The 144,179-nt window shown below is 41.3% G+C and overlaps 1 protein-coding gene across 1 annotated transcript; it reads right to left on the bottom strand.

Annotated features, from left to right (window-relative positions):
* Positions 1–29,508: 29,508 nt before the first annotated feature.
* TUBGCP3 (tubulin gamma complex component 3) lies at positions 29,509–140,032 on the bottom strand. Its single transcript, XM_065412856.1, has 22 exons — positions 139,845–140,032; positions 124,657–124,764; positions 124,252–124,319; positions 116,399–116,476; positions 115,450–115,667; positions 114,848–115,020; positions 111,852–111,970; positions 100,054–100,179; positions 95,904–95,972; positions 84,577–84,709; positions 82,314–82,480; positions 76,326–76,436; positions 75,841–75,949; positions 60,091–60,280; positions 58,608–58,743; positions 57,716–57,784; positions 52,287–52,422; positions 36,374–36,462; positions 36,088–36,219; positions 34,247–34,387; positions 33,189–33,305; positions 29,509–29,667 (listed from the first exon to the last, which is right to left on the bottom strand). The coding sequence occupies exons 1-22, from the start codon at positions 139,918–139,920 to the stop codon at positions 29,509–29,511; spliced, it is 2,724 nt and encodes a 907-aa protein (XP_065268928.1). The 5' UTR covers positions 139,921–140,032.
* Between the last annotated feature and the right edge of the window lie 4,147 nt (positions 140,033–144,179).

Genomic DNA, 144,179 nt, shown 5'->3' with positions numbered 1-144,179 from the left:
GCTCTGAGATTTTTGTACTGAAGAACTAAGTGTTTTGGAAAACCTTCTTGGCTTTTCTTTACCCATGCAGAAAGGCCAGCAGGGGAATATCTTAGCTCAGAGGCTGTCTAAATAGAGTACGGAATGTATTAATGCTTGTTATAAAGAAGTTGGTGTCCAAATACCAAAAAGGCAAAAGGTCTCAAGACCTCTGGGCTCACTACCAAACAGACAGCCAGACCACAGCAGTTTCTAAAATTCTCAATTGGAGCTCTGTGCATACCTCCACTCAGTATAATTGTATAGATTCAAGGCCTAGCTCAGATGCCCACTTTGGGGAAATGCTTCTTCAGTCCCTCTTCCATTTTCCATTCTTCTATCATCTTCAGAGTGAAAGTGTATGTCATACCCGATGTTAGCTTCATCTGTGGGAGTAATTTTATGAAGGAGAAAACTAAAGTCACTCACTTAACAATAGCTGAAGTTTGATGAAAATATTAATGTCACAGATTCACACAGTGCCTCCTTTCATCCTGTCACAGTTCCCAGGTAACAGCACCTCTGACCCCTCCTTGTCTCTTCGAGCATTCCAACCTCTCAGACCTCTCGTCATCCCCTGCCTGGGGTGGAATCACATAGTTCTCCCACTCTCAAGCTGGGCCCTGGATGACAGTTCCCTGGTACTAATCATGGTTGACTCAGCAGGTCTGACTTAGTGCCTGCAGTTCTGTTCCCTCTGGAAGCAATGACAATAGTAATTAGAGACCAAACAGCCTTCTTCAAGCAAAGTATTAGTTATTAGAACAAAGGCAGTTCAGAGAAAATACACCTTAAAAACAATAAACCAGATTATATGCATGCCTGCTTTTCCCTAAGGCTTATCGTTTCCTGAATCTGGGAAGGCCCAGCTCCTTCAGACACTGCTACAGAGCCTGTGCTCTGGTCTACATCTACAGTACAAACTTACGTCTGTATAACTAAGGCTTGGTCTACACTACCCGCCTGATTCGGCGGGTAGAGATCGATCTTCTGGGATCGATTTATCGCGTCTCATCTGGACGCGATAGATCGATGCCAGAAGCGCTCCCCCATCGACTGCGGAACTCCTGCTCGCCGAGAGGAGGAAGCGCTGTCGACGGGGGAGCTTGCCTGCGCCGCGTGGACCAGCAGTAAGTAAACTTAATTCGATCTAGGAAACGTCGACTTCAGCTACGCCATTCTCGTAGCTGAAGTTGCGTTTCCTAGATCGATCCCCCGCCCCAGTGTGGACCAAGCCTAAGTCAGGGATGTGGAAAATCCCCTGAGCAACACAGTTATACCAACCTAACCCCTGGCATAGGGCTTCTCCTGTCCACATAGCTGCCTACCGTCGGCGTAGGTAGTGTCTTCACTAAGTGCTAGAGCCATGCAGCTGCACCGGTGCAGCTCTGTAAGTGTAGACAAGCCACTGACAACTGACTCTCCTTCTTCTCCTGAGAAGTGTTTTTTAGCTGTTTACTGTCTAGTACCCAGCCTGGGGCTGGAAGTATACCATTGTCTTGTAATTGGCACTCTAAACCAGTTGTTCTCAACCAGGGGTACGCAGAGGTCTTCCAGGCAGTACATCAACTCATCTAGATCAGTGTTACTCAACTTCGGGGTTGTGATTCCGTGGGGGGGAGTAATAGGATGGTTTTACGGAGGTTGCAAGTGCGGTGCCAGAGTTAGGGAGTGGCAACCAGGGCAATTGCCTAGGGCCCAATGCCACAGGGGGCCCCACAAAGCTAAGTTACATGCTTCAGGCCTGGGTGGCAGGGCATGGGCTTCAGTAGTCTGGAAAGGTTGAGAACCACTGCCCTAAACGTTTGGTCAGAGGTTGCTTATCCAGGGAACCATTGTGTTCTCTTCCTGTTTGAACCTCCCACAGCCCCTATTAAGCTAGATGAATACATTTATACAGGAAAAAATTGTTACGTCTCAGTATTTCCAGACTAATGCATAGCAAATCCTACAGTATTCATAAGATTATTACACATCAGCTCTACTTCTGTCATATATCCCAATTTGGAGTCTCCCTATTATGACTGGTAGATAGGAATTACAAGGGATTGAGCTGTAGTAACTCCTTTACAGACGCAGTCTCAATGTGATTATACATCTGGGGTAATGTGTGCTTATTCTGTGTGTATGGTGCCCAGCTCCAAGAGTTCAGTTCTGTAGAGGCAATAAATGCAGGAAACTGGTACCTGGTTAATGACACACGCTAGTTTTTCACCTCAGTTTACATTTCATTTTGATGAGGTTACTCTTGACATAAGGATTTTATACTCACGTTCTCAGTTTCTTTAAAGTCCTTGATAATCCACACTTTCCTCTCGTGTACATTGTTTCTCTTATTAAATCCTTTTATATAATAGTTTTGGGGTTGTTTATTTTTCTTCTCTCCTGGATTAGAGATATATTTCATTGCTAAAAATTAGAAGCAATATTTTATGGTCAGTGATTCTCATTTACAATTTACTATAGTATTTGACACTTTCAAAACAGAATACTGTAGATATTTGCTTTTTTTTTTTTCCCTTTTCACAAGTAGTCATTCACCTATTTTATTTTAGATCATCGGATCCAAGTTCTGCACCAGAAGCATATGATGCATGAACATAAACTTTCAGAAAAACAAGATGAAGTGTTAAGCACACCTGTGAATATGACAGACGTAAAAGGCAAGTATTCCCAGTTTTTAAATTTCTTGTCTATCCTCTTGGGATAGAATTCATCCCATGCAGAGGGCCAGCACAAAGTCTGTGCATCACTTACGTCCCACTTCAGCTATAAAAAATTGAGCTTAAGTGAAACTTAAATAGTGCACAGGCCTTGTGCTAGCCATCTGAATTTCACACCTATTGTGTGGACATACAGAATTATGATTTTAATATGTGGAATTATATAGTTTCAGGGCCATCTGTAAAAACACAGTTATTACCAAGTGGAGTGCACATTGATGTGCAAGAGATGCTATCTTCTAACAGTGTGACAACAAAAGCAGCTCAGGTTTCTAACAGTTCTTCAATGCTGATTATTAACAAGCTGCAGAAGATTTTCCCAAATATACTTTTGGACACTCAGTCAAAATATAAGAAAGTGGATAATGAAAAAAAAGAAGAGCGTAAAAAGAAAAGGATGTTGTTTCCTGATTCGGAGCAAGATAAAAATACTGGTAATAACAAAGACAGATTAACAAGAACTAATATTACTATAAGATTCCATTCCAATGATAATTCAAGCCAAACTCAGATTGATATTTACAATTTAAAAAATTCAAGAGCGAATCCTGAGGTGCATATTGTCGCCAGCAATATTATTGACCAACAAAATAAAATAAATTCAGTAGTAGTACAAGATGATGTTTTGCAAGTGACCGTAAACAGTTCACTGGATAAGAAAATACAGAATAATACAAAAGTAAGGGGGAAAAGTCTTGCAAAAATTGAGGCTGGAAATATGGAAAGAAACTCCACAGATAGCAACAGGAAAAAACTTCTTATAGCAGGTAAGAAATTCTTTTCTCTTTTCAATAAAACATTAATTCCCTGTGAAAAGCTATTTCTACATTGTTGCAAAATAAAATGATTTTTACTGTAATATTATTTAAAGACAGATTGTAAACTCCTTACTCACATTGGTGAGTAATTACGCAGATGTACAGTCTCACTGATTTTAATGGGACTACTCATGAGTAAATGATCACTGAATGCAAGTGGTTCTCAGTGTAGTATTTAGATTGTAAATTCTTTAGGTCAGGGACTATCTTTTTATTATGTGTGTGAAGAGAACTAGCAGAAAGGGAGTCCTAAGCTTTGACTGGGTCTTCTAGTTGCTACTGCAATAAAAATATTCAGTACAAACAATAATACCCAAGGACATGTGTACTCCATGAAAAGCTTGATGATTCAGCAAATCACCTGTGCACATACTGGAGATCAACTTCAGATAAATTTAAAATGTGAAGCTTTTACTGAATTAAATTTGAAAATGAGTAGTCCAATCAGTGAGACAAGGTGGGTGAGGTAATATCTTTTATTGGACCAACTTCTGTTGGTGAGATAGACAATCTTTCGAGCTACACAGAGCTCTTCTTGGGGTCTGGGAAACTAACATGGCTACAACAGTATTAGTATTATGTTATTGCAGTGCTGTTGTACATGTTAGCCATGTACAACAGCACTGCATGCATAATACAATCAGTGTAATATTGTATGTGTTATTAAATTTGATATTAAATTCTATGTACTCTGGTCCAGATCTTCAAAGATCTTTAGGTGCCACACTCACCTAATTTCCATCGAAATCAATGCACCCAAATACCTTTGAGGATCTGGGCCTCTGTCCCTAAATTTGTAATGCAGGAAAATTCTGCAGCACACTGAATTTAAACCACAACTGCAATGTACACGTTGTCAGAGGAAACTGGAGGTTTTGACAGATGGGGTTTTGGCTTTCACAAAAAAGTGTAAAGATGATTTCGGATTTCAGATGTAAACATCTGAATATGAAATTGATTAATTTTAAAACTCCCTGGTGGTGAAATTGACTAAAATGGACCATGAATTTGGTAGGGCCCTTGTAATAGTTAATATTGATATTTAATTGCCATCATGTTTCAGAGTTAACATCCCATTTCAGATGAATGAGAGTTGTTCAGACTTTACAGAGATGCTATTTCAGGCTGTCTGCGGAATCAAGGATATAGAACTGCAACCATTTATGCTTGCCTCATGTTTGGAAGGTTTTCTTTGCAACCATAAATGCTAGAAACTTTCTTCTTTTTAATATAAGATTGCATCCCGAAGCACAATTCTGGAGTAGAGTATGGATTCTACAGCATATGTCTGTAGCATTATAGAATACATAGGATCATAATAGTATCTTGTATCTTGATTTCAACCGTAGTTTTTGAGTTTGGATTAATGGCAGTGTATGGTGTTTATTTTGTAACATATCAAGTAAAATTTCTCCCACAAAGGAACATAAATGCAAATAGTATTTTTTTAATCTTTCAATTTTGTTTCAGAATTAGGTAAAGTTAAAAAAGTTGATATAACAAGTAATGCACAAGATTTTCCAGTGCTAATAAATAATTTTACTTTGAATAGCTTGTACAGTGTACAAAATCAAGTGCCTTTTACTGGTAAGTAGAAAATGTTACGCTTGGTAAGGGTAAAATTAGCCAAAAGGTCTAGATTTTTAAAACAGATTTTCCCATATAAGCAATATGATGGAGATATCATGAAAGTGATGCCTTTAATTGGGGGTTGGTCTAAAGAAAGCAGTTCTCTATTGGCAGCAATAGTGGAAGCCATCTTCTACTATCAACTATATTAAAAACATTATGAAAGCTGTAAAGTCAAGCACTCAAAGACAGGAAATGCCGAAATAAGGGTTGCCTGTTCAGTGGGGTATTTGACAGCACAGGAGAGACAGTCTCCCTACTCAGTTCCAGTGCCCAGCCCCAGCCCAGGGATCCACTGGGAGCAGCAATTACAGGGAGAGTCCTTCTGAGCCCTCATAGCCCTGGGCTGGCGCATGCTAAATTGCTCTGTGTGTGGATGGCAGATGCACAATCTGGTCAGCACTAGGAGCTGTGAGAAGCATAAGCATGCTCAGTGAAGATTGAATCTTCAGAGATTTTAACTGCTAAAATATAAGTCTCTACTGAGCATATGCAAACTGCAGTTTAGCAAAGACTTATGATGTGATTAAACTTGGGGGAATTTTCCCAGGGATAGCAAAAGGCACATTCCTGACGCACAGGCCATCCCACTGCCAGATTTCAAGTCTCTACTCCAAAATATGGGGGTAAAACAGCATTTCAAAGAAAAAGTCTCAAGAATTTTTTTACATTTTTCCTAGTCTTGTTCTCTGAAATGGCTGAACAATTTTGGCTGAAACCTAAAAACAAATAAATAAATAATCCGCCCAAATAATTAAAGTATCACAAAGTTATCAGCAATTAAAACGGGAGCTAATAATAGGAAGTGTCAGGCAACCTTAATAATAAGCAGTGGTATCAGCCCTGCCTAAAATAATAATAATGATGTTGAAGGGAGGGATGCAGGAAGAATTATGAAAGGAGAAAACATAGCTTTCAAGAAAGGTGTTTTACTCTTTTGAAACCTCCCCTCCTTCAATTTATCTCTTAGCTACTGAATTCTTAATTTAATAAAACTCAACTGGTAGCTGGAGAGCTGCTTGATTGAGGTGAGCAAGCAATGGATAGGAGCAACAGCAGTAAAAACTGAAGTTCTATACAATCTCAAATCTTTGTGTATGGATCCCTGCACTTGCTGCTGCTGCTCAGTGTATCCTTCAGTATTGCCTATTGGTGGAGGCTGATCTCCCTGGCTAGGTCCAAAACTTGGAAGGTGCTCAGTCCCTTCAATTCCAGTTGATGCCACTGAAGGTCTGATTCTGCTTTGGAACTCCTGTTGCAAAGGGCATATGTAAAGTCTTTGAAAATGGAGCAGATGCATCATATCAGTTTACACCAGCTGAGGATGTAGATTGATAAATTTGAATTAACAATTGTGAAGGAAATTTACTCTGTCTCTGTTTTTCCACTTTTCTGAGTGGGATAGTGCTCCAGTAGTAGACCATCTAGTGATTTGGGGACAGGGGAATGACCAGAATTTTCCTGTTGAAAAGTCTAATCCCTAGATAATCAAAATGCTTTTCACACAGCAAATGGTTTTTTATTGATGTAAAGCCAATACATTAACCAAATCATAGCACTGATTTTCATTTTCACCAAATCAATTTTAGAAAATTTAATATTAAACATTGTACATTTACAGATTTGACAACCAATAGTATGAAAAAAACAAGTAGTCATTCAGCATTTTTTGAAGAAACTTATCCAACAGAGAGCAAACCAACAGGTTAGGAAAAAGATATTTTAAAAACATTGTATGTGTTTTCCCCCTTCAGAAACATTGTATCATGAAGAGCTTGACTATTTAACATTTTCCATCCCTGAATATTTCCCACCACAGAAACCGTGAAAATTGGTTCTACTTTCAGTTAATCATCTGTCTGCTACAGGAAGCCTATTAAAAACTTCTTGTATTTGACACAAAATTATAAAACTTTGCAGAGGTGACAGAGAAGGGGATCTCATTCATAAAGAAGCCCGTATGTTCCTTTTTATGGCATTTTCCCCTGTAGCTACATATGTTTTTTTCAGCCTTAATTGCAGCTTAAAGTTTGCTCTGGGAATTTTGTAGAGATACGATTAAGTCACGCAAGGAATTTTTGTGACAAAGCTGTTACTACAATTTGAGGAGAGTACCTATCTTCTGGGCTGCCACAGTGGGTGTAGGATAGAGATTTGGAAGCTGTTCTTCTAAAGCCTCCCTTTTTGTTTCTCTTAAATACTGGTATGTTGTTGTATTTGGTTATGAAGAAGAGCAATCTTCCGATTCATTGGAAGGAATTTTGCCTTTAGAACCACCTCCTTCCATTGTTGCTCTGTAACCATAGTTGATTGAGAAGCCTGTTTCTGAGATCAGTGATGAAATATATAGCAATATAGAGATGCTTCCACCACTACTTCAGAGGTAGCAGACAGAGGCAAATTGCTAATATAGCTTACTTTTCCTGAGAGGCGTCAGCATCAAAAGTGTCAATCAATCAGAGAAGAGTTTATTTGCATTTGGCATTCCTTTATTACTTCAACCAGGAAACAACCTCAATATGTTATCCAATTAGTGTACATGGTGTTAAAAGTAAAGATAAGTTTGTAAGTTATACCAATGTAACCCAGGAAACCTAACGTTAAGCCCTACCTAACATCATTGTGTTTACTGTAGGAAGTTGCCCACCATATGTACTGAGGTACAGTAGGCTGAATTAAAGATTAAATGGCAGTTTTACCTTTCACAGGCCAACGGGCGTTTGTACAACTGAAGTGCAATTTATTGTTTTTATCATCTTGTGCTGCGTTCCCCCCCGCCCTTTTTTTTTCTTTTTTTCTTTTTTGCTTTTCTTTCATGCATTTTAGAGGCCTTTTAATGAGAAGGGGATATGACAGGCAAGTTTAATTTTTCATCCCATTTTTACAATAGCAGTGGATGTCACTTAAGAACTATAGCTTCAGATGCAGATTACAACACTTCCTTCAGGATGCCAAATCCCAGCCTAATGGGCATCCAGTTCCAATGGACAGCTTTGAAAATCTTAGCCTAAACATGTTCCCCATATATTTTACATATTTATATTCTAATAAGGAACAGTCCAGCTTTTGACTGAGCTCTGCAAGAAAGGAAAATGAGGGTAATTGGACTCACTAGAAATTATGACCAGTGCTTTTTAAATTCTGTTTTATTTTATTTTCTATGAGCTACTGGCAACTAGTGGTTCTGTTACTCTCAAGACTAAGTAGAAAAGTTCTGCCTGAATGCTTAGCACTGCGAAATCCTGACTGCCAGCACCAGTGTGTCTCTGACACTCCAGTGTGGCTTGTTCTGCCGTCGTTGTAAGCTGCCAATCTAACAAGCCTGTTTTTATTTCTGTCTACAGTATGTTCTTCCACTGAGCCATTGCATTGGTGAAGCCATTTACATTTTTAGTTTTGTTATCACAGAGTGTTCTCGTAGAAGCCCTAAAATCCATTTGCATCTACTCATTGTATGGCACCTCCCACTTTACTAGCTACATAATTAAATCATTCCAAAAGATATTTTCATCCTCATTTTTGATTGGCAAAAATACTGTTCATTACAATTAAAGTATGGAAGAATTGACCACAAGTGTTTTCATATGTTTGTTTGCAGATCTGCCTGAGTCTGCTACTTATCCATTTCGTCAGTTGAACCGTATTTTACAGACGCTGGAAGATCACATGGGTAAATCTAAATATTTATGGTATAACTTTTTAAATATAAGATTCAATCACTTTCTAGTAACTTAATATTTTTTATAGGTGTTCAAACATATAATTTCCAAGGTGTAAAAGGAAACCATTCTCAAGTGTCAGTGAGAATGCTGAAGAATGTATTACAGGACTTACAGAAAGAATATAGTATGTATATTTCACTCTCCATTAATATTTATATTTTGTAAACATAACATTGTTATATTAGAAATATGGATGAACACACGTTAACATACTGGACACAGAGAGTATCAAATCCTCCACTGATGTAAATTGGTGAAGTGCCACCTAAGTCATTGTCAATTTACATCAGCTGAATATCTGGTACAAGGGCCTCTATTTTCAGTTCAGTTTTAACTTGGACTACAGACAGTTGCTATATAAACTTCACACAGTGTAAGAGGTACTGGTAAATAACATTATTAAAATCCAGAACCTATGAAATTGTGTGCTGAATGCCTCCATAGCCAGGATGAGAGAGGCAAACGTTACCAGATAAGAAATGTAACTACGTTTGCATTTCTTGAACAGAGAGAAAAGGCATGCAAAACAAATAGCCATCTATTCTTTTAAGAACTTACAAATAAAGGCCCTGATTCTGCAATTGCTTATGTACCTGCTTAAGTTCAAGCACATGAACAGTCCCATTGATTTTAGTAATGATTTCAGTAGATAAAATCAATGGGACTTATTAATGTGCTTAAAGTTAAGCAGGTAAATAAGTGATTGCATGATCAGGGGCTAATTTATTACCCCTAAACTATGTACACAATGTAATTTAAAAAAAAATCCTGCTATAAAAAAAGCTCCCTCAAATGCCGTACCAAACATATTCGTGGCTATAGTATGTACGCACATAAAAATCCTGCTGCCACTGAACTTAGATCAGAAGTACATTTCACATAGGCCTAGAGCTGGTGCTAGGGGCATGCAAAGAGTGCAGATGCATGCAGCACCCTATTTAGTAGCCCAAGCAATTAAACAAATAGGAAGGTGCTAGAAGGTGAAAACTCCTGCTAGGGAAGGGAGAGCAGTGGTAGTCAGAGGAGTGCCTGAAGAAACTGAAGCCTCTCTCAGCAGTTCTCACACTTCCTCTGGAAAGAGGTACAGCAAGCATTGTGTAGACCACTGAACAACCAGTCATCAGCTGGTATGCCATGTTCAGTTCAGTGATGGAGAAGGCGCCATGCCCTGTTGCCATTGAGTTTACTGGCCTATCGATCCTACTATTATTTCTGCTTTTAGAATTGGATCTGAGAAGTCATTGCAGTAGAACAATGGGTAAATGCTTTTCTTTTTCAAGTACCTTTTCCAGCACTAGAAAAAATTCACCTCCTCATACACATTTGTGACATTGAATAGTATAGTATAACCATGCTCTGCTCAGGGTAGCCTTTCTTGAATAAATATTATTTCATCATGGGGAAAGACACTGAAAACAGACAATAAATACTGAGTAGAGAATGTTGCTTTAATGAATATTTTGCCCGAGTAAAGACTTAGGAGTTGGCCCTGAGAATACAGAACAAAGACTCACTAGTAAAGAATAATGAAAATACAAAGAAATACACAAAACCAAAGAATAAAAGAAAGGAAATAAAATATTTCTGGGCCTGATTTATTAATAGCTTGAAAGGCTCATTTGTTACGGATTAGGTTGAGAACAGCAATTCCCCGAGTTGCTTGTAAGCAATGAAATATATCAGCACTGCAACTTGTCAATGCAATACTTTGAGTTTATAGAAGTAAAAACATTTTTAAAATAAACATTTCCCCCCCTCCCTCTCTTGTTGTATAGAAACACAGGTGCCTTTAACAGTTAGTGAGAGTATGAACTCTTCAGTCATGGAAAACATTCTTCAAAATTTAAAAAAACATAAAGGTAAGGGAAATGTGGATTGATTGCACATAGAAAGAAAATAGCAAACCAACGTGCATATTAATAGGGATGTAATTATAGTAGTCCTTGGCTGTTAGAAATCTGCTTCCAATAAGTTTCATTTTCTGATTCAAGGCTGACAAGTGTAAAGGTCCTTCTAAGATAGTAAGTATTTTAAAAGCTACGTAAGAGAAAAACATGTTTTGAAGTTTTTACTGAAGCAAGTTAAGAATATACAGCATTCCTAACAAAAGCTCATCACATGTAATTTTCAAGGCCATCAGTTAAAATAGGCCCTGATACAGGAAGGTACTAAAACACTGGCTATCAGTCAGGTAGGGAGAGCCTTCCCAACCCTATCATTCAGAGCTATCAGAAGAGACACCACTTCCCCAGCATCACTCCCTGGCACCTCCACTGCAGTGTTTATAGCGGGGGGGGGGGGGGGGGGGCAGAGTCCATAGGGCTGGGTGATCACAGAACAAGTTTGTTAACGTCCCTCAGGAAGCAAGTAGTGCCCCACAACTGTGGAGGCCGACCAGGCATGGCTCTCACTTTGGCCTATTGTGATCATATCAAAAGTCATGGATTGTAAGGTATTCATTCACATAACTCTTGGGGTTTCGAGCGTAATTTGGTGTCTTTGCAGCATATTTTACATTATGTATGATTTTAAAAGTGCACTAGGAAAAGCAGTTTCACACAGGAGTAATGGTTTGTGTGTTTTTAATTTGTTTTTGAAATTTAATTGCATAAGGGGCAATGATTATTTACATTCAGAGAGCACTCTCAGCCCTGCTTAATCTCCTGCCACTTGTCACTTAAATTCATGTCACTTTAAGTATCCATGAATGAGTCTTTCTCCCAAGGGAAAATGGCACAGAACTGCGTATGGGCATGTGCTGCCTGATGCGTACTTCCCTGATGGAAACATCAGCAGAGAAGACAGTGGAGAATGGACCCTGAATGTTAATAAACTAGTTAGTTAATCCCAAACCATCTATCTGCAAGAGGCAGAGAGCGAGCAAGCTGGGGCACTCCATCTTTTCTGCCCCATTGCCACCCAGCTGCTGAAAAGAGAGCTTTACCCTCTCGTTCCTGGCTGCTGGGAGGAAAGGGAGGCTTTCTGCTACTGTACCCCGGTAGCTCTCTTCTGCCCCCTCTGTGATTGGGGGCAGAGACGTTTTGGCAGTTATAGCATTGCTAGGCATTTTGACTGAATGCTGGAGCTGTCCATCTACCTGATCTATGGGTATGGGACAGAGCAGGGAGTGCTGCTTTGATTGTCACTGCTATAGCTCTGCCTAGATAAGAGTAAGTGGAGTATCATTCAGGGATAGCAGCAGCAGGACTCAGGGTTTGCAAAAGGCAGCAGGTGGCAAACACAATGGGCCCTTTCAGAGCGCAGGTCCTAATTACAGGTCATCACTTCTAGCTTCCCTTCACTACTCGATATATCATTAGCTACTATTTATTTTCTTAGAATTTTTACTATCATAGATTCAGTTTCTACTTTAAGGAACAGCTCCAGCATGACCCAACATGCTAAAAGAGTCACAATTGAAGACATTAACTTTTTTATGCAAGATGTTATACAGTAGATCTCTAAAAACAGGAATCTAATGTCATTTGCAGTGAAGATTGTAGAGTTGAATTGGCCTGGGGACAGAGAAAGAACAAAAATGTTTTGTGATAGGTAGTTTATCATATATACTGTAACTATTTGCCTTGTACAGTGTTTATGCTTCCTACTAGAAACAATCTCAAGAGAGAGCTTTCATTCTGTGGAATTTCCTTAAATTAAGCAAATTGTAATTAACAGGGAATAACAGAAATATTTGTTGTGCTATCCTTCTGCTTGCAAATTATTCTGTATTTGAAACACAAGATGCTAGCAAGTCCTTCTGTGATTAGTATGTAAAAAAATCTTTCAAGGGATAATTAATTTCCCTCCTAAAACATTTATACTAATCTAGTTCTTTCATTATTGAACCAAATTCATCCCTGGAGTAACTTCACTGATGTCAGTATTATTACTCTAGAAATGAATTTGACCAAAACATTTTATAAAAGTCATTCTAGAATGGTTTCTTTATGAACCAGTTCTTTAAATTATTGAAGCTGAGATTTGAAGTTATCTGTGTTGGACCTTTGTTCCTTAAGGCACCATAGTTGCCAAGCCATTCTCTCTCATTGCAGCTTCAGAGACAAAGTGCAATCCTACAAAGTTATAGCAGGCTGCTGAACTGTTGGGCATTAAAACTAGGGCAGGATTAAGGCAATCCAGGGCCACACCTTTAGGCCAGGACCCTTCCTCCCACTTGAAGTGGTAGTGGTTGAGGGCCTGTCTCCCAGAGAGGCAGGGATATGGAGCCCCCTTCCTCCCATTCCCCTATCTGCCCCTCCCCCAGAGTGAGAATAGGGCTCTCCCCCTCCCCTTAGGAGCATCAGGATTGTTTTGATGGGTGGTCCCACCCAGAGCAGTGGGGCTTAGAGCTAACATCCCACAGTGGGTACTTCTAGACTGCAGGCACTGGCTGTGATTGCAGCTCAAGTAAACATATTTGAGCAAGCTTTTCTCTACTAATGCAGGTCTTGGATCAGCAAGGCTGTGGCAGCATGAGCTGTATGAACCTGTCTAGAACGCTGGGTCATTAGGCATGGGGTTAGCCTGGGCCGAAGCTCATGCTGCCAGTTTCACTATTCCAGGACCCCAGCTAGCTAGAATAAAGCTAGCTTACATATGTCAGTTCAAGCAGCACTTACACTCTACACTGCCATAAAAGACCCATGGCCCGGCTCCAGCTAGCCCGGATCATCTGACTGAGGCTCGTGGGGCTTGGGCAGCAGGGCTACAAATTGTAGCATAGATGCTCAGGCTGGAAGCTGGGCTCTGAAACCCCGCGATGGTGGTGTGTCTCAGTGCCCCAGCCTAAGTCTGAGCGTCTGCAATTCTGAGCCCCACAGCCCAAGCCCAGTGAGCCTGAGTCAGTTGACCTGGCTTTGAGACTTGCTGCTTTGGGGTTTTTTGTGCAGTTTAGATGGACCTGAGCTGGCTGGGGTAGTTCACACCTCTTAAGACATTGTTCCAAGCTATCAGCTTACTCAGGCAGGCCTCACTGCATTGGTTACACGTGGCTCACGTTTTTAAGCTTTTTTCTTTGGAAGCAAGAGGGCTAGGCATTACTTCTTTGGGGAAAAAAAAAGCTGATATTGTGTCATCATAATGTGATTCCTGGAGCTGGGGTCCTAGATATGGGCTTTAAAAGTTCATTAATCCTGCCGTGACAAAGTCCTGTTTTCAGTCATGACTGACACATTAAGCCTGTGGGTGTCTCACGTTTTCCACAGTTTGTTCTGTCCAAAGGTGAATTCTGTTTGGTTACTTTGAGCAAAAATAATCCAGCCATTTTTTTTTTTTTAAGTGAGGGGAGAACGAGGAAAGCATATTTTTCGTACTTTGAAATTCTTGCAACTTTTGGAGTTCACTACCCAACAGTCAAAAATGCTGTGCTTTGAATACTGCAGTTAGTCATGGAAATAGTTCTCATTGACAAATAGTACATATGTGGATTTACTCTGGAGGAAACTGGTTTGGATTTGACCAAATTCTGAGTGTTTGAAAATTTCACAATGAGCAGACAGTAGTTTTTTTGCTAAGCTTGTTAAAGATGAACCTATTACATATCTTGTGCAATCATAAGATGACGGTGACCCGATGGTGTGGTGGTACTTTTTTGGCATGCTACCCCTATGCACATATAGTAGATATCCATAGAAAGTGACTGACCAATGTTCTTGGGTTTGCTTTCACTCCTACAATGTAAGTAACTGGTCCCCAGATCGCCTGAAGAGTCCTTTCTGTTCCTGTCCCTCCCTCCCCAAAGAACCTGGAACCTGTGAGATAAACTCAGGGAAAAAATGATCAGAAAGTGATATAGCTAACTCAGGAACAATACGTATTATCGCTTCTTTCATTCATCTGAGAAGGTCTAGATATGCTAAAGACCAAATTGCAGATTTAATGAGGTGTTACTGTCCCAGTTGTACAGAGGAAAACAGTTCTGGAGAATTCAAGATATTCTGGTGCTTTGGAACAAAACTGTTTCTCTTTCAATACATGCAAGTTTGATATTTGGCATGTGCAATAACAGTTTCCTTCATATGCAGACATCATCTATTGAAGCCTGCAAATTCATTAATTGCATGATAAAAAAGCTTTATTTCACTTACTTATAATTGCTTAGTGAAGCTTTACCAGAGAAAGATTTGTTTTTACTTCCATGCCTGGAAGAGAGATCAGACCATCAGACTGATTTTGAAAAATGTGCCATTTGGCATTTTGTTAGAGATTGCTATTTCCAGGTAAAGATCTTATAGGTCAGAGTAGCTCATTTTCTAACTTAATGCTATTCATCTTCGCTCTCCTCCTCACAGGTCCCTCATACAATTGGTGACTATGTTCCCATTCATACAATTTTGGGCTCCCACAGAAAAGCTTACATACCATATTGAAGGAATTAATCTTGCTTCTGTTTTGCAAGGTTTTTAAAAAAAAATATATTCCTGGGATTTCCCCACGTAGAATATTCTAGGTAATTTATATGGGCCTCCAGTCACACTGCTAAAGATCAGTCTGTACTCTCTTGCATGCATCCATTCTTTCATCTACAAACAAACTGTTCCCAGCCTATCTGGGATGTCCTAGTTATTGAAAATTAGACATGTGGAAACGATACCGTGGTTGCCATTAAAAAGAAATAACTTGCCAGTAGATATTAAGGCCATACTTATAGACTATATAGTGACAGGTGCTTTAGAAATGTAGGTAGGTAGTTACCTATCTGCAGTAGATACTACACTGTCCCACTATTCTTGGAATAGGCAATAATTGTGGTAAAGGGTAGTATAGGTTGGCAAATATCAATTTTTAAGTGGTGTCCACTGTCCATTCATAAGTTATATTGCTGGTTAAACTCCTTTTCAGAAAGAAGGATGTTTGCTGGCCAATGCAGTGTGATCACTGCTGCTGCTACTTGATAACCGTTACCAATGGGCTAAGAATTGCACACACCACTGCTCTGTACTACAACTACTATTTCTGGTCCCCCCACTCCTCTAGCTCACTTGTTTATCTCATCCACTTGTTATATCTTGTTCTTTTTTAGAGTGTAAGCTCTTTGGAACAGGTCCTGTCATTCACTGTGTGTTTATACAGAGCTTAGAGCACAATAGTATCGAAGCCTCTAGGGTTCGCAATAATAATGATCCCACAAGGTCTTTAGAACCTTTCCCATGAGACCCTCCCCATTACTCCACATCGTCCTCACTGCTCTTTTTTAATGTCACTTCTCCCCCAACCTTCTTTTGTCCCTGTCAGCATATGGAAGTTTGTAGTGGGAGCTGGTTCTAATAAATTGTTAGTTTTGTGTTGAATATTGCATTAGCTGTTAGACATTTTTCAGTTACATGACAAATGTTTTGTACTTTGACTTTGTTACCAGTGTTACTTTTTGTATTTATACTGATGTAACATGTTATGAACCAATATTTCAGTTACCCATTTCCTTTTTGATTCATTAATATTATGGGATACAAACTATTTGAAATATAAAACATTTAAAATATTTTACCATAAAACCAAAAAAAAGGGATATTAATTTTCATCCTAAAATTGGATGAAAGACTGGTGGAAAGACTCCAGTTGACTTCAGTGAGCTTTAGAGCAGAACCTTATAGTATAAAAAGCACATTAAATGTTTATACTTTCATTTAAAACCAAATGGCCAGAAACATGATCATACACTATCACCTCCCACCCTCCTATCACAGACAGAGCTTTTTTGCGGGGGGGGGAGGGGGGAGATGAAGATCTATTGGTAATATGTGTGAAATATATATGTGGCAGTGGGGGGTGATTTAATCTAATTCTAACTGAATATATTTAGACTAAGTATCTTTGGTTTGGTAGTGCTGCTATTTTCATGGGCTGTATATTCTTCATTCATTTTTACCAGGGTGCCTTGAATATATCTTGGCGGTGATTTGGCTCAGTCCACTTTCTATCTAGATATTGTGCCTATAGTGTCAGGAGTCTACATAATAGGACTTGCTTCTACAAAATTGTGGGGTGGTGTTTGTGTTTTTGTTAATAAACTATTCAGCATCTTACTGTAATTTGCTAAAAATGCAGTAACTGGAATGTAAAGTAAAATATGTGCGATTTAGAAGTCACCCAATATGTCTGGTTTATCTATCTGCATCAGTTAACTTGATTTTGAAAACTATTATGTAGTTTAATTTCCCCCCCAAAAATAGGGGGTTTCGGTTTTGTTTGTTGGTTGGTTGGGGATGGATGGGTGAGATGACTCACTCACAAAAATACAAAATGATCTTTAACTTTTAAAGCTGAGAAATATTACATCATTGATATGGTCATAATCAGGTAGTGAAGACTTAAATGCCATTTTAAAATTAATTGTTTTCTCTTATTAAAGAGAAGTCAGAATTCAGTGAAAAGGAAAACAAGACACAGACACCTTTTGAGGGACAAAGTCGCAGTCTACAAGTCTCAGATGAAAATATAGACCAATTTAAAGCAACACTTGTGCCAGGTAATATCCATTCATTATAAACTGGAGTAGCAAATCAAAATGTCTGCTGTACGTAATGTCTCCAGTTTTATCTTTTAGTGTAATAACCACTAAATGGCTTTTCACTTCAGTTGTTTCCTGCTAAATAGACTACTGCCTACACACCACAGGCTGATTTTATATTAAACGACAACAGACTGCACCCAAATATTAGGGGTCATAGTCTGTGCTTGCCTCAAACTGAACTCCAAAGTTGTACCTGAAAGTTTTGCATTCACGAAGCAAGTAGTTAGACATGTAACTACCCCTGCAGGTGTACACAGTGTCAGAGGCCAAGCTTTAAATTATTAGTAACTGTCAAATTTTTCAAAATAAATCAGAAAAAGCTTTTCTAAGTTTATCTTCTTGACTTTAGTGTCTAGATATCTCTGCCATAGGTGCATTAGAAATGCCTATATTGGCTCGCAACATCTCCATATTTAACCCGTTAGCATGTCACAGTTATGGACTGAGTAAGTGATTGCGGAGAAGCCATAATTTGCCTTAGTGCTTATTGTACTACTAATTAAGACACACTTAGAATTTGCTCTTTCCCTCCTCCCCCCCCAAACAGAGCCTACAAGTGTCACAACAAAGGCAAACATGAAGGATGCCAAACGATTTGAATTTTTTAAAGAGCATGAAGGTAAAATATTGGCTGTTACTTATTTAAAAAAAATATAAAGCTGCACATTAAGACAAGGGTTTAGTGTAGGCAAACAGATAAAATACCAGCTTGCTCTGCCTGCCCATCTCAACAAAATGTACTGTAGTTTAGTTAAAAGGAATCTTACCTAATGCAACAGGGGTATAATTTCAGCTTTGTTGTCCTGTATTTATTAACTTAGTAAGCTACTGCTTTATTTAAACTCTTGATTTATGCCTTTCAGTTGAGTTTTATTCAGCTAAAATGTATTGTGTGTGTTCAGCTGAAAGAGGGCAAACATTTTTCTATGGCTATGGCAATTTGTTTGCATAGACCTCAATTACAACATTAAAAGGGCAGATTGTGTTGTTGTTGGGCTGCTTAGATTACAATAAAAGCATCTAATAAAGTCAGACATGAGAAATCAGAGCTAAATACTATACAAAAACTATGGTCTACCTATTTACTAAATTTAATTTTGTACTCAAGCTGCATGGCTTTGGTTTCAGAATTCATCAAACAAGTCACAAGAAAATAATTTACAGATATTTCACCAGTAAGGCTCTGGGTTAGCAGGACTTTATTTATGGAATAAAGCTCAGCTGACAGATAAAGAAAAGTTAAATAAATGCAGTATTGCTATTTTTAACATGAATGCAACAAATAAATGTGTGTGGATGTATTTTCCCTCAAACAGCCAATCATCCAGTTGAAAACCTACAGCATGTGATTCCTAGAAACTAGACTATGGGAAGAAAGGGCTACTAGTGGCATTTATTGGAGAGAATAAGGTGGAGTCTAGTAGCAGCACTGCTGGATGGTAGTCTCTCTCTATTGCATTGAGAGATTTTTATTTACATTAATGGATTTTAGTATGAGAGATATGCTAAATTACTGCTATAAATGCTGGCTTTTGGATTCCAGAGTACTGTTGCTGCAGATTAGGTTGCCAGAATTAAGGATGCTGTTTCTAAGGAGTAGATTTAGTACAACATGTGTCCAGTTTCTATGCATACTGATTTTTCTGGGCTTCCAAAGCTTCCTTCTGAAGCCAAATGTTTACTGGCAGAGCATCTAAGTCCAAGGTCAGATTACTGCAGAGGCAGTACACATAGCCCTGAGGGAAGATAATCATCTCTCTAGGGACAACCTCAACTCAGCTGAAGGAGCATCATTGATTGGCTTTGAAGGGGGGGGGATCATCACAATGAATTATATTAAGGGTAGAGAGATTAAGTAAAATGTTGAAATGGGTCCTAACAAAACGAAAAGGAAGAGCAACTAAGAAGGGGGGAAGGAAAGCAATACAGACACAAGAAGAGAGATGGAGACTAGTAGGAACAGGGTCTGGGAAGAAGAAATAAATGAAAATCAGTGTGGGTATAGGAGGGCGGGGGCAGGGTGGAGAGAAGTCATAGAAGCAAATAGCTTACTTATAGGGGCAGGACTGTTTGATAGAAACTCAGAAATTTCTTCCCCTAAATCTTACTCTTTGAAAGAGATAGAAGGGTGTTTCATTATTACACATAACCCCCTACAATATGATCAGACATTTTAAACCATAGCTTGTTGCTATTTTAAATATATTTATTAAGCATGACCATCTTTTCACTCATCTCCGTTATTACAATGCTTCTATGAGTTAGGAGGAGCTATTGTGTGACAGAGGCACATATGGAGTAGTGACAAGTCCTGTTTTAGATCTCTCATAAACAAGGGTTAAAAGTATTTGGAGAGAAACAGAGGGCCACATTCAACCTGAAGTAAATGGTGGTAAAGCCAAATTTAGCGGATATTTAAAAAGTGCTGTAAATTAAACATGTTTAGGGCATGAAAAAGTGAAAGTTGCAAGTTTGGCTTTCATTGGCTATGCAAAATAAGTGTAGCTTCGTGCTGATGGAGTGGAAGAGTGTTGTAATGAGCAGGGAAATGAAAGCTGCCCTCCCCATTCCCTCCCACCCCCTCCCCATTCTAATTTACATCTACACCATCCTCAACACATTTGGGAGAAAGTCCAGGCCCAGCATAAGCCAGAGCAGCTACCATTAACTTCTACACAAGTTGTATCCACTTATGCCAGCCTTGAATTTGACCCTAGAATACCAAATCAGGGGTTACACTCATTTTTACACACCCACTGAGGATTTAGCTTAGCAAGCTACATCACTGCTTGCCTAACTTTCAGCATATGAATAATCCCAATTGTAGGTCAGACTCAGTATCTTTTACACTTTAATCAGTGGTGTAAAATGCATGTCAGGTGTAAGAAGTAGTATTAAACTTGCATGGTTTTGACATTTAGGCCTCAATTCATGAAGGTTCTTAAGTACAATGCTGAACTTTAAGCATGAGTAGTCCTAGGAGTCTATAAACTTAAAGTTAGGTACATGTGTAAGAGTTTCTTGATGAATCAGGGCCAAAGTGTCACATCAGTGAAAGTTACAATACTTCACTTCTTGCACCTGACATGTAATTTACCCCACCATTTAAGTCGCTGATGTGTTGTTTGAAATGTCCTTAATTTGGATAGGTTATATGACAGCAAGATTCCAAGGCAAAGATAATTTGTACACCTCTACCCCGATATAACGCGACCCGATATAACACAAATTTGGATATAACGCGGTAAAGCAGTGCTCCGGGGGGGTGGGGCTGCGCACTCCGGCGGATCAAAGCAACACGGTTTCACCTATAATACGATAAGATTTTTTGGCTCCCAAGGACAGCATTATATTGGGGTAGAGATGTATTTAAAATTGGTCCAACGATGTAAACACTAAATACAATGCTGGGTTTAAATAAATAATAAAACTTCACAGCCTTCCTTAAATATTGAAATTACAGTTCACTTCCTGTTGACATTTGAGGGCTACAGGATTGGCCTTACTAGCCAAGCTTTATTAGCATGAATAGGAAAGAATGTATTGTGGTTCTCATGTATGCTTGTCTGTTAGCTGATCTGAGTGATTGGAAAGGGAGTTTGGCTGCATCCTTACTAGTTGATCTAGACAAAATATTTAAATTGCCATAGTCATAAGAGCATTTCAAGAAAATATACCAAAAATATATCCCAAAGTGCATAAGTTGCATGACTTTAAAGAGCTCTGTTTGGTGCTACTTTAATGCAAAAATGTAACAGGATTTTTACTAGTGCAAAGAAATTACAAAAGGAGAAGAACGTTTTACTATGATTTGCAGCAATGTTTAGAACACATTGTAAAATTATTAATAATACACTAATTTCCCCCTCTAATGTGGAATTGTACAATTTCCTTTAGGTATTCGTGACAGGAAAAAAGCAAAAGCTGCAGATCTTAAAGGCCTTCTCAAGCACATTATCATAGCCTGTGTAGCGGTCACTGGTTTGATACTGGCTGTAATAGTGTTGATGCACATATTTACTTCGATATTTGCGAAGAACAAACAGTGAGTTGTTGTTTCCCCCCCATTATATAGTACATGGTTGCTATCGAATAATTAAGATGTTATGGTTAAATGCACATAATGGTTTTTTGAATTCTGGAACACAGTGTTAATTCCTCACAGTAAAAGACAACATCAGACGGTAAATTAGGTTTCTGCTGTAAGATAATTTAAAAATTATCCAAATTCATAAAAATATATATTGCTTTCTGAACTTATTTTTATTATTGTAGGGAACCAGTAATAACTAATACTTACAACATTTACAAAAGAGAAAACCCAACAAAAGATGAAGCCAAATCAATCTCAGAAATAGATTGCAAAGAAGTGAAAAAAGACATTGCTGTAGTGAAAAATCAGTCTGAACATAGTAACCTGAATCGACTACCAGTGAATTTATCAAAAGACAAATCTAAAGAAAATGGTCAAGACTTAGAACCTTCAGAAAAACAACCAGGCCATAATACTTCCTCCATTAACTCTCCATCAAAAAGGATTGATGAAAGAAATACAATTCTGTCAACGTCAACTGAACCTTTAAAATGTAACCACTCTTCACAAATGCCCCCTGACAATTGTTCGTCTTCAGAAATGAAAACATGCAAGAACCACAGAACAAGACCTAGAACTTTAAAAACAAATCAATCTTGTTGTCACAAACCAAGACAACATTGTACAGAACCAAAAGAACATGGTTATCAAAGACTACGGGATAAAGATATCGCTCTTCATAGAAAGCATTTACACCATCAAAGATCATCTAGGCATGACAAACATAGATCAAAGTCTACAAAATGTAATACAACTCATTCAAATTGTTCACTTCCAGATGGATGTTGTCATGACTCAAGTCCTAGTGATGATTCTTCATCAGATGTATTCATTTCTTCAGATACAACTGCAAAAACACATCTGTCAGAAATATCCCAACATGATGGTTCAAAGTGTACATATTCTCAGCACAGAATGGGTTCTTGTAGCTCTGATTCATATTCTGATTAGAACATTAGTAGCATTCAAAGGAGTAAACATCATCATTCCACATGATCAGTGATATCCAGCAGCATGTAGTACCAATCATTTTACCACGTGTGATCATGATAGTCCTGTGAGTCCTGGAGGTTGTTTTCTTTTGTAATCATGCTAATAAATAAATATTTTTATATTAGGCTTCAGTACTTGCTAATGTAGAGATTAGTTTCAGGTTTGTTAATGACATCTTATAAACTATTAAGCTAACTTGCACATTTTCTTTATATGTTTGAGTTTTCACAATGCCTATAACTAACATTGCAATACTAATACCGTAAATGAGCCACACAGAAAAGACTCATAACTGAATGTGAATCTATCAAGTCTTTTGGATTTTTTTATCAAATGTTTTTGTCTCAATTCCCCCAACCCCAGTGATCATTTTCTGTAGGGGTGAGGAAATGTGAAGAGTTCTGTTTACTGATACCTGCATTCTAACAAAATTAAATCCTTTATCCAGAACTGGTCCAGTTCCAACGGAGCAAGAAAAGATGGATGCTAGACATTAGAAGACATTTACCCCTATCCTAACACCAGAATTGTAAATGAGAGAGGGAGAGAGAGAGAGACCGCACATTATAAAGGGCTCGATTCAGGAAAGCACCTTTGCACATGCCAAACTTTAAGCATAAGTGGTCCCACTGAAGTCAAGTGGACTGCTCAAGTGCTTTGCTGAATCAGGGCCTAAATGAAGAAACATTTTGAAAGATGAAGTATAATCATACATAACAAATGTTCACATACAAATAAATATTAGAACAGATCATCAATTTAAGCTGCTCTGAAGAGGATGAAATTTTCAAACTTGTGCATAAATCTGTTTAGTTTTCTTAGTGCAAAGCAACAATTGAATGTTTACTTAAATACATAAAACTTGTAGCATTGGACTTTCAAAAGCTTTGTGTTGGCCTAACTGTGTTCCAATTGAAGTCTGAGTTAGGCCTGTGCTCTGAGTGCTTTTAAAATCCCACCCCTATTTTCCCCCCCTTGTGCATTACTCTAAACCAGTTCCATAGATATTAATCAAGATTTGTGTTCATCTTTTGGATGAAACCAAGCATAAACTTCAGCCCAAAATACAAGGTGGGTTTTTTGTTTGGTTTGATATATCTATATATATCTGATAACGAGGATTTAGAACAGAAGCTCCAAACTTAACCTTCTACAACATTTGTTGCAATGTTGTAGTAGAAGGTTAAGTTAAAACTGTACATAAAAAATTACCCATCACCTACACATGCGTACTTTTACCCATCTCTAAAAACTATCATTGGTAAGAATATAGTCAGCTATTTTAGGGCCTGTAGGCCCCAATCCTGCAAAGACTTGCACCCATGCTTAACCTTAAGCATGAGTACACCTCCATGAAGTTATGCATGTGTGTCAATCTTTGCAGGATCGGAGCCTTACTGGTTAGGCCCCAATTCAGGACAGCACTTAAGCACATACTTAACTTTAAGTACATGATTAAGTCCCACTGATACACGTTTAAGTGCGGTCCTGAATAGAGATGTTTTCTGAAGCAGGCCTTAGAGTACTGCTGTGGAAGAAAAGTCTTAGTGAGAGCAGGTCTGACTATAGAGCAAGACGACAGAAAAATAGGAAAAAAGTAGGTTTATTTTATTTTTTATAATCTCGTTCTTTAAAAAAATGGTGCAATTGGGTGGCTAATTGTTTCAAGAAGATAGAAGGAAAAGTGTCAAATGTGTTTTAACTCAGAACAAAAGTATCAACTTGTCAGAGTTTGCCAAGAGTCCAATGAAATTTTCTAGGAAAACCACACTATTGGGCTGAAAAGATTAAAATATAAAGGGAATAGAAGGAGTTTGGGTGGGAAATAGAAAGAGAGTGTAATATTAATTGTTATTAGAAAAATCGAACAGAGCATAACAAATTAAAAATACCCATGGAAATAGCATTACTCGGTTCCATGCAGTCAATATATGAATGCTGGAGATAAAGCAGAAAAGCTAACAGCAAGGCTGATAAAGAAATATTCAGAGGAAACCCTTGGAATCATATCCTCTCTCTAAAATGAACCAACGTTGACTGTTTCCTTTCCAGACGAAATTAATAAAATACTTCCAGATTATAAAAAAAAAAAAAAAAAAAAAAAACTTATTCACTCATGTGAAATAAAAAAAATAAAAATAAAAAGAGGAATAAATTATCTAATGGAATCAAATTTAAATAGCATATCAAGATACAGACCACCACCAGCAGACTCACCAGGGAAATCCAGAAGGCCATAGAAGACCTATTGTCTGAGGAAAGCCAGGACTGGATGGGCTACCTATCAAATATTACAAGAACTCTCTCTTCAGCTAGCCCAACATTACCACTCTGATGGGTCAGAAAGAACCCAACCACCCCTCCCCCTGCCACATTTCTCCCCCTATACCTGACGGTTAAAATACAGATTTAGCTAATCCACAAACCTCACACTCCACATACACTACAACTAGTCTCCTCCCAGAAGAAGCAACAATAACACTGCTGTAGGGAGAACTCAGACTATTACATTACAAAAACAATGTCACTTATACAGGTCTTTTTCACGGAGTAGCTTACAAAGCACTTTCAAAGGTGGACAAATACAGTTATCCTCTTTTTGTCACTGAGGTGCAGAGAAGATCAAATGATTTGACTCACCATATAATGTAGGGCAATGACACTCTGCCAGACTTCCTGTGTGGCCTCGGGGCAATCACTTAGACCAGTGGTCCCCAAACTTTTCAGGGTCACGTCCCTCCCCATACATGCCCCCTCCCTTCCCCCCACCCCGAGCCAGGGCTGGGAGCAGGGCTGCGGCTCCCGGGGGGAGAGGGGGATGCGGCCAGGGTAAGGGGGCCAAGGCTAGGGCCGCAGCTGGGTCTGGGGCCGGGAGCAGACCTGGCAATGGAGTCGCGGCCAGGGGCTGAGGGCAGGGCCAGGTGAGGAGCTGCAGCCGGGCTGTGGTCGGAGACCAAGGCTGGGGGCAGGGCCGGGAGCCGGGGCCGTGGCTGAGGCAGAGCTGGGAGCGGAGCGGGGTCCCATTAGCTCTCCCTATCCCCCATGGGGGCTGGCCCTGCCGTGCCCCCCAAACGTTCCTCCGTGCCCCCATAGCAGGTGCGCCCCACCATTTAAGGACCTCTTAGGCCCTATCCAACAAAGAACTTAAACACTTACATGCAAGTAGTCCCCTTGAAGTCAATAGGACTATTCACATTGATTAGAATTACACAGGCCTTTGAGCTTTGCTGAACCTATAGTTTTGTGTCTCCGTTCCCCACCTGTAAAAACTGGGATAATAATGCTTCCATACCTCCTAGGAGTGTTATGAAGATAACTTTATTTGTGCTTGTACAGTCTGATATGATGGTAACGGCACATAAACATTCAGAGAGAATAAGATACGGAATTTAAGACTCCAGTTGCCTATGTCCAGTTTCATAAGTCCATGTGATGTAACCTTTTCCAAGGTGGACTCTATCATCATGTAAACTCCTTTGAGAAGATGGAACAGGGGCACAGGGCCAGATGAAGGCAAACTGGGGACGTAGGCACACTACGACTGGGATTTCCTGGGGCTCAACCCTGCAACCCATAGAATGGAAGTGGCAAACGAGCTTCTACTCTTCCAGGGAGGGAGGGGCAGCAGGATGGGGTCCCCATGTGCACCAGGAACAGCAGGGGTGGTTGTGCAGGGGTCCCCCAGTACTTACCTTGGCTTCCAGGATATATTGGCATAGGTGGGGAGACCAGACTTCCTGCACACAGTGTCCTCTCTAATGGGATGGTGCTGATGGGTGTCTTAGAATTAATACCCCATTAAGATACTTGGGACAGTTCCCCTCTCTCAAAAACTATTGTTCCATACTGTCTGCAGACTCAGGTCCTTGCATCAGTTACGTTCTGGTCATATTCTCAAGCCACAGATGTTAACTCAGTATATAACTTAAGCATTTTATCTAATGGGGACTAGGTACCCACACTGTGACCATGTTTAAACTCAAAACTTTAAGCAGCAAGCCTGAGTGGGTTCTAGACTGGCTTACTGGGGAGACAGGTGGAGATTTGACCTAAGAGGTAGATTTGCAAGTCATTGCAAAGGTGGCAGTTGAAAAGAAGTGAGTTAAATTGCAAAGGAGAAGAGGACTGTGAACATATCCAGAAGGGATATCAGAGTGGGAGGAAGGGAGGGGGAAATAGGATCCTCCAAAGTCAACACAACAGGCTCAGTTAAGCAAGATAGGAGAACCGGGAAAGCAGGGAGTGAATCAAGGGAGCCTATATAGGAAAGGGCCTCAAGGAAAAAAAGGAGCAACGGCCCACAGTGCTGAAGAAAAATAAAAGACATGAGTATTTATATAGATGGAGTAAATGCCGTTTTACACTTGGCAAAAAGATTGTCATTAGGGCAGTTTAGGTGCAGTGAAGAAACTGAAAACATTATTGGGGGGTGGAGGGTGGGAGTAAGGAGAAAGTTGAAGAAAATGCATCGACAAAATCCTTCCTAACACAGGAAGCCATTCAATTAACTTGAGAGACAAAGCATTTAAAATTGATGAAGGGCGGTATTTTTTCACACAATGCACAGTTAAATGTGGCAATGAGATCCACATGCTAAGTCAAGGGGCTAGTAGGATTTATTAAAAAAAAAAAATCAGATATTTATATGGACAATAGGCAGAGTTGTGATAACAAGGATTTAAAAATCCCAAGCGTTTTGGAAGGGATATAACCCCTCATGCTTCAGGGTATAAATCAGCCATTAGCTAATCGGGATTAGGAAGAAACTGTCACTGTGGATAAATTGAGTACTGTACGTTTAGGGCACAGCTTTCCTGGCAGGGCAATGTACCTGTTTTGATGGTTTGCCCTCAGAGGTTAATTGAACCTGGACATTTCCAAACAAATTGAAGAACACTGTTCCATTCTCAGACCATTCTACTGATGATTGAGTATGACTTTATACTGTACCAGACTCTTGTTTTCCATCAGTGCACTGGCCCTTAGGTGTCTTAATCCATAGCTTCATTCTCACAGATCACCTCGATCTGCAACAAATGAACCAAGAGGAAAAACAACTAAAACATCAGTGGTGGAAGTCTCAGGATGAATCCGGATGATTCTGTTGAAAATGTTTGACATCTTATATTGTGTCTAGGAGGGAGGCAAAAAAGTTTCTGTATCTACTTTAGAAGCCACAAGGTCTTGGTCAATTGATTTGTTTCAAGTTGACATTCTGATTAATTCACTGTCTCCTCAATTCATTTCTATTTCAAGTGCCTCCTGTTGTGGGGCAAATTTATAGTTTTGAAGAAAAAAAACAAAAAAAAAAAAACAGATGATTCAGGCCGAACTGTGTTCATAGTACAAGGGCAATACTGAAAATGGAAAAACTTTATGTCATCTTTGCTCAATGCTTTAGCTGTCTCTTTCAGGTACTGGAGTTGAATGACCTTTGTACCACAACTTGTGATTTAGGCCCATGCTCCTCTTGGCTGATGACCTGAACGACCTCCTTATCTGAAGGACCTTTCCCCATTGATACCACTACACAATCAGTGGAGGAGCTTGAATTGAAGCACCAATGTTTTAAAGTAGGCAAGGCTGTTGTGTGACAGGGCATTCTCAACAATGGAATTTTCTTCCTCTTGATCCAAAGTAGCCCAAACTTGATAGACAAAGGGGCTTTACAGCATGCAATGTAGGCCGGTTACCCAGATGTTTAGAGAGGGGAAAGGGAAGGGGAAAGAGGCAAGCTTTGGAGTACTTGATCAAGTGCTCTGATCACATTGGGTGATTTGTTATGGGACTGGGCTGTTGGGATTTCAGTGTAATTATTTGTATGTTATAACTTTTTGTAGAATTGTGATCTCAGTTGATGTGAGCATACCAAGACCTGCTATGGATAGAGATTTTGTAATTAAAAAAGATCTATGCACATTGGTATGCAGTTTACCCTTTTTCCACCTTCTCCAAAAATGTGTCATTTTCCAGTCACAAAAACCAGCGAAGTATTTGAAAGATAGTTGTGTTTTTATTTTTCTAAGCTTTTACTTGTGGAACATAATAAATGGATACTTAAATGACTTGATATAATGACATCTTTACAAAAACCATTTCCCCCTAACATCTGGACAGCAATATATAAATATTTACAATGGAAAAATAGGCAAGGAAAGAAATAAGTAGTCTTCATTATCCAAGTCAATTTCTTTCTAATCATATTTTGACCACAAAATACTTCATTCACTTCTATCCATATTTACACATTTCTTTACTTCACTTGGAATAGCACTGAGGTTTTAACTTCAATTTTTAGGATGCTATATTATGTGATACATGTCACACCTGTTACGTTCCTGTAATTTGCTTTTGAATAGTAGCAGAATTTGCCTGGAGTAATAAATCAAAGTTTTGAAAATGTTATCCTTAAAGAGAAAAAAAAATTAAGAATGTATGTAAACTTTACATACCAGGATACAAAGTTTCTCACACAAATACATCACAACACTGAAAAATCAGTATAGTAAAATGTTTTTCTTAAGGATATTAGGTCTCGATCCAAATCTCTTGGCTTTAACAAAAGCGATATCCCAATAGAACAAATATATATAGAAAAAATAACACCCTCTTATTTTACTGTTAAAAAAGGAAACAGTGCCTTCTGAAACAAACTAAGATGTGATTTCCTGGAGACAAATGTACGTTACAGTGAAGAGAGCTTAAAAATCCCCAAATAAAATATGGTCTTCATTAAGAGGAAGATTCAGCAGATCAGTTGGAACAGTTTAAACCAGCCCACTTAATTTTGTAATATTACAAACGTCAATGTAAAAAACAAGACTTTTTTGCTCTCTGTCCCATAGTGTCACACAATCACGACTGAAAACATATTGCCTGAAGAAATGATAGACACCTATTGCATGCCATTTGGTTTTAGTATGTAGACATTGACTGCCTTGTCCAATACCAGGTTTAACATCCTTCCGAAATCTAGGAACAGTCATTAGAAGTTGCTTTACATATGTGAGCTGCGTCTCCCTCTAGTGCCCAAAGACATACGAAGTCTTGGTTCTCTTGCTTTATAATGTTCATTGAAGTCCAATCTAAAGCTAAGAAATCGAAGGCTTTCATCGGAACTGGTTGTCAGTAAGATCAAAAACTGTTGCACAATGCCCTGAAGGAAAAGGGAAAAATAAGAGATTCACCAGAATGTATAGATGGTGTCATTTGTGTGCAATAGTATTTGTTGACAAACTAAGGATCTGAATGGTAGCACCATATTAAAGGAATAGGGGACTCCCAAAGGAAGGGCAAGCAGAATGTTTATAACTAGTAGTTCACAAATCAAGTGGAGATAGTTTTGCACTTCTGTAAAACCAAGCATAACAAATCCACAGCTATATACCGGGACTTCATGACTGAAGTTAAAAATAGAAAACCTATAACAGCAACAGCAGAGGCTCTTAAGCCAGTTGGGCCCTACTTATTCTGAGAAGCCTCTTCAGCTTTGTATCCTGCACCAGTGTCATTGCAGCATGAAAGCACTGATGCTGCAGCTACACCATTGCAACTGGTTCTCCTGCAACCCATTCAGCAGCTACTTCACCTAGGAAGGTGGTGGAATCTCCTTCCTTAGAGGTTTTTAAGGTCAGGCTTGACAAAGCCCTGGCTGGGATGATTTAGCTGGGGATTGGCCCTGCTTTGAGCAGGGGGTTGGACTAGATGACCTCTTGAGGTCCCTTCCAACCCTGATATTCTATGATTTTACAAGGTTTCTTATACTATCAATTACTTTTCTGTTTTGAGCTACTGCAGTTTATATAATTATATGCACATATATTGTGTTCTGTTAGCTGCAGTGCATGCACTCAAGATTTTGTTTGTTTTAAAAATGTTTTATTTATAATCTCACAGAAAAACTGTTAAACTAGCTTGATTATGGTTGCGAAGTCAAACACTCAAAAGTTAGTAAATATCAGAACTAAGTTTACCTGCGAAACCTTAATTCACTCCCCTTGTGCATATGCATTATATGATGCTAATTACATGATCACATACTATTTTTTCCCCCCACAGGTCCCTGCCTCATTTGCACAGAACAGACCGCGCTCACTTAATTCAACAGTTTGTTTTCTCCTCATAGTTCAGTGGGTAGCCCTAGGCCTTATTTACTACACACTATTCAAACTCTGTTCTGAAATCAATTATTAATTTCCTCCTGGGCTCTTCTCTGGTGCACATCTCTAAAGTGTCTTAGTGTTTCACAAACATTCAGAAACTTATTTTCATAACACCTCTGTGAGGTAAGGGAGTGGTATTATCCCAATTTTACTGATGGGGAGCTAAAACAGAGAGATTAAGGTCAAAAATATCCAGTCAATTTAAGGGTCAACCAATACCTAGTACCTGATTTTTCTATAGCAAATTTTATCTGTTCAAAGCAGGGCTCTCTCTGACTTCAATTGCAGCTGTGAGTGCTCAGCACTTCTGCAAATCAGACCCAGGGTCTCAAATTGGGCACCCAGAAAATGAGGAATGCACAATTAGTGTCTACCTGTGAAAAGTCTGGATTAAGTGACTTGCCCAGCATCACACAGGAACTCCCTGACAGAGACAGGAATAGAATCTAGTTCTCCAGGATGGCTTTCAACCACTATCACCGTCCTGAGACTGAGACGATCATTTCTCTTCCAGCAATCCTCTGCCTCAGATTCACAGACTGGCTTGTCTTTTCAGGGAATTAAGCTGCAAACCTTTTATGGCGTCTTTACTGAGCATGTGTGAACTGCAGTTTGTCAAAGGCTTATAACTTGGCCAGTTTAGATGGATTTTCACAGGGATGACAAGAGATATGTCTCTGACACAAATGCCACTCCCCTGCCAAATTACACAGCATGGAAGCACTAGAGCTTCTGAAATATGGTTGCCAGATTTTTTTTTTTTTTTTTTAAAACATGGGCAGAACATTTTTACCTAGCCTCCCTCTCAGAAACAGCTGAACCACTTTGGCTGAAATTCACCCCAAGGCAGACAGCCAGCATGGAAATTTTCAGCCCAAAGGGTTAAAATTTCACAAAGTTATAAGCAACTCAAAACAGGATCTTGGGAGGTGCCGGACAACCTTAATAGCATCAGTATTTTAGGTGGAGCTGGTATTATTTAATTTTACAAAACAATTTCATAAACTAGAAATGCTAATTTACGAGATTTGCTTTTTAAAAGCATTTAGTACAGAACCTTCCCAGTTGTGGCTGTTACTATCCAAACCCAGCTTTGGAGACCTGGGTCAGAAACAATGAGCCAGATACCCAGAAATGGGTATTGCAAAAGATGGAGAAGTGCTGTGCAAGGACACGCTGAACAGGTTTATAACAGCCAGAACGGCTAGTATAGACACGATGCATCCTTGCAAGCAGTAATGGTGGAACTACTGGTGGCTTAATGTTGCAAAAACAAACAAACCCCTATATGTGTTTTATTGTCTAAGGCATACATCAGTCCTGGTAACAATGCTGTATAAATGCAGAACATGGTTCACTTAGAAGAAACCTCTGCTGTCTCCCTGATTCATTGATCTATTTTTATTTAATATGTCTACATTTAACATCTTGTATTTTGTCTAATGTACTAAACGTAGGAAATTATAAACAGCAAAAAGGGAGAGAACTGGCCCAACAAGTTTAGTTAGAAACATGCATTAAAATATGAAGACAATATCACTGTAATCTTCAATGTCTAATTTTAGATTTTATTTACTGGCTTTTGAATAGTTAAAGCTAAAAAATGCTGTCCTTATCCTACACAGTGCTACTTTGCAGGGGGTTTCAGAAAAGTACATGATGAGACATTTCAGATGAGCTTTGACAACTAGACACAATAGGGCAAGTTGAAACTGAAAATCCATCCTTGACAGTCAATTTCCTGACCTTCGTAAATTGAAAGAGGTGTGGCCCTAACGTTTTATGGTAGATTACCGTAACGTTAATTTCCTTAAAAAAAAAAAAATCCTGTGGAATGCTTTGCTTGAAATGTAGCTACCGGCTTCCTTAGTGAATGGTGCATTTGGAATAAAATGTAACTAATTAAGAGTAAGCCTGAATAATTCTCTTTTCACAGCATGGGACTCTGCATGCTTTCACTTAGCTGCTCAGACACTACCCATTTCAACATCCCTAAAATAAGAACAGAAAATGACTGTTTCTTTAAGAGAATTATTTGGGTAGTAATCATGTGCAAAGATTAGGAAGGTAAATGGAATGCAATTGGGATTATACTGATTAAGATTACTTTTAAAAGATCTATTAAATCCATTATGAAACAAGTATGAGACTTAACAGAAAAGGCTATCATGGTCTATCATGTAAGAAAGTACTTGCTTTCAAAGCTCATACAGAACAGCTACTAGAAGTTCCCAAATATCATCCACCTACAAACTATCAATTTTCCTAAGGTTGATGTTTTCCATGGAGCCACCCTTGAATTAATTAAAACATATATAAAAAGACAAAACACACTGTACTGAGGACTAGCTAACATGAATGTTTAAAAAAAAAATAAAAATCCAGATTATGGACAGACGAACATTCATATTGAAATTGCAGGTAGTTTTGATTTTTAGAAACTCAAATGTATACAAAACTGGCAAATTTATTGTCTTGGTACAGATTAAACAATCCTTATAAATCTGAAGGTCACCTGATAGAAATGTGTAAGTATTCGCAGCTGTGAACACATTTTTGGTACAGATTCTTGAAACTCTCTAATCCTTTTGTTCTCTTCTTCCTCTTCGGATGTAGTTACTCCCCACTCACCCTACAGAACAAAGTGAGAGAGATGTTTAACCTCACATTTATAAACTATGGGTCCAGCTACCAACTGGACTAAACAGACATGTTCATGCATCGAAATTCATCATAACAAGCCACATATTCAGCTTCTCATATTGTGACTGTCAACCCCTTCACACTGGTTATGCAGCAAATATAACTAGCAAGTTGTGTTAATGAATCTACAAAAGGTGACAAGTTATAAAATGTACTTGCCAAGAATTATTATAAAATAGACAATGGTAAATGAGAATTCCATAAGTTTGTGTGTGTTTAGGAATGAGCTGGTTTCATCACATATCCACTCTTCCAATTGAATGTATGTGTATGGTGGGAGGGAAAAGGATTTGACTTTTAGGTTTAGGCAAGACATTTTCCATGAGGGGTTCAGAGCTCTGAACCTACTCCTCAGTCTGAAACATCTCAAAAATGGCTGACTTTTAAGACATCCTGCAAGACCTTCTATTTAACCTTCTATGGAGTGTGTGGAAGCTGCTGATATATCCTCTCTCTGACTATATATTTAACTTTTGGCGAAGGTACCTAACAACCTTGGAGGTTTGTTTTGTCTTAAAAAACACATCCACTTTAAATTAAAAAATATATTGTTCTTCCATCTGTCTCAAATAATTGCCACACATAATTAAGGTTAAGATTATGTCATGGAGGTTACTGAAGACACAGAATCCATGACTCCCAGGGACCTCCATGATATTTTCCACTTCAGCCCCAGGACGGCTAGCGCCCCCCCACAGTTCCTAGCCCTTCCTTCCCCTTTTGTCAGTTATTTTAAAGCAAAAGTCAGGGACAGGTCACAGGCTTCCATGTATTTTTGTTTATTGCCTGTGACATGTCCATGATTTTTACTAAAAATAACCGTGATAAAATCTTAGCCCATAATACATTGCACTGCCAGCCTTACTGTACCTCAAGTTCATGCTGCTTCTTTTTCTCTTCAAACTGCAACCTCAGCTGCAGCTCCTCCAAAGCAGCTCTGTACATTACATCTTGAGCACTCTGAAGCTCAATGATTTGATCAAAAATGGCTCGAAGCTGGTTAAGAAGTGTCTGTGAGAAGATTCAGAAAGGGTAAAAAAGAAGATTTTGGATATAAAAAGGATTTTAAAGCTACTGTTACATTTGTTGAGATTCTAAAGAATTATTTAGCTGAAAGCAAATTGGTAACCTAGAGCACAACTAAGCAGAAAACCCAGATTCAGGAGAAACATTAATACACTTCTTACTGGAACCAAAAAGGGCCAGTCCATATTGCAATAGCAACATGCTTCATCTCAAGCTCTGTGCCTGCATATGCACCCCAAATGCAAGCCAATGACCAACTTTTCTATCTGAAGATTATCACAATGGTTAAGAACATTAAGGGAAAGAGTGGAGTAAAACAGATGGCCAATAGTCCACTCCTAGATCCAAAATAATTATGTTACCGCTACAGGAAGTCTGGAAAGAAAGAAAGCGAGAACATTTTGCAGTTCCTCTTGGTTCTCCTAAAAGATTCTTTTTAAATTCTTACCAGTTGTACAGCTCCTACTAGCAGTGTAAAACAACTGAGTTTTTAACATAAAGCGCTTTGCTCTGGTATTGCCCTTTTCCAATTCAAAAGCAGCTTTTTTGGCTAATTGGCCCATCAAGGAAATAATTATTTGTATTACAGTAGTGCTTGAAGGCTCCCAGTGTGTTATAGAAAACAATATGGTACCCACCCCAAAGTGTTTACAATATAATCAAGGCAAGATGCAACAAGTGGGTGGATTACACCACTGAAATGAATATGAGAGAGGAGATGAGGGCAATGGTAATGAGAACAAGCATTTACATAGATCAAAAAGATAAGAAACATCTGAAGTCTCTACTGGCTATCTATCTAGTAGTTATCTGTTGGCAGATTCCCATAACCATCATGGAAGAACAAGTCTTAAGAAGGTATCTGAAAGAGGAGAGGGTAGTGGTTTCACATTCTAGTCTGCAGAGGGTATTCCACACATAAAAGGAGGCACAGAGGAAGGTGTGAAGATTCTTGTGGGAGAAGTGGACAAATATGCAACAGAGACGGGAACCAGCATGTGGAGAAATGTGATAAGATACAAAGCACGTAAATATTTAGGGACTTAAAAGGTAAATGCTAGAAGTAAAGCTGGTCAAAGCTTGTCAACATTTCAGAAAGTCAGGAAAAAAATTTCCATACAAAATTTACAATTTCTTCCCTTTTTTCCAACCAGGTCTAATCGGAAGCTTGTATTTGGTGTGGGGGAGATGGTAGTGGAGGGACTCAAAGCTGTGTGTGTCATCAGACATGGTCAGAATGATGCTGGAGCGGGAGTTAAAGGATACTCCATGGACACTATCTTCATTCTTGTCACTCAATCTTGTGATCGGTGACACAGAAAGGCAGGGTTGGGGGGCCACAAAGAGTTCAAAGTTTAAGTTGATGGCAAGACATCCTGGAGATGTTAGACGGGCTGAGATACAGGACTGGACAGAGGCAGACAAATTAGGGGTGGAGCTGTAGATTTGAGCCATCAGCCTAGAGTTGGTGGAAGCCATGTGAGCAGAGGAAGTCACTTAAAGAAAGGGGTAACTGGAGAAGAGGATTCAGAGTAGCGATTGTGTACAGCACCTAGTCCAATAAGGCTCTGATCTCAGGGGGAAGACTCTAGGTGTTACTGTAATATATATAAAAAAATATTTTTATAATTTAAGCATGAGCTGACATAACAAAGCTACGATTTTATACAAAGAAAAAGGCTTACTCTGGAGTCGCTATCCAACAAACAGCGAGAGATGATTGTGTCCAAGAAAACTTCGTGAGCAGCGATGATGTGATCTAAGTCCTGTGCTTGTTGGACCTTGTTCCAGAGCTCATCCCACGAACATTCAAGTACCTAGAAACCAAGGATTCAGGGCTGAGCTGTTTTATATTTGATAGATTATATAGTTACTCTTCTACTCTAAATAGAAGACACATAAGTCACCTTCGTTATTAAATGTGACTATTCTCCCTTTTTAACAGTAACAAATTAGATGGATAAAGTGTACCTCAAATGTAATGTAATACTGCATTTGATGAATGAAATGGACCATTTCTGATGCCAGAACGTGGCACTGATGCAGCACCCCAGAAAGCTCTGTAAAAAAACCCAGAGTTTATATGTTAAAACAAAGGACAGACATACACAAGCCGGTGTATTAATATTGTTTTATCCAACATACTAAGTAAGCTATAGCAAGACAGTCTTCATCACTAGCTTTAATACTAGTTAGCAATATTTGGGTAAAGATCTTTCTCTAATGAATTTCTATGCAATGTAAGAAAAACAAGGAACCAGATGTCTAATCATATAGTGTTTTATGGCTTTGCAATATGTAAAAGCCTTTTGCTTCTCAAATCCAAAAGGCAGAAAGAAATGCATTATAACTGCATGCAATATTTAAATATGAAAATCTTACATCTCAGCATCTCGAAAAAACACTCTCCTTGAGGGTTTTTTGTTTTTTTTTAAACAAAACAACAAAAAACAACACAACACTTTGTGAGCTTATAAAACCATCAAAAGATTTGAAGGTCTACCAGTAAGTACCACCTCTTAACTTCTTTGTACATAAACTATTCCTAGCACATTACATTACATTAATGCATGGGAGGAGTCAAATCAAAAACAAATTTCTTAAATGAATAGTCACCAGAAAAGCCTCAGAGGGAACAAACGTGACACTATTTTTTTCTTTAAATGTCAACGAGGGAAAAAAAGATAGCTTGATTTTACTGTCCAGTTAAAAACACTAAAAGTGTTTAATTAATCACTGACTGTTGCATCTCATCTATTTTAGGGATGGTGACTAAATAAAGCTATCAAAGCAACGATGAGCTCAAACAAGGACTTGGAGCCAGAATTGATTAACTAGTTTTATATGAAATGGCTGCTTCTGCTACTTTGTTTTTTAATACATACTTTAATCAATTTGCTGCCCTCCCTGTGACCAAAGTATGTGGGAGCATAAAGAGACAGGACAAATAAAGGTATATTCAAGTTTCTTTGTTTATATAATTTGTAGGCTGAAAAGTGTGGGCACTCTGGGGAAAATCCTGTTGCCAGCCTCCAGCCCAAATAGATGCGTTGGGTATTAGGGAAGAATCCGACCTCCCAGCCAGGAAGGAAAGAATGGTTACTTACCCCACAATAATGGAGGTTTTTCAAGATGTGTTGTCCACAGAGATTAGACTCTTGTGAGTGCCACAAGTGTGAGATCAGATTCTTTTGGCCAACACTGCCCACTGGAGCTGTACCTGCACCCCTCATTTCCTTCACCAATACAAAATCCCATAGGAGTAGAACTCCATAGTAGCAGGGAAGGAGGACAGATTATACAATCCACGTGGACAACACATCTCAGAGAAGCATGATTACAATACCCTCAGCATGGGTCATGCAGTTCTGGTATATGGATCTGGTGAACCTCTCAATACAGCCTCTGATCACTTTACTACCCATTCCTGCCCGACAATCTCCCAAAACAACAGTTTGATCCTACACCCAGATCTAGCACTGTTACACCTGACAGATCTGGATACTGACTGGATGACTGAAGCTATTCAGCTGAGGTTCAGAACATTGTTCTTTGAAGGAGAAAACCTTCAATCAGATTGACATATAAAGCTAAATGGAAGAAGTTTTCTCTTTGGACATTTCACCATCTCTCTTGACTTCATCAAACTCAGCGATACTGGACTATTTGCTAGTCCTGAAACAATCCGGATATTATCAGTTCCATAAGACTCTGTTTGCAAGTAATATCTTCATATCACATCACACACTTCCCTTCTTCTCCCCACCCCCCCACCCCCCACTAGGGTCACACTGTTTTCCCACTCTGCAGTGGCAAGACTCATCAAAGGCCTCATGCATGGTTGTTCTCCCAGTACAGGAGTCCCCTCATTCTTGGGATCATAATATAGTATTAACAGGGCTGTGTGAGGAACAGTCATAGCTGAACTTTGTAGAGCAGCTATGTGGAACTTGAGCCACACACTTACACAACACTATTTCTTAGCAGAGGCTTCCATGTTGGATGCCAGTTCTGGTAGGGCGGTCTGGCAGTCATTGTTTAGGTAAGACCCTATTATCCACTTCAAAGCAATCAGACAATGTGCCTGGTAGCCACAAAGAATGGAATCTGTAGACCATCACTCGAAAAAAGAACAGCTAGTTACACTACAATAACTGTGGATCTTGCATCCGGTCTCAGTTTCCTCAGGACCCCCAGTATCATGGGGATTGGCAAGGAGGCATATACCAACTCTGGTGTCCAAGGGATGAGGAAGGAGTCTCTCAGGGAGCCTGGACTTGAAGCCCCACTGGAACAGAATGTCTGCTACTGCTTGTTCTGGTCTGTTGCCAATCGGTCTACTTTTGGGAATCCCAATTTGCAAAAAGATGCTTTATTGCACTGAGTTTTGAGAGACCACTTGTGGTTGTTGACCTGATCTTCTATGGTGCTCTGAAGGCCAGGAAGGTGCAGAGTCTCCAGTGTGATTTGGTTCAGAATGCACCAATTCCATAGACATATAGCTTCGTGACAGAGTGGGGATGATCATGCTCCCCCTTGCCTGTTGACATAATGTTCAGCTGTGGAATTGTCTATCAGCACTTGTTCTGGGGATTCCTAAAGAAGAGGCAGGAATGCTGTCACAGAGTAGCTGGCCCCAAAAAATGAAATACATCCACCTCCTTTGTGCCAGAGCAGGTGCTTTCATTTGGCCACTTAAGAGGATGAGGCAGCACCTAGGCAGCCACAAAGGATAACAGAGAGACTTATTGAGACAGAGTTCCACTGAGTCAGAGCAGACTGGCTCATTCAGGAAGGGCAGGTGAGAGCTATCAGAGACAAGGGGGACTAGAGAAGGTCCCAGGAGGAAGCAGAAAGTGTTTGCTGGGGGAAGACAGAAGGCAAAGAGAGCAGCAAGAAGAGTTTGCTGGCTGGCATCCCCAATCTGGAGAGCTGAAGGGAGAAGCAGCAGCAGAGTGAGTTGCCTGATGGCTCTAAGCCAGAGAGTTGGAGCCAAGGGCCGAAGAGCGCTGAAGGCAGGGGAGCAGAGGAGGAGCTTACTTGCTGTCAGCTCCAGGGCCAGAGAGCTGAACCCAGATGAACCATGAACGGGTCAGGGGGAGTGAGGGATGCTCTCCCAATAAGGAGCTTGTGGGGCTTCCTGGTGGGAAGAGCGGTGTTGCATTCTAACTGGAATGGCTGTCCTGGAAGACCAATGGAAGAGGACAGACAAGGAGCCTAGGTGTGGAGGAAGATACTAGGCATGGCATGGCAAAGATGCTCCCAGGAGAGAGGCTGTGGGGGCTCCCAATGGAAAGAGTGGTGTTGTAGTCCTGGTACAAAGACAGGAGAGGACTGAGAGTCCAGGCACGGTTGAAGGCACTGGCATGTGGTATGTAGGGAATCAAGAGATGAGATGTCTTGAGTTTTAATGACTGCTTGCATTAGGGTGAAAAATGAATAAGGCCCTTAATTTTCAGTTTTTATTTTGCTTAAAACTTCAACTTTTTCTGGGTAAATGTTAGGGTTAATACTGGGGGATGCGAGGGCAAGAAAAAAGCAACAATGAAAAGTAAGAGTATTGAAAATAAAAGCAGTTTAAGGCTGTGGTTTACTTCGTGAACTGTATATTAACAGTATATACATATCTGCACACATGAATGTGTGTCTTCCATGATATTGCCTTACTTTAACACAGCCTTGCATTTATACTTCGACTAACTTATTATTAACAAACACATTTGCTTAATGTAATGCATTAGATTTTCTTAAAACATCAGTATTTCAGAATTTCCAAAATTCAGAAAGAAAAAAAAAAAAAAAATCACTAAAAAAATAAATAATGGCTTTTGTAAAACCCAGGATTTTTTCAGTAAAAACTGAAAATGAAGGACCTTAGAAATGGACCACATGTTTGGGACTTTTCTTATGGGCTATTTGGATTATGCTGTTGTAATAAACTAGCCCCAAGGAGGGGTACTATTGAGATGAGAAAGCCTGAGGAAACCGAAAGGATTCCACTTGAGAGAGGAAACTGCAGATCTGGAATCCAATAGTGCTCCTGTGAACTGTATGCTCCAAGTCAGAGTCAATGTGGATTTTGTTACCACCCTTACACATCAAGCTGGGTCTGATGAAGAACTTTGTCAAGGCCATTGACAAAACACAAGCAGCTTTCAAGTACCTCCGTGGAAAATTTCCAAGGTTAAGTGAAGCTAAGATAAAGGAAGGTGTCTTTGTTGGTCCTCAGATTCGTGAACTTCTTCGAGATGATGCATTTGACCATGCACTGCGTGGCAAGGAAAAGACGGCATGGAAAGCCTTCCAGTTAGTGGCAATAAATTTTCTCGGAAACAACAAGGCAGACAACTACAGGTTGTTGGTGGAAAACCTCCTCAAGGCATACAAAAGCCTTGGTTGCAACATGTCACTAAAGATACATTTTTTGCACTCTCATCTAGATTTTTTTCCACCGAACTGCGGAGCAGTGAGCGACGAGCACGGCGAGCGATTTCACCAGGACATTGCAACAATGGAGAAACGCTATCAGGGCAAATGGAGCCCATCAATGCTTGCAGACTATTGCTGGACAGTGACAAGAGATGCTCCATTTAATGAATACAAGAGACAAGCCAAGAAGCGCCGAGTAGACACTGAATAGGACTAAACTATGTACAGAATAGTTTTTTGCCTTTTGTTTCATAATAAATTTTATTTATATAACCCTTTTGCTGATTTTTAAAGTGTTACATAAACAGGACAGGTGAAATATTATCATGTAAAGCAACCATAAACACATGAAAAGACCTAGGTTTACAATTTATGATTAAAACTCTACTATCTACACAATATACATAGACATAAAATGTAAAAACTTAAATATCTTAGAAACAGTAGCCAATCAGTTGTTTTAATTGTCATATTTGAATTCAGCACATCAAAATACATAATAAATAGCACATTTTATCTCTGAAGCAGACGACTTCTCAAAAATTGTAGACCAGTGTTATTAATACTATAGCTTCCCTCTGCAGCTTTTTAAGAAAACACACTCCTTTCTCTTGGATGAGGATCTGGCCATAGAAGTTGATGCATTGTTAATCTCCCAGACTGGATTATAATACATTGTGTCTAAAGCTGAAGATGGACAACACAACAACACACCAGGACAAATTGTTGGGAAAATATATACTGCACTCTCCACTGGCTTTCAGTTTGCTTCTGGTGCCAGTTTAAGGTTTTACCCTCTTAATCTTTAAGGGCCACAATGGGTCAGGACTGAGCTACATTAAAAAATGACTCTCCATCCATTACCCTCCCAAGACAGCTGCACTCTTCTGGGACAATGCATCTAACAAAGCCTAGACTAAAGTTTGAGAGAACTGAAAATAAGGCACTCTCAGTCAAGGGTACCTAACTATGAAACAACCTACCAAGTTAAAACTGTACCAAAGATTATTTTAGAGAATATGTTACAAAATCCACCTCTTTGCCACATTCTACCTGCCATAAGTGAAGACAAGGAATTACTTACACTTACAAAAGTAAAATAATCCCAAATATCAAAAGACATGGTAAAGAAAGCTTTGGAAAATCAGGTAGAGACAAAGCAAAACACACTAGGATGCCATTTATGGACAGTGTTGTGTGACTCTATATTGCTGAGTATAGCACTTAGACATCAAAAGTGATACTATTCTAGAAATACATAAAGGGCAGCCAACGGCAGAGGTCAGACTAAAACTTCAGTATATTTTGCTCCCAGCTATGTGCACACTTTAAGCCACGGGGTATGTCTATACTTACCTCCGGGTCCGGCGGTAAGCAATCCATCTTCTGGGATCGATTTGTCTAGACGCGATAAATCGATCCCGGAACTGCTCGCCGTCGACGCCGGTACTCCTGCTCCGCGAGAGGAGTACGCGGAGTCGACGGGGGAGCCTGCCTGCCGCGTGTGGACCCGCGGTAAGTTCGAACTAAGATAGTTCGACTTCAGCTACGTGAATAATGTAGCTGAAGTTGCGTATCTTAGTTCGAAGTGGGGGGTTAGTGTGGACCAGCCCACAGTTTCATTCTTTTAGGGCCTTCTGGGTCTTTTCCCTAATCTTCTGAGAATTGTTAAACAGATCACTAAACACCAGCACTGTAGAAGACAAAATGAAGGTGGTCCTTGTCCTGAGGGACTTGCAACCCAAGAGAGACAAGAAAGACAGGGCATCCTGGGAAGGCCAAAGGAAAAGGACTTGACAGACTCAATGTAGTTGTTGATTTAGATTAAGCCAATGTGTTTCACAGCACCCTAAGTGATCGAAGTTACTGAAGACTGAACAGGAAAAAAAAATAGCATCTACTGAGTAGGAACATCCTATACATTGTAACTCATAGACTTAGAAAAGATGTCTTTTAGAAAATCCTAATATACACACATGAGGAAAAAAAAATCTTCAAAAACTAGTGAAACAATTTCCTCCAAACAGGACTTGCTCCAAAACTGAGTTCATTAAAACAAAACAAAAACTGAGAAAAAGACTTTTCCTATTCTCCTGTCTTTCACTCCAAACATGGAATCTTCCTGAAAAGTTACCTTGGCACAAGGCCCAGGACCATCAATATTCAGTCTTGTACCAGCAACAGCTAGTCCTCATGATGGAGCCTAGAAATCATTAAATTAAAAGAGGAGGTTCCAGCTCTCTAGTGAGATACAACATATGCTTCTAGAGTTGGTAAACAGAATCAAAGAAACGTAGGGTGGAAACGTCTTTGAGAAGTCATGTAGTTCAGCTTCCTATGCTGAGGAAGGACCAAGTATGCTCAGACAATCCCTGACAGATATTTGTCCAACCTGTTCCCAGAAACCTCCAGTGATATGGATTCCACAACCTCCCTTGAAAGCCTACTTCAGTACTTAACTGTCCTCATAGTTAGAAATGTTTACCTACTAACCTAAATCTCCCTTGCTGCAGATTAAGCCTATTATTTCTTCAGTGGAGATGAAGAACAACGGATCACCATCCTCTTTATAACAGCCCTTAACACATTTGAAGATTAGTAGGTCCCCACTCAATTGTTTTCTTTCAAAACTAGACATACCCAGTTGTTTAGCCTTTCAATATAAAAAGGCTTAGAAAACCTGACCTATCATTTTTGTTGCTTTCCTCTGGACTCTCTCCAATTTATCCACATCTTTCCTAAAACGTGGCACCCAAAACTGGACACAATACTTCAGCTGAGGCTGCGCCAGTGCTGAGTAGAGTGGGACAATTACCTCCTTTGTCTTACATATGACTCCTTTTAATGTGCCCCAGAATTATTAGTCTTTTTTTACAACTGCAACAAATTGTTGGCTCATATTTAATTTGTCATACATTATAACCCCCAGATCCCTTTCAGCAGTACTACTGCCTAATCAGTTGTTTCCCATTTTTGTATTTGTGCATTTGATTTTTCCCTTCTACTGTATTTATTGAATATCACCTTATTGATTTAAGCCTAGTTCTTCTATTTGTCGAGGTTATTTTGAAATCTAACTTTTCCTCCAAATGCCAGCACCCCCTCCCAGCTTGGAGTCATCCACAAACTTTATAAGCGTACTCTCCATTCCATTATCCAAATTATTGCTAAAAGCGTTGGGGGGGAAAAACTGGACCCAGGACAGACCCCTGAGTCACCCCACTAGATACATCCTCCCAGTTTGACAGCAAACCACTGATAACTACTCTAAGTATGGTCTTTCAACCAACTACACATCCACCCTATTGTAACTTCATCTAGACCATATTTCCCTAGTTTCTGTACGAGACTGGCAAGCCTTACTAAAAATCAAGGTCTCTCAAGTCAACAGCTTCCCCCCTCCCTCTCCACTAGTCCAGTAACCCTGTCAAAGAAGAAAATTAGGTTGGTCTGGAATAATTTGTTCTTGACAAATCCATGCTGGCTATTACTTATTACCCTATTATTCTTTAGGTGCTTACAAACTGATCATTTAATAATTTGTTCCATATCTTGCTGGGTGTCAAAGTCAGGCTGATTGGTCTATAATTTCCAAGGTCCTCTTTGCTCTCCATTTTAAAGACAGTTACTGAATTTACCTTCTCCAGTCCCCCCATGAGTTCTCAAAGATAATTGCTAACGGTTCCAAGATTGCTTCAGCTAGTTCCTTAAGTACCCTAACGTGAATTTCATCAGACCCTGCCAACTTGACTACATCTAACCTATCTAAATATTCTTTAACCTGTTCCTTTCTCTATTTTAACTTGTGTTCCTTCCTCCTTGCTGTTAATATTAATTGTGTTAAGTATATGATCAAAATTTACCTTTAAGTGAACACTAAAGCAAAATATGCATTGAATATCTCAGCCCTTTTGATGTCATCTGTTATTAGCTCCCCTTCCCCACCAAGCAGGGAGGGCCTACACATTCTCTCATCTCTCTCTTGCTCCTAATGTATTTATAAAGCCTTTTCTTATTGCCTTGGATATCTTTTGTTAGGTATAACTCATTTTTTGCCTTAGCCTTTCTGATTCTTTCCCTACATGCTTCTGTTATTCTTTGGTATTCATGCTTAGCAAGTTGACATGTTTCTACTTTTGTAGGATTCCTTTTTGATTTTCAGGTCATTAAAGAACTCCTGATGGAGCCATATTGGCTTCTTTCTTCCTATCTTTCCTTCACATCAGGATAGTTTGCTATTGTGCCTTTAATATTGTCTCTGAGAAACTGCCATCTCTCCTGAACTCCTTTATACCTTAGATTTTCTTCCTACAAGACCTTACCTACCAGCTCTCTGAGTTTGTTAAAGCCTGCTTTTTGAATTCCATTATGCTTATACTGCTGCTCTCACTCTTTCCTTTCCTTAGAATCATAATATCTATAATTTCATGATCACTTTAACCTAAATTGCTTCCATCTTCATATTCGCAACCAATTCCTCCCTGTTAGTCAGAATCAAGTATAAAATGGCTGCCCTTTGGTTACTTCCTTAACTCCTGAAACAAGAAGATGTCCCCAACACATCCCAAGAACTTTTTGGAGATTTTGTATTTGCCATATTACTTTTCCAACAAATATCTGGGCAGTTCAAGTCCCACATAGGTACAAAGGTATGGGGACCTTAACATTTCAACACTTTGTATAGGAAAGCTACATTACGTAAATTTTAGAGGTTTCTATAGTTAGTGATAATCTAATTCCCTTTTCTAAATCCTGTACAGTTGGATACATGATAATGTAGCCTGCCTTTTCAGGTGTATGGTGCAGGGGTGTGTGTGGGGGGGAATATTAAAAAACCTCTAAAAATAAAGTTTAATTTTTTTCTAAAAATTCTCTATTTGTATTTGGCTCTTCTATGACTATGTGATAGAAAGTCTTCACTGGCATTTATAAGTCCCTCATACCTTTGCCAGTAGTAAGCATGTGGCCAGCATACTGACAAAAAGCTTTACACCGTAGCATACATGCTTCTCTTTCTCATTATTATACAGCTTTGTTTACACCCAACTTTTATTACATACAAAGAAGCACCTAACCCTTGTTCTAGGTAATCCTTCATATAAAAACAATTAAAAAACCCAGACTCTTCCAGTAATCTCATTTTGTCCAATAATTAATACATCCATAACCGAGCTGCTACTATATATAACCCCTCTTTGTGATCTTCCGGTGTCTCAAAGCCAGAATACACACATGGGCCTTGGATCAGATGGGAGGTAGGAGGGGGAGAAGCAAATTGGAAAGTGGAATGGCCCTCAAGGAGAACACCCCATCAGATGTCTCCCTCATTCTTATGAGTGGAGCTCCAACTCAGACACCTCCACTGCTCACAACAGTAACTGCAAACCATGGGGAGAGAGGTGATCTGACACATAGGTACCAGTCATTTAGGGCTAGTTCAAAATCAATAACAAATTTTAGCCAATACCTAGTAGGTAGCCAGTGTGGATCCAAAAAACACTGCTGTCGTGTGCTCCCAGAAAGATGTACACTATAAAAAGAGCACTGACAAATTCAAAATCAGCTTCAAACTTCTGAATAGATTCAAGATCTAGCCACACAGAACACAGTACAGCGGTTTATTCTAGAAGTGACAAAGGTGTGACTAGTCCATTCATATCTGAAAAAAAATGGCAGCTTCCTGGCTGTAAATAGATGAAATAAAGCTGTTCTGGCCAAAGCTGATATGTGCTCTTTTAACAGCTGGAAGTCCAACCAGACTTCTAGATTGTTCACCTGCCCCACAAATGAAAAGCAAAACCAACCAACCAGAGAGGGGCAAATATGGATCCCTGCCAGCTGTCTCTCTCAAACATCACTTTCATCTTCTCTGGATTGAGTATTATTTTATATTTCACACACATGCAAAAAACAGAGAAAGCAGAACACAACACTAAGCCAAAGCAGCAATGAACTAAAATCAGACTTCTAAGGACTAACAAGTACCATCTTCTGTAAAATTAGACAAGAAAACTAGACTGTATTGTGCAAACAACCCAAATAAAACAAAAGTTCTTTGGCTCTGTAGATGGGAAACATACTCTGCTAAAAACCATTTGTAATTCTCTACTGCCCTCTAAAGGCTGTTTCAAGAATTTCAACTTTGCAGTTTGGATAATTAAAAACAGGTGTATTACGTACATCTTTGGACTAGACATTGTAAAAATAGCAACAAGAAGTTGATATTAATCTGAATAAGACAAAAAAGAGGTTGTTTTTTTAATACTATACATTTACCACCTAACACATGCAGTGAAGCAGTAGTAGTTCAGAGTAAGGCTGTGGCCAGAACTCCATCTTTGGCATGAACTAGAATCCCCAAATTTTCCAGCACACAAAATTGTAAAACATAACCCAATTCCCCCGAAGCATAAATGATTAAAGTAAGTTTTCCACGTAATCCTTAGTTTTGCTGTTAATTAATACAAACCAGGGCTTTAGTGTTACTTCCGGTTTTGCATGCGCATAACCCACAGGTCAAATTAAGAGGGAATGTAAGTAGGTGTCAAGTTAGACCTACTTCAACTGATGTATCCATTGAAGTAAGATGTGTTGAAATTGGCAATGTAATTTACAAACCAAAGAACTGGAAGAAGTTACAAGTTAAAGTAGATGGCCACCTTCTTTAATATAACCATTCTTGCACCTCTTGTTCATTGCCTTGCTTGCTACACTCCTCTTCCAGCCCCTCAGCACATGCATTACCACCAAATCAGACGTCACTTTACTGAAGGGACAGGAGGCAAAATGTAAAACAGGATGCAAGTTAAAAACTAGTAATGGCGATGCATCTGAAGTAAGTCTAAGGGGAGCTTCTGAGAGCCTAAGTTAGTGTAATGTACATATTTGTGGAGCGTGGGAGTTGGGGGGGAAGAACTGGAAGATTTAAGATTCAACAGTTTTAGACTCTACGATGCACCTCTCAATTTATTACACTGAGGCAGAGGAAGAGGAAAAAGTAATGTTCATCATATGGAATAGCTCTGCCAAGTTGTGACCAACAATCAAAGCAAATGGAACCCTTTGAACTCCTATACAAGTGTTAATTCATTGATATGATTGTATGCCCTTTTTGTGGGACCTCTCTCTATTAATATCATTGTTTTCCAGGTTGGATATCACCTGACTTTCCCAGACATCATTTCACAGCACCTACATTGCAACAGTATTTCCACGTAAACTAAATCAAGAGTGCAATGATCTCTCACCTACACACTTTACAGATGGAAATCTATAATCTTGAATGTCCCATTGATAGAGCCCTGCACAGATACAAAATTTGTATCCCCATTTGATCTGCAAACATGGATATAAAAGTGGATATCCACGGATTTGCAGGGCTCTACCAACCGAGTTTGTTGAGTCCTGCTGTACCAGCACTGAGTACTCAATACAGTAGAATTATCTTAGTTTCGATCCAGTGTTAGGGTGCTTGACGAAATGGTAACACTGTGTATGTATGGTTTATTGTTAACCTTACATCCTATTTTGGTATTGCCTAGGACAGTGGGGAAGCAAACACTTCATAGGAGTTTAGTATAGATCAAGACTGACCATAAATCTGTCAATGTCCCAGTCCTGCCTTTCTGTAGTTCCTGAAATTACAAAGAATTGGACAAGTCTGTCTTATCAGAAGATGGAACAACTTGATTTTATTTTAGAACTTGTGTTGCCCTACCACTACTTTTGGTTCCATTTGCATAAGATGGAAATATAATGAATGCAATATCTCCATCAATGTTTTTATGCCAGATGCAACTGAATCAATTCACAAGAATCCAGAGCGCATTCTGCAACATATCCTAAAAAATATTTCTAAACAATCTTATAGAGACAAGTCCTGGCTTTTCAAATGTGGGGCACAGGCAACAAGAAAGCATCTGTCAGATTCATCTTCATCTATGTTTTATTGGAGACTTCTCCCCACTATACTCATTGCAATAAGTGGAGTGACTTCACTCCACTTTCATGCACGTGAAAAGTGCTCATTGTGCAGGCTCAGATAATCCCTTACCTCAAGACCACACACAAATACATTTGGGTACAATCCTGACATGAGAGTCTATAGCTCTCAAGCCACTTAAAGTTACAGCTTCCAATTTTAGATGGATATGGAAATAGTGTAAAGTTCCAGAGAGTGCTGCCCCAATAGATAAAAGTATGTGTTAATACAGAGGTCGGCAACCTTTGAGAAGTGGTGTGCCAAGTCTTCATTAATTTAAGGTTTCACGTGCCAGTAAAAGGTTTCGCATGCCAGACCGGCAGCGCGGTCGACAGACAGAACCCCAGACCAGTAGTGGGCTGAGCAGGGCCGGCGGCCGGGACCCCAGACCGGCAGCGGGCTGAGCGGCTCATCCCACTGACAGTCTGGTGTTCCAGCCGCCGGCCCGGTGTTCTGGCCACCGGCCCTGCTCAGCCTGCTGCCGGCCCAAGTTCCATCCATCCAGTGCTAGTGCCGGCCCGGGTTCCGTCCATCCAGGCCAGCAGTGGGCTGAGCGGGGCCGGCGGCTGAGCCCCCCGGCTGGCAAGGGGCTGGAGGCCGGAACTCCAGACCGGCAGCAGGCTGAGCAGCTCATCCTGCTACTGGTCTGGGGTTCCATAATCCAGGCGGGCAGCAGGCTAAGTGGGGCCGGCGGCCAGGACCCCGGCTGGCAGCAGCGTGCCACTAAAAATCAGCCCACGTGCCGTCTTTGGCACGCGTGCCGCAGGTTGCCGACCCATGTTAATATTTGTGAAAAGCCAACAAAGTGAGGAAACAGAGGGTGAAATACTATCATCTCACCCGATTGTACCCAAGTATTGGAGAGTTCTCATTGCTTATAGGAGGTGTATCATATCCCACGTGTGACATTTCATGTGTTACATTCCCACACCATAGGAAAGTAGTCTCGAGGTAGCCATCTTGACCAGTATAAATCAAACTTGAAGATTCAGGGGAGCTGGGGGAAGAGGGAGATAAAGACTAGGCCAATACAATATATGGATACTTCTCTACCACCCAGTCTGTTCACCTATACTACCACATTCCGAGCTGGGAAGAGCAGCTGAATTGGAAGGCAACAAGTTGTGACTTTTGTTAGTGCTAGTATGCTTCAGAGCTTTCTAATTTCACTCCTACCCTGGCAGCTCTGCACCTTCTCCCTTCCTTTATGCCACTTTAATCCTAGCAATGGAGTGGAGTAAGGGTGGCAAGCAGGGAAACTACTAAGCTCTGAAGGGTGATTCAAAGAGGCTTGCTACTTTCAACTATAGCTACTCCCTTTAGCTGGGGAGTGGAACACCATGAAGAACATGTGGGACAGAGCAGCAGGAGGAGAAAAAAAAAGCACTATGGGGAAGAGACAGGCTGAGGGGAACAAAGGAAACAGGGAGAACAGGTGGTAGCAGGTGGGAAAAAACATCAGAGAGAATTAGAAAAAAACAGCAAAGAAAAGAGAAGACTATGAACACAGGAGAAATATTTTGTCATATTCTTCATCAAAAAAGGAAAAACTAGAAACCAATAACTGGCAATATCTCCAGGAGCAGCAGATGTTTTTCTGAGGATGGGCCTAAGACAGCGGTTCTCAAACTGTGGGTCATGACCCCAAAGTGGGTCGAGACCCCATTTTAAGGGGTCGCCAGGGCTGACTTAGGCTTGCTGGGGCCCAAGGCCAGGGCCGAAGCTGAAGCCCCACCGCCCGGGGCCGAAGCCCAAGGGCTTCAACACTGGGTGGTGTGGCTCAGGTTACAGGCTCCCTTCTGGGGCTAAAGTCCTTGGGCTTTGACTTTGGCCTCCCCGCCCAGGACGGTGGGACTAGGGCTTTGGCTTTCGCCCCCTCCACCCGGGGAAGCAGGGATCAGGCTTTGGTTCAGGCTTCGGTCCCCCCTTTTGGGGTCATGTAATAATTTTTGTTGTCAGAAGGGGGTCATGGTGCAATGAAGTTTGAGACTCCCTGGCCTAAGAGATTATGCCTTTTTTCAGGAAGGCAGGGTCTCTAATAATAATGGACCCAATTCCCTCTGCAAGATTTTGCCAGCCAAGAGGGTCATGGATCCAAGTTACAGATTACAATATGAAGTTACTATATATATATAGCACTAACAGTGTGTTAGTAGCTTTGCTGATAGCTGTGAAGACAAGGGCTCTGCCTCATTTAGCTTACTGTAACCGAAACCAGTTGAAATATAATTAGAGAAAATAAAATTTGTAACAAAAATAAATTTGAGTGTTTGTAGCTCAATACTTATGTTGTTTTATGCTTTCTATGCTTTTTTTTTTAAAAAGTACTTATTACATAAAACAATGAAAACTATCAATATTGGTTGCCTTAGTTTATTTTCCTTGTGTTACAACTACAAAAACCACCTCAAAGCACATTTAAAACTGAACAAAACCTCCACCCACTGCCTCCTGTGCTCTCATTTAGAAAAAGTATATTGGCTTTATGCTCTTAAATGCTCCATATTAAAGTTATCACCATGTATGCAAGTGCAATTGAGTATCTAGTTTCAGTTTTAGCCTACAACAGGATTTTCTTTTTAAATACCGTTCCAATTTATTGAACAAAATTTGCTTTTGCTCTGGACAATAAGCAGAACACTATCTTATTTACTACAACTAAGGAAGATATTTAAAAACTTTAGTTTTTTCATTAAAATACACTAACCTATGAATATGTGAAAAGCTATTTCAGATATCAGCGCTGGGCCTACAATATATAATGGACAATGTGAGAATAAAACTGCCCACACTGAAGCCAATCAAGCTTCGCATGGGTGTAGCTGTCCACCTTCATGTTCTCCCTCGCAGGATTGGGACCTTATTTATTACATAAAAAGTTCAGACATCTAATAACCTGATTGTAATAAAAGAAACTGCCAGACTGTAGCAAACAGTACTGCCAAAATACAAAATAAATGATTTAATATATTCTGAAAAAATTGATTAAAACATTAATTATATCTCTCTCTCTCTTTCTTGATTGTGAGATCTTTTTTAAAATATACACAGTAGGCCGAGTTTAGAGTTTAGCTACTTCTGACTGACGCCATGCAGTTTTGATGCATCTTTTAAAAACAACTGCATTGATTTTCGTCTTTTCCCTCCCCTGAAAAAAATAGAAAGAAAGTGAACAGAAGCCTAAGAAGTTCTCAATTCTACAATAATTCAGTGACTGAAGATCAACAAGCAGCAATACAAAAGTCATAGGATAGACTTTCCATTCCCAACTATCATGCCATTTCTTCAATAATCAAATTTCTTATGTGATCAAGTTAAATAATAAAAACAAGACATTTCATAGTAGGTGGCAACAAAATGTTATTTATAAATTATTTTTTATCTCCACTAGCTGGATTTTTCCCTGGTGTACAATTTTAGCTAAATTGCATCTAAACACCAGTTAATACATTACCCATTTTGTTTTTCGCCTACCTGGCATACATTTCAGGAGCTTTGCATTGCACATATGTCCTTTCCATATGTCTGTGAGAATATATTCCATCCGCTTTGCTCGCCATAGGAAGTTAAACACCCTTAGGTAGTGGCTCATGCACTCTCGTGTAAATACCTGCAATTAAAATCAATATAGCAGCTTAAAATAAAATTACCAGATTTACTATCTGTTCATTTGGTTTCTTTAAATCTTTCTATGCTATCCCAAGCAATGTATACAGGTTTTACCAGCAGATTACAACGGGAAATAAATCCAAAGCTCTAGGGAGGTTAGTCCCTCTATGCAGGGAGCTGATCTGGCTCAGTCATCAACTGCCCAAGCAATAAGCAAAACACCATTATAAAAGCTGAATCAGAAAAAAATTAGAGTAAAAGGTTCCACTACACTAAAATAAAGTCAAAGTCTGGACTGGCACAAGAGGACTTCTCAAAACCAAGTGATCAGGCGAGACTCCAGGATCGCTCGGTGCCACAACAGTCATAGGCTGTGGTGCAGGGTGAATCGGGGAAAAAAGATTTTCTACAGTGTGCAGAAACTGCCTCAAGGCAGTTTACAAACTACAATGTCAAGTCAGCAATGATGTATCTAAGGCTGCCCAGGTGGGCTCTAGAGCACTAGAATTGAAACATCCCTTTTCAGTCCCAGACAACCTCAACAATGGAACAAGCCTTGAATAATGACAGTTTCTTTACACTGGACTGTGTAACCTTCCCTAAGGTTGTCAATACAAATAAGACACGGATTCCTTTTAACCTGTTAGACTTTCTTAAGACCCCTAAAAAGAAAGCAAGAGCTGATCTGAATAAGGTAACTTCCGGACCTCTTTTTGGACACACACAGAGCTCTTTCAGTGTATGAAGATATTTTTCTCTTACTTCATTGGGGTGGACAGGAGAGGGAGAGAAACTGGCTGAGTCAAGTGGGAAAAGGAACCCATCTTGGGAAAGACAACGGGAAAAAGCAATGATTAAACCTATCCTAATGATAAACCAGGAACATATACCTGCATTAAAGAGCATAAGTTTCCCCATATACCCATCATCAAGCAGATAGCTGCCAGAAAAAAAGATTAAAGGTGAGTCTCTCTCAGATGTTCCTAGGGATCATGTCACATGATGGCTGGCCCCTTAAGGAAGACGCACCTAAGACCACCTATGACCAGCTTAATTCATTTTCCAGGTGAGAAGAATGAAGATTCTGTGACAGGTAGATCAGGTGACCAATCAAGCCTCTAATTAGGGAGAAGAATGTGGGAGAGGGAGAAGCTCAAGTGGGAGCCTGTAACAAACCATCTAAGATAGATGGGAAAGCTAGGCAGGACAGATGCATGGGAGCCTGGCTTGAGGAAACAGCTGCAGGTGAGTGCTGCAGAGAGAGAGAATGGCTCCTCCACAGAGTAAAGGGACTGTTTGGATGATAACCCAGCTCCAGGAAGGAGAGCTGGGGGGAAAGAAAGACTGAACTGTGACCATTCTCCAGGAAGGAGGGCTGAGGCCTCTTTCATTATGGAGTTCATTATGAAGCACCTACTCTTCCTAACCCTGCCAAAAAACCAAAACAAAAACCAAAAACAAAAACAGCATGTGGGAGTGGGCTATGTGGCCAATGCCAACTGGCAAGGTGATTACAAGAATATCCTGATTCTGGTATGTACATTCTGGGTCACCAAAGAATGTCACATGGGATCTTAAATGAAAGCCAGGATCACACTGGTTGTTAATATCGTTGTGAAATGTATGTACAGATGCTGTGTAAGGGGTTACGTATGTATACCGAAAATATGTTTTAAAGTATGTATTAATGTACAGTTGACAAATTGATTTTCTGACAGAAAAGTCAAGATCTCTGTTGGCATGTAAATTCAGCATTGTAAGCTACCACAATGGAGAGTCATTTACATATGAAGTCAACAGAGGGGCAACACACCAAAGAATAAGCCACAGAGGGTTATCCTGACTGAGTACAAACAATAAATTTTGGGGGAATATAAAGAGAAGGCAAGGAACACACCCTTTATCCTGCACCTAAGGAAAGTAATTGGGCAGTGTGATTACATTCATGAAAGTTGGATCACAACCAGCCTTGGTTGAAACACTACAAAGGACATTTGGGGTGAGATAACAGGCTAACCTAAGGAAGGTTATGTTTAGCCTCTAGAAAGCTTGTTATGATTTTGTTTTGTATGTAACCCTTTTGTTTCCACTAACCCTACTCACCATCTTTTGAATCTTTGATGGCAAACTTATTTATAGTGAAAACAATACTATAGCTTAGTGTTGTGGTATTATACAGGGAGCTAATCCTGAGTTGAATCAAACAGGCTGGTGTGTACGTTGTTCCCTTGGGGGCAGCAGGCCCAGTATTTCTGAGTGTGTTCAATGGAGAAGGGGCTGGACACTACAGGAGAATGCTTCAAAGGAACTCAGCGACTGGGGTACACCTGTTAACCTGCAAGCCAAAGGAAGGCATAGCCCAGAGGAGACTGCTTAGGTGGCTAACAGGCTGATGATGTCAGTAAAGCACAAGGAAGGCACAAGCAGGTTTCCCTCACACTGGAGCCCTGAGGGGAGGGTGGTAACAAGGTGATGCAAAGTCCTGGGTACTTTGAGAAGTGTCACAGGAGGAATCACCAAAAGAAAAAAATAGACAAAAAAAATTAAGACCCAGATTTCAGAAATGCACATGCTCAAATGTTGTATGTCTATTTACCACAACTGAATGTGCAATCCTGGTAATTGTGCATATGCCATTTGGAAAATCTGGGCCCAAAAGCCCAAGTCCAGCTCTCTTGCTTGGTTCTGTCCACCTGCTGGAGACAGGAAAACAATTAAGCAGGATTGGACAGATACCCTCTTTATAGGGAGAGACATGTCATAAGAACTTTGCTCCCTCCCATCGCCATCTCCTGGTATTACGATCCGTACCAACTGTCTGGGCTGGTCTATGGACATTGGAGTGCTAAGCCATCCTTTTTGCTTAATCTCAATGGTTTTATCTGCAGATGCAAGAGGAGAATAACTCTCTCTCTCTCTCTCTCACACACACACACACACACACAAACTCACTCCTGCAAGTTAAAATATAGTTGAACTGTAGTCCATTAAGAATAAAAGTCTTATGTATACAGAGATCTAAAGCACTAGCAGAGATATTTTCTAATGCATTCCTGAGCAACACCCAGTGCTTCTCTAAAGCATTTTCCTCTTGTTAACTGAAACAGCAACTGCAAGCTTTCCAAGTACTAACACAATACTTCAGACTGCAGAAATGTAGCATTTTCACTTATCCAGAGTATACCTACACTGGACATGCTTACACCATATGTATTTTGATTTTTACATTTGCAACAGTGAAGAGGCTTCTAGAACATACTTTAAGATATACATGAACAAAGATCAACATTACTATGCTGTTATATTCTTGACTTGATTAGGAATAAGAAATATAAATGCATTAAATGTTATATGGGTTTCTATACATTAGATTTACAGATAACTGTATGATAGTAAGTTACATCACTTAAGAAATTTCCTATATTTCTACGGATGCTCTTGCCATTTTCAATTTACAGCAGGACCATAAAGCTCCACTTTCATTATGGTTCCATCACTATTCCCATTATAAACACTTGGGATCTGTTAAACCAGAAAGCACTTTTTGTTCTTGGGAGGTTTGGGGCACCTTTCAATTCCCAATAAGATAACTGGGAGTTGAGGATGCCCAGCACTCTCCTAGAAGTGCTCAGTATTTCTTTTGCTATTCATGTGGAGTTTTAATATTCCTCTTCAAATATGACCTTCAAGGTCTCCCAAACAAAGGCTTGCTGGCTGGCTTCCCTGTAATTTAAAAATGAAGTGACATTTTGCTCAAAGTGCTCAGTAAAAAACAAACTCAGGATCCATGGAGACTTTAATCCTTCATAAAAAGATGCTAATTTTTCTACACTGGTTCCTAAAAATATCACTTCACTTGAGAGCATGAGGTGATACTATCAGCAATGGCACACAGCCCTTCACCAAACCTAGTTTCTAGTGGACAGCTGTACACCTCAAACCACTCACACCCGATTTTCCTCCTCTACTCAATGAGCTATTCTAGAATAGCAAAAGAGTTGCAGATATCGGAACTATGGTGCATTTGTGGAGGAGCCTGCATCCTGGTTGATGCATGGGGGATAGATAGCAGTGTAGACAATCAAAAGTATCAGAGCCACCCAGAAAAAAGTTCCAGGGAAAAAGAGACCAAATTTCTGTGTATGTTACAAGGAACTCACTGGAATCTAGAGATGTTACTCTGGATGAAGTAGCAGGGGCTGGTAGGGATAAGAACTTAATTTTTTCAAAAGGTATTTTAGTCAATAATTCTAACGTTTAATAAACAAACAGTCATATGTTTCACTGGCAACTCATGAACTTAAAATATTTGATCCCATTATTTCTAAGTAGCAGCATTTAAATTTAAAATGAACATAATATTCCTTTTTTATGTCCTGTTTAAATCAATTACGTTAGGTACATTCTATGTGTTTAATTACTTGCTCAGCTGTCTACCTTCCTGTAACTACCGCTTTGAAAGGTAAAAAGTTATGTAAACAAACAAAAATTTACCAGGAACTGGAAAAGTGAAAAAAACTGATACACAGAAAGCGTCTGTATTATTGTTGAAAGTCATTTCACCACAACTGAGGATTGCACCATGTTTCCCCAAATGGTAATGTCAAATGGTGAAAATTAAATTAAGGGAGGTGGTTTGAAGAAAAAAAAAAGTTTATATGGATGAGTAATTAGCAAAAAGAATCTGCCCCCAAAGGATGGGGAATGTGAGAATGGATGAAAAAATTAGAGGCCCAGGGAGGTATTTTTCTCCTTTCTCTAACTATACATCTATGTAAAATACCTTCTGCTGGTCACTGAGACCTTGTTTAAAAAAAAAAAAAAAAAAAAAAGCACTGAAATTCTTTACATACGGTAAATGCATTTTGAACAACAGTGCAACTATTTTCTCATCAGTTTTAATGAATACTGCATATCAAATTTAACTAATACAAATAGATTCCCCTAAATATATTTTACAGTTTCTTGCAAATTATCCCAAATTAGTTGCTACAGTCTAGAAATAATGGCAGAAAATGAACAATCCATTTATTAAGTACTTACTAAAATCTTGCTGGAACAAATGAATTATTTATTTTAAGTAATGAATGTTTTAACTGTAGCATTTTAGCAGTCATTAATAATTTAGAGAAATTGAGATTTTGGTTGAACTGTTAATACAATGGGTGCATCTGACATCCCAAATCTCTTTAATCATCCATTTCTAGAGTAAAAAGGCTATTTTAATAACAAAGCATTTAGCAATCTAAATGGATATCTGAGAAATCCACACAAACTACAATATAAAGCCTTACCGTTGCAATTGGCCCATCCACATGATAGTCTAGACTGAAGACATCCCATCCAGTATCACCAGGAGATACCTACATGGAAAAAAAATGCTACATTTAGTCACGTATCAAAGTCTGCACATTGCTGAAATCTTGTTTACTGTTCCCCCAAGAACTATGAAAAAGCAGTTATGTTTGCCAAAAATGGCTTCTTTCAATATATATTATATTGCTAGTTTTCACAAAGAAATACTATAACAACTTTGTTTCGTTGGTTTAATAACATGTAGATTAGATATCTTTTGAGGCTAAGCACCACATTCCCTCACTAAACTCCCATATTTTACAGAAGCATCTCTGATGCAAGGCTGCCCCAGAAAATATTCACTGTTCATTTTCTTCACGATTCCGTACCACCAGCGTCACAAAGACCCTGCCCCCGGTTCTCAGAGTGGTGACAGAAGGAGCTAATTTCAGCCCCCTGATTCTGGACTACTAGCCCCTGTATAAATAACAGCAGGACACTCCCTACTCTCTCTCTCATACTGCTAGTGTTAGGGACCTTATATCAGCAGAGGATCAAATTTAGCAGAGGTAATCTTACACTTTTGGGGGGTGTGGGGTGGGAGAGGAGGGAATAGTTCGTGTAGAAGGAGGCTGTGTGTCATCCACCAGCTTTACACCAAAGATTCACTCTAATATTAGATGAGTAGAGGCAATTCTCTGCTGGGAATCTCCAGCCAGGGTAAGGCCAGTTTGTGCTGTGTGAGCAATACAAAGTAACCTTAGTGGACAGAAGAATGCGACTCAGCATGAATAGAGACTAGAAGTTCACCTGATGCTGATCCAAGAGCTAATTTTAGATATTTATACCCAGAAAATAACTTTCTTGTCAGAAACTGAAATGACAAAGTACCTCCAGAAGTCTAACATCCAACCGTTTGAGGATCTCGGGATTATCAAACTGTGCATTAGTTGCCCTGACAGCTGTTTCAAGGATTCCTGTCAGATTATGCTGATACAAAGTGGTAGCTGGTCGGGCAAGCTCTGGCCTAGAGGTTACAAAATAAAGTCATTATATACAGTTTATGATATTGTATAGTATTTACTTTGTATTATGGTAGCAATTGCAGTGAGTTTGTACAACATTTAAACATTTCTCTCCAAATTGTACTTTCAAAATTAAGGACAACTGCCTACATTCACTACCTGAACGACTGAGAAATGAGACATTAAATAACATTGAGAGATTTTAAGTAATTTGTCTATTTGTGTATATAACAAACACATCAGTGCTAGTGCTAGATTCATTACCACTTGATGCAAGTAATTATTTTAAAGATTATTAGTATCTAACATAAAACTGTTCTATAATTTTAGTCACATTTACAATCAGAAAGAACTACCGTTTATTTGTACTGCATTAATATGACAGCTACCACCAGCAAGCCACTAATTTTAGTTAGTGGTTATGAGAGACTTGTACATACTAATCTGAAGTGCTTAGACTGGCTGATGAAAGTATCTAAAGCCCATAATCCTCAATTCAATAGGAACTTTTTAAAGATCTACATCAAGAGGTTGTTTTTCCCCACTAGAAAGTTCCTTACTATTTATGCGTCAAATGCAGTATTGATTCTATGCACCATCCCTAGTTTTTTTGCTGCACATTATTTGCTTTCTTAAAAAGTGCAACCGACACATTGCATCAATAAAAAATGTTAGCCAAAGTTGTTTTTGATGTTTATCAAGTTAATGGAAGCTTTGTAATACACAATCTGTTTTGCAGAAAAAGGAGAGCTGCTTAATGGATTTTTTTTCTTCTTACACATGAAATTTCAGCAACATGACCACGAACTAAAATAAGGCACTATGCAAGTATGCTTCTTACAAACTCAGCTGGGCACTTATGCCTGCAGTTGAGGGAGCCAAACGTTGAAGTTGTGAGCTGTCAGTTGAAGCTGTAATCATAAATATTAACTATGCACGCTAAACATTTTGGAAAAAAAAAAATCATAGAAATACACTTAAGGATGTAGAAATGTTGTGTTTATAGCAGTGCTCATGAGTGGTGTTTTAAGAGTACTAGAAATAGAGACAAAATTTAGAAATCACAGAGCACAGGCACTGGAAATGCAGGCAGCCCAGGGCACATCAGGAGGGAGAGGGTAACAGTAGTTCAGCTTTTAAAGATCTTGAAATTCTTTTGTACTTACTACTTACAGGAGAAACCAAATTTCAACTAATATTAAAAGGTCAAAAAATCCAGTCTAATATTTTGTTGAATCTAAGGATGTCTAGGTAACCCCTATAATAATAAAATATTAGTTGCATTAAAATGTTTTCTTTTTAGAAAGTGATCTGTTGTACATTTGCAAATATTAGAAATGTCATCTTACTTAAGCAAGTCCATTAAGTGTCTTATAAAATCTCCTTGACCAAGAAGTAAGTAGCGCCTCATAGCCTGCATATGCTCCAGTAAATTGTACTTTTTATTGAGAACATCCAGCAAGTATTTGCTGGTCTCAAAGTAAGCTTCATCGATTTTTCCCTGAAATGCATTTTCCAAATCTGTGAACAAGTCAGCAGCTGCAAAAACAAAAACAGAAAATACAAGGATTATTAATATACGTATTTAAGAAAAACACTGAAGATGAAAAAAAGGATACAAATGTAGAGGTATTACCACTTCCACAGATTCTAATTCTCTATTTCGGAACTGACCTATCCATGAAGCAGGTGTGGACTAGCCCGTACACCAGGGTCAATCAACATTAGGCAAAGATCGCCAATATTGACCTTCAAACTAAGAACTCATACTATTTCATAACTTTTACAGCAAATATCTGTCTACTTTCTCCAGCTGCTGTGATATTGCAGTATTCAGGATCACACACTGTTCTGCAACCATCCAACAGAACATACGAATAGGATGTGTATGCAAAAGGGAACAAGACAAAATGTGATGGGGCTTTAAATAAAACAAGTCTTTAAAAGTTGAGAGTTGTGGGTTAATAATGTAAATAAAATTTTAAAGAGTTAAATTGTAATCCTGACATTCTATTTAGAGCTAAAAACACTAGTCAGACCAATGAAATTGTACAAAGGGACAGAAGTTAGAAACAGTGGCAGAAATATAATAGTGAGATTTAAATGTGGGGGAAGAGGCAAGCAACCAAGCAATGATATACCTGGGGGAAATAGTTGAAATACATACATACATACATACCAGGAGGGAGAAACCTAGGGCATGTCTACACTTACCTCTGGAGCGATGGATCCAGCTGGGGTCAATTTATCGTGTCTAGTGAAGACCGGATAAATCGACCGCCGAGTGCTCTCCCATTGACTCTGGTACTCCACTGGAGCAAGAAGCGTAGGCGGAGTCAACGGGGGAGTCAGCAGTCGACCTACCGCAGTGAAGACACCGCAGTAAGTAGCTCTAAGTACGTCGACTTCAGCTATGCTATTTTCGTAGCTGAAGTTGCGTAACTTAGACCAACTTGCTCTCCCCCCCTTCCTAGTGTTGCAGGAGACTTAAGTGTGAGTGGAAAGTAAATTCAGTATTACCGATCATGAGCATGCAAAAAGCAAGCATCAGGCTAAGGAGTCATAAGATTAACTAAGAAGTTGTGACATTTTTAGAAAATAATAAATTTATGGTAGTTTATATGCCTTCTGGTGATTGAACCTTTAGAATTCACATTCCAGCTTCTCTCTACAACCATGCAAGCTAGAAAATTACTTTTTTTTTTTTAAATGAAAGCTGAGATTCTTGTGTAATCACATGAATCCAGGAGCTGGGGCTTTAAGGAAAAACACCAAATATCACAAGACTCACAATAAAAGTTACAAGAGTTAGCAGCACCAAAATTAAATGTGGGTTTTCAGTGGCAGAGAGGGAAGAAGGAGTGACCAATACATATATGCTTCAAAACTGCAAGGGAATCACATCGATGAATAAGGAAGCAATAGTCCATCTCTACATGACTCTGGTACAACTGCACCTGGAATATTGTATTTATAGCCTTCACATCATATTACCATTACCATTGACATTGATGAAATTCAGTGTGAAACAACAAAAGTTACCAAGAGACTAGATTACATTTACAAAGAAAGATTAAGGAATAAATATGCATAACTAGGTAAATGACAAAATGTGTGTGTGGTAGAGCTATAATAGTCTACAGATATTTTAAGAATAAATGGAGAAAAAATATTTAGAGTGATACAAGGGACTGAAACTAGAAGAAACTGAACAAAAGTAAGAAAGGGAACACTGACAAAATATGAAAAATTTCTTAAGAGTGAAATATGTTAGAATGAGATTCTTCAATGGGAAAGGGTTGTTACAATTAAAGTTGAAGTGGACAAAACACTAGAAAGTGAATTGTAGGGAATAATCCTGCATTGTCCGATGGATGGAGTTAGTGATCTGGTAGTTTTCCATCATATCCAACTTTTGTCAATTTGAGGGTAAAAAGGTAATAAAGGGAAGAAAGTATTACCTGAAATACCCATTTAAATAAATGGTGTCATTTCAGTCTTTTGTGCGAATACAACATTTCTTCAGTTGATTTTAAACTTCAAAAAAAGGTGGGGGGAAATGGAATGGGACTACTGGAATAGGGAGACTATTTACTTCTAGATAGTATACTGTGATTTTAAGGTAGCCAACTGCTTAAACACACTGCCACCTGACTGACTTCTGTAGCAATAATACTATAAAGTATGGATGAGATTCCATTTTCAATTATATTGTGATTTAATAACTACTATTTTGAAGGTGGTTTTTGAAGCTCTAGCTAATATGCAATGTAACTAGCTCACAAACTTTTTTGGGGGGGGGAGGGGGAGAAAAAAAAGTGTCTCAGCTGGACTGGAAAGTTTCACAAGTTTTACACAAGCATAACCAGAACCAATATCAAGATACTCTTTTGCAAACCTAGAAACTAAAAATGGGTTATTTTTAATGAATTAAGCATGGCAAGTTGTTTGTTTTTGTAAAATAAGGAACTGGAGTCTGAAAAGTGGGAATAGTTAATTTAACAACTTGTGGAACTCTCAGCCACAAGACAGAGCGCAAGCACTTAACAGGAGTCCAAAGAGAGCACAGATTATCCAACAAGTTCTTGGAATGCACTGGAGACAACTTTTTATTATAGAAGGTGAAGAAAAGGGAGAAACTATTCTGGATTTTATTCTGAGAAACAGGGAGGAGCTAGTTGAGAATTTGAAGGTGGAAGGCTGCTTGGTGAAAGTGATTATGAAATGACAGATTTCATGATTCTAAGGAATGATAGGAAGGAAAACAGCAGAAGATATTGGACTTCAAGAAGGCAGACTTTAATAAACTCAGAGAATTGGTAGGTAAGATCCTGTGGGAAGCAGGTCTCAGGGAAAAAAAGAGTTCAGGAGAGTTGACAGTTTTTTAAAAGAGACCTTATTAAAGGCACAAGAACAAACTATCTCAATGTGTAGGAAAGATAGTAACTTTGGTAAGAGGCCACCCTGGCTTAACCAGGAAAACTTCAATGACCTGAAACTCAAAAAAAGTGTCATATAAAAAAGACAACACAAGCATGTAGGGACAAAATTAGAAAGGCCAAGGCACAAAATAAGATAAAACTAGCTAGGGATATATAGGGTAACAAGAAAGCATTTTATAAATACATTAGAAGCAAGAGTAATACCAAGGATAGGGCACACCTATTACTCAATGAGGAAGAAAAGACGACAACAGAAAACTCAGCAATGGCTGAAGCGCTAAATGCCCTTTTTGTCTCAGTTTTCACCAACAAAATTAGCCGTAATTGGACAACTAACATAGTGAACATCACTATCAATGGGGTAGAATATGAGGCCAACATAGGAAAACAACAAGTTAAAAACCAGTTACTAACCTTCCGTAACTGTTATTCTTTGAGATGTGTTCACAGAATCATAGAATATCAGGGTTGGAAGGAGGTCATCTAGTCCAACCCCCTGCTCAAAGCAGACAGATTTTTGCCCCAGATCCCTAAATGGCGCCCTCAAGGATTGAACTCACAACCCTGGGTTTAGCAGGCCAATGCTCAAACAACTGAGCTATCCCTGCCCCATTCCAATGTAGGCATGTGCTCGCTCCAAGCACTGCCGCTGGGAAGTTTTTCCTTCAGTGGTATCCATCAGGTCAGTTCCGGTGCCCCTGGAATCGCACTTTCATAGCGCCAGCATAAAGGACCCTGCTGACCCTGATGGTTAGGGTCTTGAGAAAGGGACTCCTGTGCACACTGCTAGTGGGTCTAGCCATCATTCGAGAGAAGTAATCACCAATGGAGAAACTGTATTGACTATGTCTAGATGTCGTCAGCTTTGCAAGTATACCATCACCAGCCATGCTTGGAAGAGTCTGAGTTGAAGTCTTGCATGCTGAACCACATAGGTGCAAGATGTCATGTGGCCCAGGGGCTGTAAGCAATTTCTTGCCATAGTGACAGATTGATTCTTGAGACTTTCTATAAACTTCATTATTACTTGGAAGCATGCTTCTAGGAGAGAAGCTCTGGCCTGTACAGAATCCAGAACTGCTCCGATGAATTCTATTCTTTGGACTGGGGAGAAGGTGGATTTCTGCGCATTTATGAGCAGACCTACATCCTGGAAGGTCAACTGTACTAGTCTCACATCTGCCTCTACTTGAAGTCTGGACCGATCTCTGACCAGCCAATCGTCGAGGTACAGATAAACCTGAACCTTTGACTCCTCAGGAAGGCTGCGACGACCAAACACCGAGGGGCCGCCGAGAGACCAAACGGGAGCACCATAAATCGGTAGTGAACACAGTTCACAACAAATCTGAGGAACCTTGTGTGTCCCTGAAAGATCGCAATGTGGAAATAACCGTCCTTTAAGTCGAGAGCGGCGTACCAGTCCCTTGGATCCAAGGAGGGTATGATGGAGGCCAAGGAGACCATGCAGAACTTCAGCTTCTTCATGAATTTGTTGAGGTTTTGCAGGTCCAGAATCGGTCTGAGACCATCGTTGACTTTCGGGATTAGAAGATACCAGAAGTAGAACCCCGGGCCCTTTAGCTCTGGCAGAACCTTTTCTACTGCTCCCTCCCTTATGAGTGACTGCACCTCTTGGGCTAGAAGCTGCTCTTGGGAAGGATTCCTGAAGAGGGACAGGGATAGAGGGTGGGAAGAAGGGGAACAACAAAACTGAAGAGTGTATCCCAGCACTATCATGCATAGCATCCATCGGTCCAACATCCAATAGAAGTGGGATAACAGGTCCACAAAAATGGGGGAATTTGGATCCATGAACTTTCTTGGCACATCGTCCTCGAAAGTCCCATCAAAAAGCCTGTTTTGACCCCGCCGAGGGTCTGGGGGGTGCAGGCGCAGACTGTGGCAGAGGTCTCCTTCTATAGCCCCTGCTCCTCCTCCCGCTATAATCCTGTCAAGTGGAGGGGAGGGGGGAAAGCGAGCAGTCAGCTGTGTCCTGCAGTGCTTCCTCACAGGGGCCAGAGTATGAAGGCCCAAGGACTTACGTGTGGCCTTTGAGTCCTTTAAACTGTGAAGTTTGGAGTCTGTCTTCTCAGAAAAGAATGACATACCCTCAAAGGGGAGGTCCCACAAAGTTTGTTGGACCTTGTATGGCAAGATTGAGGATTGAAGCCACAAGCTTCTCCACATAGCTACAGCTAACGCCATGGATCGGGCTGCAGACTCCGGCACATCCAGGGCAGCCAGTAGTGACACCTTTGCCATGGACTAGCCTTCCTCAACGAGTGCCACAAACTCTCGTCTTGACTCCTGAGGTAGCAACTCCTTAAATTTTTGCATAAAGTCCCAGGAGTTGAAATTGTACCTGCTCGGGAGTGCCTGCTGATTGGTGATCCTGAGCTGGAACCCCCCGTCAAATAGACCTTCCTCCCAAAAAGGTCTAACTGTTTTGCATCTTTGGCGTTGGGTGGCGGTCCCTGTTGGCCTTGCCTTTCCCGCTCGTTGTCTGCCGCCACCACCAAAGAGCCTGGTGGTAGGTGTGTATACAGGAACTCGAACCTCTTCACCGGGACAAAGTATTTTCTTTGTCGTTTTTGCAGTTGCCCTGATGGGGTCTGTGATAGCATCATTCGGGGGGCAACGCCACCCTTGCAGGGCCCATTGCCACCAAGATGTTCACAAGGGAGTGGTTTGACTTTCTAATTTCCTCCACCTGGATACCCAGGTTCTGAGCTACCCTCCTTAGGCGCTTTGGATGCACCTTGTAATCCTCTTGCAGGGGCACAATATCAGTTCCCGTGACCGCCTCATCTGGGGAAGAGGAGGAAGACGCCTGAACCAGCACCGGGCTCTGCTCTTCGCCCTCAGCACTGGCCGGGTCCTGCGATACTCTCTCTTGGTACATGGTACCAGAGCCTGGATCGTGTTCTGGTGGTGGAAGCAGTCTGGACTCAAGAAGCCACTGAATATGACCGCTTGGAATGGGAACCCGCCTGTGCTGGAAATGCCCAGGGATTCCAGAAAGGCCACTGCATGGGGAACTGCCACTGTCCCAGTGGCCACACCAGAGGTGGGACCCCTTGGCTCTGGTCCATAGCAGGACAGCGTCTGCTGGAATGCCAGTGCCGGCTTCTCCATGAGACGTAAGACTCTGCCTCTGAGTTAGTCTCCGAGGATCCCTCCCAAGACCAGGGTGGAGCGGTGCCGACTGGTGCCGGTGAGCAGTGCCAGGAGGGAGAAGACTGGGGTGGTGCTATCATGACTGGATTCCCCTTTGAAACTATTTGAGGCCTCAAGCCTGCAGAAGTCTTTCCAGTCAGTTCCACTACTGACAGCTCCTGTATGGCAGAGGACATCAGTACCGGTAGCGCGAACAAGTCCCTCATCGTTACAAACACCTCCAGCATTGACATTACCAGCAGAGTCGTAGGGCTCCAGAGCCTCTCTCGTGGTGGCAAGTCTATCAGTGCCAGACTCAACGGCTCCCGTTCTGGGACCAGAATCAACAGCGTGGCACGGGCTATCAGTGCCATAGGGTGGCCTGATGCAGGTCACACCCTGGCAGCGTCCCTTTGTCCCACTGACCTCAGTGTTGGTGATCGGCCACCGTTGGTCTTCCTTTGCTTCTTCCTACACACTGGCGATGGTGAATGGTGCCTAGGCTCTCTTGCCTGCACATCCTTCTTTGGCACCGGGGTTGACTGACAGTGCCGAGGTTCCTTAGGTGTGGTCGGAGCGTCTCGCCTTGGTGCCGGAGATAGAGAATGGCACTAGGTGTAGCCAGAGTGCTCCTTACTAAGGCCAATGTATTCAGTGCCAAGTCCGAGTGGCCTGGCTCTGATGGAAGTCAGAGTGCTGCCTCTGTGAAGACAGAGCAGCATCTAGCATTTCTATACTTCTTGGTGTGGGGCTTAAAATCCCTACAAATCTTGCACTGCTCCTGCATGTCAGCTTCTCCCAGAGACACTTAAGATGGCTGGAATGGGGGTCATTCACAGGCATAAGCTTGTGGCATGATTCACAAGACTTGAAACACGGAGACCAAGGCATGTCCCAGTGCCAGGGGGAGGGGGAATTAACCCCACTTAGCAGGGTTCCTAACTAACTAACTAATAACTGAAACTTAACTACTAAGTTTAAATCAACTATATACAATAAGAGAGAGGAAAGTCCACTGAGGAGTACTTGCAGCAGCAAGAATGAGTCGTAGTTCCAGTGACCACCTTGGGCGGTAAGAAGGAACTGAGTGGGCGGCAGGGTCCTTTATACAAGCACTATGAGAGCGCAACTCCAAGGGGCACCAGAGCCAATGGATACTGCTGAGGGAAAAACTTTCCGGCGGCAGTGCTTGAATGGATACGAGCAAGCACTTGAAGAAGAATTACTTGGACAAGTTAGATGCCTAAGTCAGCAGGGCCCGATGAGCATCCTAGAACACTTAAGAATTGACTGATGAGATCTCTGAGTTATTAGAGATTATCTCGGAGAACTCAGAGGCAGGAGAGAACCCAGAGGACTGGGAAAAGGGCAAATATAGTACTTATCTATAAAAAAGGGAATAAGGACAACCCAGGGAATTCTAGACAAGTCAGCTTAATTTTGGTACCCAGAAAGATAATGGAGCAAATAATCAAACAATCTATCTGTAAGCACCTAGAAAATAGTAAGGTGAGAAGTAACAGTCAATATCGATTTGTCAAGAACAAATCATGTCAAACCAACCTAATATCCTTCTCTGACAGGGTAACAAGCCTTGTGGACAGGGGAAGCAGTAGAAGTGATATATCTCTACTATAGTAAGGGTTTTGATACGGTCTCACGTGACCTTCTCATACACAAACTAGAGAAATACAGCCTAGATTAATCTACTATAAGGTGGGTGCACAACTGGCTGGAAAACCATACTCTGAGTCTAGTTATCAATGATTCATAAGTGAGCTGGAAGGGCATATCAAGTGGAGTCCCACAGGGATCTGTCTTGGATCTGGTTCTATTCAACATTTTCATAAATGATTTGAATGATGGCAGAGAGAGTACACTTATAAAGTTTGTGAACAATTCCAAGCTGCAAGGGGTTCCAAGCCCTTTGGAGGACAGGATTAGAATTCAAAATGATTATGACAAACTGGAGAAATGATCTGAATTACACAATATCAAATTTAATAAGGCCAAATGCAAAGTACTACACTTAGGAAGGAATAATCAGTTGCACAAATACAAATTGGGAAATGACTGCCTAGGAAGGAGTGCTGCAGAAAAGGATCTGGGTGTCATAGTGGATCACAAACGAAATGAGTCAACAGTGTAACACTGTTGCAAAAAAAGCAATCATTCTGGGATGTTTTACGGGAGTATTGTAAGCAAAATAAAGAAGTAATTCTTGCACTCTACTCAGCACTGATAAGGCCTCATCCAGTGCTTAATTTGTGCCAGGGCTTACCAGGACTGAGCCCCAACACCTCTAGGTTTGGCAGTTCATAGCCCTGACACCTCTGGGCTTGTCATATCAGTTATGGATGTAAAAACATTGCATGAACTCTGGCACCTCTTTCATTACAAATTAAGCACTGGCTTCATCTGGAGTACAATGTCCAGTTCTGGGCACCACACTTCAGGAAAGATGTGGATAAATTGGAGCAGAGGGGAGCAACAAAAATGAGTAAAGGTCTAGAAAACATGATCTATAAGGAAAGATTGGGGGGGAAAAAAACAGGTTTGTTTAGCCTGGAGAAGAGAAAACTGAGAGGGGACATACCAGTCTTCACGTACATAAAAGGTTGTTATAAAGAGGAAGGTGATAAATTGTTCTCCTTAACCACTGAGGATAGGACAATTAGTAATGAGCTTAAATTGCAGCCAGGGAGGTATAGTTTAGACATTAGGAAAAACTCCCTAACTGTAAGGATAGTTAAGCACCTGAACTAATTACCTAGGGAGATTGTGAAATCTCTGTCACCAGATGTTTTTAAGAACAGGTTAGACAAACATCTGCTAGGATTGGTAGATAATACTTAGTCCTGCCTCACTGCAGGGGATGGGACTAGAAGACTTAACAAGGTTCCTTCCAGTCCTACATTTCTATGATTTATAAATATTACACACAAATAACTACATTAAAAGAATATTATTCAAGTTGCAAAGTCAAGCACTTGGAAGTTAGGAAATGCCAGGTTAGGGTTGAGTGTGCAACTTTAACTTGCCTCCTTTATGTGCATGGATTATGACAGTCTTTAATTACATGATCACACACTATTTTTTTCCCTACAGGATCCTTGCCTGATTCAGTGCAAAGGGCAGACCTACTTTGCAGTGCTTGACTTTGCCTTTATAAAGTTACATACACATAAAAAAAACCCCTTAAAGAATATTAAGGTTGCAAATTGAGCACAGTCATTTTACCCTGTGGCATAACACTGACACCCACATGGGTCATTAGCAGGGTTGGAACCTTTGGATCCCCCATACAGACCTCTGCCACTTGACATAACAAAGTAATTGATAACAACAGTAGGTCGTCATCCTCTGTGTGGACAAGCATCGAACAGGGATGAGACACACGCTTTTGCCAGAAGGTTTCACAGATATTTGCTGACAGCAGAGAAATGGTGAGACTCAGGAACCTTGGGCTCCATTCCAGGCTCTGGAGGAAGTGTTCTCTAGCAGTCACAGACCGTTCTGTCAGTTCCTTCGCAAGCTTGACCCCTTCTGCCCTGGTCTCCACAACCTGTCCCGATACGGTCTCTTCCCCAGTACCAGTCCCCTTAACCCAGTCCCCTTCTCCTTGACCAAGCAACCAGTCACAGTTCCCCCCCTTCTTGTCCCCGCCACTCCAATTTGTCATCCAATTTCAGTCCCTCCCCTCATCCCGTCTCCTTGACCCAGTCTCTTTGTTCAGTCAGTTGCAGTTCACCCCCCACAACCTGGCTCTTTGTCTGATCTGTCTCTCTTCCCCCCCACCTCTGTAAATCCCCATCACCCCACCAGTGGTCCCAGCTTCAGCCTCTTTGTTCAATCAGTCCCAGTCTTCCTTCCTAGTTACCAATCCCCAGGCCCCCACAACTCCCACCCTCAGTTTCTTTCTCCTCACCCAGGCCCCAGTTTCATCAGGGTCCTCATCAATCTACTCCTTTCCCTCCTCCACCTGGTCTGGCTCTCAACCTCTCCGCATTTGAGTCAGGCAGATTATTTCTCCAGGCTGTGTGAAAGCACAGGAGAGAGATAGGTTCCTAGCTCTCATTTTTGATGCCATGACCCACCTTGTTCCAGTGCAGCTAAGAGCTCAGCTACAGTTACAGGGAAAGTCTGGATTCATCCCTGTGGCCCTAGGCTGGAACATTCTCAGTCGCTCTGTGGGGATAGTCAGCATTAGAAGCTGTGGGGATCTGGTCAGCATTAGAAGCTGTGGGGCAATGGAGTATAGTCAGTAAGCAGAGTCTTCAGAGATTTTAGCTGCTAATTCTACTGCGCGTGTGAAAACGGATTTTTCAAGGCTTAAAATTTGGCCAAATTTTGGAGGATTTTCACAGGAATAAGCAAAAGGCACATCCCTAAGACAAAAAGCTATCCCATGTTAAATTTCAAAACCCTGTTCCATATCATAGGGGCACTAGTTTCTCTCAGAAAAAGTTGCTTTTCCCTAGCTTTGTTCTTGGAAATTGGTGAACTAGTTTGGCTGAAAATTTCCATAAAGTGTTTATGCCAAAACAGTTTGGGAAAGTTAAAAGCAACCGAAAACAGGTTCTGATAAGGGAAAGTGGCAGACAACTTTAATTACAGGCGATGGTGCCAGCTCTTGACATAACAATGGTATCTGCAGTAACCCTAGCTACTATAAGAATTTGTAAGTGTTAAACCATCATGCATTAGGGCACAAGCTCACCACTAACTGCCTGTGCATTATAGGGTTCTCACAACTTCCTGAAGCACCAAGTTATAGCTACTGTTGGATAAAGAATACTAGACAAGATGGAAAAGTTATCTGACATGGCAATACCTATATTCCTAGGATGCCCCAAACTGACCAGTACAGGTAAGTATAAAATAACTAGAGGAGGTTGGGACTATCAATAGGTACAATTGTATTATGGCAAATGGGTTGGAGGTGACATGTCACTAGAGATGCCTGCTCAATTCTAATGGTCTCTTTCATCAGGCCTGACTGGCCTCCTGCCAGTCCACCATTCTCTTCAAAAGGAGAATTAAGGCTTAACATGAGTTGTCTGTGCTGGACCACTTAGTGTTGTCCCCCATTTGAACTACTGCATGCCTCAGTTGTTACCTTTGCCATAAGTTCATGTTGAAAAGTAGGAAGAAAAACCTTCAAGGAAGGGAGAGGAGGAGAGAAAAACAATGTTATGCAAGGTCCACCCCAAAGTCATGCGTTCTAAAGCTCAGTACCTGAGGAGACACTTCCTTCTACAGGGTGTTTTGAGCCCAAGTGGAAGGCAAGACGAAATAGCTGACAAATCAGCCAGAAAGGAGCTAGAACTTCTAATCACATGACCTAAGCTCAGACCTTGCATAATACTCCTCTTTGATTAACAGCTGTATAGAGTGCCATTTCTGTTCTGGTTGTAAGGCAGCTAAGTGAGGGTTATTGTAAAAGGATTTCTTCTTAGCGTATGCACAACGTGCCTCAGGTGACATGTGACCAGCGTTCATCACCGAATTTGGTCCGCTGATTGGATCATTAGCTTCCCCGGCCTGGGCCAGGTACTAATGGGGAGTACGATGTGAACACTGAACAAATACATATGTGCATTGTACAAGAATAGCTTCCTTTTATCAGTTTTACATTTGATTCCTTTCTCAATTTCATACACTGAGCTCTCATTCTAGCATTATGAGACAGGAAACCTGAATAACCTTCTCTACACTTTCCATAAATACCTCTTTCCACAGATACAAGTTTAAACATCCCATGATTATTGTCACCTGTTTAGGTATTGCAACTCTAGGATGGCACTGAGCATATTTCACTCACTGCACTGCCATTGCATCACAAGAATTAATGTAATTTCCTGGACTGAACATAGGAGTGGGAGCCAGGAACTCAACACTTTTAACCCCAACTTTGTCACACACAAGTCAGTCATAACCTCACTCTCTCGTCTCCATTGCATTAGGAAACAGGTACTACTTAAGTAATTAAGTAGTATTATGACAAACTGGTTGGTCTTCAAAGTAGTAGATTCTTGAAGCCAAAAACAAACAATGGCATTTGCAAACCTTGAAGTTTAAACATACTGGAATTTGAAACCCTACAGTGATATAGTTCTCTACCTCCATGAAACCAAGTTGTGTTTGGGTGTTTTTTGTTTTGTTGTGTTTTTTAATCAGCACTGATAGTAAGCAGGTCAAAGTAATGACCAAACAGAGAATTATAACTTTATGCTCTAGGCAGCAAGCTTCACTTTCATGTTATATAGTAAGTAAACATACAAAAGTCTAAGTATACCATCAAGAAAGCTTACAATTTATATTACTACAATAAAGTCATTCTATAATTGTTCATCAAAAATATCAAAAGTTAAATGAGACTGACAAGCTCTCTTTCCAATCACATCTGGTGTCATCTGGAAGTAATTAGATAGAGGATGCAGGAAACCTCTTTTGCAAAGTAAGATTAGTAAATTCAAGAACACATTAGGAACTATGTGATTCTAGTGGTGGATTTATACATTAAAAAGGGAACTAATAATATAGCTTATGTCTGACAATTTGTCTTCAGTTACCGCTATTGTTTTTTAAAATCTCTATTGTAAATAAACTTATTTCTAGTCATTATAATGACAGTATTCTGCAAATAAGTATATTTTCACTGCATTTAAGCTACCTGGGTTACACCCACTCACTGTCAGAACTTAGTGTTAGTTTAAAGACAGCAATTTTATGTTTGAATAAAATAATTTGCTAAAAACTTAACCAGTTGGCTTCCCTTTAAGCCAAACATCTAAAAAAATGGGTGAATATAGACTGTGTTTGTCAAACTAATATCAAAATGTGTCAGTTTTTACTCTTAAAATTTGCTTAGGCGTAATGAATTCTAGCCATGCAATTTTTCTGTGAAAATTACAATGGTAAAACAGTACTGATTGTGTACCAACATATATTGAACTATCTAAATGGGAAATGACATACAAAAATCTGTGCAAAATTATCACATTACTTCAATATTTGCCTTCACACATGCATCTATGTATTGCAAAAGTTAACCCAATATTTCCAAATGTACCATTTATGATTTGCCAGGAAAACACTTCATAAGTTTAAGACTTCTTAAATAAAGATTTACACTTATACATACACCTAAAGTATACATCAATTTTTAGAATCCATCTACATATATAATTCACCTAAGACTATAACTATTTTTAACATTGTTGTGCATCGGTAAGTTGTGTATTTTTTTTAAACTGTCTAAATACATATTTTTAGTACACTAACAGCTGTCACATTCTCTCATACATTTCCATAAAACTTGTTTTTAATGCTAATGTAAAAAAAATCCAAAGCTAATTAACGCAATAAAGCATACATTCAGGTAAACTTAAGGATCTGATTTAAAATGACAAAAGCAAAGGAATCCAGAGTTAAGACTGGAACTCTCTTTAATTTGCCCTATTATGATTAATTATATAAAGGGAAATGTCACAACAGTGGTAGATTAAGCAAATAAGAACATATGCACAGGCAGGGAAGGATGAGTTAGAAATGCAGTTTCACAGCTGACAGAATTTTCTTTTCGTGTGTGGATGGGCAAGATAAAATTAAACAAATTAATATAGAAATGGTTATTTTACCATACCATTTATACTTAAATTGTAAACTGTAGGGGCAGGGACTGTCTTTTTGTTCTATGTTTGTACAACATCTAGCATAATTGTCACTACAGTAACAAAACAAACGGTGTATTTAGGTTATAGTCCCCAATCTTGCCAAGATCATAATAGAGTAGGACTAGAGCGGAGTCAATTTAAAAAAAACAAACAAAAAACCCCAATGCTATCTGAAAACATTTTAACTAGTGTTATTTGTAACATCTAAAATTGCTACAATTGAAAGATTAGAGACATTTTTTCACGTTTGTTTCCTTTGTTCATTTAACTGCACTATGTATACTCAGAAAAATTAATTCCCCCATGTAAAGGGGTACCTTGCCCATGGGCTGGAGAATCTGGGGCTAAACTAGCTCAGATTACAAGATGAGTCCCACCAGAGGGGAATCAGATTATTCAAATATAAAAAGCAACAGGAAGCGGGAGGAAGCATGAGGAGGAGGCCGAGCTCTTACAGTGAGGGAACTGCAGAGTGAAGCTGCAGGGAAAGAGTCTCCTGCAGAATAATCCAAAGTTGTTTTGTTTTTTATATTCAGTTCAGAAGTAGCCAAGAGAAGAAAGGCAAATTGGATGAAATTTGAGAACAGGTATGGCAGAAAAGAGATTTTACCAGATGTCAGGAACTTCAGAGGAGAAAGCTTTTACACCCACAGAATCTGGACTATATGAAAAAGATTTAGGAGGGGACAGAAGAAGTGCATAGGGTTCATATGCCCACAAAAATTCATTTTATTAATATGATATTCATAATGCACATTGTATTGGGAGTCTATTTAACAACCACAGAAACACCACACACTAATTTTTTGAAAGGAACATTTCTGAATGTTGATAAATGCAAAGTACTGCACATTAAAAAACATAATCCCAACTATACACACAAAATGATAGGGCCAAAATTAACTGTTTCCGCTCAAGAAAGTCATTTTGGAGTCGTTGTGGATAGTTCTCTGAAAACATCCGCTCAATATGTGGCAGCAGTCAAAAAACCTAACAATGTTAGGAACCATTAGGAAAGGGATAGATAATAAGACAGAAAATATCAATGTTTCTATATAAACCCATGATATGTCCACATCTTGAATATTGCGTGCCAATCTGGTCGCCCCATCTCAAAAAAGTTATATTAGAACTGAAAAAGGTACAGAGAAGTGCAACAAAAATGATTATGGGTATGGAACAGCTTCCAGATATGACAGCGGTCTATAAAATCTTGACTGGTGTGGAGAAAGTGAATAAGGAAATGTTATTTACTCCTTCCCATAACAAAAGAACTAGGGCTCACCCAATGAAATTAATAAGCAGCAGGTTTAAAACAAAAGAAAGTACTTCTTCACACAATGACTTGTTGGCAGGGGATGTTGTAAAGGCCAAGACTATAACAGGGTTCAAAAAAGAACTAGATATGTTCATGGAGTATAGGTCTATCAGTGGCTATTAGTCACAATGGTGAGTGATGTAACACCATGCTCTGAGTGTCCCTCGCCTCTGTTTGCCAGAAGCTGGGAGTGGACAACAGGGGATGGATCACTAGATGATTGCTCTGTTCTGTTTATTCCCTCTGAAGCACCTGGTATTGGCCCCTGTCCACAGACAGGATACTGGGCTAGATGGATCATTGGTTTGACCCAGTATGGTGGTTCTTATGTTCTTAACTACACTTTCCTATGTATAAATGCATTTTGCACATTAAAAACATTAGGAAAAGTTTTCTATAAGCAAAAAAAAATCCAGTTAAACTTTACTTTGCCAAAAATCACTAATTGCAACAGGTCTGAAGTTCAAAGGTACAATTAGGTTATCAGTTTTGATATCATACCATCTTTTGGTGATTCTGCAGACTTTGCCACAGCTATCATCTTTGTAGATGGAGTTTGGTCATGACAAACCTGATGTAAGAAGTTTATGGATTTTCCTATTAGAAGGACCTAAACACAAGAGAATAACTTTTTAGATGTTATTTTTATATAAACAATAAAAATGAAATGTTGTCTGTAAGTTAATTGTTGCCTCCCCACTCCCAACCCCTGAAAAACAGATGAATCCCCTGATGTAGTAATATATATCAAGCACTACTTCTTTTTAAACGTCCTCTTTCTTCAAAGTACCAGTAATTCAATTACACAAAACCAAGTTTCTTCCTCCATCTCAAAGTAACAATCCAGGTTATCCAAACACCTTTTTCAGACAACATGGCAGGTTCAAAACATTCGGCTAAATTTATGCCACATGTTTTTAATGTTATTCCAGCCATAAACAGCAGCAAAGGGTCAATGAAACATCAAACAATCCTTTTTCCCATACCTTTTTTGATTGATCCATTGTAATGAATGAAGGGATCATTGATTTTCTTAAAGTGTACTTGTCATGCCACAACCGGTCTGCTTTAACTGTAGGATCTGAAGCTACAAAAAACTGCAGGTTGACAGAAGCATTAGATATAAAAGGAATTTACCTGGCATTTATGTTTCACACACATACACCCACTTTTGTATTTCATTTCTAAGTGGAGACATATTACATATACATGTTTATTTATAGTCCCACGTCAAGCAGGTGTTATTGCCTTTGGGATTTTTGGGGGAGTGGATTTCTTTTATTTTGTTGTTTCCTTGAATAGTGCATGCACATACTACATAGAAATCAAACTGTATTTTTGTATAAGCATTTTGGTACTTTTATGCTCTGTGGGCAGTGTTTTGGCACCACTGTTTTTTGCTGGACAGCAGCATTTTGGCACACAAAAAGAGCCGTAGCTGAATCCACCAAGACTAGCTCATTATTTCTCCTGAGCTTCTTGTCAGAAGGATCTTTCAAGGAAGCTATGCCCTCTATGGGAAGAGCCTGTGATATGCACAAAAAGGACCACATCTCTGGTCTCTCAGAATCTCTGACAGGTGGTAAAAAGCCAGCATATTGCCAGATGCTCTCTTTGCCCAGAGAGTCTTCTTGAGTGAAAAGGCCTTTTATTTGACTTGAATAGTCTCTTCACAGAGATCTGAAGTCTTCAATGGCAAAGACCCTGGCTTGATCTGGAGGAGCCTCCATCTGGGAGGGCATACACTGGATCTGACTCAGATATGATCTCTTTCATGTGGGCCATTCTGCCTAACCAGTCCCTAGTTGCAAAGGATGAGGCCAATGAGAAGTCAGGAGTTTGGGAGGAGGTAGCTCCCTTTCTGGGCAGTCTCTTCCCAATTAAGTTCTTTAAACAAGGACTCGCAGATCTATCATAAAAGGGTTTAACTGGGAAGAAAGTCAGGATCAGGCAGCTACCCGCAATAATGTAACAAAGAGCAACAGCCCAGATTGCAGACTGGAAGGCCCTTCCAAGCCCCTCCTGCGCCTTCCAATACCCTCTACCTCAAACATGAGTGACAGATGTACAGATAGGATAGTGGGGTGAGGGAAATCTGGTCTGTTTGTAATGGTGCAGTCTGAAGAAGGAGCTCTAACACTTTCATCCCCACAAGGGCAGAGTTAAGGTTGTGATGCATTGTCAGTAGTGAGGTGTGTAGAGGGCATGCACAATCAGATGCCTTAACTTACAATTTCTTGTTCTTTGGAATTGGTGTTAAGTATGTTATTTACAGACTAACCTTAATTAACACATAACATACTGTTTTATGTATTTTCTTATTTACTCAGATTCTGAAGGGACTGTGTGGCAGGGCAGGGGTAAAACCCCCTTTAAAGCCCTGCCAAAATGCTGGATGCAGCCTGCTCTCTGGCCAGGAGGCCAGGTGTAGAGATGCAGGTACTCAGCAGGGAGCCCAGCTGCAAGCCCTAACGAGGGCTGGCTCAGAGGAATATGCTGAGCTAAATAGTGACAGCTGGCCTGGAGCAGGAGAGGGCTATAAAAGCCCTGGGCAAACCTCAGTGGGGAGGCTAGCCTGGGAGGAGACAGGAGGGCAGTATCTCTGTCTCCTTACCAACAAGGAAGCCTGAAGGGCCAGGAGACCCTGGGGAGGGTCTGTGGGGCACTAACTGTTGTGGGATCTGGGAACTGCACAAGCACTGTAAGTAAAGACACTTGGGTGATCCAGCAAAAGAAGGCATGGAAGGCTCTTTATTATACCAGCCTAAACACAGGGTGCAGGCACAAAAGTGGGAGAGCCTGCTCGGACCCTGTGACAGACTGACAACACAGCAATAGCTACATTAATTAAAAAAAAACAGGATCTGCTGCTGGGCCGGCTGGGGCACTTTCACGAAGATCCTAGTATTTGGTAAATTAGCTGCTGCTTTGTCGGTTCCTGTTCTTCATTAAACTTTGTTGGTTGATTAGTAGATTGACAGGATCCAGGAAAGATGATGTAACAGGAATACACCACATTTTCATGAAACCTGAATATGTCTACATAGGAGTTTGGAAAGTGCCTAACAGAAGTTTCCAAACTGTGATTCATGGAGAGCTGACTGGCCACATAGTACTGGTTCTCCTACTTATAGCCAACTGCTAAATCTCATTAAAAACAGATAGGAACTTATAAAATAATTTCCTAATGTTACTTTTTCAGGTAAGCAGGCATGCTCAATTGCAATTAGGCAAGCAATGTAATCACAATGGGGAAGGGACGTGCCCACAAGACACTGTCTCCATTAAGATGTGGTCTACACTACCAAAGAGTTTGAGAATTCGTGGCTTACCACATTTTGGACTACACTTTAAGTGCCATATTCTGTATTCAAATTGGGTGGGCTTCTGTTGGGTTGGTGATCTAGAATGCTGAGGTTTCCCTCTTGTTCTCAACCAAGTGTAATTGATGCAAAGATGCCTGTGCGAGCCTGCAGAAAGCCAGAAATAGTTCTGGGAAGTGTGACCTGACACATTCATCTCAATGGGGTGCCCACTGAGGAAAATTTAAATGTCAAAATTATTCTCAGTGCTGATCAAAACATATAAGAAAGAAGACTGACAGTCATATCATGAAGTTCTTCACAATCTACTCAGTATCAACTCAACTTGGTGCCACTAGGGTATGGCACTTTGAAGAGTACCATCAGTTTCTTCCTCTGAATAAACCTGACCTGTAGAGCTAGAAGGCTAGATGTGAGGAGCAGAGGCCAAGGGAATGAGAAACTCATCAAGGGGGAGTCAATCACTCTGAGGCCAGGACGATATCCAAGCCCTATCCCCACATAACCAAAATGGCCTCCCCTAGAGAAGCCAGATAGCTTTGTCCCTATAGCTAGTAGTTGCTGCTCCTCCTCCCCACTCCTCTTCTGGAGGGTTTTAGCAGACATCATTGCATCAGTTACAATATAAGTCACATTTTCAAGCTTTTCTTTGTAGCCATGAATGTTTACGAAGATATTTTTAAATGAAATAGATTTTGATGCTGTGACATGACTGAGCCAGGGGTTTAGGCAGATACCTATTCTGCCTAGGCCTTAATCCAGCTTTGCCCACAAATGTAAATGAACGCCAGTGAGTGGGAGCCAGGGTCTGAGAAGCCCAGCAGTGGATATGCTATCTGTTAGTGACATCTTGTGTGGGTGGAGCTTCAGAGAAAGCCTCCAATATTTCTCCCCCCAATTTGAGTCTGACTATATGAAAATTCAGATCACCAGCTGTATCTATACTTAGTTACCTTATCAGAACATTTTAGTAATTTAAAAATTAATCTGATTTTTTATTATTAATTATCTTAACTTTTTTGTGACAGAATTACAACTGACAGACTAGACATATGTAAATATACAGTGGTATTTAGCATGGATTTACAAAGACCAACTACAGAAACTGTTAAGAAATGATAGTCTATTTTACTATGTATATAAACCAAAACACTCAGATTATTTTATTTTTCAAGAATGCCTGAATATTTCACATAATGAGGCTAGGAGCAGTCTGTAAGATGCTTATGGTGTTATATTGCACTGAGACAACACACTACCCCAAGAATTAGAAATTTAAAAATTTACTCAACCAAGAGATTAGGTATAAAGTAATGCTTTTCATTCATTGGTTATTCCTTTAACCATAAGGGCTAATTTTTTACAGGCAACATATAGACCCATCTTGGTAAGTGGCATGTAACTAGATCTTGATCAATATGAACAACGAGAAATTTCATTTAAAAAAAGAAAAACCTTAGACAATTCAGTCACTTCTGGAAGTTATGAAAACAATGCTTCCTCTAAGGGCAAAGTAAAATGCAATTACTGTATCTAGAAAACATCCCGTAGCAAACACAAAGAGACAGGAATGCATTTTAGATTATAATTAATCCCATGAAAATACAGAGCTTGAAGAGGTGTGTGTGTGTGTGTGGGGGGGGGGGGGGGGAGAGAGAATCAAGGTCAGACTATAACTGCAATATGCTTTTATTTTATTGATTCATTTTCCACTCAAGGTCTTTGATTTTCATTATTATTTCACACACAAAGAACCACAGAAAAAATAAGAACTCATCATACAATTTTACTGCTAGACAAATGCCAAGGCCTCCCAACTAAAAACAGATATTAAAAAATGATAATTTTCTTATTAAGGAACAAATTTTCAAATATTAGATTCATTAATATGGATTGTGAAGGATCCCATCTTCATCTTATCAAGCAAGTGGACCTTACGGGGGAGGAGAATTTTTTCAAAATGCCACTGCTAGCAAGACACATGGCCTTCAGACAAAATGTAAGCTGTAAGTCCAACACACCACATTAAGCAATTGTTTATTTTCAGTATTTAAGATGCATTATCAATCTATGTAAATTTAAACAAGCTACTTGCAAAAAGTTGACAACTAATAAGTGACAGTGTCAATCACTTATGAGTTTAATTTTTTACTTGAAATATGGCAGAGGAGAGGGGACAAGTTACTTTTAATACTTTTGAAAGGTGTCATAGTGGCAGCCCTAAAGACTGAAGTTCTCTATTTATCCACATTGACCTTAGAGACCAACTCTGGATGACACTAATTCATTCTCCATGCTCATTTAATTTTTGACTCCAATATAGAATCATAGAAATTGAAAAGGTTATTTAGTCCACAGTTAACAATCTCAGAAGAGTTTAAGTAACTCAGTAACCTAAGTGCCTAATTCATTTTTAAAAATGGAGTTTAGGCTCCTAAATCTCATTGAAACTCAAAATAAGATTACATAAACCGAGTTGTAGCCTGGCAAGGAGAAAAGCAAGCGTGAGGATGATTGAGGTAAGTGTAAACAGGTACAGTTAACAGTGAAGTGCCAATGAGATCTATGAATAAAAAGCCTTATATAAGAGTTGAATACTCTGATTATTAATTTTGTTAAATGATAGAATAAGGAGGTACTATGAAGGTGATAGTACATGAATAACTAGAACAAGGATGCATTTTATAGGAATCTATTACTGCAGAAGTCAAAGCAAATTTTGTAGGACTTTTAAAGGTATTTCATTCTCATAACGTTTTCTACAGAATTTGAAAAAGTGAAAGACTCCAAGAGCTCAATATATTTAGCTTAAACAGAAGGGTCAGGGGTGACCTGATTACACTTTATAAGTATCTACACGGGGAATAAATATTTAATAATGGGTTCTTCAATCTAGCAGAGAAAGGTATTACACAATCCAATGGCTGGAAATTGAAGCTAGACAATTTCAGACTGGAAATAAGGCATTAATTTTTGACGGAGTGTAATTAACCATTGGAACAATTTACCAAGGGTTGTGGTGGATTCTCCATCACTAAAAAGTCTTAAATCAAGACTCGGTGTTTTTCTAAAAGATATGTTTCAGGAATTACTTTGGGGAAGTTCTATGGCCCTTGTTATACAGGAGGTCAGATTAGATGATCTCACAGTGGTCCCTTCTGGCCTTGGAATCTATGAAAATTATTTGCACTAATGCCTAGGATAATAGTAGGAACTGTAAACATAAGACGTTAATAAAAATAAACTACAAAGCAAGAGAAATAGTCAAACCTTATACTTCAGGCACAAAATGGATTGCTTGCAAGAGTTGGAACAACTTTTGTACACCATAATGTTATGAGTACATTTTCCAGAAAGAGGTTGAGAGGGTCTGGGCTTTCTCGAACAGTTTTTTTTGCCACGAGTAGAGGCAGCATGCTGGACTTGATGGATCAGTTATCCAATTCAGTCAGGTCATTACTACATGTAGTTTAGTTACTGTGTATGTAAGTTACACAGGCCATTTCATATTTTAAAATAATGTTGTGCAACTGAACTATTTTTATGCTCATAATGGGTTCAATCCTGCAGTTCTCACTCAAATGTATCATTGATTTTTACTCAAATAAGAACTCGAAAAGGTATCAATATTACTAGTTATACATAACTTACTTCATGGTATGTGTCCTCCAGCTCCCCATCATAAATCCAGCGGTAAAGGAAATTCAAGACAGGATGGGACACTAGGCCAAGAATGTGTTGTACCAGGGATCTCATATAGGGATCTCCTGTTTTAGTGTAGGCATGGACAGCTGATGCTAGTTCACCACCTTTTCTTCCTATGGAGACAAAAGTAGACAGGTGAAGGAAAGAGAGCAGGTTCTGATTATGTACTTTATATTTCAAAAATAACTTTCTTCAGGCCATGATGACTAACTGTATGTCTGTCCATCTCTAACCTTGTTATACAGCAATTTTAAATCCAACACATATAAACATTTAGGCTATGTCTACAATGCATGCCACTTGCAGCAGCGCTTAGGGTATATGTAGCTACATACTATGGAGAAAAGCAGACTGCAGTCACACAGGGGTGTGTGGCTACACATGTCAGTGGAAGGCTCTGGCAGCGTGGAGGCATAGGGAAAGTCTTGGCAGCAGGGAGCTGCTGGAACCTTTCCCTGCTGCCTCCCCCCCCCACCCCCCCCCTAGAGCTTTTTCCCACAGTAGTAAAAGGCTCTGGCAGCTCCCTGGAAAAGACTGGCAGTAGGGAGGCAGTCTAGATGAAGGCAGTGCAGCTTGTGCAAGTAGAGAGCCATTTATGGTTCAGGTGTGTCTTTATTCTACTCACCTAAGCAGTGCCTCACCATCTACACTGCTGTTTATACCCTGGCTGGGGATAAGGGTATGTACTCTACACACCACCAAAAGGAGTGTGCAATGTAGACATACATTTAGAATTATGACAATTAAAAGAAAACATTAGAAGGAAGATTTAAATATTAAATATCAAACTTAAATCTGTATTTTAACATGTTTCGACACATCCATTGATAAGCTCTGGTTGTTTTATGCCACCCTGAAGCAAGCAAGACCAAGCATGCCAGTTAGTTTTTGCTTTATACTGCTCTGGTGAAGCAAGCCAACCATAAACCCTGCTTGAGGGTACATTTCAATTTCCTCTCTCGTCCTCTAAATTATCCTTGCCTCTTGCACCTCCCTACATTCCCGTGTGCATGCATGCATGCACACACAGAGTTCTCTCGCTCTCTCCAATCCTTCCTATCTTCCCCTGCAGTTTCCTCCTTCCTCTTGCAATCTGAGTAGCTTTAGTGCAATCACTAGCTTTTGAAATAAAATACACCACTACCTCGATATAACGCCACCAGATATAACACGAATTTGGATATAACGCAGTAAAGCAGTGCTCCGGGGGGGGCGGGGCTGCGCACTCCGGTGGATCAAAGCAAGTTCAATGTAACGCGGTTTCACCTATAACGCGGTAAGATTTTTTGGCTCCCGAGGACAGCGTTATATCGAGGTAGAGGTGTATTTAGGATTAATGGTCTCTCTTTACTGTTATGTCGCATAAGTGAAAGTTTGTCAGCACAGACTGCTACATAAAATCTCTTTCTTCAGAAAAACTTAATGAACTACCCTCTTACAAAATCATTTCTCACTGTTCTCTCTGGTACCGAGGCCATATGCATTCTTCCATTAAGAAATGGTTTCAAAATGGCCATAGCCTCCCACTGTTTCCAATGGGAGTGAAGCCAAACTTTCCTCAGGGCAGACTATATACCCTCTATGCCAGAGGAATACTCAGACTCACTACAGCAATGGGAGATGGCAGCCATTTTGAAAGAGCATAGCTCTTAGTGTAATTCTCCGAAGCAGAACATTAATCTTCAGGCTCCACAGAGTAAGAAACTTTCAGTTATGAAGAATATGAAAAGTGACCATTAACCCTAATTTTTTTTTCAAATGTATCCTGTACAAGAGATTTCAGTGAGTTTTAGTTAGATGGGCAGTTTGAAGAATCTGCATTATTTTGATAAGAAGAAAGCTTCCATTTCTGCTCAAATAGCCTGGTAACCAGCAACAACAGGAAAAGCAATAAAATATATAATCATTTAAAATGTGTTTTTAGTAAGTAAATTTACAAGAGTATGTGAGAGTATTACTATGGTTATGTAAATATCTATTTAAAATGCTGAAGATAGTCTGGTGGATCTACTGCTTACAGACTTGTTTGAAGGGAAGGTGAACATTTTTACCTGGTCTTCAACCAGCCACATCACTACCAGAAGTCTACTAGTTTAATCTCAAATATAATTAATTTAATATAACTGGCATCCATGCTTGGCATGCACAATCACTCCTGAAGTTACAAAACTTTAAAAAATAAAGAAATATTAAAAAAAAAATAACAGACCTTGACAGTGATCGACAAGTGCTGCAAGTGTCTTGAGTCTTATTTTAGGATCATATGTCCATACTAGAAGACGACGAAGTGTTAAACTGCTCTCAAGTCCCAAATTTACACCCTGATCATCTTCAAGTTGCAGCTGATCAAATTAAAACACACAGGCATAGTCAAAACACAGCATTCAAGTACTGGCAGCAAAATAGATATTCTACATTTTTGTTCTGAAGTTAGCTTCGTTTAGTTTTTTTATTACATGAAACTAGTCAATACATACATTTTATGATAAAATTCTTAGGCTAAAACTTCATAGACTGACATAAGAAGAAACCAAGAATCAAGTGTAGATGAAAGCACAGCGCAAAATGTAAAAATAATGGATCTGACAGAAGAAAGAGGGTAGGGAAGACATGAGGATATGCAACAGAAGCATCAGACAGCTTGATGGATAGGTAGTTACAAAAGCAGCGAAGGACAGAGAAACAATGCTGAAGGATAGCAGGTGGTAATCGGAGAGGCTATTTCAGAGAACGAGTGGAAAGAGAACAAAATGTGTAAAACAAGAATCCTGAGAGCAACAGAATGAATAGTGAAATTTCTACCATGACAGCAGCAGCTTGATTTTAATTCTGCATGGGACAAAGTCTCTTGAAATTTTCCTCCAAAAGTCACCACAATAAAGCAAATAAGTTAACTACAAAGTTCAAAGATGGAGTACTATTAATATATAGGAGCCTAAGTCACTTCTGGAAATGGAACTTGGGTGCTTTTGAAAAAGTTTTACTTCAGATTTAATGAATAGTGCTTAATTAAGGTGTGAATTGAAATCCATGTGGCTGCTCTGCAAATCTTCCCAAAGGGCATCTGCTTAAAACATACACAGAAGCAGCTGTATCGTATATGGGTGGGTGCCAACCCCCGTTACTAAGGGGACCCTAGCCTGAGAGTACACAAGCAAATACATGAAGAAATACATAGCTGTAGAGTGGAAGAACGCATTGGACAAGATGATGGTATGCCAAAATTGCAGCTAAATGGCCTTTCAGGGACAGAACTAACTCCTTGAGGTGTCACAAGTAATCCATATAAAGGAACACAGGAGGACCCTGGAACAACCCCTGTAGTAATCGCCCAAGTAAAGAAACTCTTCCAACTCTGACCTTAGCCATTGGGAAAGGAAAGTACCTAGACTGGAAAAGAACCTCTTATTCTTGTAGAGCAAGAGAGGACAGAGCTAGTAAAGAGTCTATCATCGAGGTAGCCAAATATAACAATTCTAGATCAGGGTAGAGGATACTCTCAAGTGTCTGAGACAGCAGGTCTGGTGTTGGATGAAAGCTATATGGCGACTCTTGGGGGAAGTGTACCAGAAAAATCAGCATACGAGAGCTGTCTGGACTACACTGATGCATTCAGAAGAATTTCTACACTGCCTCTGTGGATTTTTGTAGGAGTCTGAATCCGAGAGGCTTTGGAGGGAATGCCTATAAAAAAGGTCTTTGCACCAATCAAGGAGGAATAAATCTGTGAGGGACTCCTGATCTATACTTGTTCTTGAGCAAAAGTCGTGACACACTGTTTTCGCTGGTGGCGAAGATCTATTGCATGTGTTCTCCAAGGGCAGAAGTAATGGTAAACCATTGATGTTTTCAGAGATCAGTCACTGGTCTTGTCATCTTCTGTACAGGGAGCCTGCCTGGACATTTTGTACTCCCAGTAAGAGTAGCGCTATCAGATGAATGCAATATCAATGCAGCTGTATGTGGGAGGTAGGGCTACTCTGCTGTTCAGGGTCACATGTGATATTGCAGGTGCTCTCTGCCTTAGTCTGCCAGGTGTTGCTTGCTTGGAGCAGAGTACCCTATGCTGTAAGGTTGGCAGTAGTCTCTAATCGATCAACGAAACAGCAATTCAGGATTTGGACCGACCGACCAACCAACCAAACCACCCAAACAAACAAGCTTCAAAATGAAAGCACTTAGGACAAGGCCCTGGCCTGACTGCAGAATCCATGTGTGTAAATCTTGGAAGCAGGTTCCCCATCCTAGTTTGGAGGCATCTGTCATGAAGTATAGGCAGGATGAATGGACTATAAGGTGGATAGAAAGCTGGCTAGATCATTGGGCTCAATGGGCAGTGATCAATGGCTCCATGTCTAGTTGGCAGCCGGTATCAAGCGGAGTGCCCCAAGGGTCGGTTTTGTTCATTAATGATCTGGAGGATGGCATGGACTGCACTCTCAGCAAGTTTGCAGATGACACTAAAGTAGGAGGAGTGGTAGATACGCTGGAGGGTAGGGATAGGACCTAGACGAATTAGAGGATTGGGCCAAAAGAAACCTGATGAGGTTCAACAAGGACAAGTGCAGAGTCCTGCACTTAGGACAGAAGAATCCCATGCACTGCCACAGACTAGGGACTGAATGGCTAGGCAGCAGTTCTGCAGAAAAGGACCTAGGGGTCATGGTGGACGAGAAGCTGAATATGAGTCAACAGTGTGCCCTTGTTGCCAAGAAGGCTAATGGCATTTTGGGCAGTATAAGTAGGGGCACTGCCAGCAGAACGAGGGACGTGATCATTCCCCTCTATTCAACATTGGTGAGGCCTCATCTGGAGTACTGTGTCCAGTTTTGGGCCCCACACTACAAGAAGGATGTGGAAAAATTGGAAAGAGTCCAGCGGAGGGCAACAAAAATGATTAGGGGGCTGGAACACGTGATTTATGAGGAGAGGCTGAGGGAACTGGGATTGTTTAGTCTGCAGAAGAGAAGAATGAGGGGGAACTTGATAGCTGCTTTCAACTACCTGAAAGGGGGTTCCAAAGAGAATGGCTCTAGATTGTTCTCAATGATACCAGATGTCAGAACAAGGAGTAATGGTCTCAAGTTGCAGTGGAAGAGGTTTAGGTTGGTATTAGGAAAAACTTTTTCCACTAGGAGGGTGGTGAAGCACTGGAATGGGCTACCTAGGGAGGTGGTGGAATCTCCTTCCTTAGCGGTTTTTAAGGTCAGGCTTCACAAAGCCCTGGCTGGGATGATTTAGTGGGAATTGGTCCTGCTTTGAGCAGGGGGTTGGACTAGATGACCTCCTGAGGTCCCTTCCAACCCTGATATTCTATGATTCTCTGACTAGGGCTGCAGAAGTTGTCTATGTTCAAAGTGTACTGCTCCTACAAAAAGGATAGTTCTTGACAAATGACCAGTTTGAAATTTTGCCCGTTGATTTTGAGCCCAAAATGACATGTTAAATCTAGAGAACAGAAGAGCCCCTACTGCGATCTGGCCTTGAGAAGCCAGTCCTTTAAAATACAGAAAAACATGTACTCTCTCTTAGGTGGGATGTCGTCATTACGACCAGAGACTTTGAAGAAAAAAAAAAAAAAATACACAGCACTGCTGACTTCTTGGAGGAGATGTTTTTTCTCTTTAGCAAAAGTTCAGGTATTCCTGTGCAACTTCTCTGTACCAACGTGAAAGTAGGCATCTTTCAAGTCAAGAGCCACACAGCCTCCTTGGTATGGAGATCAATCATCCATTCCCTATGGTGATTGTCCTGAATTCTGAAGTTCTGATGTATTTGTTTAGACTGCTTACATCTAAGATTGGGTGGAGGCCATCAACCTTCATGGAGATTAGAAGTATAAGTCAGAAGAGAATAACTTCCGCGAGTTAATAGGCAGCAGGTTTAAAACAAACAAAACGAAGTATTTTTTCACACGATGCACAGTCAACCTGTGGAACTCCTTGCCAGAGGATGTTGTGAAGGCCAAGATTATAACAGGGTTCAAAAAAGAACTAGATAAATTCATGGAAGATAGGTCCATCAATGGCTATTAGCCAGGATGGGCAGGGATGGTTTCCCTAGCCTCTGTTTGCCAGAAACTGGGAATGGGTGACAAGGGATGGATCACTTGATGATTACCTATTCTGTTCATTCTCTCTGGGGCACCTGGCATTGGACACTGTCCGAAAACAGGCTACTGAGCTAGATGGACCTTTGGGTTGACCCAGTATAGCCGTTCTTATGAGTGTATTCCTGAAGAGGGATGGGTAACAGGGGTTGGGAGGCAGTCTGATGAGGCTCTATATATGAAGTAACTTTGAATTAAGGCTTCTGGATACCCAGCAATCTGAGGCAATTTCTTCACACCAGGCATCATAGAACCTCACAAACCCATCTCCAAAGAGACAGGGAAGAGGTGGCGTCAGAAAAAAGGATGAAAGGCTATTGGAACAGGTCTTCTAACTGCAGAGTCAAACGTGTTGTCTGGATACAGACAATACAGAAGATTAAGCCATATATCACCACCAGATGAGCCATCTGTGGCAATAATCACCCACAGGGACTCCATCGTTCAAAAGAGCATCATGACTATCCTCCCTGCTCATACTGGAAATGAGGGAGAAAGGTGGCAGACTGGTATTACATCACAGTTCACTGCTGGTGGAAACAGTGCCAATGACATTTGACACAGAGTGGTGGTGCTTGTAGGGAGGACCATGACAGCACATGTAAAAAGCTGAAAAATCTGAGTTCTGAGAGCACAGGGGGCTTAACAGTCCTTGGAACTGAAAAGGTGAACAGTACTCAGTCGCTGGACAATTGTAGAGCTAAAGGGAGACCCTTGTAATCACTAACTAGGAATTCCAGAGCTGACAGATCAGGAAACTGTTCAGAGGATGATAGATGAACCAAGAAAGCAAGAATCCTGTATACAGACTGAAGTTTTAGTCTAGGCAAAGTCTGAGTATAAAGAATATGACTCTGCAAATCCTGAACTACTACAGTGCCAGTTAAGGAGCCAGACTTCCTTTGAAATCAGTGCTAGGAAATCTTCACAAGATCGGTGCCAATATTCTGTTCTTCCCCTGCTTTTTACATTGGGGATCATCCACAGTAGACAGAGCATCAAGAGCTGGTGACAGTACTTTGTCCAGGATATGCACCAGATTGTCTAGGTCATGAATATAAGGACAATAGACAGAGGCGAGCCATGCCTATAAAGCAGCCTACCATAGAGGAGTGACATAGGTACATGACACTATGTGATCATGGAGTCAGTCCTCGCAGTGGTTTGAAGACAGTGTGGAACCTGGCAAGTAGTACAAAAGCACTGGCAGAGGTCAAATCAAGGACTGCACCCATAAATTCTATCCTCCGTAAGAGATGCAAAGTTGATTTGTGTTTGTTCTGTGTTAGGCCCAGAATGTTGGAGACTCAGGATTTGGTGGACAACGACCTGCACATGATGTTTCGACCAGCCCTGAACCATCACTCATCCAGATAAGGATATAGATCTGTCTCTTTTGGGTAGGCAAGTTGCCACTATCACATACATTTGGTAAATATCCTTCCGTCTGTTGTCAGCTCTGAGAGTAAGATGGTTAACTGGTAATGGTAGTCTCCTACACTGGCCATGAGGAACCTCCTGTGGCCAGGATGGATCGCCTCTTAGAAATGAGTGTCCTGCAAGTTGAAGGCAGTATAATATTCTCTTGGATCTAGGAAAGGGATGATCGTAGCTAAGGACACCATGCAGAACTTCATCTTCTTGATGTATTTGCTGAGGTTCTAAATGTCTAACATGGTCTGAGACCACCTCTGTCTTTGGGTATCAGAAGGTAATGGGAATAAAATTCCCTGCTCTGATGACACAAGAGCATGCCCCCTATGGTTCCAAAGAATATAGAGCAGCGGTCTCAAAGTCCCAGCCCACGGGCCATCTGTGGCCCGAGAACCTCCCCACTGTGGCCTGCGGAAACTTTTTAAAAAATTCTTTCATCCGGGTGGCTGCTGGCCAAGGAAGGGGAGTGGGCAGGAGAAATGCAGCCACGCTGCCGGCTCGGTCTGCTGCAGGTGCCGCTGCCCCCCCCCCCACACCCACACCCAGCTCCCATTGGCTGGGGAAGAGGGACAGAGGATACCATCACTAGTCACCAGGCAGAGTCAGCATCATTAGTTGTCGGGCAGAGTCAGCCAGGGCAGCATGAGGCCAAGGGAGCGAGAGAAAAGGGTGGGAAATGGGCTGGGAGGTGGTGTGACTCATGAGGCTCCAATGACAGCGCAACGGGGCATGCTGCCTCTGTTCTCCCTCCCTGAGCGCTGACTCCGTGGCCAATGGGAGCTCCGGGGGATGATGCCTGCACGGAGGCAATGTGTCTGGTGCCTGCAGATAAGATAAGGTGAAGATAAGAAGAAAGGAAAGATGTTCCTTCTAGCTGTTGGCACTGCAGGTCTATGTAATGAAATGGGGCCCTTTATTTACTTTTTTACCCACTGTCCCATGTAATGTTGGTAGGTTGCGTAGGAGAGGGCCATCTCAGCAGGAGCACCAAGAGGCACTGAACCTGATGAGAGCATAATCCCAGACACACAGGGAGGGTTAGAACCACCTCCTGCATCTGACCAGTGGGCAGACCATGACTATGCCTCCTCCTCAGCCACTTTTGTGCCCAACGAGGCCCAGCCCAGCAAGGTCCTGCTGTCAGCAGAGCATGGAGTGTGGGAAAGTGGACCGAACACAACTATCTGATGCATACACCTTGCTGCAATCCTGAAGGTTTGAACTGCTCAGTCACTGAGGCCAAACATCAACAAACTGACAGAAATGAAGCATTGCCAGGTGTCTGGCAAACACTAAAAACTCTCTGGCAGGTGAAGAATTGTAGAAAGTTGTATGACTATTTTTTATTTCTAATAAATTCGAAATAAAATACACAATATAAACGTTTTCTTTTCTGAACACCATCTTCAGTGACATTATTGGCCCACTGGGAGGATTTGAGGACTGGCACTGGCCTTAAGGTAAATTGAATTTGAGACCCCTGATATAGAGCCTGCACTTCTTGTCTTAGCACAGACTAGTGATCCCTGAAGGAGGGAATTTCCATCCAGATTCCATTGTGCTTAGCACCCAGTTCTTTGAGGCGATGAATTACCAAGCACAGAAAATGGGACAACCTGTCCCAGAAAGGTGGGGAAGGACCAGTGAGATCCATACTGGATAGTACACAGTCCTCAACCGAAAAGTCAAAATGACAGCTTGGAGGCCTTTGATTGCTGAGATGAAGAGAAAGGCAAGGGCTTCTTTCTTTGTGATCTTTGCCTCCTCTTGGATTGATCAGGCTGCTGGAAAGGGTAGTATTGCTGTCTGAGCTGGTACTGCAGATCACATTTAGTCCTCTGTCATGGGTGTCTAGAGGTCCAAGAACTAGCACCACTAGAGTTTATTAGAGTGTGCAGAGCCTCATCTGTCTTGGATGAGAACAAGGGACAACCCTTGAAAGGGGGGGTCCTCAATGGTTTGTTGCACCTCTACAGGAATCTGAAGGCCTGTAACCATGCTGCTCTGTGCATGGCCTAGCCTGATCCAGGTAAAAGCTAAAGCTCTTCTAACATTTAGAATATGAAACTTTCCTTTGCTTTTACTCAAATGAGGCTTTCAAAAGAAAGCCAGTAAATAAACTGTTTGGTTAATGTGAAAACTGGAAACCACACAAGTGAGGAACTCTGGGTGAGGCTGAAGGCAAACCTCGTCTCTAACAACAATTGTATAAGGAGGTTCTGATACTAAGGCTTGCAATTCCCCTACTCTTGACTGAGGCAATAGCAACCAAGAAAGGCACCTTCATAGAAAGGTAGAACAGAGGTCACCACTGGCTCAAAGGGGGGGGACCCATTAACTTTGCTAGAATTAAATTTAAGTTCCACAGGGGGACCAGGCAGTGTACCTGTGGATATCATCTGCCCAAACCCTTCAGAAACCTGACAGACATAGCATTTGAAAAAAGCGAGCAGTTATCCACAGGAGGGTGGAAAGCTGAGATAGTTCCCTCATAGTCCACCTGGAAGCTAACAACTAACCCTTGCCGTTTCAGGAATAAGAGAGAGTTCAATTTATGGTGAATAGATCAAGTCAGGGAAATGCCTTTCTGTGTGGACCAAATGGAGAATCTTTTCCATTTAGTAAGATAAATAGTCTTCATTGAAGGCTCTTTACTATTTAGAAGAACTTTTTCAACTCCCTTAGAGCAACCTTCTTCCAAGAGTGTCAGCCACGAAGCATCCATGCTGTCAAGTGGAGGGCCTGCAAGTTGGGATGAAGACGGCACATGTGGTCTTGGGAGATTACAGCCACATCTTGCAGGAGCGACACTGGAAATCTGACTGATAGGGCTAGTAGAGTCAAGAACCAATATTGATGGGACCATGCTGGGGCTATAAGTATAAGGTGAGCACAATCTTATTTGACTTTGGACAAGACAAGACTTTGGGCAGAAGCAGAATTGGAGGGAAGGCATATAGCAGGCCCTTAGACCAGGGTAGGAGGATAGCATCTGCCAACGAACCTGGGTTATGATCTGCTCAGGAATGACTATTTATTTATTTTTATTTTTTTTGGCTCTTGTTGCATATAAGTCCACCTGGGGAATTCCCCAAATCTGGAAAATGGACACATCTGAACAGAGAGACCACTAATGGTGACCTTCGAATGACCTGCTTAGTAATCTGCTGGCAATGCAGAAACTCCAAAGCAGAATCGCTTTTTGGCATAACTTCATCAACTGGGACCCCCTCGTTTGTTTACATAGAACACAACTGCTGTGTTCTGTGAGCACCAACAAATTCTACCCTTTGATATGTGAAAGGAACACCACGCAAGCTAAATGGATGGGCCCGAAGCTCCCCAATATTTATATGGAGCTGTAGATCATGAATAGACCAAAGACCTTGTGTCCGAAAGGGACCTAAGTGTACTCCCCAACCTAGACCAGATGCATCTGAGACGTATGGTGAGTGTCTGATGTGCGGGAACAAAGGGAACTCCCATGCAAACATTCACAGATTCTATCCACCAGTGCAGGGAGGACAAGATCTGAGCAGGTATTTGAACCACCATGTCCACATGAGGACAGGCCTGTAAATACACCTACGCTAGCCAGCCTCGTAGCTCCCTAAAGTGCAGCCTGACATGCTGCACCATGTAATTGCATGCCGCCATATGCCCTAGAAGCTTGAGGCAGTTTCATACTGTAGTAACAGGATGTGCCTTTAGATCTAGAGCAATATCCTGCATTGTTTGGCATCTCAGCCCTGGCAGGAAAGTTTTAGCCTTTATAGAGGTCTGGGTAGATGTCTCCATATTGATTAGGAGCCCCAGCATGTCAAAAGTGGACTGTATAGTGGCCATGGCAATACCTGCGACCTGGACTGGCCTCTTACTAACCAGTCATCTATGTAGGGGAATATGTGGATGGCTTTCGCAGGAATGCCGCTATCACAGCTATGCACTTTGTGAACAAGAGGAGCTACTGACAGACCAAAGGGCAGCACTGTGAATTGGTAGTGGGATCTATTAAGCACGAACCTGAGGAATTTTCAGTGGCTCTGGGTGAATAGCCATGTGAAAATAGGAGCCTTTTAAGTCGAAAGCATCATACCAGTCACTGGAATATAGGGAAGGGATAATGGAAGCTAGAGTGACCATCCAGAATTTTATTTTCTTTAGGAATTTGTTTAGCTGTCTTAGATCTAAAATAGACCTGAGACCCCCAACCCGCCCCCTTTGCTTTCGGGATTAGGAAATTTAGGGACTAAAATCCCACTCCCTAAACAACAAGGGACCTTCCTGTATGGCCCCCGCAGGAGGAGAATGAGAAATTGGACCTCCTGAAGTAGCACATTTTTGTGAGAGTGGTCCCTAAAGAGGGACAAAGAAAGGGGATAGGGAAGGAGGGAAAGAAACAAATTGAAAGGTGTATCCCATTTTCACCATGCTTAGGACCCACTGATCCATGGTGATGAGGGCCCAAGCACTCAGGAAGTGGGACAGATGTTGGCAAATACTGGGGTGGAGAAAGATGGTACGCTGAGGAATGATAGACTGCTTTTGACCCCTGGGTCAAAATGTTTGTTAAAAGAACCCAGTTTGCCTAGATGAACTGGCAGCTGCAGAAGAGGAGGGAAGAGAAGGATGCCTGTAACTTTTGCCATTATTTCTGGACATATCCTGTGTATGAGGCATGAAAGGCAGAGATCTGGACTTTGAAGGACCAGTACCGAATTATTCTTATGTTTCAGAGGTCAGGACCAGGGATTTCCCTACAGCCCCCTGAACTCCCCACGTCTCTCTAGTGGTCAACTAGGCACTGTTGCTAATTTAGTCATTTTCCAACCCCTCTGGTAAATTCGAACACCCCCTCTAATTTCAATTCCTGGAGAAAACACTGGTCAGGACTGTTCAGAAGCCCTAGACTTCGAAGACAATGGACCTGGTGATGGGGATCTGCTCTGCTGGTAATGCTAGGGAAGCACTTTGAGAGGGGTTACTGAAGAGCTTCCCTTCAACAACCAAGGGCATTCCAAAGCTAGTCTCAGGGCTGCCTTCACCAGGATGCAGTGGAGACGCCCCTCCCTCAGTTTTTGTCTTGGTCTTAAAACCATGGTAAATGGAGCACCTGTCTCTAACGTGACCCTTCTCCAAGCACTTCAGATAGCACAACTCAGGGAAAGTGATGGGCACAGGTTTTCAGCAGCCCATGCAAGGCTTGATCCTCGGGGACCTTGCTTTAGGGTCATCCCAGTATTGGGTGGGGCCCAGAGGCCCTGCTAAGCAAACGTTAGCCTGAAAGCTAAAATAATCCAAATAAAACACTAAAAAAAATTAATAAAAAGTTAGAAATGCATTTTTTTTTTTTGCTTAAAAGAATATCACTAGGTAAAGAGATCACTAGGAACACTGACAGTCTGACCACAAACTTCTTTGTGAGAAAGAAGTGAGGGTGGGATGACTCCACCCTTTCTACCCTTGCTTTCCAACACAAGGAGCTTGGCAATGGGCAGGGCCACCTCTACAGGTACCACTAAGGAAAACTCTCTTGCACCAGTGCAAAGAGGCATGCACACACCTACACTGTAATGGACATATGCAAGCACTAAAAGAAGAAATGTGCACAGATGTAATTCATGAAATCAAAATGGCTGAGAATTTAAAAACTGGATGGTAATAGACAGCAAAACTGAGTGATGATTCAACCTGGTGATACTCTGAACACAAGAGTCCTCAACCATGCTTGTAGCTGTTTCCATTACTTCATACGGTCTCTATAGACATTCCAGGCTTCAGAGTGACACACCTGGTATCTTACTTCATGGCTGCCAGATGCCCACATAGTTAGACCCTTCACCAACCAGATTCCTGCTTTTATAATGCTCATATTGAATCAATTAGCTAAATAAACACTGTCTAACCAAAAGTCACAATCGTCTAGAAAATTATTTAGTGATTTGTAAACACGAAAGGGTGAACTCAAGAACCAATCAGAAGTATTAATTTACCTGGGAGTGTAAAACAGAGAGAAGCCTGTAGTATTCTTTGAGTTCCTGGTGTAAGGCAGCACAAAAACTCTGAGAGGGGTGAAAAAAAAAATCAAATAAATGCTATTTCCATTTTCACTTTTATCTAGCATTTTAAAACATTGATATTAAGATTGTGTCTTTTTTCAAAACCCAAACCTAACTAAAATGTCTTCAAGAAAGCCAAATGAAGTATCATTCGAAAGAGGATATGAATGCACCAGCTGCTGCCTGTCTCTTCAGCATGCAGCTAACAGGTATATACATTGTCAGTCAGGGAACAAGAAAGTTTCTGCTGGCTGCCAACTTAATTCTACTGATAGGGTATTGATGTCAGAATTTAAACTAAGTAATTGGGTTCTCAAATGGTTAAAAAAAAAATATGAGCAGTACAACAGCATTGTGCATATCAGTTGTATGAAGACTACAGACTTCTTGGAGCAAGAATGGCATTTGCTGTGTTTGTATAGTGCCTAGCACAAAAGGATCTCAACTTAATTGAGGCTTCTAGGCAAGACCGCAATATAAATGTTAAATAATAAAAACGTAGAGTTAAAGACTAGTATCTAATATAAAGAAGAGGTCTGTATACATCATGGGCAAGCCAGTACATTCTTCTGTGGTGCTTTGAAAAGAATTAATATTCCCTCTTTAGGTACTGCTTGTACATTTTGGCATTGGAACATGCGATAACCACTCGCCATTCCTCACCTGACACTGAAGAAAGGAAGACCAATAATAATGAAAAGTTTAAATGGTCTGAAAGGTGCACTCCATGATGATGTGGTCAAATTTACAAAGGCCTGACCCAAAGCTCAAAGAAGTCAATAGAATAATGGTTTTCAAACTGGGGAACGCGAGCGCTCATCAGGGGGTACGCAAGAAAAATCCTATAGTGGCGGACAACGCATTTTATTTAGTAAGACTTGGCAATCTAATCAAAGGTATATTATGTCCGTATCTCAGATGGGGGTACACAGTAGACTACATTATGTGGAAAGGGCCTACAAATTTTGAAAACCACTGCAACTGAAAGACTTTCATTGACTTAAATGAGCTTTGAGCAGTTGCAAATACAGCACTCCATCAGAAACAAAAGCATCACAGACCATTTGGTCATCTTCTTCCAAGAAGCCTATATTGCTAGAGTATAACCAAAAAATAACTGAACTACAGTTTTGATTAAATATTTTTCTAAAGGCAGTTGAAAACATTTTGCCAGAAATAATTGTTTTATTATTTGGGTGGAAATTGATCTAGGGGAGGATATGAAATATCATTCTCCATTATTACTATTTATTAATTCTGTTAACCTGGCACAGTAGGCTAAAAAGACTAATTTAATTTTCAAAAATTGATTACCATTTTTGAACTGTGACGGAAATGTGTTTTGCTTTTTAATCTATTTCAAGTAACAAATGATTAACACTTTATGAAATATCTAAACTACTTTGCTAATCAAAGTAAATCAGCAATTTTGATATCTGCCTTCACAAATTTGACTGAAAACAGTCCATGTCAGTATATTTACATAAAGAAGTCTGCTACATCATATACAGCTAAGTGAAATTTTTCTACTCCCTATCCGTCAGCCTAAAACCAAGTGAAGCAAATCCAAAGTAAAAAACTGGAGCTAACAGTACTCTGTAAAAGTAAACTAACTATTTGCTACCTTAGATGTAGCCCATTGAATAATTATTACTGACAGAAGGAAGAGAAATCCCAATTTTCCTTCCATAAATTTAAGTCCCTTATCAAAAGAATCATCTTTTTTCCAGATTAAGAAAAATGTGACCAGTATTGACATTTGATCCTATCCTTTAAAGTAAGTGAAAGTGTTCCTCTCTTCAATTTGATTTTATGAGCAAGAAAGAGAAATGCAAGAGAGAATAAATTTATCCTACTCCAGAGAGGGATCAAGAGTTATGTACAGATTGCTGAAGAATAAAAACTCCACGACATGTAACCCTACTTTCCATTTCTTCTCACTTGTTTCTTCAGCACAGTTTAGTAATCTACCAAAGCAGTGCCCATTAAACTGAAGGGCAAAGTAGGGTCTATAGTAAGATAACATTCAAAGGCACTAGTTAAATGTTATTTCTCCACATTCATTATGTCAAACATTTCTAACTTCAGCATTCAAAGCATTTACAGTCATACTGGACATCAGATCATCAGTAAAATAAATGAACTTTAATAGTTCAAATTTGCACTCAGCGCCAATTGCAATTACTTGGTAAAATAAGGTTTGGGATACAAAGTATGCAATGGAAACTGGATATTATCCTAGAAGTCTGACATGGCTTACAACATGGTTTCAAGGGGAAAGTAGAACTTGTGCTCAAGAGAGGGAATTTAAAATGCTTAGCTCCTCAACCCTACTTTGATATTTTCTTTGAGAATGTGTGAACATGTAAGGTAATTATATTTCACTGCTGATTATCCTGGAAAAGTAGCTACAATTAAGTAGTGTAGGTGGAAAAATAAAAGGTCAATGTGCAGTATATCTGACACGTATTGCTAATAACTGACAGGTTAGTTTCTGACCCTCATATGTCAGTCAAAAAGCTGGGTTAACAGTAACATATACAGGTGGTTTAGGCTTAAAATAAATGTGTAATTTTCTGCGTGTGCTCTAAATAAGGATGAGATTTTCTGAGACAGCAAATTAAAGAAGCTTTCAACTGCACAGTATATTTGCAATAATAAGTTCTTAATGCTGAGCATGCAGCATCTGAAATTGTCAAATGAAGTGTTCAAGAATGATAAAACATGATCTTTTGCCTAGTTACTGACAGTTTAAGTAAATTATACAGCTTTATCTTCATACACTGGTGCCATAGAAGTCACACAAATGCTAGTCTCAGACACAAATCATGAATGGAAAGCTATACAGATACACTTGATGGCCTACACAGCATTCTACACAGGCCCTGAAACTTGTACTTGATGTCAGAGATATAAAACATTTAGTTTACTGAGGAATTTACAGTCTCCTGTTTTGTGAAATGAAAGACTAAAACCAGAGACAGTGAAAAATAAGCATAAGCAGGAAACTATTCTAGGAAAGAGGTTAGGAAACCTCACCTTGAAATTGATTTTTTTCACACTCAAACACACACACACACACACACACACACACACACAGCACTGCCAAATAAAACATGGATGTCAGTATTAGCCTTTAGAAAATAATTCTTAATATTTTATTATATATTATTTAGAGTGAAAAAAGGACAGTCAGAAGGGGACAGAATAAAAACCAATAGAAAAGTAGAAAGCACCATAGTGTCTCTACTGACCTCAAGAAAAATTAGACTGAAGGGAGGAGCACTTCACTTTCTTTGCAGATTAGGTAGGATGTTATGGCTAGAGGCAGGGACAACAACATTTCTGACGACTCAGAAGGAATAATATCCAGTTTTACAGAGGGAGCAAGTGAGAGGAAACGGGAATGCCTTAGCGGTAAATGTGGTTTTAGGTTTTACAGCAGCTGTGAAGTTACTGCAGACTATAAATCATGATGATGGAACCTATAAAAACAAAAATTGACATTCTTTTGATGTTGCATTCAAAAGAAATGGCAGCAGATAACTGGCGATTTGCATTTAGCCTCAGTAGTGCAGTATTTTATTTAATATCAATGAACATCATCTATCAGCTAGTCAAGAGTGTTCCCTTACACATTTTTCAGGGGAGAACGACAAAGTAAAGCAGAATCTCTCTCCTAACAATGCAAGTGGGCACACTTTAATTAGCTCAGAGATGCCACTATGCCATTCCTGGATTTTTATTTTTTTTTAATATAAAAGTAAACATAAAAATTTTTAAGTCAAGTCTATGGAGGAGGCACTCCCAACTAAGGATAGAAGGGCAAGACTGCTCCATAGGACTAGCAAGAATGAACCCTATTATGACTCAGCTGAGAGCTCCTTTACCCTACACCCAGACTTTGGCTCATAGCCAACAATGACAGTCCACACAGGAGTAAATCAAATGATATGGAAGGACATCAAGTTATGAATTCTCCAGAGTCTCCCCACCATTCCCATATTGTATTTCTAGATCCAGCAATTCCTAAAGGGAATGAAATCAAAATTTTGTAATCTAGCCATTTTTGTATCCAACATACCTGACCTACAAGCCCAAAGGCACGATCCAAGCTCCTCTGGTCTGTGTATCTTCTTATTTTATTGTGTAGCCATCCTAACTCTGCGAGTCTGCTTGTGGTATCTCTGAGCGATTTGGAGAGGCTGACCTACAAAGTTAGCAAAACAACAAAAGCTCATTAAGTCTGGATTAAAAAAACAAAAACAAACCCCCCCTATTTCCCCAAGAATCTCTTTGCTCAGCATAGAGCAAACTCATTCAGTGAATGCCATTCATCCCATACCCTGAAGAAGGGATTCGGGGGGGGGGGGGGGGAATGTGATCACGTAATTAAAGACTATCATAATGTACACATAACAAGGTGGCCGCATTAAGGGTGAACAAGCAATGTTAATTTTGGCCTGACTTTGCAACCTCAATGTTTTTTTAACATAGGTTTAAATGAAATTTCCTACTTTTTAAAAAATGCAAACCAGAAACAAAAAACAACCAGAAATTCCATCATAGAGAATCCCAGGTAGGTGAGCAGCAGAGTTGGAACCTTCAGATCCACAAACCTCTAGTACTTTGAATTAACTGAAGTTAAGCAGTACACTATTATCCTCTCTGTGGACCAGCCACTAGAAGCAGATAAGATACACACTTTGCATTTACTAGACAGCAGAGACTCAGGAATCAAGAGCTCAATTCCAAGTCCTGGATAGGGAGTGTGTTCTTAGTGATTACAGACCCTTCTACTCTGGTCTTATAGCATATACCTCCCTAGCTTGTCCCTTTCTGTCTGGCCCAGTCTTCTCCTATTTATCGCTATCCTCTTTCACCCCCTCCACTAACCTGCCTCTGTCCCATCCAGGTACTCACTCTTCTGTATTTGTCAGGCTGCTTCCTCCTCCACATTGTCTGGGTACCAACAGGGGGAGCAAAGAGCACAGGAGAGATGGCCTTGTTCTCAGTTTTGCTGCTCTGTGCCACAGCAGGTGGGAGGAGCAACTGCTGGAAAAGACCTGGTCAGTCCTGGGTTGGAACATGCTCAGTGCAGACAAAAATCTTTGGAGAATTTAGCTGCCAAATGCTAACAAGTCTCTGAGCATTTGCAAATGGCCATTTTCAGAGGCTTATAACTCAGGCAGATCTGGTGCATTTTCATGGAAACAGCAAAAGGCATCTGACTTTAGAGCCCCTGCCCTGCCAAATTTCAAGACCCTGCTTCTAAGCGGAGAGGTGCTACAGCTTCTCTGTGAAACTGTGGTAAGACTAACATTGACAAAACACAGTATTTTCCTCTCTGCTCTCATAAATGGCTGAATAGTTTTTGTAGAAAAAAAAAGTTAAAAAAAAATCGGCCTAAGACAAAAACCCAGCATGGAAAATTTCAGCCCAAACAGCTGTAGTTTGGCAAAGTTACAGGTAACTGAGAGCAAGGTTTTATACTGCAAATTGTTTACGATTAGTGGAGCTGGCAGCTTCACCCATAACTTTAGCACAATAGATGACAAGAGCAACATATTTAGAATTCCACAAGCAAGAGCACTTGGTGAGGAGTGACCCTCAGCGATGTATGAGAGGAAAGAGCAAAACAGCTTAGTGAGATTACAGCCACGCCAACTAAGTCAAGTGTGGGACTCCACAAGCTCACTAACTGCTGAATGTAACCAACAAGCTTAACAATATTAATATGGATATTTGACCTCTGTCTATATATATATTCTAGAGTTCCGAAAGTGTGTTTTTACTCTGAAAAGTTACCATGTATAAAAGGCACTTTCTTACTAAATAAATCTGCTTCTGTGTATTCGGAGGCATACCTGCGCCCCTCATGGGCAAATGTAGTTGTGTTGAATCTGCATTACCAATCAAAAAGTTGTGAAAACGTACAAGAATGGAATCCAATTCCCTTGCTTTCTCGTGCATTAAAACTGCTTACTAATTTTATCACTAAGGGCAAATGCCAAAGACATTGGGGCTGCACAGATGTATCTGAAGGCACAATTCACTATGCAGAATTTTTATTACTGGCAATGATGCATGTGAAGGGAAGAACCCAGTTTCACTCTCAGAGCAGTTTGGAAATTCTAGAAAGAAGGGATTGGGGAAGTTTTCAGGCTCTGTATTCTGCAAAGGTAAAAGGAAAGCTTTGTAAAAGCAAGCTGCTGAGAGAGATTTACCTGGATATGAAAAATCTCCCCAATTATTGTTTGGATACCTGATCATCTCATGAAAGGGCAGTTTATGAATTTCACATGTGCAGACCCCCCCCCCCCCCCCCCCCAACCAAAAGAACAAAAGCCCAACATACACACAAAACTGGGCCTGATTTTCATTTATGTTATGGCCACTCTATAACTGCTTTGGCAGCATGAAGTGGCCTGAAAGTAATTTTCACCCTTTATAAGGCTATGCTACATTGCCAGAGCAGCAAAGAGTGCATGAGAATCAAACCTATTATCCTTCATTTGAATAAACACTTAAAGGCAGTTGAAGGACTGTCACTGTACTCATGCCATAGGCAGCATCCACCAGCTAAAAAGTGTAGAGGGGGTTAAGGAAAGCATTTAGACCCACCCAAGGGTCCACTGCTCCCCCTCCCCCACCTCTTCTCTGGCTCCTTGCCCTTACAATACAAGCATACTCTAGTCTCCTTACAGCCTCAACAAATGTTGATCCTTCATCTCTCTGGCCTCTCCAAGTTTGGCTCCATCTTTAGTCTTCATTTCTAAACTCATTAGATGCACCATTTAAAACCATTGTCTTGTGGTCCTCTCCTCCAGCTCCACCACAGAACACCCCCAGCCCATATCTGGTTTCCAGTCTGCTTCACTGAAACTGCTGTCACCAGACCCTTAGGGTCACTATTCCATCCTATTTCTCCTTGACCTTTCTGCTGCCTTTAATACAGTTATACTCCCCTTTCATGGCATCTTGTCCTCAACAACTCTGACCGCTCCTGGTTCTCCTCTTACTTCTTTGGAGATTAAGTGTATTTTAAATGGGTAATTCTACTATATTCCTGCTTTCCTAAAGTTCGGTTTATGGCCCCTCCTCCTCCTCCTCTTTTACTTAGATGAGCTCATCAGATCACGTAGATTCAACTACTCTCTTTATAATGGCAACTTACAGACTAGCCTTCCCACTCCTGACCTTTCCCACATCTCAGCCTATCTAGAGGCTGCTTGGATAGACCACCAGTAACAGGATCAAAAATTAACTCTTTAGACCCATACCTGCTCCATCTCTATCTTCTAACACTGCTGACAATACCACTATACCCGACTCCCCAGCACATGAATCTTATTCCTATCTCTCGAGCCTCGCCATCATGGCCATATCCATATCTTGCCATTTCTCCCATAACACTTAAGATTTTTTTCCCCCTTGCTATACACACAGCTAGAAATCTTGTCGAGGCCCTCATTTCCTTAGGTGAGCAGCAGACACCACCAATTTGGTCGACTTAATGTACCCTCTCTACACATGCATGTCATACATCATTTGAAAGCTTATTATGTCTACTTTAAGATGAGGTATGATGTGGAGCTGTCAAGCAGTACTGTTACCATAAAAATAGGGATAAAAAACAACATCAACACTTTCAAATGACCATGTTAAAATTATGTGCGTTCATTTCTGTTAGTTTAATGACTATTTATAATTTGGAGAGACCAAATTAGATTTTTTTTTTTAACCTCAAAAAGCATCACAACAACAATCATATTAAATTTTCACAGGTATCATTAAAATATAATAGCACTAGTGACATTTCTAGTCAACATCATTATCATCTTGGTAATCATTAAGATCTCTGCCAAGACTACAAGGATTATCAGTCTTCATTGCCATGGCATGAACACAGTTCTGTACAGGGAAGACTGTTCTGACTACAGACATAGTTGATTGTGCAGCAACCCCCACTGGTACAAGCCCGAATAAGTTTTGTAGAAGCTCAGGTGCCATTGGGCTCTTGAAGAACAGAAGAAGTAGTTCATCATCCACATTTTTCTATCTATGTCGCTATGGTGATCCAATGTCTGGCGAGAAGACATCCGAATTTTTGTTTGCAAAGATGCCTCTTTTGACATGCTCTTCAAAACTGTCTCACATGGTGGGAGTTTGGCCAGTGACCTGTCCTTTTTGATAGCTACATTGAGACACAAGCAATTCAAGTCTCTGTCCTTTTCTTTCTTGGCCTGGTCATACAACACTGCTACCAACTTCCTTGCTACAGAAATTGTGCCTTGTCAATCACTCACTCCCAGTTTAGCAAGATCTCTTAAGTGGAAAACTCCTTATGTTTGTGTTTAATGTTGTCAAATGCCCCTCCCTGCCCCATACCTATAAGGATGACAGAGTCACACCCCATTAGTGCATGTACAGCAGAAAGTATCTTGCACAAGACAGGAGTGAGTGTGTCACAAATTGCATGCACAGGTATAAAGCCATGCTTGTTAGTTGAGCTGGTAATGGTGCCTGAAAGTAGTGAACAGCAAGGGCCAAAATATCTGTATCAGGTGACCTAATTACTATGGTTCCTTTCACACCATGAGAAAAAAAAAAAAAAAAGCCATATTGGCACGTGCAGCAGGCAGAAGCACACTGGTGTCTGCTTCTTCTTGAGCAATCTACAAGCTCTGGGCTTCTTCAACATTTCTACTGGTGATGGACTTTGTTGCTTCACCATTAGAAAAGCCTCCGGCAAGAAGGAGTGTTTGTGCTGGGTGTGCTCCTACACTCAGGTGCATTTTGAATGATAAATTCAGAGGAATGTTACAAGTGGACTGCTTGCTGGACACCACATTTAGAAACTTTTTCTATGGAGGTACAGGGCTTCCAGCCATCACCTGGTATTTCTTGCATCCAACTTTAGATTTTGTCTAGCACCGTCTGTCTTTCTGCAGTTCATAGATACTGTTCTCATATCTGTCAAAGACTTAGATTACAGAATTAGCTTTGTCAATCCTTTTAGGACCTGCCTCAAGTACTCAGCAGCCAATACATCGATTGTGTGGAATTGGTCTCCAGGCATCATTTGTATGATAGCCGTGGCATCTGATGTACACGGGGGTTTCTTTGTTGAATGCTCTTAGCTCATACAACCCTTTCAGCTTGAGCTTCCAGCTGATGCCTTAATTCAGCTTTGTCTGCTCTTCTCATTCATCAGCGTGGAAGAGGAACACAGGAACAGGTCCTAATAGATGAACAACAGTTGCCATTGAAACATCATCCCTGCTTCTTGATAAGGAAAGGGCTCTTCAGAAAACAAATTTCTGGACTGATGGCTGCTGTGACTGTCCATCACTTACCAGACTTAAATTTGGTTGTCTTGGCCATGTTCTGTTGCCAGATTTCTTGACTGGGCTGAAGAAGCTACGTGTCCCATCGAATCAAGTGCACTTCTCACAAATCTGTTTGTTCTTCATCAACATCTGCTATTTTCAGTAGAGACTCTTGTACATTTGATGTCACATGCAGCCTAGTGGATATGTTGATAAGCATCTTTGGATGTGATTCATGGTTACATGACTTTGCCATATTGTTGGTGATGTGATTGGTAAGAGCTGTAACATGCTCTTCATCCCTCCTCAGTGTAGAGACAAAGACTTGTTTGGGGACTGTCTCTTCACTATTTCTTGTTAGGTGTTAGCTCTTCTTTCTCTCTTCGCTTTTGCATATCCACTCAGGACATGTCTTGCGAGGGTCCACCTGACAAAGGCTGTCTTCCTTCCTGTCAGTCCTACAATCCTACTTCTGCCCTTTGAGTCTTTGATGACAGTTTTCTGTTCCCACATCACTCCAAATTCCATTAAAAGAATGAGGAGTCTGATGCACAGCAAATTCCCCAGGTTCAAAGGCACTGTGTACTTGAAGGAGATTTAACACATCAAAAATGTAGATTGGTTTCCACCTGGCATAGTTGGGCCTGTTAGCAGTAAAGAAGTATGGAAGTATGACATACTGTGTGTGAAGATGAAGTTTCCAACGATCCCCTCACTCTGCATAGACATTTAGAAGCAGTATCTCCATAACCTGGAGAAAGCAATCCCAGAACTTGAATGTAGTAGACTCGGCACACCCCCATGTCTGAAATTCCTCCAGTACTAGTAGCAGCATATGCTGAATTACAGCATCATCAAGCTCTTTAATGACATGTTGTAAGGACTCAATGCCTTCAGACTCAACACACCTTGTGAGTGGTCAGGCAACATTTGTCAGACAAAATGCTAGAAATACAGGAGTAATTCCTCTCTAGTCTCGCCTTTTAAAAAATGAACAACATTTCAGAGGACTCAGGTCCTCAAATGCTAAAGTCAGGCCATATAAGAGCATGGTTGAATTGCTTACTAGCAAGGATTTGATTTGCAGCACAAGCTGCATACACATCAGAAACAAGCAGTCCTGCATCTCCCCAAAAATGCAATAAAACAGCACAGGCTGTGAAAAACTACTCAGGCAAATTACATTGGTACCAAGCTCATTTGGGAGAGTCCATTTCACTTGTTGAGCAACAGCATATGGCTGCTGCTCCACGGTCTGAATGGCATGCTGCTGTTCTAGAGCTGATGAGATTGCCTTACATTTCAGCATTGTAGTAGACTGTGGACAGATCAGCTGGTCTGGCATCCACAATAAGTGCAGATGCAACTTTTGTGTAGGTGCTCTTAGTTGCAAGCTTATGGCTGAAATCAGTCCATACTGGAATCACCTGAGCATGAACAATGTCAACATCATTTGGTATTGGTAGGACATCATGAGGTAGCAGTCATAAAAGACAACAGAAGAGATCTCAAACAACAGTCATTTGTAGGTGACAAGAGTTTATTTTCCTCAAGTACTTTTTCCCATGGTGAATCAGTTCTGGACATGTTCTACGTTTTTCAAATGCTGCACACTGCACAAGAGACTCATTGCCTGGAGAGAGTAAGTGACTTTTCTCTCCAACACTTCAGTGATATTTCTTGTGATGCTGGACTATCTGCAGCCCATTGTCGAAATACCACTCTAGCCTTTCATTGGAAAGTATTATTTCCATCAATGGCCTCTACGTTGATGTCTATATTATCATCTCCTTCATGGATGAGATTTTGAATTTGTTAAATACTATGCACTCCACAACTAAGAGGCACCATCTCTGAATGTCTTCAGAACTGCTGGCTGAATTATATGCCTCAATCAACCAACAAGACACTCCTGTTCCAATTGGGGCATAAAAGCAGACGACCTCTGACAACTACAATGACCTGGCTTCGGATAATATACCGAGGCTTTCATTTTGGCTATTTCAGACACAAGGGTCGAAGTGGCATTATACTAAGCTACCTGTTCATTTCAAAGCTGTTCATCAGGCTCACATGCCAGAAGAACATCTACAAACGATCTCAATGACTTAAGTTCCTGTTTCAGATTAACTAGCAGCTTGACTAAAGTCAGATAGTGTTATTGAGCTGGACAGAATAATGATAAACTTGCCTTGTCCACTCTATTCATGGCATGAAGTTTCAGAAGTTGAGTTTTTCTAATCTTGCCTGTAATTTGCTACTGAAATAGCTTGCAGCATCTACATCTGAGGCCTGGTCTACACTAGGGGGTTATGTCCAATTTAGCAGCGTTAAATCGAATTAACCCTGCACCCGTCCACACAACGAAGCTATTTAGTTTGACATAGAGATCTCTTAAATTCGATTTCTGTACTCCTCCCCAACGAGGGGAGTAGTGCTAAATTCGACATGGCCATGTCGAATTAGGGTAGGTGTGGATGGAAATCAACGGTAATAGCTCCGGGAGCTATCCCACAGTGCACCACTCTGTTGACGCTCTGGACAGCAGTCCGAGCTCAGATGCTCTGACCAGCCACACAGGAAAAGCCCCGGGAAAATTTGAATTCCTTTTCCTGTCTGGGCAGTTTGAATCTCATTTCCTGTTTGGACATCGTGGCGAGCTCAGCAGCACTGGCAACGATGCAGAGCTCTCCAGCAGAGGTGACCATGCAATCTCAGAATAGAAAGAGGGCGCCAGCATGGACTGATCGGGAAGTCTTGGATCTGACCACTGTGTGGGGCGATGAGTCCGTGCTTTCGGAGCTGCGATCGAAAAGACGGAATGCAAAGATCTACGAGAAGATCTCAAAAGCCATGACAGAGAGAGGATATACCCGGGATGCAACGCAGTGCCGCGTGAAAATCAAGGAGCTGAGACAAGGGTACCAGAAGACCAAAGAGGCAAACGGACGCTCCGGATCCCAGCCCCAGACATGCCGTTTCTACGACGCACTGCATTCCATTCTAGGTGCGGCCGCCACCACTACCCCACCACTGACCGTGGACTCTGAGGATGGGATATTGTCGATGGCCGCTTCCTCGGAGATGTTAGCGGACGGGGAAGATGAGGAAGGAGATGAGGAGGACGAGGCAGTCGACAGCGCTTACAACGCTGATTTCCCCAACAGCCAGGATCTCTTCATCACCCTCACAGAGATCCCCTACCAACCGTCCCCAGGCGTTAACCAGGACCCAGAATCAGGGGAAGGATCAGTCGGTAAGTGTTTAAAACATGTAAACATTTATTTTGAACAGAACAGGAATATTAACAATATTAACAATGGGTTTTTCATGATTAGTTTGCCCTAGGCGCTTAACGTTTTAGTCCTTGCCAGTGCAGCTACTGGAAAAGAAGGTCTATATGTCCGGGGATAGAGCTGAAATCCTCATGGGACATCTCCACGAAGCTCTCCTGGAGGTAATTGGAAAGCCTTTGCATGAGGTTCCTGTGGAGAGCGGCCTTATTGTGTCCTCCGTGGTAGGAAACTTTTCCGCGGCAGGCTATCATCAAGTACTCTGGGATCATTGCCTTGCAGAGCATGGCGGCATACGGCCCTGGTTTTTGCTGGCTTTCACGCAGCATGCGGTCTTTCTCTGTCCCAGAAATCCTCAGCAGAGTGATGTCACTCATGGTGACCTGCTTAGAATTAGGGGAATGTTACTGTTGGGACTGCTTTCCTGTTCCATTACAGAACTGTAACCGGCGTTTTACAGCCACGCGGTGGAGGCGGGAGAGGAGCAGCATACAGGGATCTTTCCCTGGGACAGCCGCGAGGGGGTGGGACGGAGCAGAGTTCATGCTTGCCGGAATGCCGGCAGCAGGAACTGGCCAACGCTAGGAGCATTGCTTTGAACGTGAAAGGAGGGCACTGCTATAATTTAAGTTTTAAGCAGCCAAAAGTCTACGGCTTACCATGTCAGCCTGCAACCCGAATTCCACTGTCCTGCCCCGCTTGTCTGATCTCCACTGCAAGACCCCAGGCACTGAATGCGAAGGCCGAAAATTCGACCTTGTCCTGAGTGCGCATGTGATAGGTGCTGTGCATGGTCTTGTTCACAGAGAAAGACTATGTTCATTGTTCACAAAAAATTATCTTTGTGAGGAATTCACTCCCTTTTTCCCATCCCACAGCTGCGACTGTCTCCCGACCTACCCTGGCATCCCCCTCCCAGAGGCTGGCGCAGATTAGGCGGAGAAAGAAAAGGACACGGGACGACATGTTCTCAGAACTTATGGGCTGCTCCCGAGCCGAGGCGGCCCAGCAGACCCAGTGGAGGGAGAACATGTCGCAAATCCATCGATCACACATAGAACGGGAGGAGAGGTGGCGGCAGGAAGACCAGCAAGCGACTCAAACGCATGAGGGAGCAAACAGACACGCTCCGGCGCCTTGTGGATGTTCTGCAGGACCGGAGGCAGGAGGACAGAGCCCCGCTGCAGTGTATCTCTAATCGCCCTCCCCCGCCACAAAGTCCCATACCCCCCTCACCCAAAGTCCCAAGGAGGGGCGGCAGGGGCCGTGAAAACTGTCACTCCACCCCTGCAGACTGCTCAAGTACCAGAAGGCTCTCATTCCCCAAAATTTGATAAGTCCTTTCCTTCCCGCCTCACCCAAGCCCCCGGCCCAGTTTCATCCCCTAACTGTGTAGTTGCTAATAAAAAATACGTTTCTGTTAATTACTGTTTCCATCATGTTCTTTTAGAGGAGAGTGTGTTTGAAGGGGGGGGGGAAGGGGGTTGGTAATTGGACAGGACAGTCACCTTTACCAGGGTACAGACAGGGGGGCAGGTTCAGCAGCAGGTCACACACACATTGCAAATCCAGGATACATTTAGCAGGGCTGGCAGCTAGGTGATCTTTTATTTGCTAACTGACCACATTTATTCAGGAAGCAATTTTAAAACTTTCATGGCATTTATCCAAAAAGGACATCGTATGAGGTCTCTACTGTAACTTACCAATACGCAATCACTGCGAGATGTGTGTATGGTTAATATTTAAGGAATCAGGGCCGGCTCCAGGCACCAGCCGACCAAGCAGGTGCTTGGGGCGGCACCTGGAGGGGGGGCGGTGCTCCGGCCGGCCGGGGAGAGCGGGGCCCCGGCCGGGCTCACCGCCCTCCCCCCGGCCGGTTGGGGAGAGCGGGGCCCCGGCCGGGCTCGCCGCCCTCCCCCCGGCGCGCCGGCCGGTCGGGGAGAGCGGGGCCCCGGCCGGGCTCGCCGCCCTCCCCCCGGCCAGTCGGGGAGAGCGGGGCCCCGGCCAGGTTCGGCACCCCTCCCCTGCCGCGCTCCCCGCCAGGGGGCCGGGGGCGGCGGGAGGCTTTTTTGCCTGGGGCGGCAAAAAAGCCAGAGCCGGCCCTGTAAGGAATAACATAACTATATTGAAAATTATATCCTTTATGGTCTTGGAGTTAAAATGAGTCACCAAGAAACCCGAAGGCTCAGTATTAGCCCATTCAAGCAGGAGGAAGTTGTCACCCCTCACTGGCTAGCCAATTATGTAATGTACTGCTCAACTGTCCACTGTTGCAACAGTCCAGAAAGGTCAATGGAAAACCATGAGAGAAACTATAAACATCAAAACCTGTTGGAGGTAAAAAGGAAACTTAACAGACAGGGCATCTCCCTGTTTGTTAATAAAGACAAAAGACTGATTCAGTATATCACAGGGTAGAGAAAGACACACGGATTCCATTCACTGAGGAGACATCTTGTTGAGCAGGGTTGTTTCAGGAAAGATTGGATCCTGGTTCCCGTACTATGCGTTATACAGCAGTGGTGATTTAAGGTAAACTGGGGTTCACTGCTCCTCTGAGAGCAGAAGGCTCTGGGATTTCTGTGAGTACCAAGTGTCAGGGGCTGGATATCACAGGGGAATGCTTAAAGAAGACTCAAGGACTTAGATGCACTTCTTGTTAACCTGCAAGGCAATGACAGGGCTGGCATAGCCCGGAGGAGAGTGCTTCCATGGCTGAAAGGATAGAGATGTTAGGGAGCTAACACCCAGCCACTATAGGCAAGACTCCCTCTTGTTAGAGGGTACTCTACAAACTCATGAGTTTCCTCTTTATCCATCATATACAATTGCTTGTACTTACTTTCATGGCCCTTCACAGGTCTGCACCTTCCCAATTATCCACCCCACCTCTTAACACACCCAACATCCAACAATACCAGCCTCGTCCACTTTGATGGGATCATCTCCATCCTTTATTCTACACTACCCCTTTATGCATGCAATGCCTTCTCTGAACTAGTTTGTAAAGCCACTCTCCTCCTCCATCTTTTTGCAGGCAGTACACAAGAAGTGACGTTGAAGATGGTATGACCAATAATAGTGGATACATTTAGAGGTTGTTGGGTATTGCTGATAAGTTGGGTTTTCTTAAAAATTAAATTGTACATAAAGTGTATATAAATATTGTACATTCCAATGGTATCCCTCTCCCCAAAGCTTTCCTGCCTGTTCCGATTCCATTCATAAATAAAGTGATAGCAACTGTACAGTACCTTTCCTTCTACTTTATAGCAGTTTTCAGAATTGCACATTTTGATGTTTTTGCCATCTATTCCCTGGAAGACGTACAAAATGTCTCTTACAAGGTTTGCTTCAGTTATTTCAACATTGCCTAAAAAAAAAAAAAAAAAGAGAACATTGGTTAAGACTGTTTAGATTTGTAAGGATACTTAGATTATTCTTCTTAAAAGTTAAGTAGAAGTTGAATTGAAAAACAACAAGACTTCCTTCCATGTATTTTAAGTTTTCCATGATGAAATTGTCCTGAAGAGGCACAAAGAAAGCCATATGCCTATACCTGAAAACATACCAAAGCAGTTCAGCCATCAGATGCGTGTGCTCTAAACTTAGCACAACATTCCAGAGACTATAAAAGGAACAGACAGCCTTTAAGGTCAACTCCGTTTTGATCTTACCATAAGTGCAAGTAGCCCTGAATAATTCCTTGTCCTTTCTTGACTGCACAGTTGAAACTTGTTTGTTGTTTCAGAATTAATTTTTCAATTGTCTCCTTTGGAGACAATAAAGCTCATCCATGAAGGAGATCTGCTTATTAAAAAAAATGTTTCTTGTGAAATCAGGATATTTTTCTCATATTTAAAAATTACTCCAGTGTTGGGTGCTGGGAGATCACTCAAACGTTTTCACCTGTACAGCCTTTAAATCCCAGGCAAAGTAAATGCAGAGAAAAATTTAAGTTATGCTCCTATAAAAAGTTCTAGCTCTTGATTCAGTACAGCTTAAGGTGCTGGAGCATCCAATTTGTCCTCTAGTTCAGAGCTCTGATTGAAGTCCAGACTGCTTTTGTGCCTCAGGCTATTTATCAATTTACAGAAGGCAATTCAAGACAGTGAGCAGCTTTTCTTCATTTGCTGGGTCTTCCAGTATCCTGTACTTTTGTGACCCTATTTGAGGCGAAGAACAAAGCCATTTCAGTCTTGACGATGTTCTCAGTATCAACTACAGATTCTGTCTTAATAGGATGCTGCCTCTTCTGGAATTGGCAAGAGAGTGGTCCTGATTTGGGAACCCCAACGAGTTCCTTTATCTTCTCCCCCCAACTTTTGTAATAAGACACACGTGTGCCTGGTTTAGGCTAGAGGAAGCCAGCTGGGTCATCTAAGGACACAACCTACAGAAGCCAAGAGAGGCTGGCGTCATATCAACATCCAGAACCTTAAGTGTAGCAAGGTTTTCTGAACACCTCACAGACAAATAACGCTAGTCTACGTTATGTTTTAAGACACTCCCATTAGTCAAGAGGGTACAAATTCTCAAACATAGCTGAAAAGTATTACCTGAAGAAGTTTATTTCACAACAGAGAAAAGAAAAAAGGTTCTCCAAAGTCACTGTATCTGCAGATCCATATGAACCTTCTTTTCCTTTCTCCCTTCTTCAGAAAATCAATAGTCTGGAGGAAGGAGAGAGGAACTGAGGGCATATGACAGTGTGGTGTGGGATCCTTTTATAGTTTCAGCTAATATGTGGGTGCACTCTTACATCTAGCATTTCAACTGTAAGACAGCTCTAGAACAGTTTCACAACTCCTGAACTGCACATTTGCAGAGGCAATATCAGAGAATGCCAATTAACAGTAATCAGCCTATTTACAGAGCTCTGTAATTATCTGTATGTTTTGTAAATTTCAATAGCTGCCTGTTCTTATATTTGGAATGTGGTTTTACTCTAAAAAGTGACTGACACTTCATGTACACTTAATTCATACAAGGAACAGATTATATTAAGAGTCATACCTGCTGGTACATTGATAAAAATAAGTTTTTACTACTTTTAGCATTGAAAAGCTAGCATGACAATAAGAGACTGGGCTAAATTATATATTTCCTCTTGTGCATTCACAGTATTGTTAATCAGATTCTAATTGCAAGGCCAAATTCTGTCTTCAGTTACAAATGTACACTCCATTTGATCTATCTTTTTTTCTAGCAACAATACATAACTGGAATAACCCAGCTTGATTTTCAAATCCAGGATACATTTAGCAGGGCTGGCAGCTAGGTGATCTTTTATTTGCTAACTGACCACATTTATTCAGGAAGCAATTTTAAAAAAATGGCATTGGGAGGCACCTTGTCTCTTTTTAGTCACTATTCAGCGTTGATCTTGTTAATACAAGAATGGGAGAGGTTTCTGAATACAAGTAGGTGGAAGGTTAACTTTCCTCAACAGCTGCTCCACAGTTGAGTTAGCTAGTTAAATTGGTCAAATTCTTCGCTCAGTTAATGTAAATCCAGGAGTGGCTCCTTCAAAGTTTATTCAGTCCAGATTTACAGCAATGTAAATAAGATAAATTAATCTATTATATTTAAAAAATGACTGCACTATTCACTATTATCACTGCAAACTGTGTGAGCGAGGTGGTACTTCAAGGACTGTGTACTCAGATAATAAAAAACACTGTTACACATTTTACTTATCCATCAGACCCTCGGTTATAGCACGAGACTGCGCATGGATCCCAAATTTAATTACCTTCATTGGAATCCGCGTTCTAGCGGGGGTCCAGTGTATATGTGAATATAAGTAGTTCCATGTGTTTTGGGATTTTGTCCCCCTTGTTATCCATTTCCCCTAAAACTTTTGATCATCATCATCTTAGACACTGCAGCTTTTAAGAGCATATTCATTCACAATCCATCTGCTCTGCTACTTGGTCCTGCTGTCCACGCTACTTGCAATATCAAAGAAAAGATGAATTTTGAATGGGGAGAATGTGTACTCAAACCATTTTCCCCCCCACAGTAGGAACACAGAAAAGTTAATGGCCAAATACACTGCTCTTTTGTATATGTGCTGTCTTCCTAACTTCAAATCTGTCCTTGTGGGAAAGTTCTTCACATATAGTAACATACAATAGAACAGAAGCTATTCCCAGGAAGAGTACAAAATAGTCACAACAAAACAAGAAAAGAAACAAGTTGCAGGAATAAAAAAAAAAAAATCTTTAGCAAAAAGCATCTTACTCACCACTTGTCTCCCCTTCTCGCCTTGATCTTGGCACATTGCGAGACACAGTGTTTGGAAGGCCTTTTGAGGTAGAGCTTTGTAACGAAGGCTGGCCAGCAGTTAGAGCCCAAGCAAGACGTGAACCCAGCTGTTGACGAAGGCAATCTCCCACCCCTGGAGCTTGATAGGATTGTCTAAAAAGACAGGAAGAAAACAATGTTAACAGGACAGTGTGTGAAGTCTGCACAGCTGCTCTACAGATGAACCAAGGACCTCAGTATCCAAGACTGAAAGGCACGTAAACTTCACAGGCACCAAGCTGAAACAGAATGTAATACAAAAGAGTGACATGAAGATATTCACTAACAGGAACTGTGAACAAGGTAACCATATATCCTCTTTATTCCTTCATTCACCCATCTGTAACATGTGGTCGGTAAGCATACTTAAACCCATAACAATATTTTGAGGTTTGCTATTTTGTAAAGTGCTTTGAAAATGTATGTAGATAAGCACATTCTGTATGGTATCACTGTAAGAAATTTGAAATCACTGGATAAAAATGCTAAGTAATATTAAAAATATTTATCAAGGTCTTCGCTATAGGCAAGATTTAAATTTACCCTGGAAGGAGGGACTGTGGAGTTGGCGTTGGCCCATTCAGGGCATACATGCTTATGCTGCTGATCCCACTGCTCGCCATACTGCCCGCACTCTGGGCAGACTGAGCATTGCGGTCCTGATAATTCAATGGAAGGCTTTGAGGCCTGGCATAGTAGTAAGGGGTTGAGTGAGCATCTCGCGGCAATGCTTGAGCAAACAATGTGGCATAACTTGACACCTTAAAGACAAAACACAAAGATCTAATTGTGAGTTACTTTAATCAAACACATCAGTAGCTAAAATATTTTTTTCTCCAACCGTGTGTCTGAACTGTTATTGCCTTTCCTAATAGTAAATTAAAGTCAGGTATATACTAGAAAAGGTTTGCTGGTATAGCTATATTGACAAAACCCTCTTAATGTAGAGGCAGCTTATACCAGCCAAAGAATGCATTTGGCATCATAATTCATTTCACTTGCCAAACTGGTATATGCTATCCCAGCAAAAGGACATTTTTGCCAGCATAACTGCAACTACACTAGGACATTTGTTACTAGCAAAGTGTTGCCAAAACACCACATCCCCAACCAAAATTGCTATACCAGCAAAAAAAAAAAAAAAAAAAAAAAAAAAAAAAATTCAGTATGGACTTGACCTAAGTTAAATCTATCCAAAGTGTTCCAGATAATGACTGCCTCACATGTTTAAGTATAAAACTGAATAATTAATTAAAGAGAATAGCTTCTTTCATTCTCATTGTTAGAATATTTACACAAAATACATTTTAAAAAGCATCCTTATATTTAATTAAAAATTTCTTGCTTCCAGCCTTTCCAAGGACTTTGCAGATACTTTCCTTTTTGAAGATATTTGTTTTACTCTGGATGTTAACATCTCTTAACATTCCCATTTGGGATTTGTACTGAATTTTAAAATATTTATTGAAGAAACAAAGAACCCCTTACCTACCTTGTTAGACTGCTTACGTGGGTCTTCACTAAGGCTGAGCAGGAGGTAGAGTATTGACCATTTGTTTTTCAGGACGCCCTATTCAGACATAGGCATGTATTAGATAATATCCAGTTAAAAATAGACATTGCTCCACAATTATTTCCAGAGTTTATTACATTTTTACCCCTACCTCACAACCTAGATCATAAACAACTAATTTCTACATTGTAGCTGTAAAGAGCAGGCTAAAACTGTAACACACCAAAACTACACAAAAACAATTTAAATATACATAGGGAAGATGTCTGAAGTCATGTCTCAAGGTAGTGACACTGGAGTTTATATGTCAGTTCTATAAAGAAAATTTCCTCCAGCATTCAACATTCTTGTGTCACAAATTCTCACGTGCACTGAAAGGGATCAACTAATCAGTATACCAAATTTAAAATTCACAGTTAACGATAAAGGAAGTTTACATACTGCTTCATGTCCACCATACATCAATCAGTTTCTATTTGATCTAAATCAGCATCTTGGATTAACCCCTACTTTCTACAATAGAAGTGAGCTGGAAGACCCAATCCTTGAGAAATCTAACAAATAGCTGCCTTTTCTCTGCTGATCCCCCTTCAGGGAGGTTCCAGAATAAGAGGGATCTAACCTGGGATTACTATAATCTCTATAAAGAACACAGAGACAAAGGAAACTACCAAACTATTTACAAAGTACGAAGTCGGAGGCACAGAGATCACATAGCTGTACCCAACTGTGGACTGTACCAAAACAAAAACCAAGAGAAAGGAAAAGTGGAGCTGTGTTGGCTGCTATCTTGAAACACAGTATTATCAACCTTTTAAATCTCAGCAGGAAAGTTGACCTGCAAGAGATAACTTAATGGTACAGCCATGTCAGATGAATTCCAATGTCACCTTGTAAGGAGTAATAAAGACAAGTGTATAAAGATTTCCTTGTTTTCACTGCACATTAATACACATGGAAGCATATACTCTATTCTACACCACTAACTCACAAATATAAGGGAGTTTGATGGCTGACAACTTTCAAACGGGTTAATGATGTAACACTTCATGGGGAATCAGTAGCAGAGTTGAGGAGAATGAGATTTTATAGAATTTTCCCAAAAAGTGATTTTTTCCCCCCTTCTAAATTTCTTTTGTCTAAATTTTGTAACAGTGCAACCTTACCAAATCAGGAAATTCAACTTTATGTAAGAAATCTTTACAATTTAGGTTTTGCACTTAACTCTAGAAATTTGACTAGAGTTACAATCATGAAAATGGAGAATATTGTGTTCCATGCACTTCTACCTTTCTTTTTCCATTTCTTCAATAAAAAGGCCCTTAACTTTAATTAAATTAAATATTATGTCAGCAGTTTCCAACATCCCTCTCTGTGTAGAATACACAGGGACACATGATCCAAGTGAGATCATGTCCAATCGCTAGATTTCTATGGTCATGGACTCTTTGTCTTGCATCTTCTGAGACAATTTATAATGAAGAACCCCTAGACAATTTTGTAAAAGGTCACTTTCTAGAACAGTGTTCTTTAATTAGAGGCTGGCAGGCCAGATCTGGCCACATGGGATCTTCGCTTGGCCTGCTGGACATCAACTATGTCGCTGGGGGTTCCACTGCAAGGATGGTCCCACTACCCAGTTCCAGCTCACCCCAGGCTTCCAGCAGCTCTGGCCCTTGTGCTACCTGGCCAGTCCCAGCTGCAGCATCCCCATGCTGGCCCACCCGCTGAGCACCCCCACACTCCCCACCTGACCAGCAGCACCAGCCAGGTCAAAGGACGCTCTAAAACTGTGTAGGAAAAGGGGCCTCCTGGAGGGGAGGACAGGGGCCAGAGCCGCCAGGAGCACGCTGGAATTGGGTAGTGGGGCCACCCTCACAATGGAGCCCCCAGTGGAGATAGGAAGGAACAGCTGATGCCCAAAAGGCCCTAGCAAAGTCAGTACAAACTAAAATTTCATACAATGACTTGTTTATACTGCTCTATATACTACGCACTGAAATGTAAGTACAATATTTATATTCCAGTTGATTTATTTTATAATATGGTAAAAATGAGAAAGTAAGCAATTTTTCAGTAACAGTGTGCTATGACACTTTTGTATTTTTAGGTCAGATTTTGTAAGAAGGAAAGGTTGAGAGCCACTGTTCTAAACCTTTTATCATTTTTGTTGCTCTCTTCTGGACTCCATCCAATTTATCCACATATTTTTTAAACTATAGTGACCAAAACTAGATGCAACACTCCAGCTAAGACACAGTGCCTCCTGTGTTTTACGTACAATACTCCTGTTAATACACCACAGAATATTAGTCTTTTTCACAGTTGCATCTCATTGTTGACTCATATTCAATTTGTGATGCACTGTAACACCCCAGATCTTTTCAGCACTATTACTGCCTAGCAAAATGGTTATTCCCCATTTTGTAGTTGTGCATTTGACTTTTTCCTTCCTACCTGTAGTACTTTGTACTTGTCTTTAATGAATTTCATCTTGTTGATTTCAGACCAATTCTCCAGTTTGTCATGATCCTTTTTAATTCTAATCCTGTCCTCCAAAGTGCTATCAGTCCCTCCCAGTTTGGTGTCATCGTCAAATTTTTAAACATATCCTCCACTCCATTATCCAAGTAATTAAATATTGACTAGTACCAGAATATTGACAGATTCCTGGGGAACCCCACTAAATATTTCCCATCACTTTGATAGACAGCCATGGATAACTACCGAGTATGATCTTTCAACTAATTATGCACCCATTTTGCAGTAAATTTCATCTACACCACACTTCCCTGGTTTGCTTATGAGAATGTTGTGTGTGTGTCTCAAAAGCCTTATTAAAAATCAAGATAACATGTCATCTTTCCCCCCACCCCGCCCACTAGGCCAGTAACCCGGTCAATAGAAGGGAATTAGGTTGGTTTGGCATGATTTGTTCTTGACAGATTCCTTATAACACTATTACCCTCTAGGTGCTTACAAATTGATTGTTTAATAATTTGTTCCAGCATCTTACAGGTACTGAATTTAGGCTGACTAGCCTATAAATTCCCTGGGTCCTCTTTGATCCCCTTTTTAAAAGATAGGTATTATATATACACACCAGAGGTGGCCAAACTTACTAGCCCTCTGAGCCACATACAACAATCGTCAGAAGTTCAAGAGCCAGAGCACACCTGCTGGGAGCCAGGGCTCGGGGCCTCAGCCTCACTCCTGCTGAAGCCTCAAACCCTGGCAGGTGCGCCCCGCAGGGCTGAAGCCCAGAGACCCTCCTCCCCACTGGACAGAAGCTCCTACCCCACCACCTCACTGCAAGGCAGAGGTCCCAAGCTTCCCCCCACCCCGACCCAGTCTGGTAGGCGGAGAATGGGGGTAGGGAGGGGGCTTGCAAACTGCACTTTAATGGTAAAAGAGCCACATGTGGCTCACGAGCTACAGTTTGGCCACCCCTGATACATACCCCTTTCCTGTATTATCATAGCACCTAGGAGCCCTAGTCATGGACTATGACCACTGTACTAGGTGCTGTAAAAAAACAAAATGTATGTTAGAAGTCCTCATAGTCAGATGACTACTCCTTTCTGTGATTAGTTCAGATATTCAGCAAACTGGGCAGGGCATCCAGATTCCACCCACTGGAAACAACTGAACCATCGAAGACCTCATTAACGAAGGGGAAGCAGGAGGAAGAAGAATGACGTAAGATTTTGATGTACTGGCCAGCTGTGATGTGATAAACCTTAATGTCAACTGATGAAGAACAAATATAGCTTGTTGGATAAGATATACCCACTAAATACGTATGAACTGGCCTCGTGAGTCCAGGGAGGGGAGATGGAATTCACAAGTACCAAGCAGCTTTCACTTTAAAGGAAAAGTAATTACTACACTTTTGAAACAGATAGTGTCCAAGACTGTTGCAAAAAAAGTTACTCATCATAAAACACATATCCATACCATCACCATCCACATATAAAATGTGGAGGAAAAGGATTTTCATGGCTAATACTACACCTAATAGCACAAAAAAATTTCTGTGGAATCAGTTGTGTAGCTGCTGTAAGCAGGGGAATGGTCCCGCTATTGTGGGGAACTTTCCTGGCTTCTGCACTACCCCAGTGGAATCAGACAGCAAAAGTATCTGAGTCCCTTGCTCCAACGCCCTTTACCCAGACACCTGCCTGACCTTAAGGACTTCCCTTTCCCTCTCCTGTGAGGCAGAGTCCTTGTAACCCCAATAAGGTTGGGCCCAGGATTCCTGGGAGGCTAGGCCCCCAGTCTCATCATGGTCACTTAGGACAGGGGCTAAGGTGTCCCCACCTCAGGGTACTCTCTCTCCACACCAGCCACTTCCCTGGCCCAGTGAGCACTACATTAAGTTCAAACAAATACAATTTATCAAACAGAAAGAAACGCTAAGAAAAATAAGGGGGGAAAAAAATCAGAAAGATTAAAGGAAACAAGTAACCCCGCCCTGTCGGCATAGGGAAACCACAAACAGCAGTATCTAGGACGTAAGAAAAGTTCACAGTCTATTCCTCACATGTCCCAGGCCTCCTTCCCAGGCCCTGACTGCACTGCAGTGATACCACGGGTCAGACACATGCTCTGGTGGTGGCCACATGCCCTCACTCTCTCCCAGGCACCAGCCCTCCCTCCCAGCAGGGTCATGACCTCCCTCTAAGTCCAACCTGCAAGACCTTGTCTGCAGAGGCGTAGCGAGCGCCCTCCGTACCCTCCGACCGGAGGGGGCCCCGCAAGGAAGGGGGCCCCTAAAAGTGGCAAAATAAATACCGCATTCCAGTTTCTGCATTGTAAGGGGCCCCGCCTGGACATATGTTCGGAGGGGGCCACCGTTCGGAGGGGGCCACGTTCTTTGTTGCTACGGCCCTGCTTGTCTGGCGATGTGTCCCTGTGCCGGGCCCTCGTTCTCTCCAGCTGCTCACTGCACTCGATGCCAGTATTACTTATGGCACAGCGCACATACGCTCCCCAGCTCTGGCCCTGCAGCTTCCCTCTGTAGCTCAGCCGTGGCTGCTCTAGCTCTGGCACTGCTTTGGCTCCATGCTGCTGCTCAGCCTCCAGCCCAGCTCTGCTTTCTAGGCTGCTTCTCTGGCCCCTCTGGCTCTGGCTGCTGCTGCTCTGCCTCCAGCTCAGCTCAGGCTGCTGCTCTCCCCTTAGCTCTGTGCTACTGTGGCTCAGGCAGCTCCGGAGAATGAGACCCCAGGCTCCTGACTCCCTCATTGGCCTACCTGCCTTGTCAATCAGGTTAACCTGGACTGTTGGCCTCTCCCTATGGGCCTTGGGGACTGTCAGTCTCAGCATCTTGATTTCTCATTGGCCCTTCCCCTTTTTTTTGGAACTGGGAGATGGACAACCAAAGAAATCCCACTAAGTTTCAGTAAGGAGCCAACAGTCCCCTTACACTACTGTTAGCATTCAGAAACCACAGTGTGTGCACTTTTCAAAAACAGAAAAGAAAAAAAAAAATCATTCTAGTGCTTAGATACTACAATGACAGGCATTTAAGAGAGACTGGTATAGGGAAATGGGGAGGAGGGAAGAAGGTTCCAAACAATGCCTATGAAATAGTTATAGGCTTGTTCTGGTAGATGTCAACTAACAAAATGGGGGGAACAGAAGGTTAAAGCCCATTTAAAAGTTTAACTGTGTTATATTCACATTCTTGTAATTGTGTTCACATCAGCTATTATTCTGCTTCAAGCAATGTATGGTATTTGTGCATATATGTGTTATAATTGTTTACATTTTGGTCGTTTTCATATGCTGTGTGTCCATATTACTCTTACCAAATGCTAGCTACGATAATACGACATTAGATCAATAGCAAAGTGTGTGTGTGTGTGTGTGTGTGTGTGTGTGTGTGTGTATTTTACACACACAAAAGCTACCTTAAAAGAACAAGGTAGCAAGACTGCTGACAGTAGGCCTGAGGACAGCTGCAAGTTAGTGCTGCTGAAATGGAAGAGCTGATGATGGAGCCTACTGCAACCTGGTGACACTGTCCATCACTACAGAAGCTGGAAAAGATATCTTGTAGATATGTGGAATGGATGGGGAAGAAAAAAAAAAAGGAATAAAGGTGAGCTGATAAGCTTAGCAACAACATTGGTATTTTCAGGATTAGGGCCTTATTTTTCTAAAGCATATGCTTAACTTTAATAACTTCTTAAAATTAAATACATAAGTGTTTTCAGGATTAGGACCTAAACGCAGCAATCAGATTTACTGAATGTTTCTCATTTGTAATGAGACAGGTACTACACATCAATGGTCCACAGAGTCTAGTATTCTGACAATGGCCAGTACCAGATGCTTCACAAAAAAGTGCTAAAAGTCCTGGAGTGAGCAGCTGTGGAATAACCTGCCCACAGGGAAAGTTTCTTCCTAACCCACTGAAGTCAGAGACTGACTTACGCCCAGAAGCATGAGGGTTTATATTCCTTCCAAACTACTGTATGGAATTTTTATTCTTTCTGGATGTAACTCTGGATGTTCTCCATATAAGTGTCCCATTTTCATGTGATCTTGCTATGCTCTTGTTCTCAATTATATTAGCCTTTAGAATTCATTGCCACAATATAAAGTTCCTTAGTAGAACCATTTTTTTAACCTACTTAACACAAAAGTTATTCTTCCCCTTTAAGATAAGGGGTGGTCACTGAAACATGTTAACAATCCTTTATTACAGTGGTTTTCAACCTGTGGTCCGCAGACCTCTGGGGGCCCACAAACTATGTCTAAGGTGTCCACAAAAAGTGACTATGAAAATAAAGTTTCAGATCGCAGAACAGGCATTCTGTTTTTCTGATCAACCAAAAATATGTGAATACCCCCACCTACAGGTCAAAACCCAGAAGTGCTGTCATTATCATAGAAGCCCACAGTTTAGCACCCTTTCTCATGCCACATTAAATGCTATGCCAAGCATGTGCAACATTTATAGTTGAACTCTGTTCAGTCAGTTTTCAGTCTAAGACTTCTATGGTAGGGGGCGACAGACCACAGGTTGAATTTCCAAAGGGGTCTGCACCTCAATTCGAAATTTTTTTAGGAGTCTGCAAATGAAAAAAGGTTGAAAACCACTGATCAATTATACTGGAAATTTTAATCCTACATATTAGTTTTTGCCAACTAAAAATATCCCTATAAAATTTCTCCTTATCACACTATACAAAACAGATGACGTACAACACTGTCTTGTTGTCTATCTCAGTTTCACTGAGATTTTCGTCAAACATGATAGATGTTCAAGTCTGAGAATTCAGGACACATTTAAAGTATTGATTTCTTTCCATCTCATCTAAAGTTCTAGCCTTAGACTTCCCCTTCTTCTGATACGTAGACTCTACAGATTACCTTCTATTGTCAGAAAAGACTGACATACACTGCTCTTTGATAAGTGCTTGTGTGTTAGCAGAACTCTCAAAGTCAGCAAAACCCTTAACCTTCAACATGAAAACCTCAGATCACTTAAAAACTCAAAATAAGAGGACTGCTTAACTTCTAATCAATACATCGATACACTTCAGGACACATTAACCTAAAAATAAGTGGCAGTGAGATAATCCTTCAATTTTACACATAAAAAAGTAAACACTTCTATTTTTGCAAAGCTACTTCCTTCCCATAAAATGTTCTTTATGCAGTTATACGCAAACCAAAATACTGCTGATATTTTTCAATTTTACTTTAATCCAAGCTAGTTTCTTACATTTTGAACTATAGGCAATTTAACAGCAAGTCCAGAAGAAACACATTGTAAGAATGAAATTATTGGTAAAGCCACACATTACTATACATTACTATACCTGCGAATGGAGTTTTCTGTAAAGTTCTGAAAACAAAGCAGCATCCGCTTCCCTTCTTTGTCGCACAACTGTTAAGAGAAAAAAAGCTTCTTAGGATACGAAACTTAAGAAGTCAATTATAGTAACAACATTATTTTGTATTGATACATTTGTGCAATTCGTGGAGTGGGAGGAAAGCACGAGGATAAAGAGACAGTTCACTTTCCATACACATGCACTCCTTGGCCTCCAAGGGTAAGTCTACAGAGTAATCAAACACTTGCAGCTGGCCCAGACTCCAGCCTGAGTGGTATTTTAAAACACACTTAGAATACTGTTACAATTTTCACCTTCTACAAAACATATTGATTCATTTTAAAATTATTCAGATCTAAATGACTGAAGATGAAAGGAAGCCAGACATACGTTCTTTCTTGATTTTCTCCGCAACAAGAAATTCATCTCTTTCAACAGTAGGAGCAAAGTTGCTTCCAATAACTCTCACTGCATATTGAAACTGCTGGGCTACATCAGCTGAAAGAGGGAGGGGAAAAAATTAGTTAAGCCAACTTTTAAAATGAAGAAAAAATAAATAAGGGCTGCCATGTTACTAAGTGATTAAGTCAAATAAAAATACAAAAAATGTAGATGTTTCAAATGAGAGATAAAATATGATAGCGACTAGATTAAATCTTTCCCCTAATACTACTTTGCATTGATATTTTGTCCTGTATGCTCTTATGCAGAAATAGTCAGTCACTTTAAGAGCACAAATCCAATTATGGAAGTAAACTACAATTTAAAAATGCTGGCACCTCCTTTTGTCAGCATATTTCTTAGCATCTTGCTTCATGCAACAAACATCAGTACTATCTACAAACATGAACAGTTCAGCCAATAACATGTCTTCAGTATGGGCCAATATTCACACAAACACAAAAATGAGGGTGCATAATCTCCATTTTCCTCCCTAGTCTAAGCATTCTGCAAGTCTGAATTCCAAGAGCAGATTTCGAGGTCATGAATCAAACTGGAGATTTACTGAAGTCAAACTACAGAATCCCATGGTAATATAACATACTGATTAGCAGAACTGCAAGAGATCTGCTTTAACCACGTTTATTCATTAGTTTTGACAAATCAATTAAACCTACAGGTACTTACTTTTTCACCCTACCAAAATTATCTTTCAGTTTCTTAAACTGTTATGTACAAGGACTAAGTACTTTACCCCAGTAACTTTCTACCAAAAAAATAAAAAGTACGCCTCCAGTTCCATTTAAAACCTACAAAATCCAACTAGTCAGCAATCAATTTCATTATGATCACAATAAACTTATCATATGTTTATTTTAGGGATAAAATTCATAGTGGAGGCACTTAAATATAGCAGCATGCTAATCATATGGCAGATAAGGGCAAGGTGTAGAAAATCCACTAAACAAAGACTGAGCTCTCATTTCAAATTGGCAATGGAAGACAATTAACCAGAACAATTAATGATAAGCATCTCTGAGTGCTAGATGTTGATCAAGGTTAAACTAACACTAACAAAGGAAGAATCAGCTTAATCCTCAGTTTTTCCACCCATGCGAAGCAACCCAGAAGCGGGTACCATCTGAGTTGTAGAAAGAAAAAAACCCAGCAAAATTCCACAGGCACTAGGATTCAGCTTAAGGGAGGAAGACAACAATTCTCCCCTCCTCCTGCCCTAGCACTACCTCTCAAATACCACTTATCCAACCCCAACCACTCTCCAAGGATCTTTGCAGCAAGCTCAAATTAGTGGGCTATAGAATTTGAGCAAGTCCTGAAAAGCAATAGCTGGTGGATTTGAGGTCCCAAGTGGAAAAGTCTGACAAACTGTATTATATAACACTGCCATCATATCATTTGAACTTTTGTGTAAGTATTCAGATATTACTAGTTGTTATGAAAGGTTTGGCTCTGTATATGTGTGCAGAGTTACATAAAGGTCTTCACTTTATGCTTTTGCAAATATATTTGTAAGTCACAGAAATTAAGCTACAGCAATATCTTACAACAAAAAAAATGTACTTCAAAAACTGTTGAGGGTGTTAAAGTGTGAGGTAAATTATCACATTTTCATAAATTCGAGCACTTAAGAGAAGGTACATCAAAAATCTTCCAGTGGCCATGCACACCACATTTTTACTACTATAAATAAATGTATGTTTTAATTACAATACCTTAACTCTGAAATATTAATTTTAAGTGTACTACTTTGTTATCTAGAGATACTTTTAAGAGAGATATGGGAGAGCAGTCAGTCAATATCTCAAAGCTTGTCTCTCTTACCAGCAGAAGTCGGTCCAATAAAAGATATTACCTCACCCACCTTATCTCTCGAATATCCTGGGACTGACACAGCTATACCACCACTACACATCCCCCTCATTACGGGCAGTAGAACTTTTGTTACAGCACTTATTTGAGAGGGAGTTGTGTATACTGTCTATTAGGTCAGTGACTATATCATCAATTTATAGCACCACTATGGTATGTGGACTTTCATTTGAAGCTGATCAATACAATTTCTATTTTTCAAATCTATTGCATTTATATTTTGAGATTACCAGTAAAAATAACATTTATTTTGGGTCACAGTTAATGGTGTATGTGTGTTACAATTACAAACACATTCCTTTGTAGCAAGTAAAACTGTATTGCTGTCTGTGTGTCTAAGGGCACGTCTTCACTACCCGCGGGTCGGGTAGCAATCGATCTATTGGGGATTGACTTATCGCGTCTAGTGAAGACGCGATAAAATCGATCCCCGATGGCTCTTCCGTCGACTCCGGAAATCCACCGCGGGAAGAGGCGGAAGCGGAGTCGACGGCGGCGCAGCCGCGGTCGACTCGCCACCGTCCTCACAGCCAGGTAAGTCGACCTAAAATACGCAACTTCAGCTACGCTATTCACGTAGCTGAAGTTGCGTATCTTAGGCCGACCCCCCCCTGTAGTGTAGACCTATTTCAGAACTAAACAACATTTTGCTATCTGTGCCCTTGAAAACTGCTTCTACATGAACCAATGTAAAAGTCTACCTATGTTTCTAGTTCTGTGGTGCAATATGATTTTGCTGTATAGATTATGGGACAAAAGATATGGAAGCAAAAGTTTCTAAACACTTATTTTGAAATCTTATCCATATTCAATTTAACAACAAAATTTAAAAACAAATCCTCATCAGTGAGACTTAACCCTAAAAAGGATACTTTGGGTTATCCTGACTTGGAGAGACCATCTGTTGCCAAAATGGTAATTCAGTCTCCTTATCCATTCAGTCCTTGCTCTCTGCTAAGACTGAACCAATGAACTTTTGGTCCCTCCTTTAATAATTCGAGAGACTAACCTTCAGAATTTGAGACTTTTCTTAAGATTCATATTGGACCTGCAGTCATACAATAGCTTTGATTCAAAATGTTTACCTATCCCACCAAAAGTCTGATTTGCAAGAGACTCGCTTTCTGTGGGAGTGCTTTTGGTGGTAGACTCCTGACTTCACGTACAGAACAAGCAAGATGGCATACAGTAGTCGTAAGAAATAAAGATATATTTAACAGTAAGATGTCCAATAGCAACACACACAGGAAGTTTATTACATAAGCAGATGTATTGTTGAATTGTCCTTCTCCCCCAAATGTCCCCCATGAGACATTAGATGAACTTAAAATATAAGTGTACACACACACGATACACACATTTCATTGTATAAATATGTAAACAAGTGCAACTGCTATACAACACTGCCATCTTGATATGCCTAATAGATGGGAAGGATGGAATTGTTTATGGAAGATGTGATTTAATTTTCAGTGTTTTGATGTGAGCTCTTTATGCAGAGAAAGGAAGCAAGCAGAAGACTGTCAAAATTCTAAAAATTATGACTACAAACATAGTGGAATAATGCCATTAATTGTAAGCGACTATATTTACCAAATACATAAAAGTTAAAAACAGTGTAAAAAGCTTGCTACATTCAGAGGAGGGGAAACAAAACAAAAAAAAAATTCAATAATTCAAGATCTATAAAATCTTAATTTGAATTGCCTAAAATAGATTATGTTCCATCTGCAAATGCAAATTTCTGATAGTAGAGAATGTCCTTTATGCACGCATCCATTCCTCCCCTCCCCCTGTATGATGCAGTTTTCATGTTCCATTTCAAAGCCTAAAAGGAGCTTTAAACAAAGCACATGTGAAAAGTGTAGAAAAACTAAAGAGGGAAGGAGGGAGAATCCTTGGTGGGCAAAAACAAGGAAAAATAGTAAGAAATGGTATAATTTAAAAAGGAGGAAAATACGAGAAAAATACAGGAATTTAATTATAGTGGCTAAATAATTTTTATTTCCAGATAAGCCTGATAAATTGGAGGACAGCCTTCCGGAACATTCTTCAGTGCACTTCCCAAAGTTAGTAATATCAGACAATTCTCACACCTTTCAAGAGACTACAGCTATTGGAAGAGATTTAAGGGGGGTGGGGGGCAAAGAGTAGTCCTGGAGACAGGAATACTGAGAGTAGGGTGACCAGATCACCCAGGTCAAATATCGGGACGCGGGGGGGAGGGGCGTGGCGGGGGGACGGGGCAAAAAAACAAAAAAAAACAAAAAAAAACAAACCAACCCCTCCTCCACAAGTGCTGGAGGGAGGCCCCGGAGACGCAGGGGGAGCGTGGTGCCGTGAGTGAGAGTCCGGCCTGGCCCCAAGCCGGCCTGGCCCCGAGCAGGCAGGACTCAGTCGGGCGGTAGGGAGAGTAGGGGGGCGGCCCGCGGGGCCAGGCGGCGGCTGTTCTCCCCACCTGGGCAGCGGGACTCGGGAGCAGCCGCTGCTGCAGCTCCCACTGCTGTGGGGGGAGGATGCGGCCGATGGCCAAACTCGGCGGCTGCGGCTCTGGCGCCCGAACCCCCCGAACCTGTGCCTGCTGTGGCGACCCAGCACGCACGCTGCGCGTGCCCAGCCCCTGGCCAGTCGCATCTGGGCTGCTGCCCAGCTGGTGCAATCCCACGGCGGACCCGGAGTGGGGGCAGCAGGCCCCAGCCCCCCCGTCCTGCTCGGGTCCCGCAGGGGAACGAACAGGCCTGGGCTGCCGATGCCTCCGCCCCGGGGCCGCCGCAGGATAGCACCAGCTGGGCAGCCAGCCCAGACGCGACTGGCCAGGGGCTGGGCGCAGCATGCGCTCTGCTGGGTCCCCCGCAGCAGGCCCGGGCTCGGGGGGTTCGGGCCCGGGCGCCAGAGCCGCAGCCGCTGAGCTTGGCCATTGGCCGCTTCCTCCCCCCGCAGCAGTGGGAGCTGCAGCAGCGGCTGCTCCCGCTGCCCGGGGGAGAACAGCCGCCGCCTGGCCCTGCGGGCCGCCCCCCCGGGGCGTCCCATGCGGAGCGGATAAAGCACATGACCAATGTGGTTGCAAGCTGAACCGAACTCTGTTTATTACAAGCTTTCTTTTATAGTCTTTCTCCACATTACATAACACAATTAGGCTATAATTACACATCTACCGATTGGACAAGAAGGAGAATCATGTGTTTATCACATGTATAGCCCCACACCGATTGGTTCAATCGTTCCTTACATAAGGCCATGATTTATTACCTTGTTTACCTCATCTTATATAATCCCTAGACCACCAGGGGGCCTTACATAAGGCCATGATTTATTACCTTGTTTACCTCATCTTATATAATCCCTAGACCACCAGGGGGCCTTACATAAGGCCATGATTTATTACCTTGTTTACCTCATCTTATATAATCCCTAGACCACCAGGGGGCGCCTTTGTCTTACAAGGCCATGAGCCATTGCCAGGCAAGTGTCCCATCGTGACCCTTACCTTCTCATGGAACTTTCCATTAGGTTGGCGTAAGGATGATACATCCCCACACCCCCTTACTCTCCCTACCGCCCGACTGAGTCCTGCCTGCGCTCGGGGCCAGGCCAGACTCTCACTCACCCCAGCCTCGCGCTTCCCCTGCGTCTCCGGGGCCTCCCTCCACAGCTTGTGGAGGAAGGAGGAATGGTGAGCCTGGGGAAGAGGCGGGGATTTGGGGAGGGAGCCAATGGGGGAAAGAAGGGGGCGGAGTCGGGGCGGGGCGCGCGAGCACTTCCGGGCTCCGGAGCATTTGCTTGTTTGTCCAGTGTCCCGACCTAAGATCGGTCAGGACGCGGGACAAACAAGCAAAAATCGGGACGTCTGGTCACCCTAACTGAGAGACTCCTGTTTCCTACTGTCTGGGTATTTTTCTGTTCTAAAACAGTGAATTACTAAAAATAAATTGTTTGATTATTTTAAGTTGCTCTATTACTTAGAATTCATGTTTACCAAAAAGTTGTTTACTTGTAATTTATGGTTTTAATTCCTTTATTGGCTTTGTTTTACTGGTGGTATGACTTTTGTTACCATCCCTCCAACTCCAAACAGTTTTCAGAGATTAACAACATCATCTTCTTGGTAAGTCCTACCAAGAAAACATGTTTAATTTAATACTGCATTACATTTTTTGTTGCATGTAGAGAAGTTTCATGTCTGTAGTACAAGCTCCAAATTTCTCCTGCAGTTTCAACAGGATACAGTATTCACTTGGTACTGAATGGTTCCATCCCGGTGATGGCCAAGGTGATCTCTCTCTCTCAGCCATGTCATGTGGGTTTTGGTAGAAAATGATTAAATGTTTTTAAAGCACTTTCAGATGAGGTGCTTTACCAAACATATCAGGCTGCAAAAAGACACCATGAACAAAAATAGAAGTTGTAGACCATAAAGAAAGATTGTCTTCAGGCTTGTCTACACACAAGAGTTGTACCACACCTAATCAATATAATTAAAGTAGTAAACCTCTCTCGTGTGGACAGTTATAGCTGTATAAAGGTGCCTTATATCAGTACGGATATAAATACAGGGAATAAGCTGTACCAGTATCAGGCACATTTTAGACTTCCATAGTTGCATCCAAACTACAAATTGTAATGGTATAACTAGATTAGTTAAAACAAAAAACACCCCCCATCCAAAACAGGTTATACCACTTCAAAAACTTGTGTGCAGACCAGCTCTTTAGCATGGTATAATCTCTAAAGACCAACACCTACTCTAAAGAACCTCTGAGTGTTTGTTTTCTCCATATAGAGAGATTGTACAAAGCAAAAAGCTAAAGATCTCATTAGTAAGTATCTATTTACAAAGAGAGAGTGACAGTTAATTTATGTTGCTCCAGTGAAAAAAGCACATATTTCCAGTCCCACCATCATTCATGTTTTATGTATCAAGATTTTATTTTTAGAAAGTTTTTCCAATCTCCCCAATGCCTAAACATTTTCTTGACTGAAAGCTTTTCTTAAAATTGGAACTAAAAATGGTTATACTTCCTATATTGAAAATGATCCTTTAAACCAGCAATTCATCTTGCAGTGTAGTAAATAAGCCTATTTGAAGAAGGCTCCTCTGAGTTCATCAGCAACTAGAATAAACTTTCCTGGAGGACCTTTTCCCCAGAGTGAATTTCTTGCCAGCTTAACCAACCACTCATATGTTTTCTTCCCTTGACATAAGGAGATAAAACCTATCTCACAGTTGAGTTATAAGTTTTCACTCAATATTTGTAAGTTCTCTGAAAGCCCTGGATATAAGATTCTATAAAATATATCAGAGTACATTACTGTATGCAACATAGTGTATTATACTGATCATCAGCTACAGATTTTTCCTTCACTCTAACCGCAAGGGCACACCACAGATTAAAGGAGCTTCCTGTCCAATACTCAGCTAGAGACCATAAGCAGGCATGAATTCTATAAATATATAATCTGAACACGAAGACTAACGCTACCTGTGTATTCCTGTGACAAAAGTTATCAGAGCAGAATTCTAAGAGTCATTAATGAGATCTCAAAAAACTAAACGATCACATCAGTGAAAATGGCCTTAGAAACAGAGGGAAACATCATCTTAGAGACTTCAAGCATGTTAGTTATTTAAAGAACAAGAAGATACCAAGAGTTCAGTCTTTAGGGAAAACAAGTTTTCCGAGAAGTGGACTTGACAGAGCTGGAAAATTCATAAGGTCTGCCAGCTTTGCCTTGGTTAATACACTTTTGGAGTTGCTCCAAGACACGGACTGTGATAACTATACTGGTGGACATTTCCTCATATTTTTCAAGCTGTACCACAGTCCAAATCCCACTAGACAGAGCATCTTACATGCCTCACTAGAACTAGAAGTTTCAATTGAATAATTTACATGACACAGATGAATTACTATAAGAGAGACTTTTTTTTATAAAAATACAAAGGAAGTGACCAAATGGAAAGCTTCTTTATGCTGGAACTAGAGCTACGTAGACACACTGAAGCAGCCCCAAAAATTCCAAGACAGGCATTGGAATCTCATGAAAAGAAAGCCTTCAATTCCAAAAATTTAATAAGTAATGCTCTTTCCCTGGTTACCAAAGAAGGAACTGAGTGACATTCAGATAACAGTATTGATCTCAATAAGGGATGGCATAAATAGCCAAAAAGGGGCTGTCTTACACAGCACAGATAATCACTGCCTGCAACCATCAAAAAAACCTTAAGGAACTAAGGCTTGGTCTACACTTACCCCCCAAGTCGAAGTAAGGTACGCAAATTCAGCTACGTGAATAACGTAGCTGAATTCGACATACCTTACTTCGAACTTACCGCGGTTCAGACGCGGTCCACACGCGGCAGGCAGGCTCCCCGTCGACTCCGCGGTACTCCTCTCGTCTAGCTGGAGTACCGCAGTCGACGGCGAGCACTTCCTGGTTCGATTTATTGCGTCCACACCAGACGCGATAAATCGAACCCGGAACTTCGATCCCCAGCCGCCGAACTAGCGCGGCAGTGTAGACATACCCTAAGGGAGTAGTTGTAGTCTTGTGCTAAAGATCAAGGACCCAAAAGTGACAATTCTGTACAGCTGGTGTAGAGCAATCTCTTTTCCAACTGAAATTTCAATGGGAATTTTAAACAGGGAATTTATAGCTATATAAAAACTGGTTGTTTTTTTTGGTCCAGGACACTGGAATTAAGTCCCCTAATTCTGAAAGGTGTAGCCAATTATTTTAGTTTATTATTCATTTATTGTGTGATGTTATGATTAACGTGTTACATCATATATAATCATTGTATGTAAATAGAGTTAAATTGTAGAATGATAGAAGTATAAGATTGATCAGTATTTAGAAGGAATAATCATGTATTCGATATCTAAGTAAGAAAGGCTGAAACACGAGACCTGTAGGCTGAGGCCTGCAAGATTTTTAGCATAGCTATTTTAGGCCTTGGAGATAAGAAATGCTGAGATAAGTAAGGGACAGAAGAATAACCTGATGCCCTAAGATTATGGGAAAAGAGGTACCAAGTGGTAATACTGAGGAAAAAATAGCTAGAAGATTAATTTTAATAATCACAAAATGCTGTAGAGGCACTTCTGCCTCCAACATGTGTCTTAACCACAGGATACAGGTCATGCATCAGTGCTAATGAGAATAAAGAGAACTTACACGACCTATAGAAATCGGGGGTCCCTTAAGTTCTAGGGGATACCAGACCAATAAGAAAAAAGAGGGCTAACACTTTTCTGTACATGCACAGAATGTAGGGATAGGCAGAATCACATTATAAAAAGAGGTTGCTCAGAGCGGGGAAATTGAGTTTCCTATGAGAGAACTCCAGCAGGAACCATCCATCCTTTTATTGACGATCAATCCATGAGAGACCCATCAGACCCTAACACTATCTAGGAGGATGTACGTCTGTAGTTATAACTGGTGCATGGATATATCTAGGAGTTGTGTATGCTGTGACATTCATAACTTTGTTGGTAACTTTATTAAAACTGATAAAAGATAGTGGACCTTTTTCTTGTGACTGTATATTTTACTTGCCTATGGTTTCATGTGTTCCTAGGAGCTTTAAACAAGCAGTGATAACTCTGTTGAACTTGAGACTGTAGCCGCCAGAGCCAAACCCTCAATGATATAATATAACATCAATAAAGTTAACTTTAAATAAAAATAAAGGCTGCAAGGGCCATGGATCTCTAATGACCACAGGTAGTCTATAACTTGGTTTTAAATTTAATCTCAAAAAGGCAACATCTCCTGCTGTATAATGCCTCTAATACAAAGTTAGGGAATTCATTGCTTCAGAACTGACACACGGGGAAGAGATCTTGCCTACTGATTCAACAATACCACTTGCTGGCAGGAACTGTCATTTAAGTACTGCCAAATTTACTTTACAAGATTTAACGAGATCCCAAAACAAACTAATATAACCAAACATTAACAAGAATATGATTTGGTATATTACAAATCCTCAACACTGACCAACTAGTATAAACTGCTCTGAAACTATGCTAACATGCTTGTACATACTGACTTCTCAGTCCTAAGTTCTGGAATGTCATCTTTAAAAAAAAAAAAAAATAGGAGACATTTGATTTTTTAGTAAAATGTTTCCATCCAGCTCAGTAGCCTAGTGGTAGCAGAGGGCACCACCAGAGAAAATGCTAGTGTGACACCTGAGCTCCAAGGACCACTGGGATGCATAGACAGAGTCTTCAGCCCACTTAGGAACTGGTTGGGGGATATGGGCGGGAAGTGGGAGAGGGGAAAATGGTTCCCATATCCATGGCCTCTTGCAATCATATTCCGCCACGGGAAGAGTTCATTTCAATGCAAAGTTTTCTGGATGAGGGGAAAACAGGAAATTGTAGAGGTTCCGAGGACATCCAAAACACAAAGAATGGGGGGGGAGGGATAGCTCAGTGGTTTAAGCATTGGCCTGCTAAATCCCAGGGTTGTGAGTTCAATCCTTGAGGGGGCCAAATCAGTACTTGGTCTTGCTAGTGAAGGCAGGGGGCTGGACTTGATGAACTTGCAGGGTCCCTTCCAGTTCTATGAGATGGGTATCTCCATATTATTATTGGCAAGTTTAAAAGCCTTCAAAAAAGGCACCAAAAATCCAATAAAACCTAGTAAACTTTTTACAGCTGACTTACAAAATTCACAGGTTTAGAATGGAAGCACTTATACACCCCGTTAACTATAGGGGCACACAAAGATACAGACATTAACATACAAATTGCATCTTGGCTCCTATTAGAACCATATTTCTATGCTTGCAGGAGTAAAGTAGGATTCAATTGGTGAGGAGGACTCTAGCCAAGTCAATCAGTTCTTCTGAAGCCGGTATAGACTCCTAGAATTTATGGCCAGAAGAGATCATTAGATCATCTTGTCCAGTGGCTCTCAACCTTTCCAGACTACTGTACCCCTTTCAGGAGTCTGATTTGTCTTCCATACCCCCAAATTTCACCTCACTTAAAAACTATTTGCTTACAAAATCAAATATAAAAATACAAAAGTATCATAGCACACTATTGCTGAAAAATTGTTTACTTTCCCATTTTTATCATATAATTATAAAATAAATCAACTGGAATATAAATATTGTACTTACATTTCAGTGTATAGTATATAGGGCAGTATAAACAAGTCATTGTCTGTATGAAATTTTAGTTTGTAATGACTATGTTAGTGCTTTTTATGAAGCCTGTTGTAAAACTAGGCAAATATGTGGATGAGTTGATGCACACCCTGGAAGACCTCTGTGTACCCCCAGGGGTATGTGTACCCTTGGTTGAGAACTACTGATCTAGTCTGATACTCCTGGGGAAATTCTGCGCCACTGCACAATGCAGAATTTTGCAGAAATTAACATTGTATGCGCAGAATTTCCTTTCCCCCACAGAAATGGGCTGCAGTGGTGCTAGCCGCCACTAGGGGCCACTGGACTCAGCACAGCCCCGCTTGCACATAGAAGATTCTAGCTCCCTCCCTCCAGCAGTGGGTTCCTGGCAGCTGGAGTTCCCAGCAATCCCTGAGGGAAGGAGAGGATGACACGCAGGAAACTCTGTGCAAGCCTGGGACCGAGCATCAGGCTGTTTCTCCCTCTAGATCCTGGGGCTTGGGGAGTGGGGGGCGAGGGTGCGGGTATCTGGCCCAGGAGGGCCCCACAGCTGGGCTCTGGGGATTGAGCGGGGGGCAAGTATCTGGGCTAGGGGGGCCCTGTGGTTGGACTCTGGGGAGTAGGGGATTTGGATGTATTGGCTGCGGGGAGGGGGGGGGGAGGAAGAGAGCTGTGGGTGTCTGGCCCATGGCTGGGCTCGGGGGATGGGGACAAAGAAACAGGAACTGGGTTGTCATAGGGGTTTCTTTACTCTCTACTCCCAGGAGAATTTTTGCTTGTGTCTGTATTATTACAGATATACTTGCTGACAGGTATTTTGAAATAAATTACCAAAATAACTGAAACTGGCGTGATTATGTAGTGTTATTTTGACAAATAAAATTTGCAGAATTTTAAAATATTGGGCACAGAATTTTTAATTTTTTTGGCACAGAATGCCCACAGGAATAATCTGACCTCCGTATCACAGGCCAATAAATTTCACCCAGATACTCCTGAATGGAGCCCAATAACTTATGTTTGGCTAAATCATAACTTCCACAAAGGCACCCGGTCTTGAGCTGATAAAATCAAGAGCTGGGGAAACCACCACTTCCCTTGGTAGTCTGTTCCAATCGTTGTTCACACCGATCATTAAAAATTCCTGCCTTAATTTCAATTTTGAAAATGTGTAGCTTCAGCTTCCAGCCTTTGGTTGTAGTTATTCCTTTCTCTGCTACATTAAAGAGACGCTTAGTATCCTGTATCATCTCCCTATGAAAGTACTTATCCACTGTGTTCAAGTCACCTTTTAACCTTCTTTTGATAAGCTAGACAGATATGCTTTGCAAAAAGCGTGCACATGTCCACATTGGGGGTGTGAAACAATTTAACTAAATTGGTTTAGAAACTAATTAATTGTAACTTCTAGTCTTGTGGTAGTGAGGAGGCATAACATTAATCTCATTTATCAAATCAAAGTTGGGGGTGGGAGGAGGGAAGAGGAAAATAATTGTTTCAGTCTGTCATGAAGTGCCAGGAATTGGACTTTATTGTGTCACCCATGGATTGCCGAATTCTGATCATGAATAGCTTTCTGGAGTTTTCCTCCCGATCTTTAGGTTTAGCAATTTGCATGTGATCTGAATTTGCTTCTTAGGATTGGTGTCTCACTAGATAATTTCTCTAAATTTTACCTGCATCATTTACAAAACTTAAAAACAGAGGATTAAAAGGACAGACTTTTCTCTTGCAATGAAAGTCATGTTGCCTTTCATCCAACGTGGTATTAGCATTATGAAAGTGTTGGTCACAACTCTAGCTAATGTTGAGTCCATATTTTTTTTCTAAGCTGTATTTCTTCTAGGGTTTATTATTCAATACATACATTAGAAGTTCTTGTCTTATCTACCCTGGAAGAACTCTGTGGCAACTATAGAAATGGGGAAATTATGACATTACAAGAAACTTGTACATGTTCAATTGAGAGAGAAGGGATTTCAGTAAAACTGTTTGATTACATAGGTTTTTTGGATGTTTCTGTTAAGAATTCCATACATTCAACCCTTCAATGAAGGTATGCAAACTCAAAAACATCTCCCAGATACGGCTCAAAAGGCCTTCAACAAAACCAGGGAAAGCTAGACAGAACTTTCCTGGTACTTTAAGGAAAACAAATGTACAGCCCCTCTTCTCCACACACACTACTGTTCAGGCCTTATTTATGTATCATAAAGATGATAGTAAGTACTTTGCAGATCATCTTTTAGTTAGAGCATTACTAGTAAAGAATTCTGTCCAAAAAACAGGTTAATACCGACATTGTTGTAATACTGAGGTATTAAGGTCATACAATACTTTAACAAATCTACAAAGAGTGAAACTTCCAACAACATATGAAAATATTCAAATACTAGTAGTACAGAAGGCATCCACATACCATTTGTTGAAATGGATACGACTTGAGAAGTTGTAGGTATTACAAGACAATACTACTGAGACTTTAAATAGTTCATTTGCCCAATTAGCAAATAAGTTATTTTCTCTGCCAAGGTGAAACCATTTTCCTACTATTATGGCAGTTGGAAAAAAGGGGACAAAGCATGAGTGTCTCCTTCTCATCTCCCTCTAAGGCCAGGTCTACGCTATAAACTTACACTGATATAACTACATTGCTCAGGGGTGTGAAAAATCCACGCCCGAGTGACACAGTTATACCAACCTAACCCCCCAGTGTAGAAAGCACTATATCAACAGAAGGGCTTCTCCCATTGACCTAATCCAACTCTGCGAGGTGCGGTGGCTAACTACACCGATGGGAGAAGCTCTCCCGTCAGCATAGTAGCATCTTCACTGAAGCACTATCCCAGCACAGCTGCACCACTGCAGGGTTTTATGTGTAGACCTGTCCTAAGCAGCTGCAGGCAAGGCAGGGATTCAGCCTCTTAGGCTACGTCTACACTACCTCTTTTGTTGGTATAGTTTATGTTGCTCAGCGGTGTGAAAAAACAAAACAAAACCCAGACACCGCCGGTGTGGACAGCGTCTCCCGCTGACATAGCTACCGCCGCTCGTTAGGGGATTGTTTAATTATGTAGACGAGAGAGCTCTCTCCCATCAGCATAGAGTGGCTACACGAGAGATCTTACAGCGGCTCAACTGCATCGTGTGCTGTGCTGTGCTGCTGTAAGCTCTCTAGTGTAGACATGGCCTTAGAAGAAGAAGCTGCTTTCTGGAGAGAGATGCTCCCCCTGGAAGATGGGGGTTGGGCTCGTCACTCTCTTCCATGGGGAAGGACATGCCTCTCCTCTCCCTCTTTTGGTTCCTAGAAATATATAAGGAGAGCACTTCCAACCCTCTCCTCCAATTCCCTGTCCTCATTTTCCTCCCTTCCCCATCACATATGCTCTTCTTTGCTGCTATCCTGTCAAGCAATTCTTCCGTCGGATGAATGAGGTCTACAAGAGCTTAGACCAGTGGTTCTCAACTTATTTATCATATATGCGGCCCGTAGTGTGTTACCTGGGCTGCAGGAGCCGGGTGGCAGGGCAGCAGCAGCTCCTGGACCCTGCCCCAGGCCCCCACCATGCGGGGCTGGTGGGCTGCCAACCCCAGACCCCTGCCATGTGGGGCTGGCTGGGAGCCCTGGACTCCCGCCACTCAGGGTGGGCTGGCAGCCACGACAGGACCCAAACCCTGCTGCGCTGGGCAATGGGGTAGCCCAGACCCCAGTGCGCTGGGAAGCCGGGAACCCGGACCCCGCCATGTGGGTTGGCCTTTAGCACACAGCTGAGCTGGGCCACAGCTGTGTGCTAGTTGGGCTGCATGCAGCCAGCGGGCTGCAGGTTGAGAATCGCTCGCTTAGACAGATTTGTGTGGCTGCCCCCAGGCTTTGATCAGTAGTAGTAGCTGCTAGCAGCCCAACTAGCACACACAGCCGCCGCGCCGCCCCACCCCCTCCCTTGGGGCAGGGCTCTCCAGCAACCGGCTCACGTCTGGCCGCCGCTCAGGGCGGGCACGGCCCCGCCACCCCCGGAGTTTCAGCCGCGGGACCCGGCGCGGGGCGTCTCCCCGTTGGGCTCGCGCTATCCCGCGCGCTCCCGGGCGAGGGGGCGGTTACCTTCGCTCTTGCCGAGGATGCGGCAGCACAGGTTCTGTAGCAGAACGTTGGGGGATTTCTGATCCGGACACGCCATCCTCACCCCGGGGCGTGGGGAGGGGGCTGGGAACCTCCCTCTGCAACTGCCGCGCGCGCGCCCTGCGCTTCACAGCCTAACGGCCGCCGCCTCCCGTTACCTAGGGCGCCATTTTAACAGAACCCGCGGAAAGCAGCGAGCGCCCACAATGCCCCTGTGCGCGGGGCGACACGGAGCGCGCAGCGCCGAACACCTCTCGCCCTCCTCGCACAGCCCCGACGAAGAGGTTCCGGGGCACAAAGTGACCCCCGGGCCTCTCAGCCAGAGCCTGACCCCAGACCCACACGTAGAGTCCCTTACCATCGCAGGGGGTGGCTGGGATTAGCACAGAAATCAGGACAGGAATATTCAGATCTCCCCCCGCGATGACGAGAGGGGTTTTTTTTGGGGGGGGGGGTCTACAGGGTCCCTGCCAGACCCAAGACTCTCCTGCTCCCCACCATGGTGGCACCCCAGGATTGTTTCAGGCTGGCACCCTACTTGCTCTATGTCACCAGCTGCACCACCACACAATGATGTCACCACTCTATGATGTCACCGAGTTGTGTCATGCTGCAAATGAGGGCTGGCCAAAATACAGACCGTCCAGCCCCCAGGAGATTGCAAAATTCCAAGACTTCTATTTCCATCCTGAACTGGGATGAAAAATCAAATTCTCAGCTGCCTTCTCCAAATGCCCTGTTCCCCAATAGCTCCCTTCAGCTTAGGAGTGTGATTTTTATATTATACATTACCCCATATTTAATAGAAAAGTTGAAATTATAAATCTTACTCTAACAAACATCAAAAAGAAACATTTTGATAATTTCCTGTCACACATGCTTGTTATCAATTCACCATCCTGTGAAACATTTCCATTTTGTGGAATCAGAATTTTCTGAAAGAAAACTGTTCCACTGGAAAAATTTCTATTATCTTCTATGCAAACAAGGTTGTGGCCCAAAAGAAAGCACCATACGATGCCTGCACTGCTTGCCCACCCGGGTACAGATGCGGGATCTGATGGAGATTTACCGCCTCTTGTCACAGCCGCCATAATTTCTGGAGTTTGGGCTCCACCCTGGTTAGGGATGATGTGGCTCCACCGCTTAATAGGGATGTTGAATAGAAAAGATAAATAGACACTAGGAAACTTTTAACATTTGGAGGGAGGTGGCTGAGGATGTCAGGAAAGACGGAAATGTCAGGCTTTTCATGTTCCTCTTGAAGGCAGGTATGTGTGACCCCTCCAGGGGAGTTATGGGCCACCACCTTGACCAAAACACTAGGGGCCCTAGCACTAAAAGTAGGAGTCTCCACTTGAGCTAACGAGCAAGCGTCTCTAGCCAAGAGCTGAAATAGACCCATAGACTGTGTAGACGCAGCAGAGAGATGTCACACATAACACACACTGACACGTGAGTTACATATTCATCTTTGCAAAATGCTGCTTGTGTGCATCTGTGGTTAAAAGAAGACTAAGGGCCACTCCTGGAAATTCTTACTCATATAAGTGGTCTTTACTAAATTATAGAGGGAGGAAGAAGTAACCCATATATTTACATTGCGTAACACTTTCCTTTGTAAAAGAGTCTTGTGACCAGCTTTTGAAAATCTCTAACACTTTTATCATTTGCAGCAGGCCTCTGAAGTTCAACTTGGAGAAAGCTCTCAGAATAGAGAAGCATCTTTTCTTTTTCCCCTGAAAATCTGTTCAGGTTTAACTGAATTATAAACTGTTAAAGATCACCATTAGCCTTAGCACACTTGCATTCCTTAGGAACATTTTGGGATCATATCAAAATAATAATTGAACTTGAACTAAATCCAAGATTGTGTTCAGGCCACCAAAGCAGCAGTAACAGCCCATGCTGTAGCAGTGGTGAAGGAGGAGAGGGAGGGATGGCTGGGCTGCCCTCCCCCCCCCCCCCGCCTGCCACTCCCAACCCTGAGCTGGCATGGCACATAGTCTCAGAATCCCATCCTCTCCTCAGGTGGTCCCACATAGGACAGAAGCTCCCGCAACCCCTGTGGAGATTAGAAAGAGCTGGACCAGGCTCCCCTGACCACCCTCTGGAACTAACAGTCCATCACACCTGCTCCTCCATATCAGGACAACCATTTTCTCCTGCAGCCAGTTCATGTAGTTATTGTCATAGCTCAAGTGCTAACAGTCTGCTCTGCAGTGCTGAATGTTCAAGGTCTAAAACTCTGCTGATAATGCAGGATATGGGAGTTGTTACACTTGTACGTAATAAAATTTGTTTTTACCTGAGTCTTTAAAAAAAATTAAAAATCCATAAAAATGATATAAAGGAAAATTATTTAGTTTGCAAAGTCAAGCACTCAAAAGTTAGAAAATGCCATTTTTGTAGTTACCTGTGCAACCTTAATTCAGCTCTATTGTGTGTATGCATTATGGTACAGTCTTTAGTTACATGATCACTTATCACTTTTTCCACAAAGTTTTTCCTCCTTCAGTGCACATGATGGATGCACAAACAGGTAGAATTAAGGTTGAATGGCTTATCATAAAACTGGCATTTCCTGACTTTCAAGTGTTTGACTTTGTAATGTAAGTACATTTCATCTATCAAGGCACATGGGTGGTTACTCATATACCCTATAAAGAATATTGACAACACAGTGCCAGGAAACATTGTTGCATCACAAAATCTTTAGATCCCAAGGAAACCCAACCACTAGCAAACATTTTGTTACTGACATACTTTCAGTTTGTAAAATGGACACACTTGAACTATAACAGTTTCTGCTCCTGCTAATCATTTCTAATTATGACTATTATATAGGTCATGGCTCTAAAACTAAAAAAAATCATGGAGCAGAATAACAACACACTGTTAAAATGCATGTACTCATGCATGAGTGAACACACATGCAATTACCCATTTAGGTTCCCAATTGCTAAATCACAACAAAACCATATTCTTTGTTTATGCTTCTGAGATAATATCATGGGTATCATTATTATTTATCATTTGTATTACCATAGCAGCTAGAAGCTTCAGTCATGGACCAAGACTCCATTGTGCTAGGAGCTGTACAATCACAGAACAAAAAGTCAGTCCCTGCCCCACAAAAGCTTACAATCTAAGGGTAAGGCTACACTTGCAAATGTAGAGCGCTTTGAGTTAAACCAGCCTTCATAGAGCGCAGTAGGGAAAGCGCTGCAGTCTGTCCACACTGGCAGTTGCAAGCGCACTGGCGTGGCCACATTTGTGGCACTTGCAGCGGCATTGGGAGTGGTGCCTTATGGGCAGCTATCCCACAGAGCACCTCTACCCATTCTGGCGCTGTGGCTTGTGGGAAGGGGGCGGGGGGCATTCTGGGTCCTGTCCCAACTCCCCGTGATGCATCGGTTCACATCCCAGCAATCCCTGTGCTTCCGTCCACATTTGGCGCCATCTTTCAATGTTTTTTGTACTGCACGCTTTGTCTTCCCTTTCGGTCTGTGGGAATGGAGCCCAAACTGCTGAGGAATATGCTGATGAGTTTCACCAGCACGTCACGTTTGGCAGTCGAGTTACTTCTTAAGATCCAAACTGACAGTGAGGACTCCGACGATATCGACTCGAGTAACACATACAACACGAGATTGCTTGTGGCATTCACGGACATGCCAAACCATGGAATTCTGCTTTTGGGCTCGGGAAACAAGCACTGAGTGGTGGGATCACATCGTCCTGCAAGTCTGGGATGACGAGCAGTGGCTGCAGAACTTTCGGATGAGAAAAGCCACTTTCATGGGACTGAGGGAGGAGCTCTCCCACATCCTGCGGTGCAGGACATGAGATTGAGAGCTGCCCTCACAGTGGAGAAGCGGGTGGCTATTGCAATCTGGAAGCTGGCAACTCCAGACAGCTACCAATCGGTCGCTAACCAGTTTGGAGTGGAAAAGTCAACCGTTGGAATCATGTTGATGCAAGTTTGCAGAGCCATTAATTGCATCCTGCTCAGAAGAACTGTGACTCTGGGTAACGTGCATGACATTGTGGCTGGCTTTGCACAAATGGGTTTCCCTAACTGCAGAGGGGCGATAGATGGGATGCATATTCCAATTCTGGCACCAGCCCACCTAGCCTCCGAGTACGTTAATCGGAAGGGGTATTTCTCTATGGTTCTCCAGGCGCTTGTGGATCACCGCGGGCGTTTCATTGACATTAATGCAGACTGGCCCGGAAAAAGTGCATGACGCACGCATCTTTCGGAACACTGGCCTGTTCAGGAAGCTGCAAGCCGGGACTTTTTTCCCAGATGAG

This window comes from Emys orbicularis, chromosome 1, assembly GCF_028017835.1.
Source record: "Emys orbicularis isolate rEmyOrb1 chromosome 1, rEmyOrb1.hap1, whole genome shotgun sequence".
NCBI lineage: Eukaryota > Metazoa > Chordata > Testudines > Emydidae > Emys > Emys orbicularis.
The sequence above is the reverse complement of the archived record's forward strand: the minus strand, read 5'-3'. Positions and strand labels throughout refer to the sequence as shown.

Excerpts from the sequence above, each read along its gene's own strand:
- TUBGCP3 (XM_065412856.1), bottom strand. The coding sequence starts at position 139,920 with ATGGCGTGTCCGGATCAGAAATCCCCCAACGTTCTGCTACAGAACCTG. Across the intron at positions 124,765-139,844 it reads CATCCTCGGCAAGAGCGAAG|CTGATGTAGCCCAGCAGTTT; the intron begins GTAACCGCCCCC and ends TCCCTCTTTCAG. Across the intron at positions 36,463-52,286 it reads GCTCCTGAAATGTATGCCAG|AGCTTTCTGGGGTGCTGCAT; the intron begins GTAGGCGAAAAA and ends GTTTTTTTACAG.